This window comes from Oncorhynchus clarkii, chromosome 14 (genome assembly GCF_045791955.1).
Source record: "Oncorhynchus clarkii lewisi isolate Uvic-CL-2024 chromosome 14, UVic_Ocla_1.0, whole genome shotgun sequence".
NCBI lineage: Eukaryota > Metazoa > Chordata > Actinopteri > Salmoniformes > Salmonidae > Oncorhynchus > Oncorhynchus clarkii.
This window is the reverse complement of record NC_092160.1, coordinates 26,832,227-26,944,726: the sequence shown is the minus strand read 5'-3', so window position 1 is coordinate 26,944,726 and position 112,500 is coordinate 26,832,227. Positions and strand designations below refer to the sequence as shown.

Below are 112,500 nucleotides of genomic sequence, written 5' to 3'. Positions count from 1 at the left end.
CCAACTCCTCCCAGTCCTCTCCTCCAACTCCTCCCAGTCCTCTCCTCCAACTCCTCCCAGTCCTCTCCTCCAACTCCTCCCTGTCCTCTCCTCCCTCTCCTCCCTGTCCTCTCCTCCAACTCCTCCCAGTCCTCTCCTCCAACTCCTCCCAGTCCTCTCCTCCAACTCCTCCCAGTCCTCTCCTCCAACTCCTCCCAGTCCTCTCCTCCAACTCCTCCCAGTCCTCTCCTCCAACTCCTCCCAGTCCTCTCCTCCAACTCCTCCCTGTCCTCTCCTCCAACTCCTCCCAGTCCTCTCCTCCAACTACTCCCAGTCCTCTCCTCCAACTCCTCCCAGTCCTCTCCTCCAACTCCTCCCAGTCCTCTCCTCCAACTCCTCCCAGTCCTCTCCTCCAACTCCTCCCAGTCCTCTCCTCCAACTCCTCCCAGTCCTCTTCTCCAACTCCTCCCAGTCCTCTCCTCCCCTTTCTGATTACATTCCTGTCTCTTCGTCAAACTTTTACCTTTACTTTTTCTTGGAAGAAATTTGTCCTTGAAATATGTCCTTGGAGTATGTGTGTGTGTGTGTGTGTGTGTGTGTGTGTGTGTGTGTGTGTGTGTGTGTGTGTGTGTGTGTGTGTGTGTGTGTGTGTGTGTGTGTGTGTGTGTGTTTCTGAGCAGAAAACAGAGATAAATGAATGACGAAAACTAGAAAAACATAATGTACAGTGATTTGTGGGATGTCTACAATCTCTTAAGTGCCCAACAAGCATCTATGTCGCTCCAAACATTTATATCTCAATCCTCCTCTCTGTCCTCATCTCTGTCCTCCATATGATTCAGATGTATAGTTTTTTTTAATTGTGGCTATCCTAAATCAACAGGCAAACACAGGCACACCACACAGTCGGTTCTGGAACGGTGTAAAGCTTCTAAGCAATAATCTCTCTACTGTCAGTTCATCTGTGTTCTCCCTGTGTATAGCACTGCTGCCATCGTGTGACCATTCATAGGTATACCACCTTAAACCCCTGCTGCAGCCGTGTGGCCATTCAACGACATTCCACCTTCAAAACCCACAACCGCCCAAGTAGGCCTAACGTTTATAAAGCACCTAACTCAGTCATGCACCTTCTACATGCTACAAACCATGTCGTATCACCACTGCTATGAAACATCATGAATCAGACACTGGGTTCTTTGAGATAAATAACAGACTACTTTAATTAAAACAAGTTTAGATGTTTGTTAGGATCTTCAATGACTTGCTGCAGATTTTTATGACAGGTCATTTCTGTTGGTCAGACTGACCTTTATGTAGTGAAGCTTTCAGCAATGTTAACATTTACAACACAAAGGTTAATGGGAGAGACTGAACACAGAGTGAAGATCACAGCCAGTTTCCTCTTCCGTCCACACACACACACACACACACACACACACACACACACACACACACACACACACACACATACTGTATACAGACACACACACACACTCATAAAAGCTTTCACAGACTTCAAAACAATCTCTACACAAAAACTACATAGAGCTGTCCCAACAGCAGAGCTTTCTTTTCCTGGCTATCAGTGGAGCCTTGTCTGGCAGCAAAACAGTTCATTCAGCCTCATTTACTGTCTTTAAAAAAAACATAGCTGATATGGCTAAGGGGACGACGATATTGCATAAGGGGACGATGAGCAGATAAGAGGCAATCTGTAATTTAAATTAAGACATGAATGAGCGAGCTAGGATGGACGTAGTCAAAATAACTTTTTGTTCAACACTTTTGAAATGTACAGCGACAGAATTCAGAATATGGGCCATTCTTACAATATTCTCCCTTATACACCAAGTCAGAACTGTAGGACAAATAAAGGGGGCATATAAGCAGACAATGAAAGCTCTTACAATATTCAATGATTACATTTCTCTAAAACAGGCTATAGGCTACATGTGCACCACCAAGTCAGAACAGTAGGCTAAGTTATGAGGGGGAAAGGGACCAAATTATTAGGATGAGGCACATGGGCTACTAACAGCTTACTACACAACATACACTTAGCATTACTTTCTTAGCTACAGTTTACATATCTCCCTGGCATATTACATAATTTATGCAGCAGCATACAATACATTTTTGGACTCACCATGTTGTGCTGTGCTCACTTGAACAGTAATGTAGCGCAGCAGTCCTTATTATGGGCAAATGTTGTACAACTTTTGGCATTTTCTTGGTTTATGATGCTTTCAAGACAACAGGGATCTCTGAAAGGTTGAATCACGTTGTCAGTGATCTTCAGGTTGGAGCTCTAGAAAGAGGCCTGAGTTCCCGACTTTGAATTCCGATCGGAGATAGTTTTTTCCCAGTCGGAGCTAGTTTTTTTCTCAGAGTTCCCTGTTGTCTTGAACTCACTGAAGTCTGAGATTTTCCAGTTGTTTTGAATACGGCAGAAGTCATGCTGGATTGACAGCATGGCCAATGTATTCAACCTTTTCTGGCCCATAGTGTTAAATGTTTATCCTTTTAAGCTTGGAAAAAGAGACCCTTAAACCCAGACTTGGACCACACACCAACTCCACTGAATAGCAGGCTAGTGATTGTTTTGCAACGCTTGCAGTTAGCCACTGATTCCTTCCAAACCACTCATTGTTGAATTTGCGATTTCCCACTTGTTGTGTAATGTTTATGTCCAACGGCTGATGAGCACTGATACGTTTTATCTATAATTTATCTTTATTATTTATCTTAATTAATTCATGATGATGACTGCCTGTCTAGCTTGCTAGCTAAGAGTTTGAAAGTAGCTACGGTAGATATAATGTGATTTTACGTAATTTTATCTGTGGCCAATGACCTTGAGCCTTCTTGGATGGGCACTTCTTTTTTTTTTTCTTTACCCCTTTTTCTCCCCAATTTCATGGTATCCAATTGTTGTAGTAGCTACTATCTTGTCTCATTGCTACAACTCCCATACGGGCTCGGGAGAGAGGTTGAATGTCATGCGTCCTCCGATACACAACCCAACCTCCGATACACAACCCTTAACACAGAGCGCATCCAACCCGGAAGCCAGCCGCACCAATGTGTCGGAGGCTACACCGTGCACCTGGCAACCTTGGCTAGCGCGCACTGCGCCCGGCCCGCCACAGGAGTCGCTGGTGCGCGATGAGACAAGGAGATCCCTACCGACCAATCCCTCCCTAACCCGGACGACGCTAGGCCAATTGTGCGTCGCCCCACGGACCTCCCAGTCGCGGCCGGTTACGACAGAGCCTGGGCGCGAACCCAGGGACTCTGATGGCACAGCTGGCGCTGCAGTACAGCGCCCTTAACCACTGCGCCACCCGGGAGGCCAGGATGGGCACTTCTAATGTAACTCTATGCCAGCACCCAAGGGACTTGAATTTTGGAGATCTCCCCATGGATTTTGCAGTGACATAGTGTCCCCATGAGAGACAGAACACAGAGCAAATCACCTCGCAACAAGAGAACATTACCAACCCCTACGCTCCGTATTTTATGCTGGCTGCCCCACCACCACAGAAAACACTAAGCTGAACACCTGCATTTTGGAGCTGCCTTAAAAAAAAAGAAACCGTGTTGATATGCAGCTTTATTAACTGATTATTTTTAGGGACACAGCTACTCATTCAAAGGTTTTTCTTTATCTTTACTATATTGTAGAATAATAGTGAAGACATCAAAACTATGAAAATCCACATAGTAGGAACCATGTAGTAACCAAAAAATGCGTTAAACAAATCAAAATATATTTGAGATTTGAGATTCTTCAAAGTAGCCAACCTTTGCCTTGATGACAGCTTTGCATACTCTTGGCATTCTCTCAACCAGCTTCATGAGGTAGTCACTGGAATGCTTTTCCAACAGTCTAGAAGGGGTTCCCACATATGCTGAGCACTTGTTGGCTGCTTTTCCTTCACTCTGTGGTCCAACTCATCCCAAACCATCACAATTGGGTTGAGGTCGGGTGATTGTGGAGGCCAGGTCATCTGATGCAGCACTCCATCACTCTCCTTATTGGTCAAATAGCCCTTACACAGCCTGGAGGTGTGTTGGGTCATTGTCCTGTTGCAAACCAGATGGAATGGTGTATCGCTGCATAATATTGTGGTACCATGCTGTTAAAGTGTGCCTTGAATTCTAAACAAATCACAGACAGTGTCACCAGCAAAGCGCCCCCACACCTCCATGCTTCATGGTGGGAACCACAAATGCAGAGATCACCAGTTCACCTACTCTGCGTCTCACAAAGACACAGCAGTTGGAACCAAAAATCTCAGACCAAAGGACAGATTTCCACCGGTCTAATGTCCATTGCTCGTGTTTCTTGGACCAAGCAAGTCTCTTCTTAATTTTGGTGTCCTTTAGCAGTGGTCTCTTTGCAGCAATTCAACCATGAAGGCCTGATTTACGCAGTCTCCTCTGAACAGTTGATGTTGAGATGTGTCTGATACCTGAACTCTGTGAAGCATTTATTTGGGCTGCACTTTGAGGTCCAGTGAACTCTAATGAACTTATCCTCTGCAGAAGAGGTAACTCTGGGTCTTCCTTTCCTGTGGCAGTCCTCATGAGAGCCCCCTCAGGAGGGTGAAAAGATTTGGCATGGGGCCCTCGGAACCTCAAAAAGTAATACAGCTGCAGCATCGAGAGCATCTTGACTGGCTGCGTCACCACTTGGTATGGCAACTGCACTGCCCTTGACTGCAAAACGCTAGAGGGTGTTGTGGACAGCCCAGTACGTCAGCGGCACCGAGCTCCCTGCCAACCAGGAACTCTGTATCAGGCAGGCAGGCTCTGAGACAGCTTCTCCCCCCAAGCCATAAGACTGCTAAATAGTCAATTAATGGTACTCAAACTATCTGCACTGACTCTACCCTACGCACACTCACTATACAGTTTACACACACACACTCACACACACTACATTGACGCTCCCACGCACAACCCACACACATTCACATACACGACATACATACACACAAACACACACACATACCGACACAAAACAAACACACACACATCACAAACACACACACATACCGACACAAAACAAACACACACACATCACAAACACACACACATACCGACACAAAACAAACACACACACATCACAAACACACACACATACCGACACAAAACAAACACACACACATTACAAACACACACACATACCGACACAAAACAAACACACACACATCACAAACACACACACATACCGACACATCACAAACACACACACATCACAAACACACACACATACCGACACATCACAAACACACATCACAAACACACATACATACCGACACATCACAAACACACACACATCACAAACACACACACATACCGACACATCACAAACACACACACATACCGACACAAAACAAACACACACACATCACAAACACACACACATACCGACACAAAACAAACACACACACATTACAAACACACACACATACCGACACAAAACAAACACACACACATCACAAACACACACACATACCGACACATCACAAACACACACACATCACAAACACACACACATACCGACACATCACAAACACACACACATACCGACACAAAACAAACACACACACATCACAAACACACACACATACCGACACAAAACAAACACACACACATTACAAACACACACACATACCGACACAAAACAAACACACACACATCACAAACACACACACATACCGACACATCACAAACACACACACATCACTAACACACACACATACCGACACATCACAAACACACATCACAAACACACATACATACCGACACATCACAAACACACACACATCACAAACACACACACATACCGACACATCACAAACACACACACATACCGACACAAAACAAACACACACACATCACAAACACACACACATACCGACACAAAACAAACACACACACATCACAAACACACACACATACTGACACATCACAAACACACATCACAAACACACACACATACCGACACAAAACAAACACACACACATCACAAACACACACACACATACCGACACAAAACAAACACACACACATCACAAACACACACACAAACCGACACAAAACAAACACACACACATCACAAACACACACACATACCGACACAAAACAAACACACACACATCACAAACACACACACATACCGACACATCACAAACACACACACATACCGACACATCACAAACACACACACATACCGACACAAAACAAACACACACACACATACCGACACAAAACAAACACACACACATCACAAACACACACACATACCGACACAAAACAAACACACACACATACCGACACATCACAAACACACACACATACCGACACAAAACAAACACACACACATCACAAACACACACACATACCGACACATCACAAACACACACACATACCGACACATCACAAACACACACACATACCGACACATCACAAACACACACACATACCGACACATCACAAACACACACACATACCGACACATCACAAACACACACACATACCGACACATCACAAACACACACACATACCGACACATCACAAACACACACACATCACAAACACACACACATACCGACACATCACAAACACACACACATACCGACACAAAACAAACACACACACATCACAAACACACACACATACCGACACAAAACAAACACACACACATCACAAACACACACACATACTGACACATCACAAACACACATCACAAACACACACACATACCGACACAAAACAAACACACACACATCACAAACACACACACACATACCGACACAAAACAAACACACACACATCACAAACACACACACAAACCGACACAAAACAAACACACACACATCACAAACACACACACATACCGACACATCACAAACACACACACATACCGACACATCACAAACACACACACATACCGACACAAAACAAACACACACACACATACCGACACAAAACAAACACACACACATCACAAACACACACACATACCGACACAAAACAAACACACACACATACCGACACATCACAAACACACACACACATACCGACACAAAACAAACACACACACATACCGACACATCACAAACACACACACACATACCGACACAAAACAAACACACACACATACCGACACATTACAAACACACACACATTACAAACACACACACAAACCGACACAAAACAAACACACACACATCACAAACACACACACATTACAAACACACACACAAACCGACACAAAACAAACACACACACATTACAAACACACACACATACCGACACAAAACAAACACACACACATTACAAACACACACACAAACCGACACAAAACAAACACACACACATTACAAACACACACACAAACCGACACAAAACAAACACACACACATTACAAACACACACACATACCGACACAAAACAAACACACACACATTACAAACACACACACAAACCGACACAAAACAAACACACACACATTACAAACACACACACAAACCGACACAAAACAAACACACACACATTACAAACACACACACATACCGACACAAAACAAACACACACACAAAACAAACACACACACAAAACAAACACACACACAAAACAAACACACACACATACCGACACAAAACAAACACACACACATACCGACACAAAACAAACACACACACAAAACAAACACACACACAAAACAAACACACACACAAAACAAACACACACACAAAACAAACACACACACAAAACAAACACACACACAAAACAAACACACACACAAAACAAACACACACACATACCGACACAAAACAAACACACATTCACTTTAATACTCACATGCTGCTGCTGAACTGTTCTTTATTTTACTCTTATTATCTCTCCTGATGTCTAGTCACTTTACCCTGCCTTCATGTACATATCTACCTCAAATACCTTATTATTATCTCTCCTGATGTCTAGTCACTTTACCCTGCCTTCATGTACATATCTACCTCAAATACCTTATTATTATCTCTCCTGATGTCTAGTCACTTTACCCTGCCTTCATGTACATATCTACCTCAAATACCTCATTATTATCTCTCCTGATGTCTAGTCACTTTACCCTGCCTTCATGTACATATCTACCTCAAATATCATATTATTATCTCTCCTGATGTCTAGTCACTTTACCCTGCCTTCATGTACATATCTACCTCAAATATCATATTATTATCTCTCCTGATGTCTAGTCACTTTACCCTGCCTTCATGTACATATCTACCTCAAATACCTTATTATTATCTCTCCTGATGTCTAGTCCCTTTACCCTGCCTTCATGTACATATCTACCTCAAATATCATATTATTATCTCTCCTGATGTCTAGTCACTTTACCCTGTCTTATCTATCTATCCACGCCCTGACCTTAGTTCCTTTTTTATGTCTCTATTTTGGTTGGGTCGGGGTGTGAGTTGGGGAGGGCATTCTTTGTTGTTTTTCTATGTTTTCTTTTCTATGTGTTTGGCCTGGTATGGTTCCTAATCAGAGGAAGCTGTCTATCGTTGTCTCTGATTGAGAACCATACTTAGGTAGCCTTTTCCCATCTGTGTTTGTGGGTAGTTGTTTCCTGTTTTGTGTTTTCACCTTTCAGGACTGGTTCGATTTTCATTTCTTACATTCACTTGGTTATTTTGTATTTTCATGTTTTGTTATAATACATAATCATGGACACTTACCAAGCTGCGTTTTGGTCCGATCCTTCCTACTCCTCATCCAATGAAGACGAAGATTGTTACATCTAGTCACTTTATCCTGCCTTCATGTACATATCTACTTCAAATACCTTATTATTATCTATCCTGATGTCTAGTCACTTTACCCTGCCTTCATGTACATATCTACCTCAAATACCTTATTATTATCTCTCCTGATGTCTAGTCACTTTACCCTGCCTTCATGTACATATCTACCTCAAATATCATATTATTATCTATCCTGATGTCTAGTCACTTTACCCTGCTTTCATGTACATATCTACCTCAAATAGCTTATTATTATCTATCCTGATGTCTAGTCACTTTACCCTGCCTTCATGTACATATCTACCTCAAATACCGTATTATTATCTCTCCTGATGTCTAGTCACTTTACCCTGCTTTCATGTACATATCTATCTACATATCTACATATATCTACATGCTTCTGGCACTCCCTGCATATAGCTCCACATTGATCTGGTACTGGTACTCCCTGTATATAGCTCCACATTGATCTGGTACTGGTACTCCCTGTATATAGCTCCACATTGATCTGGTACTGGTACTTCCTGTATACTGTATATAGCTCCACATTGATCTGGTACTGGTACACCCTGTATATAGCTCCACATTGATCTGGTACTGGTACTCCCTGTATATAGCTCCACATTGATCTGGTACTGGTACTTCCTGTATATAGCTCCACATTGATCTGGTACTGGTACACCCTGTATATAGCTCCACATTGATCTGGTACTGGTACTTCCTGTATATAGCTCCACATTGATCTGGTACTGGTACACCCTTTATATAGCTCCACATTGATCTGGTACTGGTACTTCCTGTATATAGCTCCACATTGATCTGGTACTGGTACTTCCTGTATATAGCTCCACATTGATCTGGTACTGGTACTCCCTGTATATAGCGCAATTCCTATGTATTTTATAGTTACTGTGTTACTATTACTAAACTCTGTATTGTTGCTTAAGGGCTTGTAAGTAAACATTTCATGGTAAAGTCTACACCAAATGTATTCAGAGCATGTGACAAATAAAATTAGATTTGAAAGTGAGTTAGGAGCTGTACATTTCCACAATGACCACTAGAGGGCACTGCAGACTGCTAGAGTGCACCTCTGTGAATGGGAAATAATGTCTATGTCCCAAATGGCACCCTATTCCCTACATAGTGCACTACTTTTGAACAGGGTTCATTATTCCCCATATGACATAGGGTGCCATTTGGGACTCAGAGCCATGACTCATTGATGATTTCACAATGATGGTAAACCACCCATCACCTTGCCTACCCAGGACATCAAGCATAATCACCACACATATCACAACGTACTGTATGACTCTGGAGGATACCAAACAGACCTGTTCCCATCCTGGAGTGAGTGAGTGAGTGTGTGTGTGTGTGTGTGTGTGTGTGTGTGTGTGTGTGTGTGTGTGTGTGTGTGTGTGTGTGTGTGTGTGTGTGTGTGTGTGTGTGTGTGTGTGTGTGTGTGTGTGTGTGTGTCACCAAATGTCAAAAACCAAGGTCCTGCTATAAATGAGTCATGTCTTATTTTGATCCACTGTTTCAATGGTTGGAGAGATATGAGTGAGCAGCCTGTTCTAAAATAGACATGAGCAGGGGCCCTGTCCAGCCATGCCGTATGAAACTGTAATACAATCCTCTGGGAGATGTAAGGGTTTTAATCAAAGAAGGTATGATGTCAGCTAATGGATGTAGTGTATGTGCTGTGTACAGAGGGTTCATTCCTACTGGCTGACTCCTTCTAATGGGTCTGTTCAGACACGGTACACTATTCCCTATATAGTGCCCTAATTTTGACCAGAACACCATTCCCCTGGTATAAAGGGAATAGGGTGCCATTTAGAAGGAAAACATTCATCCATGAAGGAAAAATATTAGAAAATGGTATACTGTACAGACAAAAGACAGTATTTAGAAAAGGGCAATAGTTCCACCATATGTATTATCAAAACCAATTGAATTATTTTACTTGTGAAAAATAAATAAATAATTATATTTTGAGTCATTCCAGTGTTACGTCATCTGTCCCTGACCTCAGAATGCCAATACCCCAAAATCTCCTCAGTGCATTGATTAAATAGTGCATCATATGCTATCTTCATAAGCAGTTCAGCACAGCACGACAGCCTGCTGCTGGTTGGCCCGTCCACCAGTGTCTTCCCTGGAGAACATGAATATTAACTAGATGGAGAAAGAGAAGGGAGACGACAGACTTATCGTCCTCTCTCTCTCGCTCTCTCGCTCTCTCTCTCTCTCTCTCTCTCTCTCTCTCTCTCTCTGCCTTTCTTTTAGTGCTTCCTCTCTCCCCCTCCCTCTCAGTTTCTCCCTCCTCCCCTCCTACCCATCTCCCCTCCTCCCTCCTCCCCTTTTCTCTCTTAAACCCACACCCTGGTGCAGACCTAGACGTGCAGAAACCGGAAGACACTCACAGCCTTGTCTACCTCCATCTCTTTCCAACCTTGCCCTGGAGGATTAAAGCACACTGCTGTGTGGAACAAAGGTAAGCCTCAGTCTCTCTCCTCTCTCTCGCTCTCTCTCTCTCATCCCATTTTTATTAATTTAGCTTTGTCTCTGTGTACTGAAACAAAGGATCTGGGTTGTGGCTGAACAGTGAAGTGTACTGATCTGATGGAGGGATGGAAGGATATAGAGAATGAATTCATTAAAAGATAGATGGAGAGAGTAAGAAGTGCTGTGGTAGGATTTGAGTAGAGCAGGGTTATGAAGTGAGCAAGGCAGGATTGAGTTGAGTTGGTCTGGGGCTAAACTAGGGCTGGGATGGAGCTGAGGTAGGGCTGGGATGGGGCTGAGGTAGGGATGGGATGGGGCTGAGGTAGGGATGGGATGGGACTGAGGTAGGGATGGGATGGGGCTGAGGTAGGGCTGGGATGGGGGCTGAGGTAGGGCTGGGATGGGGCTGAGGTAGGGATGGGATGGGGCTGAGGTAGGGCTGGGATGGGGCTGAGGTAGGGATGGGATGGGGCTGAGGTAGGGATGGGATGGGGCTGAGGTAGGGATGGGATGGGGCTGAGGTAGGGCTGGGATGGGGCTGAGGTAGGGATGGGATGGGGCTGAGGTAGGGCTGGGATGGGGCTGAGGTAGGGATGGGATGGGGCTGAGGTAGGGCTGGGATGGGGCTGAGGTAGTGATGGGATGGGGCTGAGGTAGGGCTGGGATGGGGCTGAGGTAGGGATGGGATGGGGCTGAGGTAGGGATGGTATGGGGCTGAGGTAGGGCTGGGATGGGCTGAGGTAGGGATGGGATGGGGCTGAGGTAGGGCTGGGATGGGGCTGAGGTAGGGCTGGGATGGGGCTGAGGTAGGGATGGGATGGGGCTGAAGTAGGGATGGGATGGGCCTGAACTAGGGCTGGGATGGGGCTGAGGTAGGGATGGGATGGGGCTGAGGTAGGGTTGGGATGGGGCTGAGGTAGGGCTGGGATGGGGCTGAGGTAGGGATGGGATGGGGCTGAGGTAGGGATGGGATGGGGCTGAGGTAGGGATGGGATGGGGCTGAGGTAGGGCTGGGATGGGGCTGAGGTAGGGCTGGGATGGGGCTGAGGTAGGGCTGGGATGGGGCTGAGGTAGGGATGGGATGGGGCTGAGGTAGGGCTGGGATGGGGCTGAGGTAGGGATGGGATGGGGCTGAGGTAGGGCTGGGATGGGGCTGAGGTAGTGATGGGATGGGGCTGAGGTAGGGCTGGGATGGGGCTGAGGTAGGGATGGGATGGGGCTGAGGTAGGGATGGTATGGGGCTGAGGTAGGGCTGGGATGGGCTGAGGTAGGGATGGGATGGGGCTGAGGTAGGGCTGGGATGGAGCTGAGGTAGGGCTGGGATGGGGCTGAGGTAGGGATGGGATGGGGCTGAAGTAGGGATGGGATGGGCCTGAACTAGGGCTGGGATGGGGCTGAGGTAGGGATGGGATGGGGCTGAGGTAGGGTTGGGATGGGGCTGAGGTAGGGCTGGGATGGGGCTGAGGTAGGGCTGGGATGGGGCTGAGGTAGGGTTGGGATGGGGCTGAGGTAGGGATGGGATGGGGCTGAACTAGGGCTGGGATGGGGCTGAGGTAGGGATGGGATGGGGCTGAGGTAGGGCTGGGATGGGGCTGAGGTAGGGCTGGGATGGGGCTGAGGTAGGGCTGGGATGGGGCTGAGGTAGGGATGGGATGGGGCTGAGGTAGGGCTGGGATGGGGCTGAGGTAGGGATGGGATGGGGCTGAGGTAGGGCTGGGATGGGGCTGAGGTAGTGATGGGATGGGGCTGAGGTAGGGCTGGGATGGGGCTGAGGTAGGGATGGGATGGGGCTGAGGTAGGGATGGTATGGGGCTGAGGTAGGGCTGGGATGGGCTGAGGTAGGGATGGGATGGGGCTGAGGTAGGGCTGGGATGGGGCTGAGGTAGGGCTGGGATGGGGCTGAGGTAGGGATGGGATGGGGCTGAAGTAGGGATGGGATGGGCCTGAACTAGGGCTGGGATGGGGCTGAGGTAGGGATGGGATGGGGCTGAGGTAGGGCTGGGATGGGGCTGAGGTAGGGCTGGGATGGGGCTGAGGTAGGGTTGGGATGGGGCTGAGGTAGGGATGGGATGGGGCTGAACTAGGGCTGGGATGGGGCTGAGGTAGGGATGGGATGGGGCTGAGGTAGGGTTGGGATGGGGCTGAGGTAGTGCTGGGATGGGGCTGAGGTAGGGATGGGATGGGGCTGAACTAGGGCTGGGATGGGGCTGAGGTAGGGATGGGATGGGGGCTGAGGTAGGGCTGGGATGGGGGCTGAGGTAGTGATGGGATGGGGCTGAGGTAGGGATGGGATGGGCCTGAACTAGGGCTGGGATGGGGCTGAGGTAGGGATGGGATGGGGCTGAGGTAGGGATGGGATGGGGCTGAGGTAGGGCTGGGATGGGGCTGAGGTAGGGCTGGGATGGGGCTGAGGTAGGGTTGGGATGGGCCTGAACTAGGGCTGGGATGGGGCTGAGGTAGTGCTGGGATGGGGCTGAGGTAGGGATGGGATGGGGCTGAGGTAGGGATGGGATGGGGCTGAGGTAGTGCTGGGATGGGGCTGAGGTAGGGATGGGATGGGGCTGAGGTAGGGATGGGATGAGGCTGAGGTAGGGCTGGGATGGGGCTGAGGTAGGGCTGGGATGGGGCTGAACTAGGGCTGGGATGGGGCTGAGGTAGTGCTGGGATGGGGCTGAGGTGGGGATGGGATGAGGCTGAGGTAGGGCTGGGATGGGGCTGAGGTAGGGCTGGGATGGGGCTGAGGTAGGGATGGGATGGGGCTGAGGTAGTGCTGGGATGGGGCTGAGGTAGGGCTGGGATGGGGCTGAGGTAGGGATGGGATGGGGCTGAACTAGGGCTGGGATGGGGCTGAGGTAGGGATGGGATGGGGCTGAGGTAGTGCTGGGATGGGGCTGAGGTAGGGCTGGGATGGGGCTGAACTACGGCTGGGATGGGGCTGAGGTAGGGCTGGGATGGGGCTGAGGTAGTGCTGGGATGGGGCTGAGGTAGGGCTGGGATGGGGCTGAACTAGGGCTGGGACGGGGCTGAGGTAGTGATGGGATGAGGCTGAGGTAGGGATGGGATGGGGCTGAACTAGGGCTGGGACGGGGCTGAGGTAGTGCTGGGATGGGGCTGAACTAGGGCTGGGATGGGGCTGAGGTAGGGATGGGATGGGGCTGAGGTAGGGATGGGATGGGGCTGAGGTAGTGATGGGATGAGGCTGAGGTAGGGATGGGATGGGGCTGAACTAGGGCTGGGATGGGGCTGAGGTAGGGATGGGATGGGGCTGAGGTAGGGATGGGATGGGGCTGAGGTAGTGATGGGATGAGGCTGAGGTAGTGCTGGGATGGGGCTGAGGTAGTGCTGGGATGGGGCTGAGGTAGGGTTGGGATGGGGCTGAGGTAGGGCTGGGATGGGGCTGAGGTAGGGATGGGATGGGGCTGAGGTAGGGATGGGATGGGGCTGAGGTAGTGATGGGATGAGGCTGAGGTAGTGCTGGGATGGGGCTGAGGTAGGGATGGGATGGGGCTGAGGTAGGGTTGGGATGGGGCTGAGGTAGGGCTGGGATGGGGCTGAGGTAGTGCTGGGATGGGGCTGAGGTAGGGTTGGGATGGGGCTGAGGTAGGGATGGGATGGGGCTGAGGTAGGGATGGGATGAGGCTGAGGTAGGGTTGTGATGGCGCTGAGGTAGGGCTGGGATGGGGGCTGAGGTAGGGCTGGGATGGGCCTGAACTAGGGCTTTGATGGGGCTGAGGTAGGGCTGGGCTATGAAAGGGGCAATGCTAGCCAGGAGTGCATTTTAATATTGTGGAACAGTGCTGAGACTCAGGAAGAGACAAGAAGGCAAGGATGCAGAGATTAGAAGGTGAATAGGAAGAGAGAGAAAGAGAGAGAAAGAGAGAGAGAGGGAGAGCGAGAGAGAGAGAGCGAGAGAGAGAGAGAGAGAGAGAGAGAGAGAGAGAGAAAGAAAGAAAGAAAGAAAGAAAGAAAGAAAGAAAGAAAGAAAGAAAGAAAGAGCAGGGTAGGCAGAATGGCTGGTGTCATGTTGGAGGAAAAATGGATGGTGTCACGTTGGAGGCAGAATGGCTGGTGTCATGTTGGGGGCAGAATGGATGGTGTCATGTTGGAGGCAGAATGGCTGGTGTCATGTTGGAGGCAGAATGGCTGGTGTCATGTTGGAGGCAGAATGGATGGTGTCATTTTGGAGGCAGAATGGCTGGTGTCATGTTGGAGGCAGAATGGATGGTGCCATGTTGGAGGCAGAATGGCTGGTGTCATGTTGGAGGCAGAATGGCTGGTGTCATGGTGGAGGCAGAATGGCTGGTGTCATGGTGGAGGCAGAATGGATGGTGTCATGTTGGAAGCAGAATGGATGGTGTCATGTTGGACGCAGAATGGATGGTGTCATGGTGGAGGCAGAATGGCTGGTGTCATGGTGGAGGCAGAATGGATGGTGTCATGTTGGAGGCAGAATGGATGGTGTCATGTTGGACGCAGAATGGATGGTGTCATGGTGGAGGCAGAATGGATGGTGTCATCCTAGATGAGAGGAAAGGGGAGGTGTGTGGGTGCCAACGTTCCCAACGCAAGATTCTGCCTGTGTAGATTATTTGTCAGCTGGTCTTACAGGGACCAGCAAAGGTTAAATAACTGACACATGATGATTTCTCTCTGCCTCTCTCCCTCCCTGCTCCATCTCTCTCTCTCCCTGCTCCATCTCTCTCTCTCCCCCTGCTCCATGTCTCTCTCTCCCTCCCTGTCCCATCTCTCTCTATTCCTCCCTGCTCCATCTCTCCCTCCCTGCTCCATCTCCCTCTCTCCCTCCCTGCTCCATCTCTCTCTATCCCTCCTTGCTCCATCTCTCTGTCCCTCCCTGCTCCATCTCTCTCTCCCTCCCTGCTCCATCTCTCTATCCCTCCCTGCTCCATCTCTCTCTATCCCACCCTGCTCCATCTCTCTCTATCCCTCCCTGCTCCATCTCTCGCTCCCTCCCTGCTCCATCTCTCTCTCTCTCTCCCTGCTCCATCTCTCTCTCTCTCCCTGCTCCATCTCTCTCTATCCCTCCCTGCTCCATCTCTCTCTATCCCTCCCTGCTCCATCTCTCTCTATCCCACCCTGCTACATCTCTCTCTATCCCGCCCTGCTCCATCTCTCTCTCCCTCCCTGCTCCATCTCTCTCTCTCTCCCTGCTCCATCTCTCTCTCTCTCCCTGCTCCATCTCTCTCTATCCCTCCCTGCTCCATCTCTCTCTCTCCCTGCTCCATCTCTCTCTCTCTCCATGCTTCATCTCTCTCTCTCCCTCCCTGCTCCATCTCTCTCTATCCCTCCCTGCTCCATCTCTCCCTCCCTGCTCCATCTCCCTCTCTCCCTCAATGCTCCATCTCTCTATCCCTCCCTGCTCCATCTCTCTCTATCCCACCCTGCTCCATCTCTCTCTCCCTCCCTGCTCCATCTCTCTCTCCCTCCCTGCTATATCTCTCTCTCTCCCTGCCCCATCTCTCTCTCTCTCTCCCTGCTCCATCTCTCTCTATCCCTCCCTGCTCCATCTCTCTCTATCCCACCCTGCTCCATCTCTCTCTATCCCTCCCTGCTCCATCTCTCTCTCCCTCCCTGCTCCATCTCTCTCTCTCTCCCTGCTCCATCTCTCTCTATCCCTCCCTGCTCCATCTCTCTCTCCCTCCCTGCTCCATCTCTCTCTCTCTCCCTGCTCCATCTCTCTCTCTCTCCCTGCTCCATCTCTCTCTATCCCTCCCTGCTCCATCTCTCTCTCTCCCTGCTCCATCTCTCCCTCCCTGCTCCATCTCCCTCTCTCCCTCCCTGCTCCATCTCTCTCTCCCTGCTCCATCTCTCTCTATCCCACCCTGCTCCATCTCTCCCTCCCTGCTCCATCTCTCTCTATCCCTCCCTGCTCCATCTCTCTCTCCCTGCTCCATCTCTCTATCCCACCCTGCTCCATCTCCCTCTCTCCCTCCCTGCTCCATCTCTCTATCCCACCCTGCTCCATCTCTCCCTCCCTGCTCCATCTCTCTCTCCCTGCTCCATCTCTCTCTCCTTCACAGCCACTATGTCTGACAAACCTGACCTGACAGAGATCACCTGCTTTGACAAGACCAAACTGAAGAAGACTGAGACGATAGAAAAGAACCCCCTGCCAACCAAAGAGAGTGAGTGATCATGTGTTTTAAAGGGTGTCGTAGGGGAAGATTTGTCTCTGCAGTTCTCTCTCTCTCTCTCAATTCAATTGAAGGGGCTTTATTGGCATGGGAAACATAGGTTAACATTGCCAAAGTAGGTGAATTCGATAATGTACAAAAGTGAAATAAACAATAAAAATTAACAGTAAACTGTACACTCATAGAAGTTCCAAAAGAATAAAGACATTTCAAATGTCATATTATGTATATATACAGTCTTGTAACGATGTGCAAATAGTTAAAAGTACAAAAGGGAAAATAAATAAACATAAATATGGGTTGTATTTACAATGGTGTTTGTTCTTCACTGGTTGCCCTTTTCTTGCAACAGGTTACACATATTGCTGCTGTGATGGCACACTGTGGTATTTCACCCAGTAAATATGGCAGTTTATCAAAATCGGGTTTGTTTTCTAATTCTTTGTGGATCTCTCCCTCTCTCATAGGTGGTCAGTTCGACCGCTGTCAACCTTCCTTTAGGCCTGCAATATACAAACACTTGTCTACTACAAATCACTGAATCAGCAACATCACTCTCTCCCTTTAGGCCCAGGTCAAAGTAGTGCACTATATAGGGAACAGGGTACCATTTGGGACAGACACTGTATCGTCTCTGCAATGCAACCACACACCACCGGAGCCCAACTCACATTCAAATCTCCATACAGGTGTGTGCACTGACATGCATGTCTTCCTGTCTTCTGTTTCAGCCATTGAACAGGAAAGGAAAGGGGACGCAACGCCTTGATGTGACTTGGTGAAGAGGCCGTGAGGAGGAAAACAGGAGAGGAGGCAGAGATGCCACCAACAAAAGCACTTTGTTTGTCTCAGTATTCTACTTGAAGTTACTTTGTATTGTATAACAGGGTGCTGTAGGGCCCTGGGAGATGCAGTAGTGGAGGAGGGTACATGGGATGCATCCCTAATGTAACCCTATTCCTTATATAGTGCAATAATATTGACCTGGTCCACTATATAGAGAATATGGTGTAATTTGGGACACAGATTGATATCTTCACAGGGGTCTATCTATCATCAGGGGAATATAGTTGTAGCCTGGCTGCCAGTATTGGGCCAGAAACAACACCTAGCCCTTACTCCCTAGCCTCTACCCCTTTACTCCCTAGCCTCTACCCCTTTACTCCCTAGCCTCTACCCTTTTACTCCCTAGCCTCTACCCCTTTACTCCCTAGTCTCTACCCCTTACTCCCTAGCCTCTACCCCTTTACCCCTAGCCTCTACCCCTTACTCCCTAGCCTCTACCCCTTTACCCCCTAGCCTCTACCCCTTACTCCCTAGCCTCTACCCCTTTACTCCTTAGCCTTTACCCCTTTACTCCCTAGTCTCTACCTAGCCTCTACCCCTTTACTCCCTAGTCTCTACCTAGCCTCTACCCCTTTACTCCCTAGCCTTTACCCCTTTACTCCCTAGTCTCTACCCCTTTACTCCCTAGTCTCTACCCCTTTACTCCCTAGCCTCTACCTAGTCTCTACCCCTTTACTCCCTAGTCTCTACCTAGCCTCTACCCCTTTACTCCCTAGCCTCTACCTAGTCTCTACCCCTTTACTCCCTAGGCTCTACCTAGCCTCTACCCCCTTTACTCCCTAGTCTCTACCTAGCCTCTACCCCTTTACTCCCTAGCCTCTACCTAGCCTCTACCCCTTTACTCCCTAGCGTCTAACTAGCCTCTAACCCTTTACTCCCTAGCCTCTACCCCTTTACCCCCTAGCCTCTACCCCTTTACTCCCTAGCCTCTAACTAGCCTCTACCCCTTTACTCCCTAGCCTCTACCCCTTTACCCCCTAGCCTCTACCCCTTTACTCCCTAGCCTCTACCCCTTTACCCCCTAGCCTCTACCCCTTTACTCCCTAGCCTCTACCCCCTAGCCCTTACCCCCTAGCCTTTACCCACTTACTCCCTAGCCTCTACCCCCTAGCCCTTACCCCCTAGCCCTTACTCCCTAGCCCATACTCCCTAGCCCTTACCCCCTAGCCCTTACTCCCTAGCCCTTACCCCCTAGCCCTTACTCCCTAGCCCTTACTCCCTAGCCCATACTCCCTAGCCCTTACCCCCTAGCCCTTACTCCCTAGCCCTTACCCCCTAGCCCTTACTCCCTAGCCCTTACTCCCTAGCCCATACTCCCTAGCCCTTACCCCCTAGCCCTTACTCCCTAGCCCTTACCCCCTAGCTTTACTCTCTAGCCTCTACCCCCAAGCCCTTACCCCCTAGCATGTACCCCCTTACTCCCTAACCCTTACCCACTAGCCTCTACCCCCTAGCCCATACTCCCTAGCCCTTACCCCCTAGCCTCTACCCCCTAGCCCTTACCCCCTAGCCTCTACCCCCTAGCCCTTACCCCCTAGCCTCTACCAAATCAAGTCAGACATCCAGGCTGAGAGAGGTCGGGGAGAGGAGGAGGATTATGGAGGTGTTTTCATAATGCACTTGTTACTTTTCTTTATGAAATAAAGACAAAAGAGTGTAATACAAAACAACAGATTTGAGTCTGACTTTCTCTGATGATTTCTGATGTTTGAGAATAATATAGCAGTCTCAAAGGGGGTATGGACAGTCCCTACTGAGAATATATAGTGCATTAGACAAACACAGAACACATATACAAAATTAGGCTACCAATACAATAAATTAAATAATACATGATTCTTGAATGGATGGAATTATCATGGCTATAGTGGGTTTTTGCAGACAGCTTTGCCTGGGAGAGAAGTTAAATCAGCACATTCACAACTACAGTTTAGACATTTCTTGAATCATAATTAATACATTTACAAGCCTGATATCACTGTAGTATTGAAAACCAGGTCAAAATCTCAGTCCAACAATCAGAGCTACATTTATTGCCCGTATACTTCTTGGTATACACACACCTGTAAGGGAGACTGGTATCACTGATAACGAGTTCCTATGACTCTCATTCAGATCTTATTGTATTGTTTTAATGCAGGGCTGGTTCCAGGCATATATGATATAAGTGGTCGCTTAGGGCCCCCAGCAGCTAGGCGTCCCCTGATCAAGTGTTGTTTTAAAAAATGTAGGAACTCAGGGTCTCAATTTAGTATTGAGCGTTAGAATAGTAGAATACACCAGGTGCTTTTCAAAATGTGGTTGTGCATAGGGCTGTGCGTTATACCGTATTTTACGATATACCGGTATTGATGCACAGACCGGTTTGGGTTTTTACTTTACCTTCTATAACGGTATTTGAATGTTTGGGTTGTTAAAGTGATACGTGTAACGTCCATTTTTATAGTTTACTTCACTACTTCATTGATCTCTCTCGGCTCTCTCTCCTTGACACATTCCACACAGACCAAAGCCCCACCCCATCACTCAAGGAGCGTATTTGTTGTTGCTTGACCTTAAGACACTTGTATTCAGTCTGCATGGTCAATGCAGCACATGCAACGACATTGATGACAACGATGCCATTTTCACTTTGCTTCTTAATATAAATCCCACTAGTGTTCTACAACTACAATATTAGTTTGTGTTTCTTACATCTGCAAACAGCTAGTTTGTCTTTTCTTAGCAAGTTGGGCCTAAATCTTGATAGTCGTTAATGCTAATCGCTAGTTAGCTTACCAGCTAGCTAATAAGCATACTGAGTCAGAGAAAACATAATTAACTTTACAACCTGATAATGCCAGTGATGGTGTACACCTAAATCAGCATGTTGTTTGTGCAACAGTATTTTCTAAATCAAAGAGGAATACGCAAAGCATGAATATGTTAGCTACATGAAGTAGCTAAGAGAAAACATTCAATGTAGTCAAAGATTATAGGGTCCCCTAGGAAACACCTTGGTTCCTACCCTGTCACAATAATTTAAAAATACAAATGATCTGAAATGAGTGCAGGAAATGTAGAAATTGATGGAAATGCAGGAAATGATTTTAGGTTGAAGTTTAATTAAACAGTATAAACCAATCAGAAAGGAGAAAGACCCATTGAAATAATTTAGAATATATGTGTTGCTACCCTAGGGTCACACTACTCATAAAGCAAATGTAGAACTTTTATTAATCAAAAACATAAATATAGTGTATTATACTGTTATACCGTCCATTTTTTTAAATGCCGTGATATATTTTGGCCATGTCGCCCAGCCGTAGATGTGCATCATTAGTTGTTCTCTTGTTATGTCTGTCACTGATAGTCATTCAATTAGCCATGTCAATTAACAATTGTTAGTTGGCTAGACTAACTACCAATCTATCTAAACTTGTAGTAATCACAACCGAATACTGACCGTGCCCAGGGGCCCTGACCTCAAGGGGGCCCCCCATTGATTTTGTTAGTCATTCTCACTCAGATCATGTAAACATGGCATAAATCCTTAGGAAATGTGTAGACTGGCAGGAAATTAGGAAATTAGCTTAAACGGTCTTTCCCATGGAAAAATGTGTAGAATAGCAAGAAATGGACTTTAAAAGTGAAATGTTCATATCCACTGTCAAGAGGGAGGCCACTAAAATGTTTTAAGTGCACTACTTTTAACCAATGCCCTATGGGTGGCAGGTAGCCTAGCGGAATGTTGTGCCAGTAACCAAAAGGTTGCTGGTTTGAGTCCCTGAGCTGACTAGGTGAGTAATATGTTGATGTAACCTTGAGCAGTGCACTTAACCCTAATTGCTCCTATATGTCTGTTAATAAGATGTAGGTGTGGGGCCCCCCCAACCAAGCCGTGCTTAGGGCACCCAAAAGGCTTGGGCCACCCCAGGCTCATGTGTAATAGTTTGTGAGGTATGCTTTCTTTTGAACTATCTGCAGTGCTATCGCTGTTTTGGTGGAGGCACATGGGTCGCTGGCGTCGCCAGTCCTGGCACGTCTAGCCTCTCACCTCCAGCTCCCTTTATCAGTTTTATGACTCCGTTAATCACACCCTGCACCGTAAATATAGCCTAGCCTAGTCAATTTGAGGTGAATAACCGCTGCGTAAATCGCCAATCAGCACACCATGGACGCGCCTAATGAGTCTGAAACGTCAGTTAGAACAATTTAATTAAAACGCGTTTTACATGTTTATCTTAATCGTGATGCGGGTCGATGTCCAGTGCTTTGGACCAGTCCGTTGGATAATACACATCACTTAATCAACGTGTACTGGCTGTAGTGTATTGTATATTAATTAGCCCCAGAAATCCCCCATGTCCACTACTATTATTTTCTATTCCTGTTTGTATGCAATCAATGTAAAGCATGTATGTCTGTCTCTGAGAGTCATCCACACTGACCATCAGCAACACCTGAGTCCTGAGAGGAAGAGAACATGGAATACCTGTGCCGAAAGGTGAGCACGTTACTAGGCTATATTAGCGTACTTATTTGATATAATTTTAAATGATCAATATGTGATGTTTCTTTTGAGTTGTAGGGATGATTTATCAACTTGTAATGAATTTAAATAATAGCCTATTGATTCATTCACGATCAATATTGATTGGTTTATTTCGCAATGAGCTTCTGTTTTTGATGAAGTTTCGATGTTTATATAGCATCTATGTAAAATAACGCCCAGATTGATGGACTATTGTTTTACAGGTTGTTATGAACCCATAAAGCCAGTAGCGGCAAAGCCTATTTGTAAGACAGAAATGGGTTGAGATCAGCCATCAAAGATCATCGTTTAATCTCCTTTTATTTTCCTCGGCTAGGTGTGGGAAATGTAGCTTTCAGCTGCAGTGGAACAGTCAAGTGGCCGATATCTAATTAGTGCGGATTATCGTCACCTGCTCGCGCCTCTATTGTCCTACAAGGACTTGGTTATTGTCTGACCGTGGAGTGAGAAGTTGTTTTAGGGGATTTTGAGTGGCTTATAGAGGATTTAACATGCCCCAGCGATCTGATTGAAATGGAAACTATAAACTAGGCCAATGGTAATCAATAGGGATCACAAGCTAATCTTTCTCATATCAAATCAGATATGAATGTGAATTAGGCCTAACAGAAACTGACAGATGATAACGGGTGATTTGAAATAAGAATAATGTCAGTGAATATCAAGTTTACCCATCATTCAGAAGACACTTGTGCCAATTTGTTAACATATGTTTAAGCTATAGGATTTAAATTAATATGTTTTTGTTTCAACATTAGGCCTAGGCTATTTAAAATACAGGGTATTGTCAACAATATTGCATTTCTTACAGATCGCCTACATTGTTTCTCGTTTATTTATTTTCACATACCCATCCTCTCCTTAGATTCCAGACTATTTTCACACCGACTTCATTCCCATGGAATCGGCTATTATCTTATTATCGCGACGGTGCCAATGTCGCGGATGTGTGAGGCTTTATTTACATGACTCTTAGCGAACGGGGCTGAATGAATTTATGACTTTGTAGTCACCCAGCCCCCCAGATCGCAGTGTTAGTTCCCCAAGAACAGAGCTCCTACCAGGTCAGACAGACGGACAGGGCGGGAGACTCACTAGGGCATGAAGTCAGTATAGGGGACACACACACATTCAGTCTGATTATAAATACTATCTATTTTTTCTAAAGTAATATATTATGACATTTCATAAATTGGTATAGAGAATAAGCCTACCCTGAAGAGCCAAGTGTATACCTATAGGAACAATATACTCTATATAGGCCTGTTCTAGTGTACTTTGAATGGAATATAGGCTATGTTCTTACACACTACATCCGTGTATATCCAGGTAAAAGACAGCGACGTAAATGCATACATTTAAATGTTGAGCCAACAACCATATAGTGTTGTTTGGAATGTGTATCCATGCGAGTGCCCATTTCACATCCAGAAATGGCTGCACGTTTAGGCTACACGTCCTAATTGAATGTGTATTGTAGGCCTATAGATCCGAACCCAATTGAATACTAATCATGCTACCACCACTAATAATAAGCTCTGCAATTTAGCACTTGATACACTTATTCGTGGGAAAAGTATATAAAGAGTGACCTCTGGGAAATGGAAGGGATGGATGGTGGGGCTGATAAAACTGTGTCTGTGCGGAAGCTTTGAAGTGCTGTTATGCACCGACGTGTTTCCTATGTGTCTATAGAACACGGCATTCAATGACATGGTTGCCGCATTTTCACAGTGAAATGTTACCAACAGAACAAATCTGTCAATCAAACACAACGACACTATAAATGTCTTTACGATCCAGTCACAGAGCTCAGTTGCATCTAGCATACTCGTTCTCTCTCTTTCTCTGACCGCCCGCCTCAGTATTTAGGCTTGGGATACTCCACGGAAGCCGTTGTTTTGGACGCAGAAGACTCATTAGCTGCCATGGGACCGTGCAAGCTGCTGACATCACTGATCCTGTCCATGTGTTGTCATGTTCTGTACGCTACAGCATGGTAGGTTTTTAAAAAACCTGTTGTCTTTGGCATTTCAACAGTTCTGCCATGATCAGTTATATTGGCAGTGTGTGTGTGTGTGTGTGGGGGGGGGGGGGGGGGGTCAGTTTACACGATGGCACAATTACCATGTCTTGACTGGGTTTGCTTTCTGTTTACCATAGGTCGGTGAATAACTTCCTGATGACTGGACCAAAGGTAGCGGATCTTTATTTACTTTTTGGGCTCGTGCACTTAGACTGTTTGGTTAAAATAGCCCTTATGGTTTACGTTGCAAATGTTTTCGCTGTAATTTAACGGGAAATGTGTTTTCTAATAACAACAAATGAATAGCTCAAACACAGAGGCCAAGTTGGAAAACACATAACACATTAAATGTCTGGTTCAATCCTGATAAAGTACGAGAATCTGTGATTTACTCTGTCTCTGTATCCGTGTGCCCCTCAGGCCTATCTGACGTATGCCAGTAGCGTGCAGGTGGGCGCACAGAGCGGGATTCAGGAATGCAAACACCAGTTCTCTTGGGACAGGTGGAACTGCCCCGAGAGCGCGCTCCAACTATCAACTCATGGACTGCGCAGTGGTGAGAATATATTTACGATGCAGCATACTATAGGCTACCTAATCCCTCGAAATAAATGTTTTCCAATGGCAAATAGACTAGGCTTGTAGTGAGTATGTCAGAGGAAATTACGCATAGCAATTTACAAGCGTCTAATATTTACCGATGTCATCACATCATTACGGTATGTGTTAACCATAACATTGACAACCACGATCTCTTTAAATTCCAGCCACAAGAGAGACGTCTTTCGTCCACGCCATCAGTGCTGCGGGGGTGATGTACACTCTCACCAAGAACTGTAGTATGGGGGATTTTGATAACTGTGGATGTGATGACTCCAATATTGGGCAGATAGGTGAGTTTATATACCATTACCATCTGCCTTTATAACATTGAGTGTAGCAACCTATTTGAATTATGTGACCATTTATTATATGCTCAAATAACAGAATTGCGCACATTTACACCATTACGCACAGAACCGAAAATGGGCGCACAGAAGACAACACTGAAATTTGACAGAAATAAGAGCAGTAATATTTGGACATGGACATAATTGCATAGACTAACCCTGCATTGTCTCTCTCCAGGTGGTAGGGGTTGGATTTGGGGGGGCTGCAGTGATAACGTGAAATTTGGGGAGAAGATGTCCAAACAGTTTGTGGATGCGCTGGAGAACGGACACGACTCGCGCGCAGCTGTAAACCTGCACAACAATGAAGCCGGTAGACTTGTGAGTGACAGATCTCATACAGGCTATACCGCCGGTCTCATACTGGCTATAGGTCTCATACAGGCTATACTGCCGGTCTCATACAGTCTATACCTCCAGTCTCATACTGGCTATACTGCCGGTCTCATACAGGCTATACTGCCGTCTCATACAGGCTATACTGCCATTGGTAGGCCTATATGTGTATACTGTTCGTGTAAGTTGTTATGTACAGTTGCAGGCCAATGTCATCTGTTTGGACTGGATAACTATTTTGGTTATCATTTAGATTCGTTGTGGAGTTTTTCGTTATTTTTAGCCTATCAGATCGAACATAAACTTACAAATGAACTGTTGAGATATTATTGAATCCATAACTGACTGAAGCTCTCTCTAGGCGATCAAGGCGACCATGAAGCGAGCCTGTAAGTGCCACGGCGTCTCCGGGAGCTGTTCCGTTCAGACCTGCTGGATGCAGCTGTCTGACTTCAGAGACATCGGTAACTACCTCAAAGTCAAACACGACCAGGCGCAGAAACTGGAGATGGACAAGAGGCGGATGAGGTCGGGGAACAGCGCCGACAACAGGGGCGCCATCGCGGACGTGTTCAGCAGCATCGCCCGGACGGAGCTCATTTACCTGGAGGAATCTCCAGACTACTGTACCAAGAACAAGAGCCTGGGGCTCCAGGGAACCGAGGGGAGGGAGTGTCTGCAAGGGGAAAATAACCTCTCCCAGTGGGAGAAGAAGAGCTGCCGCCGGCTGTGCCATGAGTGCGGCCTGAGGGTCGAGGAGAGGCGGATTGAGATAGTCAGCAGCTGTAACTGCAAGTTTCACTGGTGCTGCACGGTCAAGTGCGAGCGGTGCACGCAGGTCGTGACCAAATACTACTGTGCGCGCAGGGAGAGAGTGCGCAGGCCTCAGAACAGCACAAGGAAAAGTGGGAGAAGGCCCCGCGTGCAGCGCAGTTGATTTGCGCCTGCACAGTCTGTGGTTATCTATACTTGAGGATAACTATGAAGGGGACAGTTTATTTTAATATTCGCTATTTAAAACATGTTTTATTACAGTTCATTTGATCCATGTTCATCTGTCTGGGATTGTATGTCTTGTATGTTGTTACCCAAACATTTTACACGTGATTTCTCCTGTAACTTGTTTATGATCAACATATTCTCATCCATCCCACATCGGGTGACAAACTATTTCCACTTTTGTCCCTTATTAAAAATGCACTTTATAGGCTAACATTTTGACAATCGAATAAGATATGTGATATGTTCTAAAATATATATATATATTCCTTTGATAAATGTCTATCATCACAATGTTATTTTGTTAATGCACCTTTAAGTTTACTTGTCACTTTGGGGGTGTACAGGGAGGAATATGGTTGTCTAAATGGGTTAGAGGCCTATGCGTACATTCGGTGTGTCCTCTTTTTATATCAATTATGACATTGTTTTAAGTGTCATTATCACGTTTTTATTTTTATACGGGGAATTGCATATTAAATATTTGAATCTTATTTCGAGTCCTGTTCTGAATGTACTTCCTTTGCCGACGAAGTTTGTCGCTTTCAATATTCTGAGTCGCAGTCTGTTTTTGTTTATTGATGGTGTTGAGGGCGAGTTCTCCACGGGAGGCTGGGATCATCTCATTAATCTGGCCGCTGGTGTCATCGCCTGAGGGAAGAAAATAAACTGTCTTGTCCTGACACTCTTTGAAGTTCTCAATAGGCGTTTCCTCCAGTCTTATTTATGTGGCCATTGTCCAATCAGCGTCCTCGGAACCCCGAGACAAAGGACAAGGTTTCCATTTGTTTCTGATTCCTTCTCTTAAATTAAAAGGTGAAAGCTGCGTGTCCTCATCACATTCCCAGATCTCTCCCTTAGTTTCGGAGGTAAAAACACTAACAATGGTCTTCTGTTCGTTCCTCTGGCTCCTGGTGCTTTTCCTTCTCCACAAAACTTTTCTTGGACATGCCTGGTAAGACCCCACTTCTAACACATTTTATTTATAACGTTTTTAGCTTTCATTTAGCTAGTGTCTCGGTTTTAAAAGGTTGTTTCAGGCTATATTTTATTTGTTCTTTCAGGGCCGTGAACAATTTTCTTATGACTGGACCCAAGGTAAGATGTGTATTCGAATTGTTTGCTTTATAAGTAACCTTAGGGAAAACAAGTGCTCCAAACTATTATGCAAAGATTCTCAAAAGGTACTCCTGACATCATGAGTGCACGAAACATTGATGTTCTTTCAATAGGATCGTTTCAGTAGTGCGTAATGATAGACGAATGCATAGCCTACTTTAATAGCATTTTCATCACAATTTAATGAGAATTCAAAAGTATCAGGAAATTATTAACCTCATCCAAATGTCACTTGGATTATTATTATTTATTTTTTAGCATATTCAATAGTGGATTTAACATGCTCTCTCCCTCTCCGTATCCGTGTGCCCCTCAGGCCTATCTGACGTATGCTAGTAGCGTGCAAGTGGGCGCGCAGAGCGGGATCCAGGAATGTAAACACCAGTTTGCTTGGGACAGGTGGAACTGCCCAGAGAGTGCGCTCCAACTGTCAACTCATAAAGGCCTTCGAAGCGGTACAGAGCTTTGATACCCAATAAGTCAAATCTAATGCATAAAATGTCATGTATGCGAGTTGAGAAGCAGCATTGCGTTGCAGAGACAGTTGCAGTGCGTTGTGTGTCGTGCATATGTTGGATAAATCGAATGTATGAGTAGATGGCTTGACAGAAATGGTAGCAGAAGGTGAATGTTGAGCTTTTGTTGCACACATATCCAGATTATGCAGAGTACCATTTTATACATAACGTTGTAGGTGTGTTCGAGGCTTTGGCTACATAATACATAAAAATGAATTGATAATTACCTGACATTGTGAAATATTTGAATACATATTTATACGTTTGATGTCTGTTTCTGTAGCTACGAGCGAGACCTCTTTCGTGCACGCGATCAGTGCAGCAGGTGTCATGTACACACTGACCCGCAACTGTAGTCTCGGAGACCTGGACAACTGCGGCTGTGACGGCTCGAGAAATGGTCAAATTGGTAACACACACAGCACTGAGAGAGTAGACCTGAATGTGATAATATTATTGCATCCTGCTATGTGTGCCCATACATGTTTTTGCTTGTCTCCTGTCCACAGGGGGGCGTGGGTGGTTGTGGGGCGGTTGCAGTGATAACTTGGACTTTGGGGAAAGGATGTCAAAACAGTACGTGGACGCGCTTGAGACTGGCCAGGACTCACGGGCGGCTGTCAACCTTCATAACAACGAGGCCGGTAGACTGGTGAGTTATTTCGCTCCATGGAGAGCTATGGCGTTACGCATTGGTTGACCATGGTATTACGCATTGGTTAATCTTGTTATTACACATTAATTGGCCATGTTGTGACGCGTTGGTTGTGTGCTTTAATTCAATCACATTTGAGTTAATACCCACTATGCCCATTTTCTGTGTCTGTTGATCAGGCGGTGAAAGCCACCATGAAGCGCATCTGCAGGTGCCACGGTATGTCTGAGAGTTGCTCCGTTCAGACCTGCTGGATGCAGCTGTCTGACTTCAGAGACATCGGCAACTACCTCAAAATCAAACACGACCAGGCGCAGAAACTGGAAATGGACAAGAGGCGGATGAGGTCGGGGAACAGCGCCGACAACAGGGGCGCCATTGCGGACGCGTTCAGCAGCATCGCCCGAACGGAGCTCATTTACCTGGAGGAATCTCCGGACTACTGTAGTCAGAACGCCAGCCTGGGCCTTCACGGTACTGAGGGCAGGGAGTGCCTGCAGCAAGGCGAGGGCTTGAACCAGTGGGAGAAGAGGAGCTGCCGCCGACTGTGCCATGAGTGTGGCCTGAGGGTGGAGGAGAGGCGGACAGAGATAGTCAGCAGCTGTAACTGTAAGTTCCAATGGTGCTGCACGGTCAAGTGTGAGAACTGCTCTCAAGTGATGGTCAAACACGTGTGTGCCAGAAGAGAGGGAGGCCACGGACACAACTACAGAAGGAGATACCGAGGACCTAAATGAATGAAAAGAGGGAGGCCTGTGGTTTTATTCTATGCAAACTATTATGATGGCAAATGTTAAATCATGAGTTTTGTCTTATTTCAAATCTATCTTTATTCACAAAGACTGTCCTCCACTCCACGTGATTATGTGAAATGTTCTGCACTTCCCCCGTCACCCACCCACGTTTGTCTTATTGTAGGCTATATGGATGTAAATTATATATTTATGTATGTGACTCATTGGAAATATTTAATAAACAAATATAAAATATACTTCGTTGTTTTTGCTTCTCAATTATTATTTATGGGACTACATACAAATCTTCTGATGAATAAACAGTTAAGAAAATGTATTTATTTTTGCTCAATGACTGCATTTTATCCTTCTGCAAAACTAATTAGAACAACACTAAATTCACTCAGTAAAATAATAGGTGAATAGGCAGGCAGTGGTGAATACACTAGAAGGGGATTGTTACCATGTAGCCGTTCACACCTCCACCAGGGCTCAGGTTCAACGTTGATTTAACAGCGCTTTGATGTAGACGTTGTATCGACGGCATGTTTAAGGATCGGAATGAGGATCAAGCCTTTTGAAGGAGGCCTCCTTACCGGTGTGTTTATAGGTGTTTGCCATGGTAATCCGGGTCACTGTTGTGACCGTGTACGTTGTCACACTTAAAGTTAATGCAACTGCATCACAATAAATCAAAGTGGAACGCTACATTGTGAAGACAAGACTATGGTCAGGAATGCATCTCAATGTAATTAATTGTAGCCTATTATGAAAGATGGCGTGGCAACATTTTGATGTGTGATGAAGTAATCGTCACTTAAAAGCTGCACTCCATCTTTTGGATAGATGCTACAAACTGGATGGTAGTTATCGGCAACATGCGTTTCAGGAACATTTCAATTTTACCTAAATTATTAGAAGGACATTGTTTTGATTGGCTATGAACATGCACCGACGACTATGATGCGCTCTATTTGTTACAATGATTTTATGTGACACTAAAATAAATTTAACGGTTTTCAGAGAGATCGAAAGAGAGCATGACCAGGAGAAACATAGCAGAATACTATTCCATTGTCTCTCTCCTCTCCCCTGTAGATCACTCATTCATTCTCTCAACCCTCCCCTATTTCTCCCTCTCTGCTGGACATGCCATAAACCTGCCACTGGGTCCCTGATCAGTGACTGATGGCAAGGATATTACCCCACCCAGGGGTCTGCCTCGGGGAGGAGAGGAGGACAGAGAGGGGGAGGTCTGGCTGGTGGGAGGCAGAGAGGGAGAGAGTGAATAAGACATCAAATACAGGAAACAGGCTGAATAAGACATCAAATACAGGAAACAGGCTGAATAAGACATCAAATACAGGAAACAGGCTGAATAAGACATCAAATACAGGAAACAGGCTAGGCTGAATAAGACATCAAATACAGGAAACAGGCTGAATAAGACATCAAATACAGGAAACAGGCTGAATAAGACATCAAATACAGGAAACAGGCTGAATAAGACATCAAATACAGGAAACAGGTTGAATAAGACATCAAATACAGGAAACAGGCTGAATAAGACATCAAATACAGGACATCATTACAACACTGTATATAGACATAATATGACATTTGAAACGTCTTTATTCTTTTGAAACTTTTGTGAGTGTAATGTTTACTGTACATTTTTTATTGTTTATTTCACTTTTGTTTATTACCTATTTCACTTGCTTTGGAAATGTAAACATATGTTTCCCATGCCAATAAAGCCCTTTGAATTGAATTCAATTTGAATTGAGTGGGAAAGAGAAGGGGAGTGTGGTTGTGGAGAGGGAGGTATGGCTGTGGGAGGAGAAGAGAAGGAGGGGAGATATAGATCATGATATGGGAGGAGGCATGCTTTCAATAGTATATTTTACTGACTACCCCACTCAAGTAATGTGTTCCATTAAGACTCAATCAACCTATTAGGGACATATAACATGTCAATTAAGTAATTGTTGTAGGCCATGCCCTGGGTTTTGCACATCATGTGCAAGATTGTATCCTGTATTTTAAGCATTATTCAGAAATAGGAATTACACCAAAAATGTATTCAATTGCCTGAAGTGGTGCTGGACCATCTGACATCTCTGTGTGACATTTGTGACACAGTGGAGACCTGCTGAGGCCCTGGGGGTCAATCAACCAACACACTAACACTGTTCTCTAGAGGCTCAACCAACCAACACACTGTAATACTGTTCTCTAGAGGCCCTGGGAGTCAACCAGCCAACACACCGTAACACTGTTCTCTAGAGGCCCTGGGGGTCAACCATCCAACACACTGTAACCTAGAGTCCCTGGGGGGTCAACCAACCAACACACTGTAATACTGATCTCTAGAGTCCCCGGGGGTCAACCATCCAACACACTGTAACCTAGAGTCCCTAGGGGGTCAACCAACCAACACACTGTAACACTGATCTCTAGAGTCCCTGGGGGTCAACCAACCAACACACTGTAACACTGTTCTCTAGAGGCCCTGTGGGTCAACCATCCAACACACTGTAACCTAGAGCCCCTGGGGGGGGGGGGGTCAACCAACCAACACACCGTAACACTGTTCTCTAGAGGCACCGGGGGCCAACCTTCCAACACACTGTAACCTAGAGCCCCTGGGGGGGTCAACCAACCAACACACTGTAACACTGTTCTCTAGAGGCCCTGTGGGTTAACCAACCCACTGTTCTATAGAGTCCCTGAGAGTCAACCAACCAAAACACTGTAACACTGTTCTCTAGAGGCACCGGGGGCCAGCCTTCCAAAACACTGTAACCTAGAGCCCCTGGGGGGGTCAACCAACCAACACACTGTAACACTGTTCTCTAGAGGGCCTGTGGGTCAACCAACCCACTGTTCTATAGAGTCCCTGAGAGTCAACCAACAAACACACTGTAACACTGTTCTCTAGAGGGCCTGTGGGTCAACCAACCCACTGTTCTATAGAGTCCCTGAGAGTCAACCAACCAACACACTGTAACACTGTTCTCTATAGGCTAACTTAGGTTTCACATACCTTATTACCTATTCAGTTCACTTTTAGCCAGAGCTGGGCCCTGATTAAATGCAGTTCACAGTATAGGTAATACGGTGCCATTCAGCTGCAACCGTATGAAGGAATGTCTCAATATGGTGGAGCCTGGAGGCTGGGGGGCAGCCTTTGTTAGGACCCCCCAGGGGTATGTATTCATACCTAGACAGCCCTGCATGCCTGGGGGTTCACTGATCAGCCATCCCTCCTCTATCCCCTCCTCTCTCACCTTAGTGTGAGATACCAGACACAGCAGTTGGCTGCACGGTGGGCTGGCTATCTGTGCCATCACAACAGTCTGCAGGCCTGGTCCATGTAGCTAGAAATGCAGTACAATAGATATTCTAATTTAAATGCTATGATCCAAGTGGGATGCTCGGCCACCATATTGGAGTGTGAAGAATATAATATGGAGTTTAGAGCTACATTCATGTTGTTTGGTTTTCAAATTCAGGCAAATCAAATCAAACAGGCTGAATAAGACATCAAATACAGGAAACAGGCTGAATAAGACATCAAATACAGGAAATACAGGAAACAGGATGAATAAGACATCAAATACAGGAAACAGGCTGAATAAGACATCAAATACAGGAAACAGGCTGAATAAGACATCAAATACAGGAAACAGGCTGAATAAGACATCAAATACAGGAAATACAGGAAACAGGATGAATACGACATCAAATACAGGAAACAGGCTGAATAAGACATCAAATACAGGAAACAGGCTGAATAAGACATCAAATACAGGAAACAGGCTGAATAAGACATCAAATACAGGAAACAGGCTGAATAAGACATCAAATACAGGAAACAGGCCGAATAAGACATCAAATACAGGAAACAGGCTGAATAAGACATCAAATACAGGAAACAGGCTGAATAAGACATCAAATACAGGAAACAGGCTGAATAAGACATCAAATACAGGAAATAGGCTGAATAAGACATCAAATACAGGAAACAGGCTGAATAAGACATCAAATACAGGAAACAGGCTGAATAAGACATCAAATACAGGAAACAGGCTGAATAAAACATCATTTGAGCCATAGGCTGCATTTAGACATTCAGCCCAATTCTGAACTTTTTCCCACTGATTGGTCCCACTAACCAATCACATCAGATCTTTTGACATCTTGTCTTTTTCAGAGCTCGTCCGATTGGTTAAAATATCAGAATTGGACTGTCTATTTAAACGCGTAGAGACTCAGGACACAATCACATGTCATCTAATAATCACTGTTGCTGGGCAGATATTAAACTCAACCTACTATATAGTAATGGAGGCGCAAACTGTCTTTCTGTCCCTAAACAATCTTACAAGAGGAGGGTCGAAAGAGAGACTAGCAACTGTGTTTGACGACACCTATTAGTCTGAAATGTAATGTTATATCTAAGCAGGCTGAGTTACTACACATAGCAGCCAGACAGATGCAGAGGGAGAAGAACAATTATAATGGCCTTAGATCTGGTTTGCGACATATTGATATTACAGATGATCTTCTATAACACTTAAAGTCACATGGGTAGTGATACATTTTTCCACTCATCATCCCCTTCTAAGTATAGAGAAGTCTATAGGCGTACACAGTGAAGCAGACTAGCTCTAGGTTTGCATCCAAATCGCCCCCTATTCGCTATATAGTGCACTACTTTAGACCAGGGCCGATAGTGGGCCACTCCCTCTTCTCTTCTTTACATCCTCTGTGGCCTATAAGACTTACTCTTTTGACCGCCTGTGACAGGAAAGTTAGGGGTGACAAACTGAAGTCCACACTGCCTCCTCCGCTGAACTCACAGTTAAAGAGACACCAGGGAGCCCTGTAGAAACAGTACCATCGTCAGTAAACTAATGCTAAGTATTTATCTGTCCACCAACAGTGGGGAGAACAAGTATTTGATACCCTGCCGATTTTGCAGGTTTTCCTACTTACAAAGCATGTAGAGGTCTGTAATTTTTATCATAGGTACACTTAAACTGTGAGGGACGGAATCTAAAACAAAAATGATTTTTAAGTAATTAATTTGCATTTTATTGCTTGACATAAGTATTTGATACATCAGAAAAGCAGAACTTAATATTTGGTACAGAAACCTTTGTTTGCAATTACAGAGATCATATGTTTCCTGTAGTTCTTGACCAGGTTTGCACACACTGCAGCAGGGATTTTGGCCCACTCCTCCATACAGACCAGGCACCGCTACACCACTGCATAGGGCCGATGGAAAAACAGCAGTCACACACAGCATGATGTTAAAGGATAAGCAGTACATAAACTAAGACATAATAAGCTAGTAGGTCCCAATCATAAGAATATAAAAACACAACCATTAAGCATTTCCCAATTGAAATTTACAACTATTACTTCCCATTGCAAAAAAAGCATTTCACGTTTAGCACACAAATTAACCAAGTTTAAAGTGGAACTACAGCGTTTTAACTACTTTGCAGATATGAAATAAACAGACAATCATAATATCATCGAAAAATATAAAATTCCCAGTTTATGCTACAAAAACCAACTTGATAAGAGTTTTTAAAAATAGGTTGTATTTGACTCAATGTTGCATCACGTACACTAAGGCATTGTTGGCAGAATAGATGGATGCAGTTCAATGCATGATCAATATAATTCACCAATACATTTCTTGGTAATCTAACAAATATTGCTATCAGGTTGTAAATCACAGCTGGTCTGGTACATTGTTTGCTGCCTCCATTCTGGATGCACTGTTTCAGTTTCAATGACAAAAAATGGACAAAAGTAACTAAGGCTGGGAATATCAATACAATCAAACTAGCAAGGGCAATGATTACAAGTCAGTTATAACGTGGCTAATATGCTAGCATATCTATTTATGTAGCAAGCTAAAAACACGGAGCCTAACGTTAGCTAGATAGCTAGCTGCTAGGAGGATGTCATGTCATTGGAGGAGTGGGTGAGTGAATTACTTTTTTCCCTCATATCGTTTCTCGGTGGCTATACCGAGCTAGAGACGCAGGTGTCATTTGGTTAGCTAGAAAGAACTTGAATGACTGTTATCCAGTTAGCATATCTCTTGCTTTCGCAAATTCACTCTGGCTATCTACTCAGATTTCTACTATCTACTCCGAGTGTGCTAGAGCGAAGAACAACTGATGAATTTACGAATGAGCATCACCCACTAAATATGACCGTTGTCAGTAATTTTTGTCAAAAAAAGTAATAATTAGTCAAGATCGCTCTAGATAACATGTAAACAGCCTAACCAGCTCTGCTACGATGAGTAAAATGGTCAGAGTGAAGTGTTCTCTCATTTGTGTCTGGAAGTACACTACCGGTCAAAAGTTTTAGAACACCTACTCATTCAAGGGTTTTTCTTCATTTTAACTATTTTATACATTGTAGAATAATAGTGAAGACATCAAAACTTTGAAATAACACATATGGAATCATGTAGTAACCAAAAAAAGTGTTAAACAAATCAAAATATATTTTAGATTTGAGATTCCTCAAATAGCCACCCTTTGCCCTGATGACAGCATTGCACACTCTTGAAATTTTCTCAACCAGCTTCACCTGGAATGCCTTTCCAACAGTCTTGAAGGAGTTCCCACATATGCTAAGCACTTGTTGGCTGCTTTTACTTTACTCTGCGGTCCGACTTATCCCAAACCATCTCAATTTGGTTGAGGCCGGGGGATTGTGGAGGCCAGGTCATCTGATGCAGCACTCCATCACTCTCCTTCTTGGTAAAATAGCCCTTACATAGCCTGGAGGTGTGTTGGTTCATTGTCCTGTTGAAAAAACAAATGATAGTCCCACTAAGCCCAAACCAGATAGGAGGGCGTATCGCTGCAGAATGCTGTGGTAGCTATCCTGGTTAAGTGTGCCTTGAATTCTAAATAAATCACAGACAGTGTCACTAGCAACAACAAAAAAACACACCATAACACCTCCTCCTCTATTCTTTACGGTGGGAAATACACATGCGGAGATTATCCGTTCAACCACACAGCGTCTCACAAAGACACAGCAGTTGGAAACAAAAATCTCCAATTTGAACTCCAGACCAAAGGACACATTTCCACCGGTCTAATGTCCATTGCTCGTGTTTCTTGGGCCAATCAAGTCTTTTCTTCTTATTGTTGTCCTTTAGTAGTGGTTTGCAGCAATTCAACAATGAAGGCCTGATTCACAGTCTCCTCTGAACAGTTGATGTTCAGATGTGTCTGATACTTTAACTCTGAAGCATTTATTTGGGCTGCAATTTCTGAGGCATTCCAGGTGACTACCTCATGAAGCTGGTTGAGAAATTCTCCCAATCTTCTTCTGGATCATCCAAATGCTCTCTAGCAAACTTCAGACGGGCCTGGACATGTACTGGCTTAAGCAGGGGGACACGTCTGGCACTGCAGGATTTGAGTCCCTGGCGGCGTAGTGTGTTACTGATGGTAGGCTTTGTTACTTTGGTCCCAGCTCTCTGCAGGTCATTCACTAGGTCCCCCCGTGTGGTTCTGGGATTTTTGCTCACTGTTCTTGTGATCATTTTGACCCCACGGGGTGAGATCTTGCGTGGAGCCCCAGATCGAGGGAGATTATCAGTGGTCTTGTATGCCTTCCATTTCCTAATAATTGCTCCCACAGTTGATTTCTTAAAACCAAGCTGCTTAACTATTGCAGATTCAGTCTTCCGAGCCTGGTGCAGGTCTACAACTTTGTTTCTGGTGTCCTTTGACAGCTCTTTGGTCTTGGCCGTAGTGGAGTTTGGAGTGTGACTGTTTGAGGTTGTGGACAGGTGTCTTTTATACTGATAACAAGTTCAAACAGGTGCCATTAATACAGGTAACGAGTGGAGGACAGAGGAGCCTCTTAAAGAAGAAGTTACAGGTCTGTGAGAGCCAGAAATCTTGCTTGTTTGTAGGTGACCAAATACTTATTTTCCCCCATAATTTGCAAATAAATTCATTAAAAATCCTACAATGTTATTTTCTGGATTTTTTTTCTTCTCATTTTGTCTGTCATAGTTGAAGTGTACCTATGATGAAAATTACAGGCCTCTCTCTTCTTTTTAAGTGCGGCAACTTGCACAATTGGTGGCTGACTAAATACTTTTTTGCCCCACTGTATTTGCAGAAATTAATTTGGTGTATTTTGTTGCTTTTGGTGAATGCTTTCTAATGATCTAAAGTCGTGCTGTTGTAACTGCCTGTAAACGCACAGTACAGTTCAAAGTGAATGATGGCAGACTCGTGTGGCAAATGGCTTGTTTGTATAAAGGCCTACTGTAGCTCTGATTGGCTATAGCGCACCGGTCTGTGTAGACTCCGGTCCTTGACAAGACAGATGTTCTTATTCGGTTGTAGTTACGGCAGTGTCTTAATTGTCCAAACACACGGTTGCTTTCCCACCCTATAATACTATAGAAGTTTCACAAATGGCCTTAGTTTACATCATTCCCAAACATTCTATGAATTTATGAAAACGTCAAAATGACCATATCTACAGTGGTCGCTTGTCAGAAACTGTTTTAAAAAGTGTAATTCTTCCTGGGGGTGTATATGAACAGATTTGAACAATATTTCATGTTGCTAAAGTGCTTTCAGTTCCTTTAAAATGCAAAAATGTGTCACACACAAGTTAGTTATTTTTATAAAAGATGGCTAACAACAGCAAACGCGCTCCAATAAATAACACAGTTCCACTCACCAGATGATGATAGTTTGAAAGTTAAGTTATTCTTGAAAAGGGAGAAGCTAACAAATTAGCAACAACATCTTCTTTGATAACACCTGCTGCAGCTGCTGCAAACTAGCCGACAACAAAAGCTAGCTAGCTGGACCGTGGGAAAATTACTGCTCGCTATTGCGCAGTGACCTGTTGGCCTTCAATAAGGCAGAAGTTTCTATACGTTTTTGTAAAAACAACGGTCCCACCCATGAAGTCAAAATGTGATTGGTTGATTCCTCTGTCACTCCAAATTTTGCACTAATACAGTTGAATAGCAGATGCCTTTATCTAGCTTCTGATGGCCTAGCTAACTAGATTTATCTCCACAGAGATCAGCAGTGTTAACCCTTAACTTTCCAACAAAAAATGAAGAGATTAAATCAGAACATATGTTACGCCCTGATCTGTTTCACCTGTCTTTTTGATTGTCTCCACCCACCTTCAGGTGTCACCTGTTTTCCTCAGTAGTTCCTGGGTATCTATACCTGTGTTCCCTGTTTGTCCGTTGCCAGTTCGTCTTGTCTGTCAAGTCAACCAGCGTGTTATTCCGTGCTGCTGCTTTTTCCTTTTCTCTGATTTTGCTAGTCCTCTCGGTTTTGACCCTTGCCTGCCTTGACTCTGAACCTGCCTGCCTGACCTGACCTCGAGCCTGCCTGCCACTCTGTACCTCCTGGACTCTGACCTTGTTATGATCTTTTGCCTGTCCACGACCATTCTCTTGCCTACCCCTTTGATTATAATAAATATCAGAGACTCGAACCATCTGCCTCCCATGTCTGCATCTGGGTCTCACCCTGTGTCCTTATAACATAATTGAAAATAATATTATAATTATTATTACAAAATTTTATTATAATCATTACTGTATAAATCCTTAGCGTATTTTACAAATCTGAAGGTGTAGAAGGCCCATTGTTCCTCTCTGTGTTAGTAATGATTTGTAGAGTGGCTCTATTTTTCCTCAACATGCATTTTGTCACTATTCTGAATGTCTAAAGAATCCATATGTTGTTATGAAATATGAACACAGAAATACTGGACGTTTTCAACTCTTACTATGTGTTGATTTGACAAAATTCCAATCATAGACTTGAATTGGACTCGCATTTTTATGGTCTTGACTCGATCTCAGACCCCTTGTCCCCCCTCCCAGTCTCGATCTTGACTCTGTTCCCCCCTTCTTGATCTTGACTCGGTCCACCTCGGTCTTGGTCTTGACTCAGACTCGATGTTCTCCAGTCTCGGTCTTGACTCGGTCCCCCCCGTCTTGGTCTTGACTAGGTCCCCCCCAGTCTTGATCTTGACTCGGTCCACCTCGGTCTTGGTCTTGACTCAGACTCGATGTTCTCCAGTCTCGGTCTTGACTCGGTCCCCCCCCGTCTTGGTCTTGACTAGGTCCCCCCCAGTCTTGGTCTTGACTCGGTCCCCCCCGGTCTTGGTCTTGACTCAGACTCGATGTTCTCCAGTCTTGGTCTTGAATCGGTCTCAAACATAACACTGGTGTGTGAGTGTGCATTGGTGTGAGGGGTTGTGCTGGTGTTGAGAATGTGTGTGTGTGTATTTGTGGGTGCGCGAGGGTTCGTTGGTTTTCAAATCAAATTTGTATTTGTCACATACACATGGTTAGCAGATGTTAATGCGAGTGTAGCGAAATGCTTGTATGTAGGTGTGTGTATGTGCAGTTGCTCTTGCTCTTGCTCTTGCTTTCATGAATATTTTTTTTCTGTGATAAAACTAAGATGGTCAATTACATTTATTTAATGATCTATGCTGTAAACTCTAACATTACAGAAGAGAGCGATATTCAGAATTTTCCCACGATTCAAGTCCAAAGTCAAAACTATTTAAATTCATATTCAGATAAAGTAACAATTGTGAAGCAACTCTGGTCCCTTAAATAAGTCTACCGCACAAAAATCTCCTTGAAAGTATGAGACCATTTAATCGGTCCGTTACAGAGGGTGGAAATTATAGTCACCCACATATAAATACCGTTGGTTTGGACATGGTCACGTGTGCGTGTAAAGGACGTCGCGCTGCTTGCTTAGCGAGTACCACTTCAACCCATACCTGGTGCGAACACAGGACCTCTGCCTCGCAAACACACGTGACCGTCCTCCCTCAAGAGTCTTAGCCGATCACGACACCTCAAACGCTAGCTAATGAGGTGACGCAAGCGGGACACTTCAGGCTGAGGACTGTTTCAGTCAGTGGTTTATAATAACCGTGATGTGGTGTGTCTGATGCTGGAGTAAGTGTAGCCATGAAAAAGCTGTTGAATCTTCTTATGAAAAGGCAGAGAAAGAGCATGATTTAAATGTTCTTTAACTAGGCAAGTTGGTTTAGAACAAATTCTTATTTACAATGATGGTCTAGGAACAGTGGGTTAACTGCCTTGTTCAGGAGCAGTATCACAAACTTTTACCTTGTCAGCTCAGGGATTTGATCCAGCAACCTTTCAGTTACTGGCCCAAAGCTCTAACCTGCCACCCCGAAATTATGGATCTCTATAAATAGCACATTTCTCGATAGCTAGATATATATCTAGCTATTGAGAGAGAGATGTGCTATATATAGAGACAAGGTAAAAGTTTGCCATACTGCTCCATATATATATATATATATATATATATATATATGAAGAGTCCTGGTATTCAGAAGAGTTTGTGAGTGTTTGTGTACTGTAGTGTTTCTCTAAATTTGACATGACATTGGTCCCATGCCACACATTCACTATGAGGGTGTAGGACTGCTCAGAAGAGCCTTGGAACTGTTCCTCGCCAGAAACACTCCATCCTGAAACACACACAGCTACATTGATACACACTGTGTGTGTGTTAGTGAGGCCCACCAGGGGTGGGGGATTCCTGACCTTGTTAACCCACCTGAGAGATGCTTCAGCCTGGCCTCTGGTCACTAGTCCTCCATACCACCAAGGGTCCATGAGTGGGGAACAGCAACCGACCAAAATTGTTAGAATGCAAAAAATAAAGAATTGTATCTAGAATCTAGATCCACCAACACTCTAGACCGCACACACCGGCCTTTACACCTGTTTTTTAATGCTGTTCAATTCATAGGCACTGTATCTATGTTTTTTTTTTATGCCTGGTCATGCTTGATCGGTTTTGTTGTGTTTTGTGTGTGGACCCTAAAAGAATGCAGCCATGGCCCAAATGTTTGCATACTGCAACAGTGCCATCTAGTGACGCTAATTACATGCAGTTTATCATTCTCATCATCAAAACTTTGTGTGTTTTTTTCGTAAAGGCTCTGCTGATGTAACTACTGATATAAAAATAGTGTTTGATTGATTTATCCGCTCACCTTCCAAGTGCCTGGTTTTGTGTTGGGGGCATTTGAAGGAGGGTGAGAAGGAGGAGTAGGAGGTTTACTGGAGCTGTATCTGTTGGTAGAGAAAATATTCGCGTACAATATGTTAGGAGTATTGGCTTGATCTTCATCTCAATTCTTCTCCTCTAATTCTCACTCTGAATTTACTGAGTGAACTTAAACCGGTAAAAAGACAATTCCTTTCATTGTTGTCATCAAGACTGTCTTTCAATAGTAAAACTGAGAAGGGGAAGGAGCACCTTTAGACTGTTGAGGTACAGCCAAGGGGTTAATGGGAATGGAGAGGTCAAGGTTAGGTTACCCGTTAGAATAGTCTGGTGGCTTTGGGGCCTTTAGTTGAGGTGGCTTCACTATCGCGGGCTGGGGAGAGCTGAATGGACTGTCCTCTCCTGGACACCGTGGGTAGTCACCAAACAGACACAAGAAAGATAGAAGTTAGGCAACGCATTGCATTCTCAACCTTTAGTTGAGGTGGCTTCACTATGGCGGGCTGGGGAGAGCTGAATGGACTGTCCTCTCCTGGACACTGTGGGTAGTCACCAAACAGACACAAGAAAGATAGAAGTTAGGCAACACATTGCATTCTCAACCTAGTCAATAGTAGCCATAATGGTGGCTTTGCCAGGCAACTACAGTATATAGCATAATGGGTCTCCACACACTGACAATGAATTTGTAATTGCCCCTTGGGTATTAATATTGAATTGAAAAGACGACCTGAATAAACAGACTAGGAGACTAAATCAACAGGGCAACAGACAGTTGACAGATAGTAACTTGTAGGTGATGGTGAGGAGGTTGTTTCTTGGAGGGAGCAGACTGTCCAGGCGTCTTGCTTCGGTCAATCAGGGGGACAGAAGGGGCTGGGGGATAAGCATTTAAAGATGTTGCAGAGGTATGATCTGATAGGTTGTTTTAACTAAGGTACCATTGAATTAGATTAGGCCCATGTCCGTCCGTTCTAGTCATTTTAATTACATGGTTTTACCTACCTTAGTTGAATGCTACCTCATAGAATGCACTGATTGTCCCAGTATGTAGGAGTGTCGGCTAAATGACTCAAATGTAATCTGTCCTGATTTTCCGTCCTAATTTTACATCGGTGAGCTTGGTCTACCTCTAAACCAGGGTTTCCCAAACTCGGGCCTGGGGCCCCCCCTGGGTGCACGTTTTGGTTTTTGCCCTAACACTACACAGCTGATTCACATAACCAACTCATCATCAAGCTTTGATATTTAATCAGCTGTGTAGTGCTAGGGTAAAAACCAAAACGTGCACCCAGGGGGCCCCAGGACAGAGTTTGAGAAACCCTGCTCTAAACCACTATCCTCCTATTCCTTATTTTCATGGTGCTGATCACATCGGAATAGTCCTGCTTTTACAATAGAAACACAAGCAGCTAAAAGACAGACAGTGTGATCTCAGAGTACATGGTAAGAATGACAAAAAAGCCTGCAGCTTTGAATGGCCTCTGAGGGGAGGGGTCTAGCCTGGTTGTGGGAGGTTTGGCCAGCAAGAGAGAGTGACAGAGAGAGGGAGAGAGTTGGAAGCTAAATTAACAACGATTGATTTCAGAAAGAAAGGAGGGTAAGAGATGGACAGATTGTAACATGAAAGAAACGGTAGGGGTCTGATGCCACTAGATGGCACTGTTGCAGTATGCAAACATTTGGGCCATGGTTGCATTCTTCTTTTAGGGTCCACACACAAAACACTACAAAACCGACAAAGCACAGCCAGGCACAACTGGTCTAGAGTGTTTGTGGATCTAGATTCTAGATACAATGTTTTTTTTCTTTCTATTTTGCATTCTAACAATTTTGGTCGGTTGCTGTTCCCCACCCATGGACATTGGGTGGTATGGAAGACTAGTGACCAGAGGCCAGGCTGAAGCATCTCTCAGATGGGTTAACAAGGTCAGGAATCCCCCTCCCCTGGTGGGCCTCACTAACACACACACACACACACACACACACACACACACACACACACACACACACACACACACACACACACACACACACACACACACACACACACACACATTGTGTGTATCAATGTAGCTGTGTGTGTTTCAGGGTGGAGTGCTTCTGGTGTGGGTCAGTTCCAAGGCTCTTCTGAGCAATCCTACACCCTCATAGTGCTGAACCAAGGCAAGGTCTACAACATTCAGATACGTCACCAAGGCAACACATAACACCTGGGCACTGGCCTCATGGGTAGCGAGGTAAACAAACAGCCTCCTCTCTGCTCCGTCAAGGGATCCCCTCACAAAAAATAATTCTACTTCTTTTTTTCAATTATTATTGAACAGATAGTGAGAGAGAATGACAGTGGGAAAAGATAGAGGTCATGTCAAAGTTGACTAGGCCGGATGAAATGTTTTGCCAACACTGTGTCTCGGCGTCATTATCACTAGACCAGCCAGGGAAATTCAAGGGTTTTCAGCTTAGCATGCAAAGGCAATTAAACATTGGTCATCTAGTTAGCAGGCGCTTTTGTCTAAAGCAGCTTACAGTTTACAAACAGATCAGGGACTCGGGCTGTAGGGTTTATTGGCTGTGCACAGATAAACACCCATTTGTTGACTTGATGCCTTAATGTAGTCAAAAACAAGATGTTCCTGTGTTTTATATACATTTCCACAGTATGATATTGGAATAATATGTTGAAATTGTGAAAATGATGCCCTTTTAGTGTACGAGCTGTTTGAAAAGGCCACCTGAAATTTCAGCCTGTTTTTGTGGGATGGCGTTTTGGCTTCACCAGGCGGTAAATGAGTTAATAGACCATTGCAAATTTAAGGTAGAGTTCCAAACCTCTCTGCCAATAACAGCTATTTTTCAGTTTTCCCCTCGCCACTCAGACCACTCCCAGACAGTCCTAGCTAAATTCTTGCTTGAGGAATTGCTCTTCCAGCTGCAAAGTCACAATAATCTATATTTAAAAAATTCCTAAAAACAAAAATTTGCATTTTGGTCTTAATTTAAGGTTAGGGTTAGGCATTAGGGTTAGCAGTGTGGTTAGGGTTGAGGCTAGGGTTAGGTTTAACATCGAATTTTATGACTTTGTGGTTGTGCCAGCTAGTGAACACTCTGCAGAGTTCTTAACAATAAATGCCAACCTGCTAACACAAACAAACCAATGGCTCTTTCAAATCTATGCTGCTGCCTTGTTGCTGATGCAGAGTTTCCCAGGAGTGAAGGAGATGATAGACCACTACACACACCACTCTGACCAGAACCAGCAGTGCAGGAGACACAGTGTGTGTGTGTGTGTGTGTGTGTGTGTGTGTGTGTGTGTGTGTGTGTGTGTGTGTGTGTGTGTGTGTGTGTGTGTGTGTGTGTGTGTGTGTGTGTGTGTGTGTGTGTGTGTGTGTGTGTGTGTGTGTGTGTGCATGTTCTCAATGACTTACCTTGTTAAATAACAGACAAACAAATAAAAAAGGTGTACAAGGGAAGAGATATCTGAAATAATGAAGCTGGTAGGGAGAAGAGAAGGAACCAGATTTTTATTAGGTAGCCAAATAATCAAATCAAATGTTATTGGTCACATACACATGGTTAGAAGATGTTATTGGTCACATACACATGGTTAGCATATGTTATTGTGAGTGTAGCGAAATGCTTGTGCTTCTAGTTCTGACAGTGCAGCAATATCTAACAATTCTACAACAACTACCTAATACACACAAATCTAAGTAAAGAAATGGAATAAGAATATACATATACATATGGATGAGCAATGACTGAGTGGCATAGGCAAGATGCAATAGATGGTATAAAATACAGTATATACATATGAGATGAGTAATGCAAGATATGTAAACATTATTAAAGTGGGCGGAGCAGTTGCCTTACCAAGGGTGATACAGCCCGACAAGATGCTCTCAATTGTGCATCTGTAAAAGTTTGTGAGAGTTTTAGGTGACAAGGCAAATTTCTTCAGCCTCCTGAGGTTGAAGAGGCACTGTTGCATCTTCTTCACCACACTGTCTTTGTGGGTGGACCATTTCAGTTTTGTCTGAAAACTTGATGATTGAGTTGGAGGCGTGCATGGCCACGCAGTCACGGGTGAACAGGGAGTACAGGAGGGGGCTGAGCACGCACCCTTGTGGGGCCCCAGTGTTGCGGATCAGCGAAGTGGAGATGTTGTTTCCTACATTCACCACCTGGGGGCGGCCCGTCAGGAAGTCCAGGACCCAATTTCACAGGGCAGCGTTGAGACCCAGGGCCTCAAGCTTAATGATGAGCTTGGAGGGTACTATGGTGTTGAATGCTGAGCTGTAGTCAATGAACAGCATTCTTACATAGGTATTCCTCTTGTCCAGACGGGATAGGGCAGTGTGCAGTGTGATGGCGATTGCATCGTCTGTGGACTTATTGGGGCGGTATGCAAATTGAAGTGGGTCTAAGGTGTCAGGTAAGGTGGAGGTGATATGATCCTTGACTAGTCTCTCAAAGCACTTCATGGCGACAGAAGCGAGTGGTACGGGGCGATAGTCATTTAATTCAGTTACCTTTGCCTTCTTGGGTACAGGAACAATTGTGGCCATCTTGAAGGATGTGGGGACAGCAGACTGAGATAGGGAGAGATTGAATATGCTCTGAGGACGCGGCTATGGATGCTGTCTGGGCCGGCAGCCTTGCGAGGGTTAACACGTTTAAATGTCTTACTCACGTCGGCCACAGAGAAGGAGAGCCCACAGTCCTTGGTAGAGGGCCGCGTCAGTGGCCCTGTATTATCCTCAAAGCAGGCAAAGAAGGTGTTTAGTTTGTCTGGCAGAAAGACGGTGTCTGTGACGTGGCTGGTTTTATTTTTGTAGTCCGTGATTGTCTGTAGACCCTGCCTCATACGTCTGAGCCGTTGAATTGCAACTCCACTTTGTCTCTATACTGACATTTCACTTGTTTGATTGCCTTGCAGAGGGAATAACTACACTGTTTGTATTCGGCCATATTCCCAGTCACCTTTCCAGGGTTAAATGCGGTTGTTCGCGCTTTCAGTTTTGCGCGAAAGCCGCCATCTATCCACGGTTTCTGGTTAGGGTAGGTTTTAATGGTCACAGTGGTTGCAACATCCAGTGGTTACAACATCTCCTATGCACTTCCTTATAAACTCACTCACCGAATTAGCGTATAAATCGATATTATTCTCTGAGGCTAACCAGAACATGTCCCAGTCTGCGTGATCAAAACAACCTTGAAGCGTGGATTCTGATTGTTCAGACCATCGTTGAATAGTTCTTATCTCGGGCACATCCTGTTTGAGTTTCTGCCTATAGGAAGGGAGGAGCAAAATGGAGTCATGGTCAGATTTGCCAAAAGGAGGGCGGGGAGGGCCTTGTATGCATCGTGGAAGTTAGTGTAGCAGTGATCCAGTGTTTTGCGAGCGCAAGTATTACAATCAATATGCTGATAGAATATAGGTAGCCTTGTTCTCAAATTTGCTTTGTTAAAATCCCCAGCTACAATAAATGCAGCATCGGGATATATGGTTTCCAATTTGCATAAAGTCCAGTGAAGTTCCTTGAGGGCCGTCGTGGTATCGGCTTGAGGGGGATATACACGGCTGTGACAATAACCGACGAGAATTCTCTTGGGAGATAATACAGTCGCATTTGATTGTGAGGAATTCTAGGTCAGGTGAACAAAAGGACTTGAGTTCCTATATGTTGTTGCAATTACACCATGAGTTGTTAATCATGAAACACACACCCCTGCCCTTCTTCTTCCTGGAGAGATGTTTATTTCTGTCGGCGCGACACGAATCTCGGTGGCTGTACCGACTCCGACAGCATATCCTGAGAGAGCCATGTTTCCGTGAAACAAAGTATGTTACAATCCCTGATGTCTCTCTGGAAAGCAGCCCTTGCCCTAATTTCGTCTACCTTGTTGTCTAGAGACTGGACATTGGCAAGTAATATACTCGGGAAGCAGTGGGTGGTGTGCGCGCCTCCGATGTCTGACCAGAAGGCCGCTCCATCTTCCTCTTCTGAGGTGACGTTGTTTTTTGGGTGAGCCTCTGGAATCAGTTCAAATGCCCTGAGTGGTTCGGACAAAGGATCCACTTCGGGAAAGTCATATTCCTGGTCGTAGTGCTGGTAAATTGATGTCGCTCTGATATCCAAAAGTTCTTCCCGGCTGTATGTAATAACACTTAAGGTTTTCTGGGCTAACAATGTAAGAAATAATACATTAAAAAAACAAAATACTGCAAAGTTTCCTGAGGACTAGAAGCGAGGCGGCCCCTCTGTTGGCGCCATCTTAAGCCAATTCACAATGGAGGGTTTATTTTCATGTTATAAGGTTAATGTTATGAAGCTGCATATTGTAAGTTAAATGTAGTGTTGTACATATTATACTGGTCGTTTAAAATATTATACCTGTAATTTTTAAATTATGATCATTAAACTGAGAGAAAAATGTATTTGATTACAAGTGTGAATATGTCAATGTCTCTTTGCTAAGAAGCAATATTTGTTTATTTTGACCATTTTAATTGAAAACAATCACAGCAAGGTACTTAATTGTTACCCAGAAATAATTTGATTTTGCAGTTTGACATTTATTGTCATGAATCTTTCCCTGGAGGCAGAACTGAGCGATATCCGCTAGAGCTAGATGGTCGAGCTGCAAAGTCCCCAAAAAAAATGTTTTTACTTTTTGGTCTTAATGTAAGGTTAGGCATTTGGGTTAGTAGTGTGGTTAATGTTAGGTTTAAAATCAGATTTTATGGCTGTGCCAATGTAGCAGTGTGATGTTGTTCCCCTAGATTATACACCAAGTTGCACACAATGACCAATTCAAATAGGCCAGGTAAAGAGGGGATGTTAATAATTTGATAATAATAATAATAATTCAGTGTATTTTTTTATTTAATTACAGCTGCATAGCTAATGTTTTCTTTGGTGTACAAACACTTTTTCATATCAATATTGTACATACATGTGATTGTAAAAGTTTTGTATATTTTGGTTTGGTCCATCGCGGGTTATCTGTATTTCCATTTCCATTCTCTTTTGCCTGACCTTCAGCTAGCGAGGTATGTTGTCCTTGGCTCCGAAATTGTTTAATATAAAACCTTCATAATGTTACACAATGTACTGTTATGCTACCATAAGTTTGTTACAATGCGGATAATATAAAGATTTATGTTAACAAGTTTCACAAAGCTCGCTAACTAGGGTATCTATTGTAACTTGTGAGTACTTGGGACAGTGTTTGAGTGAGTGTCCATGTGCTTGCGCAGGTGCCTGAAAGCTAGGACCGCTAGCAGACCTCCAGTTGTGGCAGCGTCCTAATTAAAAGTACACAACGCAGAACGAACCACGCTACACCAGCTAGTGACCACTCTGCAGAGCTGCGTCCAGGGAAAGATTCATGACAATGATGCCAACACGTCATAAACAAACTAGTGGCTCTCTCCATTCTATGATTTATTTAACTAGGCAAGTCAGTTAAGAACAAATTCTTATTTTCAATGACGGCCTAGTGGGTTAACTGCCTGTTCAGGGGCAGAACGACAGATTTGTACCTAAGGGATTCAAACTTGCAACCTTTCGGTTACTAGTCCAAAGCTTTAACCACTAGGCTATCCTGCTGCTCCTTCCCAGGAGTTAAGGAGATGATAGACCACCACACACACACCCTCTGCTGCTCATAGACATGGAGAGAGGACCTGGAGCACAGAGCCAGTGCTGCCTGCCTCATTGAGAACACACACACCCTATGTCTACTGCACTACTCTGACCATAACCAGCAGCACAGGAGACACAGTGTGTGTGTGTGTGTGTGTGTGTGTGTGTGTGTGTGTGTATGTGTGTGTGTGTGTGTGTGTGTGTGTGTGTGTGTGTGTGTGTGTGTGTGTGTGTGTGTGTGTGTGTGTGTGTGTGTGTGTGTGTTCTCAATGACTCACCTGGTTAAATAAAAGAGAAGAAAAAAACAGGTGTACAAAGTAGCTGGTATGGAGAAGAGAAAAGAGGGAACCAGATTTGTATTAGGTACAGTAGCCAATTCACAATGGAGGGTTTATTTTCATGTTATAATGTTAAATGTTATGAAGTTGCGTGTTGTAAGCTAAATGTAGTGAAGTTGTATATATGGGTCTTCACCTGTAATTTTTAGGTTGTAATCATTATTAACCTGAGATAAAAATTGGTTTATTACAAGTGTGAATATGTGGACAATTGATGGTCCCTGTCCAGTTCTTTTGGCTCCATGCTTTCAACACACACACACACACACACACACACACACACACACACACACACACACACACACACACACACACACACACACACACACACACACACACACACACACACACACACACACACACACACACACACACACACACACACACACACACACTTCCTCTCCTTCACCTTAATTTCCATTCCATTCTCCTCCATCTTCCTCATCTTCTCCCTCACTCCTCAGCATGAGGTCATGTTTGACCAGGTCACCCACCCCCTGTTCCACTCTATTCAGAGAGGCCATCTTGACTGGGTGGCTGAAGTCACACGATCAGGTCACACCGTCTCAGCTGTGCCCGCACTGAACAGAAGAAAAAATATATATATTTTAAACACACTGTAAAATAAACGTGTCTATTTGACAAAGCTGGCCTAGCTCTGTGCACTTTTTTAAAATAGGTTTAAATCAAAAGGACTGAGTCTACCAAAATGTAGGGCTTTTATTTAAGAACAGTTGATTTGTTGATTAGATGAACTGCATGTGGCATTGCAGGGCTAGAACAGCATGGATTGTCTGACAATTCCCTAGGTAGGGGAGGGTGTGAATTGTCTGACAGATCCCTAGGTAGGAGAGGGTGTGGATTGTCTGACAGTTCCCTAGGTAGGAGAAGTGTGGATTGTCTGACAGTTCCCTAGGTAGGAGAGGGTTGAGAACATGTAGTAGATAAAGGAGAGGGGTGAGAAACACTGTAGTAGATAAAGGAGAGGGGTGAGAAACACTGTAGTAGATAAAGGAGAGGGTTGAGAAACACTGTAGTAGATAAAGGAGAGGGATGAGAAACACTGTAGTAGATAAAGGAGAGGGTTGAGAAACACTGTAGTAGATAAAGGAGAGGGTTGAGAAACACTGTAGTAGATAAAGGAGAAGGTTGAGAAACACTGTAGTAGATAAAGGAGAGGGTTGAGAAACACTGTAGTAGATAAAGGAGAGGAGTGAGAAACACTGTAGTAGACAAATGAGAGGGTTGGGGAAGACTGTAGTAGATAAAGGAGAGAGTTGAGAAACACTGTAGTAGATAAAGGAGAGGGTTGAGAAACACTGTAGTAGATAAGGGAGAGGGATGAGAAACACTGTAGTAGATAAAGGAGAGGGATGAGAAACACTGTAGTAAAGGAGAGGGTTGAGAAACACTGTAGTAGATAAAGGAGAGGGTTGAGAAACACTGTAGTAGATAAAGGAGAGGGTTGAGAAACACTGTAGTAGATAAAGGAGAGGGTTGAGAAACACTGTAGTAGATAAAGGAGAGGGTTGAGAAACACTGTAGTAGATAAAGGAGAGGGTTGAGAAACACAAGTAGATAAAGGAGAGGGTTGAGAAACACTGTAGTAGATAAAGGAGAGGGTTGAGAAACACTGAAGTAAAGGAGAGGGTTGAGAAACACTGTAGTAGATAAAGGAGAGGGTTGAGAAACACTGTAGTAGATAAAGGAGAGAGTTGAGAAACACTGTAGTAGATAAAGGAGAGGGGTGAGAAACACTGTAGTAGATAAAGGAGAGGATTGAGAAACACTGTAGTAGATAAAGGAGAGGGTTGAGAAACACTAGTAGATAAAATAGAGGAGTGAGAAACACTGTAGTAGATAAAGGAGAGGGTTGAGAAACACTAGTAGATAAAGGAGAGGGTTGAGAAACACTGTAGTAGATAAAGGAGAGGGTTGAGAAACACTGTAGTAGATAAAGGAGAGGGGTGAGAAACAATGTAGTAGATAAAGGAGAGGGATGAGAAACACTAGTAGATAAAGGAGAGGGTTGAGAAACACTGTAGTAGATAAAGGAGAGGGTTGAGAAACACTAGTAGATAAAGGAGAGGGTTGAGAAACACTGTAGTAGATAAAGGAGAGGGGTGAGAAACACTAGTAGATAAAGGAGAGGGTTGAGAAACACTGTAGTAGATAAAGGAGAGGGTTGAGAAACACTGTAGTAGATAAAGGAGAGGGGTGAGAAACACTGTAGTAGGTAAAGGAGTGGGCAAATGCTCAACTGTGATGGCCACTGGCATGCTGCAGAAGTGTGATCTTCAAGGATGAATCCCTGTTTCAACTGTACTGGGCAGATGACCGACAGAGTGTATGGCGTTGTGTGGGCGAGCGGTTTGCTCATGTCAATGTAGTGAACAGAGTGCCTAATAGTGGCAGTGGGGTTATGGTATGTGCAGGCATAAAACACAATTGCATTTTATCAATGGCAATTTGACTGCAGATACCGGGACGAGATCCATTGTCGTGCCATTCATCCACCGCCATCACCTCATGTTTCAGCATGATAATGCACGGCCTCATGTAGCAAGGATCTGTACACAATGCCTGGAAGCTGAAAATGTCCCAGTTCTTCCATGTCCTGTATACTCATCAGACATGTCACCCAAAGAGCATGTTTGGGGTGCTTTGGAGCAATGTGTACAACAGCGTTTTCCAGTTCCCACCAATATCCAACAACTTCGCACAGCCTTTGAATACAGTTACATGCACACAATAATGTGATTGTGGATAATCAGATAAGTTTGATTAAAACGTTTACATGCTTTGCAAGAAGAACAATTCCCCTAATAATCCTGTTTGCATGGACACATCTGAAATCAGGCTACCTACCTGATCGGCAATCAAAAAAAACGTTCTACCACAGCAAACATGTTATTTTTGGTAAGCATATTCTGAGTTCGGACATATAACGTTTGTATGTGAAAACTACTTCAACTGCGCTACATTCAGTTATTCTGAAATCACTTCACTCGCAATAAAGAGGGAGGCTCTCGGCTGGTGCTAGCACATGCGCAGATCAAATACACCACTGGAACGCTGATAAAGGTGTGTACATGTCCTAATAATTCAAAAGATTGTTCAGAAAACCATTGGCATATGCTTACCTCAATTTTGACCTTACACCGATTAAGATAAGCAGAGTAAGGTGTTTACATGACTATTGCATAATCCGCCTACGTTATATGGGCATTGAATTTGTGAAGGCCAGGTAGGTGAGGAGATGGGGATAAATTACTTCTCTAAAGAGAGACATATTGGATAAACCGCTTGTGCACTCTTGCCCTTAATGAGGAATGTTATTTTTCTTGTTGTTTGTAGTGTTGTCAATAAGCCAAACACTTTGGTAATGACGTCATAATGTAATTGTATTGATTGTCTATGTATCTTTATTAGATTGTCATGTTTCCCCCACAGCCCTCTCTGTGTGAGGACGTGTTGCTGAGACATTGATTGCCATTGCCTTGCACGCTGAAAAAGGGCTCATACTGTATGTCAATGTCAGTTTAATTAGAGGGCTGCTGTCCCATTTCTGGTCTTTGGATTATGGACCAACCCGTTTCAATTTATTTAAGGTGGAGTCCAGCCGTTGTTAATCTTTTCATAATCTGCCTACTGCCATAATCCGTTTTAATATCAAATTATTAGTGTACATGTAAACATACTCATTGAAGAGGAGTGGGACAACATGCCACAGGCAACAATCAACAGTCTGATCAACTCTATGTGAAGGAGATGTGTTGTGCTGCATGTGGCAAATGGTGGTCACACCAGATACAAACTGGTTTTCTAATCCACGCTCTACTTTATTTTATTTTATTCCCAGTCATGTGAAATCCATAGATTAGGGCCTAATGAATTTATTTAAATTGACTGATCTCTTTATATGAACTGTAACTTGGGGCAGCAGGATAGCCTAGTGGTTAGAGCGTTGGACTAGTAACCGGAAGGTTGCAAGTTCAAATCCCCGAGCTGACAAGGTACAAATCTGTCATGGTACAAATCTGTCGTTCTTCCCCTGAACAAGAATTTGTTCTTAACTGACTTGCCTAGTTAAATAAAGGTAATTAAATTGTTGTTTATATAATTTTGTTCAGCGTACATGAAGAATGAGATAAAGGCTTTAGAAATGTACCATGACTGCTGGCGGTACGACTAGGATGTGACTATCAATATGTAGAATGTCAACACGTGTATGCACATTTTACCAACTCCTTTTGGCATCCCAATAAACAAGCTGACAGTCAATATTCGCTATTCAAATGTATCTTATTACTTGACCAAACCACAAATTCAGAACACAACACTAAAGCTAATTGAACACCCTGTCCAAAGGTACATAACACACAACAATAACCTACATACAACAGCACCATACAACAGCCTGCTGCTCAGCTTAGACAGCATGCAGTGTGGGGCAGTGGTTGCTGCTAGAGATGAGACTAGTCTACATTTAACTGCAACAACATTGTAGACAAGCATACAGGACAGGACGCAGGCTACTATCTTTGGATTCAGGTCCATTTCAGAACATCAGATATTCCTGGTGAATCACGGCCAATCACATCTGTCAGTGGGATGGCGGTGGTATGTACAGGTCTAGGACACTTCATCCACATAACTTGGTTCAGCCCCTGTCCCAGTTCCTATCCCATCCTCTGGTCCTTTCCCTGCCCCTGGTTCAGCCCCTGTCCCAGTTCCTATCCCATCCCCTGTCCCAGTTCCTATCCCATCCCCTGGTCCTTTCCCTGACCCTGTCCCAGTTCCTATCCCATCCCCTGGTCCTTTCCCTGACCCTGTCCCATCCCCTGGTCCTTTCCCTGCTCCTGGTTCAGCCCATCCCAATTCCTATCCCATCTCCTGGTCCTTTCCCTGCCCCTGGTTCATCCCCTGTCCCAGTTCCTATCCCATCCCCTGGTCCTTTCCCTGCCCCTGTCCCAGTTCCTATCCCATCCTCTGGTCCTTTCCCTGCCCCTGTCCCAGTTCCTATCCCATCCCCTGGTCATTTCCCTGCCCCTGGTTCAGCCCCTGTCCCAGTTCCTATCCCATCCCCTGGTAATTTCCCTGCCCCTGGTTCAGCCCATGTCCTAGTTCCTATCCCATCCCCTGGTCATTTCCCTGCCCCTGGTTCGGCTCTTGTTCCCCAGGGGAGCCACAGATGACAGCCCTGCAGCGGAGAAACTCTTCCTCCAGCCGACGAATGGAGTCCCCCAGATCAGGACTGGTTCGCTGCACCACCATGTCATAGGCCATCCACGTCAGCTGTACTGGGAAACCACAGGGGAGATGAGGGATAGGGCAGTTGGTGTCAGTATTGGGTCGTACAGAGTATGATTTAAAACACAAGGCGGAATTTAGATAATGGATGTGTGTAATTCCCTTTCCTAAATGTAATAAAAAAGGGTAGTAAATTGAATGGTGGTGGAGAGTTATCTCAGAATAACAATAGGTACATCATACAGATGCTTAATAAAGCTAGTTACCATACCTGATATATTTTCCACGTCTTCAATCATTCTCTCTAAATCCTTGTTCAACTCCATCATCTCTTCGCCCCAGTCCTCTTGATGGTCGCAGGATGAAGGAGAAGCGGCCATCTACAAACCCCGTATATTCTCATTAAAATTAGAAACACTAACTAATAACGTTACTGTAATTGTTGCAACCAAAAGTAACCACACTGTAAATGATTCATGAACGTACCAAAATGATTGGTATAAATACGTTTTATTCTTTTAATAATTTTTATTTTCATTTCACATTCAAATACAATTACAAATTCAGTGCATTACGTTGTACATAACATGGATTCATAAAAACACGTCTATTGTAAATAAGTATAAGGTATGGCCGTGGATAAACTAGTTAATACGTTTTCAAATCCGTTTTATTTTGGCGACATTTGATTGACAGGTCCGTGTCGTTAGCTAGCTAAATTCACTAGCTAACGTTAGCTAGCTGACTGCAAACCGTTGCTAAAATGTTTCCAAACAAATGAAGCAGTCTGTGAGATTGTATCAAGTTTGGTTTAAATAACACAATTTCGAGTACCTTAATAAAATAAGGATCTTCTTAGTTATGAATATTTAAAAATCAAGAAAAAAATACTTACAATGCTCTAGCTAGGAGACTCTTCCTTTTGTCTTGGTTGTTTGTTAGCAAATATTGCGCGCGCACTGAGGAACACATTTGCGGATCGTCATGCCAATAAATAAATTATTACTTCGAACAATTTACTTAGTAAAAACATATTTTACTGGGAAAACTGCAGATATGAAAACTTTGGTAACAGATCTGCTATAAAATCTCCCTCGAATTATATTCTGTGGAAATTGTTAAAAGTAGTCCTTGTGCATAGTTATGTGGTTTGTTAAACTTTCAAATCAATGGTTTTTGTTTGGTATACAATTCAAAGTGATAAATGAGTCTCAGCATAATTCTGTTACCATGGAATTTCCCAGGGTCAAATCGAACCCAGCCTGTCATGTGCTGGAGCCAATGGCCCATTAATTGATAAGCATTTTGATAGTGGATCGCCCAACAAAAATTCCTTATATTCAATAATACACGGGTTGTTCCACCTCAAAAAAACACAAAAAATAGGATTTCGACCCCCGCAATCTCAGATTGTTCGGAAATCATTTCTGTAGTTAGGATTAGCATTCCTGAAGCTTGATTTTTTAAATATAATTTGATCTCTGAGAAATTATGCTAATTGATTGCACTCAAATTGACAATTTTAATTTATAGGATTCAGATAATATTCAATGAATATAGTACCCAATGTCTGATTTGGACCAAACATCTTCCTACCAATCAGTAAGACACGAAGGAATCCCCCCAAAATATAAAAAAAAACAGCCATGGACCCTCACACCAATCCCACCCCAACAACCAGTATTCAGTATCGGTGGGCTCTCAATGTTTGACAAGTAGTATAAAGCTGTGGCTTGTAGTATTGCTTCTCCATACTATGTAATGTATGCCCATGTGAATCTGGAGATGTATTTTTTTCCCCTGTTCAGAGAAATTAGTAATTGAAGTTGAATGCTGCTCCAGTTTCAACTGTTCTGCCTGTGATTATTATTATTTGACCATGCTGGTCATTTATGAACATTTGAACATCTTGGCCATGTTCTGTTATAATCTTCACCTGGCACAGCCAGAAGAGGACTGGCCACCCCACATAGCCTGGTTCCTCTCTAGGTTTCTTCCTAGGTTTTGGCCTTTCTAGGGATTTTTTCCTAGCCACCGTGCTTCTACACCTGCATTGCTTGCTGTTTGGGGTTTTAGGCTGGGTTTCTGTACAGCACGTTGAGATATCAGCTGATGTACGAAGGGCTATATAAATACATTTGATTTGATTTGATTTGATATTTACCATAAAGTAGGGTGAAAATACAAGGTTTTGACTACTAGATGACACTGATCCTTTGCAACTTTGGGTAGAAAACCGATAGATTTGTCTCATTATGAAAATACACTACATGACCAAAAGTATGTGGACGCCTACTCATCAAACACTTCATTCCAAAATCATGGGCATGAATATAGAGTTGGTACCCCCTTTGCTGCTATAACACCTTCCACTCTTCTGGGAAGGCATTCCACTAGATCAGGGTTCCCCAACTGGTGGCCCACGGGTTAAATTGCTTAATTTAATTTTAAAACTCCCGGAAATGAGCTCCAAATGATTTTAATTTAAGAAATCTGTTCCCAGGTATTCCCACACATAAAAGAGAGACAAGCGATTGTATACAAACGTAAGTCAAGTTTGAAATGATTATGTTTTAGTCAAACATATCTGTTTGGGCTTCTTGCAGTCAATATGCAGTCTACAAACTATTTGTAATTTTAAACTGGGTGGTTCGAGCCCTGAATGCTGATTGGCTGACAGCCGTGGTATGTCAGTCCGTATACCACGGGTATGCCAAAACATTTATTTTTACTGCTCTAATTAGGTTGGCAACCAGTATATAATAGCAACAAGGTACCTTGGAAGTTTGTGGTATATGGCCAGTATACCACAGAAAAGGGCTTTGACGGTGCCACGTTGAAAGTCACTGAACTCTTAAGTAAGGTCGGCCATTCTTCTGCCAATGTTTACCAATGGAGATTGCATGGCTGTGTAAAATATTTTATACACCTGTCAGCAACGGGGGAGGCTAAAATAGCTGAATCCACTAATTTGAAGGGATGTCCACATACTTTTTTATATACAGTGCATTCGGAATGTATTCAGACCCCTTCCCTTTTACCACATTTGATTACTTTACAGCTTTATTCTAATAATAACAAAGCGAAAACAGGTTTCTAGAAATTAGCGCAAAATGTATTACAAAAAATACAGAAATACCTTATTTACGTAAGTATTCAGACCCTTTGCTGTGAGACTTGAAATTGTGCTCAGGTGCATCCTGTTTCCATTGATCATCCTTAAAATGTTTCAACAACTTGATTGGAGTCGTCCTGTGGTAAATTAAATTGATTGGACATGATTTGGAAAGGCACACACCTGTCTATATAAGGTCCCACAGCAATCGGGGGAGAAGGGCCTTGGTCAGGGAGGTGACGAAGAACCTGATGGTCACAATGACAGAGCTCCAGAGTTCCTCTGTGGAGATGGGAGAACCTTCCAGAAGGAAAACCATCTCTGCAGCAGACGGAAGCCACTCCTCAGGAAAAGGCACATGACAGCCCGCTTGGAGTTTGCCAAAAGGCACCTAAAAGACTCTCAGACCATGAGAAACCAGATTCTCTGGTCTAATAAAACCAAGATTGAACTATTTGGCCTGAATGCCAAGCGTCACGTCTGGAGGAAACCTGGCACCATCCCTACGGTGAAGCATGGTGGTGGAAGCATCATGCTGTGGGAATGTTTATCAGCGGCACAGACTGGGAGACTAGCCAGGATTGAGGGAAAGATGAACGGAGCAAGGTACAGAGAGATCCTTGATGAAAGCGCTCAGGACCTCAGACTGGGGTGAAGGGTCACCTTCCAACAGACAACGACCCTAAGCACACAGCCATGAAAACGCAGGAGTGGCTATGAATGTCCTTGAGTAGTCCAGCCAGAGCCCGGACTTGAACCCAATCAAACATCTCTGAAGAGATGTGAAAATAGCTGTGCAGCGACGCTCCCCATCCAACCTGACAGAGCTTGAGAGGATCTGCAGAGAAGAATAGGAGAAACTCCCCAAATACAGATGTGCCAAGCTTGTAATGTTATACCCAAGAAGACTCTAGGCTGTAATCGCTGCCAAAGGTGCTTCAGCACAGTGCTGAGTAAAGGATCTGAATACTTTTTTTTTTACCCCTTTTAAACCCAATTTCGTAATATGCAATTGGTTGTTACATCGCTGCAACTGCCGTATGGACTCGGAAGAGGCGAAGGTCGAGAGCCATGCGTCCTCCGACACACGATCCTGCAAAGCCGCACTGTTTCTTGACAAACGCCTCGCTAAACCCGGAAACCAGCCACACCAATGCGTCGACCGAAGTCAGCACGCATGCCCACCACAAGTAGTCGCTAAAGTACGATGGGACAAGGACATGCCAGCCAAATCCTCCCCTAACCCGGACGATGCTGGGACAATTGTGCACTGCCTCATGGGTCTCCCGGTCGCGGCCGGGCAAGACACAGCCTGGGATGGAACCCGGGTCTGCTGGAGTGCCTTATACCGCTGCACCACTCGGGAGGCCCCTGTTTTACTTTGAATAAATTACTAACATTTCTAAAAAACTGTTTTTGCTTTATCATTATGGGGTATCGTGTGTAAATTGATGAAGAAAAAAACAGATTTAATCCATTTTAGAATAAGGCTGTAATGTAACAACATTTGGAAAAAGTCAAGGGGACTGAATACTTTCAGAATGCACTGTAAATGTTAGTTACATGCAATATGCTTTGTGGACTTCACCGGACAGAGGTTGCTCTCCAGTTTTGTGATGAAACAAAGGTGTGGTTGTATTTATTCTGCTACGGTGTCTTCTTATTGTCTTGACCTATATATCACAGTCGCAAGGCATATGAACTAACCGGTTATAGAGCAAACAATGTAATTATCACAACAAATAGGTTGTAAAATGGCTTTTTCTGTCTTCCCTAGTGATTGTACCCGCTACTGATTGTGTGGTCATCCTCACGGTTCATGCCAGTCCCCCATGAAAGCAATTCAGTTTGTCCATCTCTTAGCAACCTAATTCTTCAAACCAACTCGACTTGAATAGTCCAACAAGTGGCCGCTCTCTAATGCAATCCCTATGGTGCAAACTGAATTGCTTTCATGGAGGACAAGCTTGAATTTTGAGGACGATTTGATGTTCTACCCAAAGTTGCAAAGGAAATGTTGTGATGTATTTAATAAACACCTGAGACTAGGGCCGGTTTCCCAAAAGCATCATTTTAAGGCTAAATGCATTGTTGAACAATAGGATCCCATTGTTCTAAGATTAATTTAGCCTTAACCTTAAGATGCTTTAAGGAAACCAGTCCCAGCAAAATGGATAAAAGTGTGGTGATATTGAATTTTTTTATTTTATTTTTATTTCACCTTTATTTAACCAGGTAGGCCAGTTGAGAACAAGTTCTCATTTACAACTGCGGCCTGGCCAAGATAAAGCAAAGCAGTGTGACACAAACAACACAGAGTTAAACATGGGATAAACAAACGTACAGTCAATAACACAATATATAGCAGGAACAGCGGCATCTACTGGTCAACACCTGGTCCTATCACACTACTTTATGGTAAATAAAGCAAGTGACATCAATTAGTTATTGAAAAACACATTACTAGATTCACAGGGAATACATTACATAGTATGGAGAAGAAATACTCCAAGCCGCAGCTTCATACTATTTGTCAAACATAGAGAAATGATACTGTATACTGTTTGTTGGGGTTGGTTTGGCATGGGGTGTCAGGGTCCGTGGGTGTCTTTAGGCTGTTTTTGGGGGATTCGTCATACTCATTCGTAGGAAGAAGTTTGTTCCAAATTGGACGTTGGTACTATATTTATTTAATATTATCTGAATCCCATACATTTTAAATAGCCAATTTCGATGCAATCAAATTTCTTGGAGACTTAATAACATTTCAAGAAAATAATGTTTCAGGAATGCCAATCTTGCCTTTCTAACTACAGAAACAATTTCAGAACAATCTGATGGTGGGTGTCATGGCTTGCTGAAATGACATGGAACACCTCATACAGAGCATTCAGAAAGTATTCACGCCGTTTGACTTATTCCACATATTGTTACGTTACAGCCTTATTCTAAAATGGAGTAAAATCTATTTTTTCCACATCAATCCACACACAATACCCCATAATGACAAAGCAAAAACAGGTTTTTAGACATTTTTTAAGAAAGAAAAAAAAAAATATATATATATATATATATTAAATTTACATAAGTGTTTACTCAGTACTTTGTTGAAGCACCTTTGGCAGTGATTACAGCCTTGAGTATTCTTGGGTATAAAGTTACAAGCTTGGCACACCTGTATTTTGGAGGATTATCCCATTCTTCTCTGCAGATCCTCTCAAGCTCTGTCAGGTTGGACGGGGATTGTTGCTGCACAGCTATTTTCAGGTCTCTCCAGAGATGTTCGATCTGGTTCAAGTCCGGGCTCTGGCTGGGCCACTCAAGAACATTCAGAGACTTGTCCCGAAGCAACTCCTGCGTTGTCTTGGCTGTGTGCTTAGAGCCATTGTCCTGTTGGAAGGTGAACCTTCACCTCAGTCTGAGGTCCTGAGCACTCTGGAGCAGGTTTTCATCAAGGATCTCTCTGTACTTTGCTTGGTTCATCTTTCCCTCAATCACGACTAGTCTCTCAGTCCCTGCCGCTGAAAAACATCCCCAAAGCATGATGCTGCCACCACCATGCTTCACTGTAGGGATGGTGCCAGGTTTCCTTCACCCCAGTCTGAGGTCCTGAGCGCTTTCATCAAGGATCTCTCTGTACCTTGCTCCGTTCATCTTTCCCTCGATCCTGACTAGTCTCCTAGTCCGTGCCGCTGATAAACATTCCCACAGCATGATGCTTCCACCACCATGCTTCACCGTAGGGATGGTGCCAGGTTTCCTCTTGGCACTTAGGCCAAAGAGTTCAATCTTGGTTTCATCAGACCAGAGAATCTTGTTTCTAATGTTCTGAGAGTCTTTCGTTGCCATTCTACCATAAAGGCCTGATTGGTGGATTGCTGCAGAGATGGTTGTCCTTCTGAAAGGTTCTCCCATCTCCAAGGACGAACTCTGGAGTTCTGTCAGAGTGACCATTGGGTTCTTGGTCACCTCTCTGACCTCGACCCTTCTCCCCTGATTGCTCAGTTTGGCCGGGCGGCCAGCTCTTGGAAGAGTCTTGGTGGTTCCAAACTTCTTCCATTTAAGAATGATGGAGGCCACTGTGTTTTTGGGTACCCTCAATGCCGCACACATTTTTTTGGTACCCTTCCCCAGATCTGTGCCTCGACCCGATCAAATCTCGGCGCTCTACAGACAATTCCTTCAACCTCATGGCTTGTTTTTTTGCTGTGACATACACTGTCAACGGTGGGACCTTATATAGACAGGTGTGTGCCTTTCCAAATCATGTCCAATCAATTGAATTTACCACAGGTGGAAGTTGTAGAAACATCTCAAGGATGATCAATGGAAACAGGATGCACCTGAGCTCAATTTGGAGTCTCATAGCAAAGGGTCTGAATACTTATGTAAATAAGGTATTTCTGTTTTTATTTTTTATACATTTGAAAAAAAATCTTGCTTTGTCATTATGGGATATTGTGTGTAGATTGATGAGGAAAATGTTTTATTTTAGAATAAGGCTGTAATGTAACAAAATGTGGAAAAAGGGAAGTGGTCTGAATACTTTCTGAATGCACTGTATATGAAATTGGACAATGTTTTAATGTCTGTAAAACAGTTATTCCATTAAAATGTGAGATATTTTGGCATTCCGGCTATTATTTTCAATGTGATCATTTTATCCAGAGACCCTGCTTTAAGGGACCTCCTGAATGTTATCTGAGGCCCCTGGGGGTCCTATACGCCCACTTGTTGTGTGAATCGCTGGACTAGAGGAAGTTGTTTGTATGGCTGAATGGTGCAACATTCTGTGGTCTGTTTCAATACCCAGGAGATAAAACTGTAAGGTCAAGGTTCAATGCCCACTAGACTAGAACACACAGCCCTGGTTTTGTTTGTCCAAACCAAACTCACCTTTATTTTAAAAAGGCAGATTTAAAAAACTACTTCTGTGCGCACTAAGGGCGTATTGTGGGGTTTCCGTTACTACACTTTTAGTTTTAGACCACACCAACACTTACTACTTTGGCACTCTCATTGTCGATAGAAGTTGTTATTCTATTCTGCGAAGGCTTTTCTGAACTTTGAAACCATACGTCTAAAACACCGGGGGGGGGGGGGAAGCAGGTGCACCACCTTGCAACTCCCCGGGGGATTAGCAGTGTGGTTACTGTTAGGGTTATTTAAAACATTTTTTAAACAAATTGTCGAAATGGGCGTGGTTTATGACTATGTGGTAGAAGCTAGTGACGACCTCCCCCGGTGGGCTGAACAGATGCCGCGTGTATGTACTAGTCGGAACTATGAAACTCTAACATTTCCGACGTGCTATCTGGTTGAACAGGACCCTGGTATGACTAGGATAGCAAGTCGTACATTTCAGAGTTTCCTAGTTCCGGTCAGAATGTGAACGCGGCAAGACAGACCTGCGCGTGTGGCCTGTCGCTACTCACTACGTAGGCACAGAGTTTAAACTCTACTGTCTTTGACGTATGTGTCGTTTGCCTGCAACTGGCTTTCACTGTAAAAACATGGCGAGGCTTAGCGAGCATGGGATTCGTCTCAGTTCCGTATGTATTTTTTTTTATCAGTTATTTATTGTACAAAAACGGGTTATGGGCTATTGCATTTGTATTCGTTATTATAGTCTATATTGGTTGTTGACGTTTTGTTTTTATTATAAAGAAAATTACTAAATATCGAAGTTGTTGTTTTTTTGCAGATGAGTCCGTCCTTCCTGAATAGTAATTCAACAAGTCATACGTGGCCTTTCAGCGCAGTTGCAGAACTAATAGGTAACAGACAACTTTAATTTTGATACTTTCTGTGTTTTCATTTCCCCTTCTGCTGGAGGTAGGAACGTTGCAAATGTGTGTGCGTAAAAACTTACTGGTGACATGGCTTCCGCGTAAAAAAATACTATAGACGCCATGTCTGTGGTGCGCGCTCTTCATCGACAGTCTATCATCCACCTGTTCTTTTCCCATTGCAATATGTGTCGCATATACTTAACTTTAGTTATACAATGTAAGTATAATAAATGAAGTGCCATAACTTGGAGGAAAAAGTTCTGCCTACAGTAACTTTTATGGCATGACGTCGCTTGCCAGGCATGCAGAACATATTTTTCTCGACGCAGTATCAACACCGTAACACCACTTGTAATGCGCGTAGAATGTTTTATATTCCTGTTAGTTTTTTATCTGTAGATGTGTTTCAACCAGTCAGCGCTGAGAAACCTCCACTCTGTGCATGATCATTGGTTGGAATTGGCACGTTGGTTGGTGCCGTGTGCATTGTCTGTTGGTTTGTAAAAGCCTACGATTTCCATGCTTGGAATAACCCCAAGTGAGGTGTATACTGGAGACTTGCATTTGGTTAAAATACGCTGTGCTTGACTTGGGCAGGAGCTCACGTAGCTGAGTACCAGCACCTCACATTTGCTACTGCTTGAGCTCCTGTTCCTCTTAGAATATTAGCTCCAAAGTATTGTGGAGCTCCTGCACCTGAATATTAACAGTTCCGGCACCTACTTTAGTCAAGCACTGAAGATACATACTGGGCTTGTTTTGGAGCAGATCACTTTTGTCAAGTCGTTGGTCACCACCTTCCAAAGTGTGTTGCGTTATGGGGATAAAAATGGTCTGCCTACATGATGATTGCTTATACTTTACAAAAACCACATCATCAATGGTCATGAAGGTTTGTCTGCAGTCGCCTGCAAATTTCCACAGTTGCTCTTCAACTTCATCCTGCAGCCATCACCTGAATTGTGGAAGGCAATTGTCAACTAATCATTAGGATGTTTTTGTTTGACCCACACAAACGTGACCAAAGAAGTAACTAAACAGGAACTAACTTTGCTGCGATTCATGTATAGTTGAACATGATATTTGAGTCTCTCTTTCACCAATTGTTAGTACAATGTACACCTATATTTAAAGTTTTTGAGTGTGTGATATGGGGATTGGTGACGTAATTATTTTGACATTACATATAACCTTTTAGAAACCATGGCAACACTGACATGGTGCACCGAGCCTTCCTGTTGCAAAACCACATCCGTGTCCGACTTTCGGCTCCCCAACTTCACTTCTCAACTCAAACAAGCCCATTGTGTTGTGACTTTGATTAAAGGCCCAATGCAGCTGTTTTTATATCAATATGAAATCATTTCTGGGTAACAATTAAGTGCCTTACTGTAATAGATTTCCATTAAAATAGGCAAAAATAGTTTTAACTATTTCTCAAAAAATATTTTTGTTAGGACTGTCGGAGTGGTCTGAGTGGAGAGGGAACACTGAAAACGAGTTATTGGCAGAGAGGTTTGGAATGCTCTTGGTTATTTGTCTATTAACCAATTTACCGCCTGGAGATGTTTCAAGTTTTGTCACATACACAAATACAGTGAAATGCATTTCTTACAAACTCAAAACCCAGCAATTCAATAACAATGTAATAATAGGAAAATAAATATAATAAATATGAAGATCACAAGTAAGTATATACAGGGCCAGTTCCAATACCATATTTACAATGTGCATGGATACTGCAGTGATGGAGCTAGATATGTCTAGGGGTAAGGTGACTATGCGACAAGTATTCTAGTGGTTAAGAGCATTGGGCCAGTAACAGAAAGGTTGCTGGTTTGAATCCCCGAGCCAACTATATGAAAAATCTGTCTGTGCCCTTGGGCAATACACTTAACCCTAATCGCTCCTGTAAGTCGCTCTGGACAAGAGCGTCTGCTAAATGACAAATGTAAACGTGACTAGGCAACAGGATATAAGATACAGTTGAAGTCAGAAGTTTACATACACCTTAGCCAAATACATTTAAACAAATACATTTAAACTCAGTTTTTCACAATTCTTGACATTGAATCCTAGTAAAAATGCCCTGTTTTAGCTCAGTTAGAATCACCATTTATTTTGAGAATGTGAAATGTCAGAATAATAGAATAATGATTTATTTCAGCTTTTATTTCTTTCATCACATTCCCAGTGGGTCAGAAGTTTACATACACTCAATTAGTATTTGGTAGCATTGTTTAAATTGTTTAGCTTGGGTCAAACGTTTCGGGTAGCCTTCCACAAGCTTCCCACAATAAGTTGGGTGCATTTTGGCCCATTCCTCCTGACAGAGCTGGTGTAACTGAGTCAGGTTTGTGGGCCTCCTTGCTCGCTCACATTTTTTCAGTTCTGCCCACAAGGTCAGGGCTTTGTTATTGCCACTCCAATACCTTGACTTTGTTGTCCTTAAGCCATTTTGCCACATCTTTGGAGTATGCTTTGGGTCATTGTCCAGTTGGAAGACCCATTTGCAACCAAAGCTTTAACTTTCTGACTGATGTCTTGATGTTGCTTCAATATATCCACAATTTTCCATCCTCATGATGCCATCTATTTTGTGAAGTGCACCAGTCCCTCCTGCAGCAAAGCACCCCCACAACATGATGCTGCCACCCCTGTGCTTCACAGTTGGGATGGTGTTATTTGGCTTGCAAGCCTCCCCCTTTTTCCTCCAAACATAACAATGGTCATTATGGCCAAACAGTTCTATTTTTGTTTAATCAGACCAGAGGACATTTCTCCAAAAAGTATGATCTTTGTCCTCATGTGCAGTTGCAAACCGTAGTCTGGCTTTTTATGGCGGTTTTGGAGCAGTGTCTTCTTCCTTGCTGAGCGGCCTTACAGGTTATGTCGATATAGAACTTGTTTTACTGTGGTAATAGATACTTTTGTACCTGTTTCCTCCAGCATCTTCACAAGGTCCTTTGCTGTTGTTCTGGGATTGATTTGCACTTTTCGCACCACAGTATGTTCATCGCTAGGAGACAGAACACATCTCCTTCCTGAGCGGTATGACAGCTGCGTGGTCCCATGGTGTTTATACTTGTGTACTATTGTTTGCACAGATGAACGTGGTACCTTCAGGCGTTTGGAATTGCTCCCAAGGATGAATCAGACTTGTTTTTCTGAGGTCTTGGTTGATTTCTTTTGATTTTCCCATGATGTCAAGCAAAGGGGCTCTGAGTTTGAAGGTAGGCCTTGAAATCCATCCACAGGTACACCTCCAATTGACTCAAATGATGTCAATTAGCCTATCAGAAGCTTCTAAAGCCATGACATCATTTTCTGGAATTTTCCAAGCTTTAAAGGCACAGTCAAATTAGTGTATGTAAACTTCTGACCCACTGGAATTGTGATACAATGAATTATAAGTGAAATAACATGTCTGTAAACAGTTGTTATAAAAATGACTTGTCATGCACAAAGTAGATGTCCTAACCGACTTGCCAAAACTATAGTTTGTTAACAAAACATTTGTGAGTGGTTGAAAAACTAGTTTTAATGACTCCAACCTAAGTGTATGTAAACCTCTGTCTTCAACTGTAAACAGAGTAGCAGCAGCTTGTATGTGTCTGCGTTTTGTGTAGAGGCAGTATTAGAGGTCGACCGATTATGATTTTTCAACGCCAATACCGATTATTGGAGGACCAATAAAGCCGATCCCGATTAATTGGCCGATTTTTTTTAAAAATTTATTTATTTTTTATATATATATATATTTTTTTAAGTATTTGTAATAATGACAATTACAACAATACTGAATTAACACTTATTTTAACTTAATATAATACATCAATAAAATCAATTTAGCCTCAAGTAGATAATGAAACATGTTCAATTTGGTTTAAATAATGCCAAAACAAAGTGTTGGAGAAGAACGTAAAAGTGCAATATGTGCTATGTAAGAAAGCTAACGTTTCAGTTCCTTGCTCAGAACATGAGAACGTATGAAAGCTGCTGGTTCCTTTTAACATGAGTCTTCAATATTCCCAGGTAAGAAGTTTTAGGTTGTATTTATTATAGGAATTATAGGACTATTTCCCTCTTTACCATTTGTATTTCATTGACCTTTGACTATTGGATGTTCTTATAGGCACTTTAGTATTGCCAGTGTAACAGTATAGCTTCCGTCCCTCTCCTCGCTACTCCCTGGGCTCGAACCAGCAACACAACGACAACAGCCACCACATCGAAGCGTTACCCATGCAGAGCAAGGGAAACAACCACCCCAAGGCTCAGAGCGAGTGAAGTTTGAAACGCTATTAGCGCGCGCTAACTAGCCAGCCATTTCACTTCGGTCACACCAGCCTCATCTCGAGAGTTGATAGGTTTGAAGTCATAAACAGCGCAATGCTTGACGCACAACGAAGAGCTGCTGACAAAACGCAGGAAAGTGCTGTTTGAATGAATGTTTACACGCCTGCTTCTGCCTACCACCGCTCAGTCAGATACTTGTATGCTCAGTCATATATGCAACACAGGACACACTAGAAATGCAACACAGGACACGCTAGATAATATCTAGTAATATCATCAACCATGTGTAGCTAACTAGTGATTATGATTGAATGTTTTTTAAAAGATAAGTTTAATGCTAGCTAGCAACTTACCTTGGTTTACTGCATTTGCGTAACAGGCAGTCTCCTTGTGGAGTGCAACGAGAGAGAGGCAGGTCGTTATTGCGTTGGACTAGTTAACTGTAAGGTTGCAAGATTGGATCCCCCGAGCTGACAAGGTGAAATCTGTCTTTCTGGCCCTGAACGAGGCATTTAACCCACCGTTCCTAGGCCGTCATTGAAAATAAGAATGTGTTCATAACAGACTTGCCTAGTTAAATAAAGGTGTAAAAAATATATATATTAAATCGGCACCCAAAAATACAGATTGAAATCGGCCCTAATTAATCGGTCAACCTCTAGTCAGTATAAATGTATGTCAAAATTGAGTGTGTGTGTGGTTGTGTAGGGCTCTGTGACTGCGTCAAAAACAAAAGATCAATAAAGATTCAAGGTTAACTCGGTCTGTGTAGCTATTTATCAATCTTATTGCTTGGGGATAGAAGCTGTTGAAGAGTCTGTTGGTGCCAGACTTGATGCACCGGTACCTCTTGCCATGCAGAAGCAGAGAGAATAGTGTGTGGCTCGGATGGTTGGTGTCTTTAATGATTTTCCAACCACACCGCTTGATATAGATGTCTTGGATGGCAGGGAGCTCGGCCCCAGTGATGTACTGGGCTGTCCACACCACCCTCTGTAGCGCCATGCGATCAAAGACAGTGCAATTGCCATACCAGGCAGTGATGCAGCCAGTCAAGATGCCCCCAATGGTACAGCTGTAGAAGTTTTTGAGGATTTGAGGGCCCATGCCAAACTTTTTCAACCTCCTGAGGGGGAAGAGGCGCTGTCGCACCTTCTTCACGACTGCACGTGTGTTTGCATAATTTTAAGTCTTTAATGATTTGGACACCGAGGACTTTGAAGCTTTTGACATGCCCGTTTCCTGTAGTCCACAATCAGCTCCTTGGTCTTACTGATGTTGAGGGAGAGGTTATTGTTCTGGCACCACACTGCCAGGTCACTGTCCTCCCTGTAGGCTGACTCATGCCGTCAGCAAACTTGATGAGGTGTTGGAGTTGTGCGTGGCCACGCAGTCTTGGGTAACCGCAAATACAGGAAGGAACTAAGCACAATGATGGTGGTCATCTTAAAACATGTGGAGATTACAGACTGGGACAAGGAGAGGTTGAAAATGACCGTGAATATGCCTGCCAGCTGTTCTGTGCATGCTCTGACAACGCGCCCTGGAATATTGTCGGGCCTTGTGGGTGTTGACCTGATTTAAAAACCTTTCTCACGTCGGCCTCAGAGAACGAGATCACCCAATAAAATGCATTGAGTTCGTCTGGTATAGAGGCAGCGTCAGGCAGATCACAGTTGAGTCTTCCTTTGTAATCTGTAATGGACTGTAGCCCTTGCCGCGGGTGTCGGAGCCTGTGTAATATGATTCCAGCTTATTCCTATATGTCACCATGGAAAGCCAAAACTCCTGCCCTTGCTGACAAGAAGTTCCTGTGTAGATTGTATTTTCAACCAGTAACTATCAGGAAATAACACTGATCACATTTGTTAACACTTTTACAGTGTTTGTTTCATCAGCTGTTGCACAATATGATATAAAACACAGGAAAATATAATTTGGACTGCACAAGGCCTTTTAAGAATATAATAGATAGCAGTTCACCTACTTCACACCTTCTGGTTAAGCTATAGCAGGGTTTCCCAAACTGGGAAATAATTACAGTACACCCCTGCTTCAGGATAACTTGGTCAGCTGATTTTAATAATTACAGTACACCCCTGCTTCAGGATAACTTGGTCAGCTGATTTTAATAATTACAGTACACCCCTGCTTCAGGATAACTTGGTCAGCTGATTTTAATAATTACAGTACACCCCTGCTTTATGATAACTTGGTCAGCTGATTTTAATAATTACAGTACACCCCTGTGAAGCACTGTGTGATGTTTACAACTTGTTCTACAACAGTTTTTCATGTAGAAATGGCTTTATAGATGCATTTAATGATTGATTGACTGATTTTGTGCTGTGTAGATAATGCATCAGACCCGGGAGTGACAGCCAGGCAGATCTGGATAGATGTGGTGGAGGAGCAACAGCAGCTCTGTCTGTCCTTCACTGACAACGGCAGCGGCATGACCCCCAACAAACTGCACAAGATGCTCAGGTGAGAAACACACATGCGTACAGTTATCTATACACACACACACACACACTGCTGTTTGATAGTCCATGTTGCAGCCTCTATACACACACACACACACACACACACACACACACACACACTGCTATGTGAACTGTTATACTGTAATTAACCATACATAAACAACATGAGTTACTAACACATAACAGTCCCTTTTCTTTCATTCACACCATTCTTTTCTCACGCTCACTCTCCCTCTCTCTCACATAAACACGTGAAAACACACACAATCGTTCTCTTTCTCCCCCTCATTCTATATCACACACACGTCCTACACACACACACTTTCTCTCTTCCCACCAATACAGACACACCTCTCCAACTAACGATGCAATCTCACCCCACCCCTTCTCTTTGTCTGTTCAGTTTTGGTTTCACAGAGAAAGGTTCTGGTAAGGGAAGCCACCAGGCCATCGGTGTCTATGGAAACGGCTTTAAGTCTGGCTCCATGCGTCTGGGTCGTGACGCTCTGATCTTCACTAAGAACGGAGGCTGTCTGACCGTCGGCATGCTGTCCCAGAGCTACTTACAGGCTATAAAGGCACAGGCTGTCATCGTCCCCATAGTGCCCTTCAACCAACAGACCAATATCCTTACACAAAGAGAGGACCCAATGCAGTACCATTGATGCTTTGGAAATGTTTCCAAAATGTTTGTCATGCCAATAAAGCAATTGAAGTTGAGAGACAGAGAGGAAGAGAGAGTATATGCATGTGTGTGTATTATAAAGAGTGAAATAAAAAGTGTTTGTGTCTGCATCTGTGTGCTTGCCTGTGTGTGTGTGTATCCTGGTTGCTCTCCTTAACTATGTTTTACAGATGCTGGTAGTGACTGAGGACTCTGAGGCCAGTCTGAATGCCATCCTGACCCACTCTCTGATCCACACCCAGCAGGAGCTGCTGCAGCACTTTGACTCCATCCTGTCCAAGAAGGGCACCAAGATCCTCATCTGGAACATACGCAGGTCAAGATGCACACCCATATGTAACCAGTGTGAAATGGCTAGCAGTTAACGGTGCGCCCTAGTAGCTTTTCCATCTGTGACGTCACTTGCTGAGAGACCTTGAAGTAGTTGTTTCCTTTGCCTCTTTTATGGTGCGATGGGTAATGATTCTTCGAGGGTGACTGCTGTCGATGTATTCAGAGAGTCCCTGCTTCAAGCCCAGGTTGGGTCGAGGAGAGGGATGGAAGCGAAACTTACACACACTTGTTAGTAATGAAACCGTATTGGGTATCATCTCAGAAAGCAGAAGGGATTACAGATTAATTACAGATAAGTATTTGATAACTGGGGCGGCAGGGTAGCCTAGTGGTTAGAGCGTTGGACTAGTAACCGGAAGGTTGCAAGTTCAAATCACCGAGCTGACAAGGTACAAATTGTTCTGCCCCTGAACAGGCAGTTAACCCACTGTTCCTAGGCCGTAATTGAAAATAAGAATTTGTTCTTAACTGACTTGCCTAGTTAAATAAAGGTAAAATAATAATAATTCTATGAAGAAGGAAGCTGACACGAGTAATGAGTTCTACAATATCACGTACAGGAACAAAGATGGTAAGCCAGAGCTGGATTTTGAGATCGATGAGTTTGACATCCGGATTCCAGAGATCCACTCAGAGGAGACCAAGACTAGAGGCAGGAAGAAGAGCTTTCCTGGACCGCAGAGGACTGACCACACCATCCCAGAGATGGACTACTCCCTGAGGGTGAGTGTTAGAAAGAAAAGAAAAGATGAAGTGATGAGTGATGAGAGATCAGTTAGGATGGTCACTGTCAACTTTTCAGTCACTTTGCAACTCTATTCACCAGAGGATTGTGACCTTGAATGCAGCATAGCCATACAGAGTGATAAAGGTTTGATGATTTGAATCATCAATCATCATCATCATGAACAGGAAGTCCCCTCCTCAAAAATGTCTATACTTTTTTTTTTTTTTGCCTTTTATTTAACTTGGCAAGTCAGTTAAGAACAAATTCTTATTTACAATGACGGCCTAATCCGGCCAAACCCTAACCCGTACGACTCTGGGCCAATTGTGCGTTGCCCTATGGGACACCCAATCATGGCCGGTTGTGATACAGCCTGGAATCAAACCAGGGTCTGTAGTGACGCCTCTAGCACTGAGATGCAGTGCCTCTATCACTCTCACAGGCCTACCTCAGCATCTTGTACCTGAAGCCTCGGACTCAGATCATCCTGCGACAGAAGAAGGTTCAGACCAAGCTGGTTGCCAAGAGCCTGTCACAGATCGAGAATGACGTTTATAAACCCCAATTCAATGTATCCTTCTGTAGAACTAGAATCTGTTTGTCCATTCATTTCTATCCAAAAACAATTATTGTGTTTATCAGTCTCCTGTAAGTAATATAACTTAATTTAACCTAACTTAATTAGCTTAAATATTAACGATGCAAAGTACTGTGGTCACTTGTACAGGCTTCAGTCTTGGCGTACGCCCATTAAACTTAACCTTAACCGTTTCTATCAGAAAGACCGGGTTAAGGTCACCTTTGGGTTCAACCGCAAAAACAAAGACCACTATGGCATCATGATGTACCACAAGAACCGCCTCATCAAGTCCTATGAGAAGGTTGGCTACCAGATCAAGGTACAGATGAATTAAAGACTGTAATGTTGAGTTTATCTGTCAATAACAAACAAGATATATGAGAGATTGCATGAGGGTTTGATTTAATAGTTATAGACAATAGTGTGCTCCTATCTTCCCTCTCTCCCTCTTTCTACATCTCACTCCGTCTATATTTACCGCACTTTCTCCCCACCTCTCCCTCTACTTTTCCTTGACCTATATTTCGCTCGTCTTTTTTCCCTCCCTCTCTGCTTCAGTCATCAGGTCAGAGGGCAGGGGTCGGGGTTATTGGTGTCATTGAGTGCAACTTCCTGAAGCCGGCTCACAACAAGCAAGACTTTGAATACACCAAAGAGTACAGGTAAAATGCACATACTCATACACATAAATTAGTCAGTATTATCATGAATCAGAAGAGCTGATTGTCAGATTTACATGCTATTTTAAGTTCTGGATGGGAACCTCCTCACTGTATTTGTGTGGTTTGAAACAGGCTGACCCTGTCGTCCCTGGGGCTGAAGCTCAACGACTACTGGAATGAGATGATGGAGAAAAAGGCGAGAGAACGAGAGTTCCTGGCAGCAGAAAAGAGGAATGAAGAGGAAGATTCAGATGAGGAGGAGGAGGAAGGGGAGGAGTGAGTTTTTAGGTCGACATGTGTTGGACATCACAGTGCAAGTACAGGGCTAACATGGGTGGCTTGGGGTTAAGAAAGAGGAAATTAAAAGTGTGTGTTTTAACTTGTGTGCCTATAACAAAATGTGCCGTGTTTGTACATGTGTGTAGGAGTCCAGTGTGGCTGCAGTGTGAGGACTGTCTGAAGTGGAGGCGTGTCCCAGAAGGCCACTACAACTCTACCCCTGAACACTGGAACTGCAGCCAGAACCCCAACACCATGCTCAGGTACGACAGACGGACGGACGGACAGACAGAACCCACTGCATTCTCCAATTACATTAAATGAACTACAGGACAAAATACAAACCCTCCAACCCAAAAAGGCTGATGGTTGATGGTATCCTAAATGAAATGATAAAATAAACAGACCACAAATTCAAATTGGCTATACTTAAACTCTTTAACATCATCCTCATCTCTAGCACCATCCCCAGTATTTGGAACCAAGGACTGATCACCCCAATCCACAAAAGTGGAGACAAATTTGACCCCAATGACTACCGTGGGATATGCTTCAACAGCAACCTTGGGAAAATACTCTGCATTATCATTAACAGCAGACTTGAACATTTCCTCAGTGAAAACAATGTACTGAGCAAATGTCAAATAGTTTTTGAAACAAATTACCATAGGACAGACCATGTTTACACCCTCTATACCCTAATTGACAAAAAAACAAAGGCAAAGTCTTCTGTTGATTTCAAAAAAGCTTTTGACAAAATTTGCCATGGGGGTCTGCTATACAAATTGATGGAAAACGGTGTTGGGGGGGGGGGGCGGGGGGGGACATATGACAATATTATATATGTGTACTCAAACAACAAGTAAGTGGTTAAAATTTGCACAAAAAAACACATTTCTTTCCACAGAGCCAGGGGGTGAGACAGGGATGGAGCTTGAGCCCCACCCTCTTGAACATAGTGTCTTCGGAAAGTATTCAGACCCCTTGACTTTTTCCACATTTTGTTACACTACAGCCTTATTCTAAAATGGATTTAAAAAATGTAATCCCTCAGCAATCTACAGACAATACCTCATAATGACTTGTTGTATTCTGCGCATTTGACAAATACATATTATTATTATTATTATTATTTTCTTTTTTTAAACAGGTTTTTAGAAATGTTTGAACTTTTTTTTAATTTAATTCCTTATTTCCATAAGTATTCAGACCCTTTGCCAGACGGACGCCACTCCTCAGTAAAAGGCACAAAGGCACACAGCCTGCTTGTTTTTTTTCCAAAAAGACTCTGACCATGAGAAACAAGATTCTCTGGTCTGATGAAACCAAGATTGAACTCTTCGGCCTGAATGCCAAGCGTCACGTCTGAAGGAAACCTGGCACCATCCCTACAGTGAAGTATGGTGGTGGCAGTATCATGCTGTGGGGATGTTTTTCAGCAGCAGGGACTGGGAGACTAGTCAGGATCGAGGCAAAGATGAACAGAGCAATCCTTGATGAAAATCTGCTACAGAGTGCTCACGACCACAGACTGGGGTGAAGGTTCACCTTCCAACAGGACAATGACCCTAAGCACACAGCCAAGACAACACAGGAATCAAGTATCTGAATGTCCTTGAGTGGCCCAGCCAGAGCCCGGACTTGAACCCGATTGAACATCTCTGGAGTGACCTGAAAATAGCTGTGCAACAACGCTCCCAATCCAACCTGACAGAGCTTGAGAGGATCTGCAGAGCAGAGTGGGAGAAACTCCCCAAATACAGGTGTGCAAGCTTGTAGTATCATACCCAAGGAGACTCAATACTGTAATCGCTGCCAAAGGTGCTTCAACACAGTACTGAGTAAAGGGTCTGAATACTAATTAAGTGTGATATATAATTTTTTATTATTATTGTTAATAAATTAGCAAACATTTTTGAAAACCTTTTTCTCTTTGTCATTTTGGGTATTGTGTGTAGATTGATGAGGATTTTTATTTATTTTACCCATTAGAATAAGGCTGTAATGTAACAATGTGGAAAAAATCAAGGGGTCTGAATACTTTCCAAATACACTGTATTAGAGGTCGACCGATTATGATTTTTCAACGCCGATACCGATTATTGGAGGACCAAAAAGCCGATATCGATTAATCGGCCTATTTAAAAAAATATATATAATAATTATTTATTTTGTAATAATGACAATTACAACAATACTGAATGAACACTTATTAATATAATACATCAATAAAATCAATTTAGCCTCAAATAAATAATGAAACATGTTCAATTTGGTTTAAATAATGCAAAAACAAGGTGTTGGAGAAGAAAGTAAAAGTGCAATATGTGCCATGTAAGAAAGCTAACTTTTCAGTTCCTTGCTCAGAACATGAGAACATATGAAAGCTGGTGGTTCCTTTTAACATGAGTCTTCAATATTCCCAGGTAAGAAGTTTTAGGTTGTATTTATTATAGGAATTATAGGACTATTTCCCTCTAGACCATTTGTATTTCATTAACCTTTGACTATTGGATGTTCTTATATGCACTTTAGTATTGCCAGTGTAACAGTATAGCTTCCGTCCCTCTAGTTAGCGTGCGCTAACTAGCTAGCCATTTCACTTCGGTTACACCAGCCTCCTCTCGGGAGTTGATAGGCTTGAAGTCATAAACAGCGCAATGCTTGATGCACAACGAAGAGCTGCTGGCAAAACGCACGAAAGTGCTGTTTGAATGAATGTTTACGCGCCTGCTTCTGCCTACCCCTGCTCAGTCAGATTATATGCAACGCAGGACACGATAGATAATATCTAGTAATATCATCAACCATGTGTAGTTAACTAGTGATTATGATTGATTTGTTTTTTTATAAGATACATTTAATGCTACTTAGCAACTTACCTTGGCTTACTGCATTCGCATAACAGGCAGTCAGTCTCCTTGTGGAGTACAACGAGAGAGAGGCAGGTCGTTATTGCGTTGGTCTAGTTAACTGTAAGGTTGCAAGATTGGGTCCCCCGAGCTGACAAGGTGAAAATCTGTCGTTCTGCCCCAGAACAAGGCAGTTAACCCATCGTTCCTAGGCCGTCATTGAAAATAAGAATGTGTTCTTAACTGACTTGCCTAGTTAAATAAAGGTATATAAAAAAAAAAAATCAACCATTAAAAAAAAAAGATCAGCAAATCGGCGCCCAAAAATACAGATTTCCGATTGTTGTGAAAACTTGAAATCGGCCCTAATTAATCGGCCATTCCGATTAATCGGTTGACCTCTACACTGTATGTTTCCCATGCCAAAAAAAATCATTTAATTGAATTGACACAGACTGAGACAGGGGTGAGAGGGAGGGAGATGGGGTGAGAGACAGAGAAATGGAGTCAATGAGTGTGCATGCGTTCAAGTTTTCATGAGTGTGTTTGCATGTGAGGTGGTCTTTGTTCTCATCAACTGTACTTCGTTACCTGACCTGTGGTGTGTATTTCAGAACTTCCTCACCTGACCTGTGGTGTGTATTTCAGGAGCTGCTCTTTGCCAGAGGAAGCCGAGCAGAGTGAAGCAGAGTTAACGCCAAGCTACCTGAAGAAGACCTACAAGAAGTAAATATTCCACCACCCGCCCCTACTCTCTCCTTCACCCTACTCTTTCCTTCACCCTACTCTCATGTCCACCCGCCCCTACTCTCTCCTTCACCCTACTCTCATGTCTAACCTACTCTCTCCTTCACCCTACTCTCTCCTTCACCCTACTCTCATGTCCGCCCGCCCCTACTCTCTCCTTCACCCTACTCTCATGTCCACCCGCCCCTACTCTTTCCTTCACCCTACTCTCATGTCCACCCGCCCCTACTCTCTCCTTCACCCTACTCTCATGTCCACCCGCCCCTACTCTTTCCTTCACCCTACTCTCATGTCCACCCGCCCCTACTCTCTCCTTCACCCTACTCTCATGTCCACCCGCCCCTACTCTTTCCTTCACCCTACTCTCATGTCCACCCGCCCCTACTCTCTCCTTCACCCTACTCTCTCCTTCACCCTACTCTCATGTCCACCCGCCCCTACTCTCTCCTCTACCCTACCTTACTCTCACCTCTACTCTTTCCTCTACTCTCATTTTAATGTTTGGTTTGTTAAATGTGATACGTGGTGTGTAACGTCCATTTTTATAGTTTACTCCGCTACTTGGGTCATCCCTCTCCCTCCCTCTCTCCATGCCGCTTTCCACACAGACCTAGTCCCTCCCCCTGTCACTCAAGGAGCGCATTTGTTGTTGCTTGACCACGAGACATTTTCGTTCAGTCTGCATGGTCAATACAGCACATGCAACAATGTTGATGACAATGATGTTGTTTCCACTTTGATCTTAATAGAAATCCACAAGCGTTCTATAATACAATATTAGTTTGTGTTTCTTACATCTGCAAACAGGTAGTTTGTATTTTCTTAACAAGTTAAGCTGAATTGTGTTCGCCACTAATGCTAATCTTCTAGTTAGCTGGCTAGCTAACTAGCGAATAAAAGTTCTGAGTCAGAGCAAACGTAGCTAGCTAATACAGCCTGATACCAGTACTGGTGGAGGCTTAAATCAGCATGTTGTTTGTGCAAAAGTTTCTTCTAAATCAAAGAGGAATAGGAGAAGCATGAATATGTTGGCTATATGAATAAAGATTTAATGTAGCCAAAGATTATAGGGTCCCCTAGGAAACACTGAACATCACCTTGGTTCCTACCCTGTCACAATAACTCGTCCATGCCATTTTCATTCGTAGTCATGTCAAACTACACTGGCTTCAAAGTGCCCACTATTATTTATATTCAAACTATAGAATTATAAAAATCATTCTATTTCCATGATTCCAAAAGTTCACCCAAGTGTTTTGATCTAAATTGCAATTGCAACATTTGGTTAAAAATAAGGCCTAGTATTTTTGCCCATATCGTGGCAGTGTGGAAATTATCCCAAATGAGTGCAGGAAATGCTGAAATTGATGGAAATGCAGGAAATAATAACAATTAGGTTGAAGTTGAATTGAACAGTATAAACCAATCAGAAAGGAGAAAGACCCATTGAAATAATTTAGAATATATGTGTTGCTACCCTAGGGTCATGCACTACTCATAAAGCAAATGTAGAACTTTTATTAATCAAAACATAAAATACCGTCATACTTTGGCCTTATTTTGGCCATTATCGCCCAGCCCCACCCTACTCTCTTTTCCACCTTACTCTCTCCTCCACCCTCCTCTCTCTTTCCACCCTCCTCTCTCTTTCCACCCTCCTCTCTCTTTCCACCCTCCTCTCTCTTTCCACCCTCCTCTCTCTTTTCCACCCTCCTCTCTCTTTTCCACCCTCCTCTCTCTTTCCACCCTCCTCTCTCTTTCCACCCTCCTCTCTCTTTTCCACCCTCCTCTCTCTTTTCCACCCTCCTCTCTCTTTTCCACCCTCCTCTCTCTTTTCCACCCTCCTCTCTCTTTTCCACCCTCCTCTCTCTTTTCCACCCTCCTCTCTCTTTCCACCCTCCTTTCTCTTTCCACCCTCCTCTTCACTCCATCCCTCAACTCCAGATGCACAGCCAGTTAATGTCTGCACTGACACTTTGTTTGATGTATGGGTGTGCTTGTGTGTGTGGCTAGTGGCTACGCATGTGTGCATTCAATGTCATGTATTTGCACTCTGTGTGCATGTCAGTTTGTGGTTTGCCGTCTGAGTTTTACATTGTTATTCTCAGCATAAGTGTGAGAGATCCGGTGTGGTCAAAACCACAGTGTCAGAGCAGACCTGACTTCCTCCTTCAGTTGAATTTTTTTCCTTATATTTATAACAGACTTTAGGCCTACTCTACTATGCTTATCTATACTGTACTCAGCCATGTAGATTGGTTGTTCCATTCACTTCTGTGTCCACTCTGTGTCTAAAAAGGGACCAAGGCCTGGTCAGAAAACGAGGCCGTCCGCGGAAGCACCATGTCCTCCCCCAAGGCCTGTCTGAACCGGTCCTCCTCCGCCCCCTACCCCCCGATACACCCCTCCCTCTATCTGAGCCGGTCCTCCTCCGCCCCCTACCCCCTGATGCCCCCCTTTCTCTGCTCACAGAGGAGACTGAGGACAGTGAGCTGAATAAGACAGTGGATACACTGGTGGCCACTTTGGAGGATGAGGAGGACAACATGGCACAGTCCATGTCTGGGTCAGACACATGCGCACCCACACGCGCATGCAAACGCACATACAGGTAACTGCCAAAATAATGGAAATACCAAAATAAAGTGTCTTAATAGGGTGTTGGACCACCACAAGCCAGAACACCTTCAATGCACTGTGGCATAGATTCTACTAGTATCTGGAACTCTATTGGAGGGATGTGATGTCATTCTTCCACAAGAAGTTCCATTATTTGGTGTTTGGTTGATGGTGGTGAAAAACGTCTCAGTCGCTACTCCAGAATCTTCCATATGTGTTCATTTGGGTTGAGATCTGGTGACTGAGAAACACACAGACACGCCCTTTAAACGGCCTATGCTCCGTTGAGACTCCTCTTTCAAAGTCACTGAGATCTCTTCTAGCCGTGGTAGTCAACATAATGGGAAACTGGGCATTTTTATACATGACCCTAAGCATGATGGGATGTTAATTGCTTAATTAACACAGGAAACATACATTTGTGGAAGCACCTGCTTTCAATATAATTTGTATCACTAATTTATTCAAGTGTCTCCTTTATTTTGGCAGTTACCTGTACAAATACACACACACACACACACACACACACACACACACACACAAAACAAATATAGATAGATACAAACGCACACTCAGTCTCTCTTTTTCTCAGCAGAAACAAGCGTAAGTCAATATGGCCGCCCAGGGACATGGACAAGAGACCGCAACCATGGGCGGAGCCACACCCGTTCGCTGACGAGGTCCAAGAGGTGCAAAAACCTGGGAAAGACGTCAATGAACCACAGACACTGACTGGGCAGACAGAGAAGACCAAGGGGGAGAAGGCACTACTGGGGGCCACCAGAGTAGGCCCTTCCCAGCCCAGCTCCAGCCTTGCCTGGCCTCCCTCCCTCCCCTCAGCCCAGACGGTGGTGGTGTCCCCCCTTAGTCGTCCGGAGGGCCCCTGGCCTCGGGCTCTGACCTTTGAGGGGGCTGGGTCAGACAGGGGAGCCCTGGTCCAGAGACTGGCTGGACTGGAGAAGGAGGCTCAGAGGCTGAGGAGGATACTGGGGTCCACTGCACTCCCAGCGACGCCAGACAACGTGGTGATGACAGAGGCTCCCTCTAGGGATAAGGCAGCTGCTGGGGTGGGGGTGGAGACACCGGTGGCCATGGTAACCAAACTGGACCAAATGGAGGTAAGTAGGTTTAACTGTGAATTTCCTAAAGGTCTGATTGTTTTACAAGATTAGGGAAATCAAAAGACGTACTCTCCCCATTAGGATACATGAAGAACATTATAAAAATGGTTATTTCCAAGCCTTCTTATTGGTTTAAACTTGTATTCTAGCTGTACATTTTTCTGAATTTAAACTTTTATAGAGAACTCTATCCCATTCCCTCTCGTTTCTCTACAGTGTGAGAGCTCCGCGTCCCCCAGTGGCCCTGGGGTTCCAGGGCTGGTTGTGGATGGCATCCAGCCCCAGAGAGAACAGCCTGAGCTGGGCAGACTGAGGAGGGAGAAGGCTGACCCCCAGAGCAGGCTGAGACAGACTGACAGCCCAGTGACCAGGGACCAGAGCTCCCGGTGTGTTTACCCACACAGAGACAGAAACACACACAGAAAGACAGAAATACACACACAATCCAACCAGCTCTCTAGCTTTGCATTCTCTTTAACTTTCTACTCTCTGTATTCCCCAGCATTGTGCTGGAGAATCTCCACAAAATCCGAGGGAACGTGGTGGCTCTGCTGTCAGCCATCCTGCCCCACCTGGACCTGCAGGGCATCAGCCTGGACACGCCAGACGTAGACAGCATCCTGCAGCAGATCATAGATGCCAACTCACTGTCTCCACTCTAGAACCCACTCTCAGTGCTCTAGAACCCACTCTCGGTGCTCTAGAACCCACTCTCAGTGCTCTAGAACTCACTCTCTGACCTCTAGAAACTCACTCTCTGACCTCTAGAAACTCACTCTCTGACCTCTAGAAACTCACTCTCTGACCTCTAGAAACTCACTCTCTGACCGCTAGAAACTCACTCTCTGACCGCTAGAAACTCACTCTGTGCTCTAGAACCCACTCTCAGACCGCTAGAAACACACTCTGCATTAGTACTTATTCTCACCAGTCTACAGTCGTGGCCAAAAGTTGAGAATGACACACATATTTATTTTCACAAAGTCTGCTGCCTCAGTTTGTATGATGGCAATTTGCATATACTCCAGAATGTTATGAAGAGTGATCAGATGAATTGCAATTAATTACAAAGTCCTTCTTTGACATGCAAATGAACTGAATCCCCCCCAAAACATTTCCACTGCATTTCAGCCCTGCCAGAAAAGGACCAGCTGACATCATGTCAGTGACTCTCTTGTTAACACAGGTGTGAGTTGTTCTTCCTCTGTCAACCATGGTAACCTGCAAGGAAACACGTGCCGTCATAATTTCTTTGCACAAAAAGGGCTTCACAGGCAAGGATATTGCTGCCAGTAAGATTGCACCTAAATCAACCATTTATCTGATCATCAAGAACTTCAAGGAGAGCGGTTCAATTGTTGTGAAGGGCGCCCAAGAAAGTCCAGCAAGCACCAGGTCCGTCTCCTAAAGTTGATTCAGCTGCGGGATCGGGGCACCACCAGGACAGAGCTTGCTCAGGAATGGCAGCAGGCAGGTGGAGTGCATCTGTACGCACAGTGAGGCAAAGACTTTTGGAGGACGGCCTGGTATCAAGAAGGGCAGCAAAGAAGCCACTTCTCTTCAGGAAAAACATCAGGGACAGACTGATATTCTGCAAAAGGTACAGGGATTTGACTGCTGAAGACTGGGGTAAAGTCATTTTCTCTGATGAATCCCCTTTCCGATTGTTTGGGGCATCCAGAAAAAAAGCTTGTCTGGAGAAGACAAGGTGAGCGCTACCATCAGTCCTGTGTCATGCCAACAATAAAGCATCCTGAGACATTCATGTGTGGGGTTGCATCTCAGCCAAGTGTTACCACAATTTTGCCTAAGAACACAGCCATGAATAAAGAATGGTACCAACACACCCCCCGAGAGCAACTTCTCCCAACCATCCAACAGTTTGGTGATAAACAATGCCTTTTCCAGCATGATGGAGCACCTTGCCATAAGGCAAAAGTGATAACTAAGTGGCTCGGGGAGCAAAACATAGATATTTTTGGTCCGTGGCCAGGAAACTCCCTAGAACTTAATCCCATTGAGAACTTGTGGTCAATCCTCAAGAGGCGGGTGATTATGCATTGATTATGCAAGAATGGGCTGCCATCAGTCAGGATGTGGCCCAGAAGTTAATTGACAGCATGCCAGGGCAGATTGCAGAGGTCTTGAAAAAGAAGGGTCAACACTGCAAATATTGACTCTTTGCATCAAATTCATGTAATTGTCAATAAAAGTCTTTGACACTTATGAGACTTATGTTTGTAATTATACTTCAGTATTCCATAGTAACATCTGACAAAAATATCTAAAGACACTGAGGCAGCAGACTTTGAATTAATATTTGTAATTCTCAAAACTTTTGGCCACGGACTGTACTGTAGGTAACATGTTGTTTCTTTGCTCATACCAACCTGGAACCCCTGTCTATGGTGCAATGTCCACAGCACATTATCCACACACTGACTTACATTGTAACGGATGACCCTCCAATAGCCCTACTGACTGTCACATTGTAAATACTTTATCTCCAATTGACCCTGCCACAGTTCAGATGTGTTATACTGTACTCACTGAGTGTGAGATGTTGTTGTAATACTGTCCTCCGATCAGCTTGCTATGCTGTAAGTTTTACCTTCACCATATGGGAAGGATCCATATTGGTAACCAGCGGTCTCTGCTTCAATTATCCTTGTGTCATTCAGAGACCATGGCTTGTGTGAGAGAAGCATGTTACTGTTTGTGTTTCATCATTGATGTTGTTTTTAATATGTTTAATTATTTTGTCATTTTAATATCTGAATGTGCCATGAAAAGCCTGAACTTAACCAGCCCTGTCGTTACAATGTTTTACTGTTTCTTTGCTTGGATATCTTTTTTAAAGAAAATCAATCAGATATCAGAATTGTGTGATCTTTTGTCTGACTTGAGTGGAACATGCAACATTTTTGTTCTAAACACCTTAACCCTCTTGTCTGAAGCAAGTTGTCAAGTGTGTTTGAATTCAATCAATGAAAAGTAGCTCACGAAAGTTCATCAAATTCTGCAGTAGACAATATTGACCACAGGGAGGCAGAGTGGCCATCATTTTTACTCTCTTTTACTGTGAGGAGCTCTGAAACAGACATGTTTAACTTCACCATTCCCGCGATTTTAGAATGTAAATCTTGTTGAGGCAAAATAAACCAAGTGGAATGCATGCCAGGAATGCCACTAAACAATACATTAATTGCACTATAACGGTGACAGATGAGGCCCTCAAACTGTTAGGACAGTTTTACGTAGGCCCTAACAGCAGAATCCCAACAGTAGTCCCAACACCTGACCACTGTCTTGTCTGGCAAATGAAGCAGTTCATTCAGCCTCATTTACTGCCTTTTAAAAAAACAGCTGATATGACTGACTTGCTTAAACAAATATGGTTTCTACTGGCAATTGAGATGTACAAGCTATGACATAAGGGGACGACAAGCGGATAAGAGGCAATCCATAATTTCGATTAAAACATTAATGAGCGAGCTAGGACTGACGTAGTCATAACTAATTGTTCAGCACTTTTGATATGAACAGCGACAGAATTCAGAACATGGGCCGTTCTTAGTGTTCTCCCTGTACACCAAGTCAGAACAGTAGGATTAATAAAGGGGGCATATAAGCAGACAATGAAACTATTACAATATTCGATTATTACATTTCTCAAAAACAGGTTAAATGCTACATGTGCACCACCAAGTCAGAACAGTAGGTGAAATTAAGAGGTGAAACTAGTCCAAATTATTAGGGTGAGGCACATGGGCTACTAACAGTTTACTGCACAACATACACTTAGTATTACTTTCTTAGCTACAGTATACACATCTCCCTGGCATCCGTTATGCAGCAGCATACAATACCTTTTTGGACTCGCCTTGTTGTGCTGTGCTCACTTGAATTTTAAACTTGGAAAAGAGACCCTTAATCTTAGACTTGGGACCACACAGCCACTCCACTGAATAGCATGCTAATGATTGCTTTGCAATGCTTGCAGTTAGCCACTGATTCCGTCCAAACCACTGAATTTGCAATTTCCAACTTGTGTAATGTTTATGTCCATTGGCCGATGAGCATTGATACGTTTTATCTATAATTTCTCTTCATACGATAAGGATTAAAAACAATTTGCCAATCGATTGTCGACTTGATTCATGATGTCTACTAGCTAATATTTTGAAAGTATGATGTCCAAGATATAACATGATTTTACATAATTTTATCTGTGGCCAGTGACCTTGGATGGGCACTATAATGTAAATAACCATAAATAACTATATGGCAGCACCCAACAGGCTTGAATTTTCTAGATCTACCCTTAGACTTGGGGGTGACGTAGTGTCCCCATGAGTGACAGAACACTGAGCCAATCACGGCGCAATACTCCATATTTTCTGCTGGCTTGCCCCACCACCACAGAAAGCACTGAGCTAGGCTGAAACACCTGCATTTTGGAGCTGCCTTACTCAAGAAAACAAAAAAAAGACTATGTTTGTATGCGGCTTTATTAACTCAATGATATATATATAAAACATTGTTTGCAAATTTATATTTGACACGTATTAATGCCAAAATAACATGCAAAAACAGGCAACCCCCACAAAAAAATCATTTTCAGTTTCCTTTTTTTTTTTTTTTTTTTTTTTGCAAAGAATGTGGGGCTCTGCCCCACCTGCCCGGAATGACTGGTCGCCGCTGTACAGATCCCACACATACACACACTCTCTCTCCCCTTATCTCTCTCACTCCCCCCTCACATTTATACACACTCTGTCTTTCTCTACCTGTGACTATCTCTCTGGTTTGGAACTTTCCCTTTAAATATCCCCCCTAACGGAAAATAACGGTAGTAAGTTGCCTGCTACGGTCCGGGTATCTGACTTCTCGACCACCAGTGAATTGGCGTTCAGTCAGACAGGTGCGCGTGCCTTGCGATGAGAACGCTGTTGATATCCCTCCTCTGCGTCCTCAGCGGGGTGGAGGAGACCTTGGCCGTACCTTCCACGAGAGAGTTCTATATCGCCGCGGTTGAGATTGGTTGGGACTATCTCTACTGGGGCAGCGCTGACCCCGTATCAGAACAAAGGTGAAGTTCTCTCCAGTCATTACCTAATATCCATCCCCTTTTTTTGCGTCAATTTTGCTGTAGGCTTTTCTATTCAACTAACAGTTTCAAATGTATATCACCATGTAGCCTATTTTATTTGTTTTCATGTTTTAATCATGGATTTTTAAGCCTTTTTTTAAATATCCATGTTGATTGTGAATTTGTAGGAGGAGGACCAAGGAACCCCCTCAGAAATACATAAAAGCTGTTTATAGAGAATACACTGATTCCACATATTCAGTCCCCAAGCCTACACCAACATGGGCAGGTATGTGTACTAACTTCATTCATTCATTATTAATTACTTTAAGTATATCTTTAGAATGATATGCTACCACACTCACACAGAGAGAGAGCTGAACAGAGTGCTTTGTGTTGCAGGTATCCAGGGTCCGGTGATCCATGCCCAGGCCAGTGACAGGGTGGTGGTGCACTTTAAGAACCTGGCGTCCCAGCCCTACAGCATCAGCCCTGTGGGGGTCAGCTACTGGAAACAGTCTGAGGGTAATGTCTTTATGTCTACCTACTAACTTACTACTGGAAACAGTCTGAGGGTAATGTCTTTATGCCTACCTACTAACTTACTACTGGAGACAGTCTGAGGGTAATGTCTTTATGTCTACCTACTAACTTACTACTGGAAACAGTCTGAGGGTAATGTCTTTATGTCTACCTACTAACTTACTACTGGAAACAGTCTGAGGGTAATGTCTTTATGCCTACCTACTACCTTGCTACTGGAAACAGTCTGAGGGTAATGTCTTTATGTCTACCTACTACCTTACTACTGGAAACAGTCTGAGGGTAATGTCTTTATGTCTATCTACTAACTTACTACTGGAAACAGTCTGAGGGTAATGTCTTTATGTCTACCTACTAACTTACTACTGGAAACAGTCTGAGGGTAATGTCTTTATGTCTACCTACTAACTTACTACTGGAAACAGTCTGAGGGTAATGTCTTTATGCCTACCTACTAGCTGACTACTGGAAACAGTCTGAGGGTAATGTCTTTATGTCTACCTACTAACTTACTACTGGAAACAGTCTGAGGGTAATGTCTTTATGCCTACCTAACTAGCTTACTACTGGAAACAGTCTGAGGGTAATGTCTTTATGTCTACCTACTAACTTACTACTGGAAACAGTCTGAGGGTAATGTCTTTATGTCTACCTACTAAATTACTACTGGAAACAGTCTGAGGTTAATGTCTTTATGCCTACCTACTAAATTACTACTGGAAACAGTCTAAGGGTAATGTCTTTATGTCTACCTATTAACTTACCAACTTACCGTAAACACTAAATCTGCATATCTACCTATTAACTTACCAACTTACCGTAAACACTAAATCTGCATGTCTACCTACTAACTTACCAACTTACCGTAAACACTAAATCTGCATGTCTACCTATTAACTTACCAACTTACCGTAAACACTAAATCTGCATGTCTACCTACTAACTTACCAACTTACCGTAAACACTAAATCTGCATGTCTACCTACTAACTTACCAACGTACCGTAAACACTAAATCTGCATATCTACCTACTAACTTACCAATTTACCGTAAACACTAAATCTGCATGTCTACCTACTAACTTACCAACTTACCGTAAACACTAAATCTGCATGTCTACCTACTAACTTACAAATTTACCGTAAACACTAAATCTGCATGTCTACCTACTAACTTACCAACTTACCGTAAACACTAAATCTGCATGTCTACCTACCCACTTACCAACTTACCGTAAACACTAAATCTGCACGTCTACCTACTAACTTGCCAACTTACCGTAAACACTAAATCTGCATGTCTACCTACTAACTTACCGTAAACTGTAAGCCACTGTCACATCCTAGCACTGGTGTTATAAAGTAGACTGAATCCAATAAAGGGCTTACCCACTATTTACTGTCTTGAATTACGTGAACAAGTGTGTGTGTGTGTGTGTGTGCATCTGCTATGTCAGCCTCGGTGTGTACATGCGTATATTCCTAGCAATATATCTCTTTCCCTTTAGGGGCCGGATACGATGACGCCACGTCTAGCCAGGAGAAGGAGGATGATGCTGTTGCTCCAGGAGGATACTACAAGTACATCTGGGACATCAATCCTAATGACGGTCCGACCTTGGGAGACCCAGAATGCCTCACCTACTCTTACTCCTCCCAGGTGGACACTGTACAGGACTTCAACTCTGGGCTCATCGGGGCTCTGCTCATCTGCAAATCAAGTTAGAGACACAACTTTATTCCTGCTATGTTACTCCCACACACCTTACAGTCAGATACTCCACAACTTTATTCCTGCTATGTTACTCCCACACACCTTACAGTCAGATACTCCACAACTTTATTCCTGCTATGTTACTCCCACACACCTTACAGTCAGATACTCCACAACTTTATTCCTGCTATGTTACTCCCACACACCTTACAGTCAGATACTCCACAACTTTATTCCTGCTATGTTACTCCCACACACCTTACAGTCAGATACTCCACAACTTTATTCCTGCTATGTTACTCCCACACACCTTACAGTCAGATACTCCACAACTTTATTCCTGCTATGTTACTCCCACACACCTTACAGTCAGATACTCCACAACTTTATTCCTGCTATGTTACTCCCACACACCCTCCACAACTTTCTCTCTACGTATCACACTTCCCTTACAGTACAGTCAGACCCACTGTGACATATATTTGCCTGGTAAAGGAGGAAAATAATGTGGCTGCTGGACTTATAATGTGCTCTGCTCTCAGTCATACAGTGATCATGTCCTACCTAATGGAAGGTTTTGTGAATAGAAGGAGGTCTGAATCACATAATCACCTTACTAAGTAGGGATTGTCAATAGTTTACTGCACATGATGAAGCTTAACACCCAGACTGCCACATCACCTGATTATTAAACAAATGAGCAATTGGACCAAACAAGTAATTTCACCACATCAGTAATTTCACCAAATGCCTCAATTCACTAAATGCGTAAGTTCACCAAATGTACCCTGTGATATTCAGAGTTATCAACTAATGTGTTATCTGTATTCTCTGCTTCCCTTGGGTTCTCACAGCTGCATTTACAGATAATGGAGTTCGGAAAAGCAGAGAGTTTATTCTGCTCTTTGCTGTTTTCGATGAGAGTAAGAGCTGGTACGGAGAGGTGGGAAGTTTCCGGGAAAGATTTAAGAAGGCCAGTGCAAGAAAACAGTACCACACTATCAATGGATACGTCAACTCAACTTTACCAGGTCAGGAGCTAGTTTAGCATGTTACTGTATAGAGTCAACAGAACAGAGTCCTGTTGTCAACTATGTAGAAGACTCAAAAATATGTTTTTGTGTGGGTTGGTTGTTTGGTATATGTGTAGGTCTGACGATGTGCCAGGGACGAGATCATGTGTTCTGGCATCTCATTGGAATGGAAACGTCTCCAGAGATCCACTCCATACAGTTTCAGGATCACACTCTGCAGGTACATCAGATAATTCAAGTTTAAATCAGGGTTCACTTAAAGTTGTCAACCAATCATAATTAATGTCCAATGTGACAATCAACCAAGATTTTCCTTTGATCATTTTGCCAGTTCAGTTGTTATAAGTCGGCAGGTAGGGGTGGCAGGTAGCCTAGGGGTTAGAGTGTTGGGCCAGTAACTGAAAGGTTGCTAGTTCGAATCCCCGAACTGACAAGGTAAAAATCGTTCTGCACCTGAACAAGGCATTTAACCCACTGACAATCAACCAAGATTAGGCTGTCATTGTCATTGTAAAATAAGAATTTGTTCTTAACTGAGTTGCCTGGCTAAATAAAAAATAAGTTGTTTGTGAGAATGTGTAACCAGTTCAGCAGCATTTCAGTCTGAGCCTAACTCTACCCTTGTCATTCCAGGTGATGGCCCACCGTAAGGTTACTGTGGAGATGACCCCTATGACCTTTACCACGGCGGAGATGAAGCCCAGCACTCAGGGGAAGTTCCTCATCAGCTGTCAGATCCAAGAACACCGCCACGGTAAGAGTATGTTCTCTCAAAGTTGTGAAATAAAGTTTTGATCAATTTCAAAGTTCCCAATTTGATTTGTGTGAGGTGTGAGGTGTGAGGTAACAGAGTACATTTGTACATTTGAGCCAGAGTAGCATGAATTATTATGTGGTTGAGAATGTGCTATAAGGTGTTCATATTGCATCTATAAGGTGTCTTGTGAGTTGCTATAAGGTCTCTGTATGTTTTTGTTCCAGCGGGAATGAGTGCATTCTTTAAGGTAGAGGACTGCCCAGAGCCTGTGACGGTGCCCGGTCCTGACGTGCGTCAGGTCCAGCAGTCTGAGGATAAGGAGGACTATGAATATGGAGATGACATGTTTGAGACCTTTGTGTTTAAGCCTGGGAAAGATCAGGCTGTGGGGCGCTCCCGAGGGGGGAAGATCAAAATCTGGGTCCATTACATCGCTGCTGAGGAGATCATCTGGGATTATGCACCCCACCTCAGCCAGGGAGACAGGTAGGAAACCCCACCTCAGTGAGGGAGACAGGTACGAAACCCCACCTCAGCCAGGGAGACAGGTAGGAAACCCCACCTCAGCCAGGGAGACAGGTAGGAAACCCCACCTCAGCCAGGGAGACAGGTAGGAAACCCCACCTCAGTGAGGGAGACAGGTACGAAACCCCACCTCAGCCAGGGAGACAGGTAGGAAACCCCACCTCAGCCAGGGAGACAGGTAGGAAACCCCACCTCAGCCAGGGAGACAGGTAGGAAACCCCACCTCAGCCAGGGAGACAGGTACGAAACCCCACCTCAGCCAGGGAGACAGGTACGAAACCCCACCTCAGCCAGGGAGACAGGTACGAAACCCCACCTCAGCCAGGGAGACAGGTACGAAAGGGAGGGAGGGAGGGAGGGAGGGAGGGAGCGAGGGAGAGCGATACAGGGAGGAAAGAAGGAATAGGTGAAGGAATGGGTGGCAAAGGTGGGAGAATGGGATTGAAAAGGAAATGGAAAGGAAGAGAGAGGGAGGAAGGGAGGGAGGGAGGGAGGGAGGACCGAGAAAGTGAGAGTGTCAGAGAGACTGTGTATAGTAAGAGTTCAGATGGGAGGGAGGACCGAGAAAGTGAGAAGGTCAGAGAGACTGTGTATAGTAAGAGTTCAGATGGGACGGAGGACTGAGAAAGGGAGAGGATCAGAGAGACTGTGTATAGTAAGAGTTCAGATGGGACGGAGGACCGAGAAAGGGAGAGGATCAGAGAGACTGTGTATAGTAAGAGTTCAGATGGGACGGAGGACCGAGAAAAGGAGAGGATCAGAGAGACTGTGTATAGTAAGAGTTCAGATGGGAGGGAGGACCGAGAAAGGGAGAGGGTCAGAGAGACTGTGTATAGTAAGAGTTCAGATGGGACGGAGGACCGAGAAAGGGAGAGGATCAGAGCGACTGTGTATAGTAAGAGTTCAGATGGGACGGAGGACCGAGAAAAGGAGATAGCCAGAAAAAGACTAGGACAGGAAAGGGAGAGATAGCATTGCTCAGAGTTCATGATACTAACGATGCTGATACTACCCTCCCTCCATTGTCTCTGTGTTCCAGTCAACTGTTATCGGAATACTTTCCCAGGGGGCCTCATCAGCTGGGTCATGAATATAAGAAGGTGGTGTATGTAGAATACACTGACCAGACCTTCACCAAGAGGAAATCACCTGTTAAAAGACTGCTGGGACCACTGCTTAGAGGACAGGTGGACGAACACTTCCAGGTGTGTGTACCACAATCAACAAAACAAACAAACAATCAACAAAGCATGTAAACAAAAAATATGTATCTGAATAGATAGTAAAGAAAGTAAAGATCATTCTCATTGTTTCTTCAGATAGTGTTCAAGAACCTAGCAAGTCGTCCTTTCAACATGTATCCAAACGGCCTCACCACGATTTTTCCACTGAGGAAAACAGGGAATGGTAAGATAAACAAAAATGTGGCATTATGATAAGATAATATTACTGGCTATGTATTTAGGTTTAAAATCATAACTAAGTCCTTCGTGGAATATGGTCATCATATGTGGTGTGTTTATATGTTGGGGTCTGGAGAATCTCATAAAAAGTGATTTTATAGTAATTTTATTAGTCTAATAGTCATTCTATTACACTAATATAATCTCTTTGTCTCTTAGTCATTATATTACACTAATATAATCTCTTAGTCTCTTAGTCATTCTATTACACTAATATAATCTCTTAGTCTCTTAGTCATTCTATTACACTAATATAATCTCTTAGTCTCTTAGTCATTCTATTACACTAATATCATCTCTTAGTCTCTTAGTCATTCTATTACACTAATATCATCTCTTAGTCTCTTAGTCATTCTATTACACTAATATAATATCTTAGTCTCTTAGTCATTCTATTACACTAATATAATCTCTTAGTCTCTTAGTCATTCTATTACACTAATATCATCTCTTAGTCTCTTAGTCATTCTATTACACTAATATCATCTCTTAGTCTCTTAGTCATTCTATTACACTAATATAATCTCTTAGTCTCTTAGTCATTCCTGTTCCCCCCATGGTGTCGATGTGTGATTGTGTAGAGGGTGAAAAGGACCTTCGCTCACTGGCTGTACCCCCCAATGGGACATATGGGTACATGTGGAAACTAACAGCAGAGGACGGGCCCCTGGAGAGAGACCCACAGTGTCTGACCCGTCTGTACCAGAGTACCATCAACCCTGAGAGAGACGTGGCCACTGGCCTCGTAGGACCCCTCCTCATCTGCAAGAAGGACTCCATGGACACCAGGGGGCGGCTGGTGAGAATCGCCACTTCATATGTCCATAAAGACACACGGGTTGTTTTTTCGGACACAGATTAAGAATAACGTCCAATGGAGAATAGAGATGTGTCCGGGAATCTGGCCCAATATGACATATCAATGCATTATCTCTCCTGCAGTTTGCCCAAGTCATACACTGATAACTTGGATCTTGCTGTTTGTAGCAGTGTGAGAGTATGTGAGATGTTGCGGTTATCCTAATCTGAGATGTCCAACTTGCAGGTGGGCCCAGATAAAGTGAAGCAGTTGATGTTCGCTGTGTTTGATGAAAACAAGAGTTGGAACATCAATGACAACATTCAGAAGTACAGCAGAGACCCCTCCATGGTCAACCCTACAGACCCTGACTTCTACAACTCCAATGTCATCTACAGTAAGTGGGGTTTTCCTGCCTGGTTATCTTGTAGGCTAGCTTCCCTTATTTCTTGATGAAGGTGGTGATACCTCCTTCATGTCTGCTCTGTCACCCCTCCTATGTTTTAGATTTTGATCTGGATCTCCTTTTTGTTTACAGATGTGAACGGGATAATGTTCAACGGGCAGATGATCCAGCTGTGTAAGGATGACGTGACCTTCTGGCACCTGGCCAACGTGGGGACACAGAGCGACTTCCTGTCCGTCTACTTCACAGGAAACCCCTTCATGAGGGACAACGTGTATGAGTCCGTTCTCACACTCTTCCCAATGTCTGGGGAGACTGTTACCATGGAGACCGAGCTAATTGGTAAGGTCAAATGACAATGTTTGTTTGTCAGCCATTGCTGTTTTTGCTGCTGCTACATTTGTGTTCAGTAGGCATAAATTGGAAGAACATTTTTGAAACAGAGAGGTGCTACAGATCCATTAAGAACACAGGTTTCACTATGGTGCGCCCTACTAAAACCTGACCCTGACCTGAGAGATTTTTTTCTGAAGTGTTGTGAGCTGATGTTTATTTCATCCTCAGGTGAGTGGGAGATCAGTGCTTTCGATAGTAGCCTGAAGAGCCGTGGCATGAGCGCCCGCTACTCTGTCCTGTCTTGTAACATTGACCTGCTTGTGGACAACGAGGACCTAGAGTACGGCCTGGAGGACGTCCTGCCTGATTACGTAGACCAGTTTTTCAAACCGAGATCCCTCCGCCCCCGGCTACAGAACAGGACCGTAGCCATCAGAGTCTGCAAGAAGCAACCCAGTTTAAACCAGAACACAACAAGACCGAAAACAAGAAATTACACAGATAACGAAGTCGCCATCGGAGAATCTGGGGACCACGGGTCTGATAACAATGTTACATTTAAGGCAGGGGACCAGAGGTCAATCTGTGAGGTCAGGTATGTGACCGTGTTGTCTGCTGACGAGGAGGGCAACCTGCTCTCCCAGGGAGGGATCCCCACAGACGTTCTGAAGCAACTGGAGAAGGACGGAGAGTGGAAGGCTTCAGAGACCCAGGAGGGAGGGGGTCTGGGTGGGGAGCAGGGGGGGAAGAGACAAAGACGCCAGGCCAGGGTAGAAGGAGGAGAGGATGGGGAGGAGGTAGAGGAGGGAGGTCTGGGCAGGGAGCAGGGGGGAAATGGAAGACAGAGACGCCAGGCCAGTTTGGAGGGTGGAGAGAGCAACAAGCTAGCGGAGAACTGTGAGGAAAAGGTGCTGAAGGAGTGGAAGGGTCGGGTATATGGGGAGGCGCTGGAGCAGGAGCAGAGAGAAGAGCAGAAGGTGGAGGTGTTGGATCAGCAGGAGGAGCAGGGACAAAAGGGGGAGTTGGATCGAGATTCACATCCTCTAAGCACATATCACACAGATAAGGACCCTCTACTCTTGGAGTTAGATGGATGGAGGGATCTAGACCCCCTGAAAAACACTTTGAAAGTGCTCCCGGATCAGCTGAAGGTGCAGCAACAGAGGGAGGAGCAAAAAGCTGGGGAGGTGCATCCCCTAAACAACAACCCTCACACAGATCCAGACACCCCTCTACTGGATTTGTTGGATCTAGACTTCTCCAATGTCTCCAATGACAATGAGACGGCTCCCAGGAACGCAGTGTCTCTGGAGTATGATGACTATAGTGAGAAGGACACTGGGACAACCTACATGGGGACAGAGGACAACCTGGACCTGAGGACCACAGATGGACATTACCGCAGCTACTACATCGCTGCACAGGAGATCACATGGGACTATGGGATCAGGAAACCACATCAGCTCATAAAAACAAGGTAGTGTTTGGTTTTTGTAAGTATCTGGTTTCTTGGACACTTATTAGTCTTTGAGCAGCACTTTCAATTGAGAATCTCAATTGAATATGCTTTTTAGTCTAGAACTAGACTTAATCTGTGTCTGGCCCCATCTGTTTGACTATACATTTTTGTAGGTTTCTATGGAGAATCTAAATTGAATATGCCTCTTAGTCTAGAACTAGGCATAGTCTGTGTCTGGCCCTATCTGTTAATGAAAGAAATCCTGTTTCTGATTGATCAGCTCAATCTAAAAGACAAGGAAAAGCTGCTCCAATGCAATTCATTATTTACCAACGTTCCAATGACAAGCTGTCTAGGCAAGTCAGTTAAGAACAAATTCTTATTTTCAATGACGGCCTAACTGCCTGTTCAGGGCCAGAACGACAGATTTGTACCTTGACAGCTCGGGGGTTTGAACTTGCAACCTTCTGGTTACTAGTCCAACGCTCTAACCACTAGGCTACCCTGCCACCCCTTTTATCAGGCTATTGATCAACGGCAAGCTGTCTTTTATCAGGCTATTGATCAGCTCATCAACTCCCAACTGTTCCCTCCCCAGAGAGAGGCGTAGGGGAATGAGGAAGTTCCTGACGGAATATAAGAAGGTGGTGTTCAGGGCCTACAGTGAGAGAGACTTCCAGATCCCCGTCACCAGAGGAGAGCTGCAGGAACATCTTGGACTCATGGGTCCTATCATTAAAGCCGAGATCAACGACCTCCTTACCGTGAGTGGAGATCAATGATCATCTTATTAATTCACTGATGTTCAAATCAATTCATATTTTGGTGGCCTTAGCTCAACTACTAGTAACCTCGTCAAGGTGTTTCGGAGTTCTTGGTGTTATGGCTAAGGTGTTGGACAGTTTCGGGAACCATGGTTTGAATCCAGGTTGCAGGTTGAATTCACTGCAATATTATTTTCATGGCATATTCTCAGATATCAGATTCTGTATGTAATGCTGTTAAACATTCACTTGATCTTAACCTTGACCCGTTTTTATTGTCTCGATGCTGATCTTGATCTTGACCTCGACAGGTGACCTTCAAGAACATGGCGTCCAGGCCGTACTCCCTGCACCTCCATGGAGTGTATGATAAGACCCAGGGTGATGGATGGACCCAGACCCAGTGGGGGTCCTCCAGGGCTGGGGTGGCGGGGGTCCCTGGGGAGGCGGTCCAGCCTGGGGAGGTCAGGGTCTACACCTGGAGGATCACCAGGAAGCAGGGGCCCACCGCTGCAGAGTTTGACTGTAAGGCAGGGGCCTACTATTCTACACAGAATAAGGCAGGTGGCACTGTCAACACTTACTGTATATTACAAAGCTAGCTCATAGTTAGGCCTCATAAGTGTCTTTTCTTTTCAATAGACAGCTTATCAATGTTTTGACATGATTTTCCCTGCATGCACTTTGTTGTTCTGGCGTGTGTATTTGACTGTGTGGCTTTGTGTTCTGTTCTCACCCCTCAACAGGTGAAGGACCTCCACTCCGGTCTGATTGGCCCCTTAGTAATCTGTAAACCAGGCACCCTCCACCCCCAACTGAACCTACAGCCCAACCTACAGGAGTACGCCCTCCTCTTCCACACCTTCGACGAGACCAAGAGCTGGTACCTGGACGAGAACATCCGTCAGTACTGCATCCCGCCCTGCCAGGCCCGGAGAGATGACCCCTGGTTTCAGCTCAGCAACAAGTTTGCAGGTAGAGTTACTCAGACTCCCTCCTAATATCAATACTAGTTTCATAATAAATACATTTAAATAGATTTCTAGTGAATTTCTCTGTTTGTTTAGGTTCATACTCATCTGATCGATTGTTTGGGTTTGAGATTCATTTCTCTGGAAAATCTTTCCTTGTTACCGTAGCGATAAACGGCTACGTGGCAGAGACACTTCCTGGTCTGATGGTTGCCCAGCACCAGCAAGTCAGGTGGCACCTGCTGAACGTCGGGGGCGACGGGGAGTATCACACCGCCCACTTCCACGGTCTGCCCTTCAGCATTCACAAGGAGCAGGAGCATCGCATGGGGGTGTACAACCTCTATCCTGGTAAATACACACACTAAAAAACACACACACAACCACACAACCACAGTTACCACACACACACACACAACCACGCAAATGCACACACACACACACATACTGTACACACACACACATATATACATGCCCACACAATAAAATAATAGTCAATCATAACGAATCAATCAAGAATGTCATCTATCCCACCTTGGTCTCTGTCCCCCTCTTCAGGTGTGTTTGGCACAGTGGAGATGAGGCCGGCCACAGTGGGGACCTGGATGGTGGAGTGTACAGTAGGAGAGCACCAGCTAGCCGGCATGAGGGCTAAACTACTAGTCTACAACCCACGTAAGTAGCCTACCACACCTCCCAACCCATGTAGGTACCACACCTCACAACCCATGTAGGTACCACACCTCCCAACCCATGTAGGTACCACACCTCCCAACCCTTGTAGGTACCACACCTCACAACCCATGTAGGTACCACACCTCCCAACCCATGTAGGTACCACACCTCACAACCCATGTAGGTACCACACCTCCCAACCCATGTAGGTACCACACCTCACAACCCATGTAGGTACCACACCTCACAACCCATGTAGGTACCACACATGTAGGTACCACACCTCCCAACCCATGTAGGTACCACACCTCCCAACCCATGTAGTTACCACACCTCCCAACCCATGTAGGTACCACACCTCCCAACACATGTAGGTACCACACCTCACAACCCATGTAGGTACCACACCTCCCAACCCATGTAGGTACCACACCTCACAACCATGTAGGTACCACACCTCCCAACCTATGTAGGTACCACACCTCCCAACCTATGTAGGTACCACACCTCACAACCCTTGTAGGTACCACACCTCACAACCCATGTAGGTACCACACCTCACAACGCATGTAGGTTACCACACATGTAGGTACCACACCTCACAACCCATGTAGGGTTAGTTACCTCACAACAGCTTTACTCAGTAGACTGAGACAGAAGTGTGAAATATGTTATTTGGATTGTCTTAGAATGACATTGTTGGTTATTTTTTGTGAAATGTGGACAATACAAATAATAGAATGTAATTTTCTGTGATTACCTGGCAGGATGCATCCAGCCTCTGGGGTTGAGGTCAGGAAGAATAGACGATTCCCAGATCACGGCATCAGACCACATAGGTAAGCAAGTTTCAGCAATGCAAGAATGTTACTACGCACCTCTCCATCATGATGTTGTGTGGTGAGCGTTTTGACAGAAGAAAGGCTGCTTCACATTGGTGGTGGAAGAGGTGAGTTACCCCTTGCAATGTAAAAGCACTTTGAACACTTGAAAAGTGTAATAAAAATCCAATAAATTATTATTATTAATTTATTTGATGTCAGGAAGTAGGCTCATACACAGTATATGCATAAGTAAGCCTCTAGAATGGAGAAATGTTACCATGATGAATCAGTGACATACTGTTTATGAAAACACAGTATACTCTACTCTGTGTTAGGCCTGCATACAGTTAGCCAGTGGGATTGAATGCATATATGTGTTGCCAGGTAACTGGGAGGCCAGGCTGGCAAGGCTGGAGCTATCTGGTTCTGTCAACGCCTGGATGGGCACGAATCAGAAATCATGGATCCAGGTTCAACACTAAACTTCCTGTTCTTCTATGAAAGATCCTTGTAGATTGAAAGGCCATCTGGTTTAGCTGCCCCTGTCTTTTGCATGGTTGGGGTCCATTCCATTTCAATTCAGTAGATCTATGTTTTCCTCAGTTCACTTCCTGAATTGACTGAATTGAAATGGACCTGGGCCCAACTCTGGTCTCCTGTTGTGTCTCCTATGTAGGTGGACCTCCAGAGACCCACTCTGCTCCATGGGATTCAGACCCAGGGTGCCAGAGCCTCTCTGGGCCTGAAGGCCTACTTCATCGTGCACTTCACCCTCTCCTACAGCCTAGACCAGGAGACCTGGACTAACTACAGGGGGAACAGCACCACGCCATCTTACGTCAGTACCTTACATGTACCTTAACCATCTGTACCAGTACCTACTGGCTAATACTGTACCCACAAAGCATGAGCTTAATTGTGTACCATACAAACCAGAAGTCAGTGAGAGCAGGTAGTGAGAGCAGGTAGTGAGAGCAGGTAGTGAGAGCAGATAGTGAGAGCAGGTAGTGAGAGCAGGTAGTGAGAGCAGGTAGTGAGAGCAGATAGTGAGAGCAGGTAGTGAGAGCAGGTAGTGAGAGCAGGTAGTGAGAGCAGGTAGTGAGAGCAGGTAGTGAGAGCAGGTAGTGAGAGCAGGTAGTGAGAGCAGGTGCATGTATCCTTTTGTTACTGTAAATGTCATCAATGCTTAAAATATTTCTGAGTAACTCTATGCATTACTGTAGTGTAGCTGTTCTTAGCCCCCTAAAGTTGATGTCTGCCCCCGCAAAAATATTCAATTAGCATAAGACAAAAATCCCCATAAAAATAGCTGTTTTTTTTGCATTGGATGCATCTCAATCACATCCGCCTATGTCTTGAAATACACCTCTGCTGTCTTTAACCAGGATCTCAGCGATGACTGCCTCATTGCCCGTAATGGGTCCGCGGTCAAACAACCACCCCTCATCACTGTCAAACGCTCCTTAAAACACATCTGCGAGCAGGCCTTTCTAATCGACCTGGCCCGGGTATCCTGGAAGGATATTGACCTCATCCCGTCAGTAGAGGATGCCTGGTTATTCTTTAAAAGTGCGTTCCTCACCATCTTAAATAAGCATGCCCCATTCAAAAAATGTAGAACCAGGAACAGATATAGCCCTTGGTTCACTCCAGACCTGACTGCCCTTGACCATCACAAAAATATCCTGTGGCATTCTGCATTAGCATCGAATAGCCCCCGCGATATGCAACATTTCAGGGAAGTTAGGAACCAATATACACAGGCAGTTAGGAAAGCAAAGGCTAGCTTTTTCAAACAGAAATTTGCATACTGTAGCACAAACTCCAAAAAGTTAACGTCCATGGAGAATAAGAGCACCTCCTCTCAGCTGACCACTGCACTGACGCTAGGAAACACTTTCACCACCGATGAATCTACGATAATCAAGAATTTCAATAAGCATTTCTCTATGGCTACCCCTACCCCGGTCAACAGCTCTGCAACCCCACAGCAACTTGCCCAAGCCTCCCCATTTCTCCTGCACCCAAATCCAGATAGATGATGCTCTGAAAGAGCTGCAAAATCAGGACCCCTACAAATCAGCTGGGCAAGACAATCTGGACCATCTCTTTCTAAAATTATCCACAACAATTGTTGCAACCCCTATTACTAGCCTGTTGAACCTCTCTTTCGTATCGTCTGATATCCCCAAAGATTGGAAAGCTGCCGCAGTCATCCCACTCTTCAAAGGGGGAGACACCCTAGACCCAAACTGTTACAGACCTATATCTATCCTACCCTGCCTTTATAAGGCAGCCAAGTTAACAAACAGATCATCGACCATTTCCAATCCCACCGTACCTTCTCCGCTATGCAATCTGGTTTCCGAACTGGTCACGGGTGCACCTCAGCCACGCTAAACGACATTATAACCGCAATCGATAAAAGACAATACTGTGCAGCCGTATTCATCGACCTGGTCAAGGCTTTCAACTCTGTCAATCATCGCATTCTTATTGGCAGACTCAACAGCCTTGGTTTCTCAAATGACTGCCTCGCCTGGTTCACCAAATACTTCTCAGACAGAGTTCAGTGTGTCAAATCGGAGGGCCTGTTCTCCGGACCTCTGGCAGTCTCGATGGGGGTGCCATAGGGTTAAATTCTCAGGCCGACTCTTTTCTCTGTATACATCAATGATGTCGCTCTTGCTGCTGGTGATTCTCTGATCCACCTCTACGCAGACAACACCATTTTTCATACTTCTGGCCCTTCTTTGGACACTGTGTTAACTAACCTCCAGACGAGCTTCAATGCCATACAACACTTCTTCCGTGGCACCCAACTGCTCTTAAATGCAAGTAAAACTAAATGCATGCTCTTCAACCGATCACTGCCCGCACCTGCCCGCCCGTCGAGCATCACTACTCTGGACGGTTCTGACTTAGGATATGTGGACAACTACAAATACCTAGGTGTCTGGTTAGACTCACATTAAGCATCTGCAATCCAAAATTGAATCTAGAATCAGCTTCCTATTTCGCAACAAAGCATCCTTCACTCATGCTGCCAAACATACCCTCGTAAAACTGGCTATCCTATCGATCCTTGACTTCGGCGATGTCATCTACAAAATAGCCTCCAACACTCTACTCAGTAAATTGGATGCAGTCTATCACAGTGCCATCCGTTTTGTCACCAAAGCCCCATATACAACCCACCACTGCAACCCGTATGCTCTCGTTGGCTGGCCCTCGCTTCATACTCGTCGCCAAACCCACTGGCTCCAGGTCCTCTCGAAGTCTTTGCTGGGTAAAGCCCCGCCTTATCTCAGCTTACTGGTCACCATAGCAGCACCCACCCGTAGCACGCGCTCCAGCAGGTATATTTCACTGGTAATCCCCAATTCTTCCTTTGGGCGCCTTTCCTTCCAGTTCTCTGCTACCAATGACTGGAACGAACTGCAAAAATCACTGAAGTTGGAGACTCATATCTCCCTCACTAACTTTAAGCATCATCTGTCAGAGCAGCTTACAGATCATTGCACCTGCACATAGCCCATCTGTAACTAGCCCACCCAACTACCTCATCCCCATTTGGTTATTATTATTTTTTTTGCTCCTTTGCACCCCAGTATCTCTACTTGGACATTAATCTTCTGCACATCCATCACTCCAGTGTTTAATTGCTAAATTGTAATTATTTTGCCACGATGGCCTATTTATTGCCTTGCCTCCCTAATCTTACTTCATTTACACACACTGTATATAGACTTTTCTATTGTGTTATTGACTGTATGTTCGTTTATTCCATGTGTAACTCTGTGTTGTTGTTTGTGTCGTACTGCTTTGCTTTATCTTGGCCAGGTCGCAGTTGTAAATGAGGACTTGTTCTCAGCTGGCCATTTAAAAAAAATATATAAATAAAATGCCGTCACTTCCGTATCTGCGGTGAAAGGTGACAGAGCTATAGCGGTGTTCGTCAGACCATGAGACATTCCGGAAATCAGTCTTCTCACACAATCACCTGTAGCATCCGAACGGTTTGGCCTGCAAACTATTATGACCCCTCTATGGAAAGATGAGAATCTCACGAACACGGTGTTATTGCTCTACGAACTCCACTCGTCTGAAGTTGGTACAGTCGATCTACCAACTTCTGTCTGTAGCGTCCAAACCGTTTGGGCTACACACTAATATGTGTGCAAAGGTGATGCCTCTCTGTGGAAAGATGAGACTCTCACGAACATGTAAATGTTGGTTGTTCTGCTCTAGGATGCCTCATAAGACTCGTCTGAATGTCCCCAAGTACCAGTTTTTTTTAAAGATTGTTTAATGCCAAAAATATATTAAATACCCCCCAAAAAAGTTTCCTGATATTTCCTATATCTCACAGATGTAGGACAGACACTTCAGAACAAGCTTAATTTAGATTTTTTGGGGGGGAACTATCTGTTGTTCAATGTAGCGAATCTGTTATTCTATGCATTTGTATGGGCTACTTCAAGGGGTCTTAAAATGCAAAATCAAATAGCTAAATGATCCTTGGTATGACCTTCTTAAAACAATTCCATATAGATTATTATAAAATGGGTGGTTCGAGCCCTGAATGCTGATTGGCTGACAGCCGTGGTATATCAGTCCATATACCACGTGTATGGCAAAACATGTATTTTTACTGCTCTAATTACATTGGTAACCAGTTTATAATTACAATAAGGCACCTCGGGGGTTTGTGGTATATGGCCAATATACCACAGCTAAGGGCTGTGTCCAGGCATCCGCGATGCTTCATGCGTAAGAACAGACCTTAGCCGTGGTATATTGGCCATATACTACACCCCTTCGTGCCTTATTGCTTAAGTAGAACCCCTCCTCCGGCTCAGATGAGGCTTAGACTCTGATGGCTTAGTAATAATAGGGGAATCCAGTGTGAGGAATATGTGAACCCTTTATTTACATTTTGTCCTGTACTCTTAAATTGTATGTTCTGTTTCTCCCTCCTGTTAGCGCTCTTAAAGGGGCACACACTAATTTAACATGAACATCACAAATACTACAATGCTACCTCTTGTACTTACTATTGACTTCTGTTTATTTCAGATATTTAACGGTAACCTGGATGGCTCAAAGGTGAAGGAGAACCATCTGTTTCCCCCAATCCTCGGGCGCTACATCAGACTGCAGCCTGTCACCATCCAGAGGAACCCTGCTCTTCGCATGGAGCTACTGGGCTGTGACCTCAACAGTGAGTCCCTGTGTCAGTTAGGAACACCTTTGTAACAGCTTAGATTACGTTTAGTGGTGGTGTAGGTGGTGTATGTTGAGAGGTACATCAGCAGGTAGTCCGTGGTTAGGGTCCAGGGGTCAGGGACCGGGGGAAGGGAGGAGGTGCAGGGACGGTCAGATCTCAGGTGCTGGTGAATAGAATTCCTGAGAGAAGGAAGAAGGAAAACATAAGAAGATGCCTGCAATTTCAATCGTGTGTGTGTGTGTGTGTGTGTGTGTGTGTGTGTGTGTGTGTGTGTGTGTGTGTGTGTGTGTGTGTGTGTGTGCGCGCGCGCACGCGTCAGGCTGCTCCTTCCCCCTGGGTCTCCAGAGGAGGTTGGTCCCAGACAGCAGCTTCCGAGCCTCCTCCTTCCTGCAGACCTGGAGGCTCTCTTGGAGCCCCGCCCTCGCACGCCTCCGCCAGGACGGCAGCGCCAACGCATGGCGCCCCAAGGTACACACATTCACAACACGCACACACATACACACACAGTCAAACCACATACACTTTCCTGCCATCCCCTCCCTCTGTTACTGTATTACTGTATTATATTATCAGTTAAATACCAGATATAAGTTATATTAGCTATATTACTTTCTTCAAAAGACTAGTAGAAAGTCCATATCATATCAATGTTTTAGCAATGTGCAAATAGTTGTAATACAAATAGTATGGGAAGATAAATAGACATATTGGTTGTATTTACAAGCTGCATCCCTGTCTCACCCCACAGCCCTTTGTAAATAAATCGGTGTGTTTATTGCCAATTTTAAATGCACACTTTTGTTTGTGTACATGGATTTTATAATGTCAAATGTTTTTGCCCGAACACCGCTTTCCATCAATTTGTATAGCAGAATATTTTGCCAGTACTGCTGTGGAACATCCAGGTGCACTTTCACAGACTTCAGACGTGCAGCAATGTTTTTTTTGGACAGCAGTGGCTTCTTCTGTGGTGTCCTCTCATGAACACCATTCTTGTTTAGTGTTTTACGTAATAGAGATGTTAGAGAGATGTCCAGAGATTTCTGTAAATCTTTAGCTGACACTCTAGGATTCTTCTTAACCTCATTGAGCATTCTGCGCTGTGCTCTTGCAGTCATCTTTGCAGGACAGCCACACCTAGGGAGAGTCGCAAGAGCTTGCGACAGCTTTTAGAGATACTTTTGTAACCCTTTCCAGCTTTATGCAAGTCAACATTTCTTAATCTTAGGTCTTCTGAGATCTCTTTTGTTCGAGGCATGGTTCACATCAGGCAATGCTTCTTGTGAATAGCAAACTCTAATTTTGTGAGTGTTTTTTATAGAGCAGGGCAGCTCTAACCAACACCTCCAATCTTGTCTCATTGATTGGACTCCAGGTTAGCTGACTCCTGACTCCAATTAGCTTTTGGAGAAGTCATTAGCCTAGGGGTTCACATACTGTACTTTTCTAACCTACACTGTGAATGTTTTAAATTATGTATTCAATATAGACAAGAAAAATACAATCATTTGTGTGTTATTAGTTTAAGCACACTGTTTGTCTATTGTTGTGACTTTGATGATGATGAGATCAAATTGTATGACTAATATATGCAGAAATACAGGTAATTCCAAAGGGTTCACATACTTTTTCTTGCCACTGTATATGTGTTTCCTGTTTGCTCTTTGTTATTGAGAAGAAAAGATGTGCTTTATCCATACATCTCCATTTCGGATAGATAGCTCTTTGTGTGTTCCAATTTTCCTAGAAGGGGTTTGATTCTATGGATTCTTGAATTACATTGAGCTGATTTCTTAGGGTATTTCTGTATTGTTTTAGTGTTTCACCATAGTTAAGGTGTAGGCTCAGGTTTTCTGGGTCTCTGTGTTTTTGGTTGGATAGGTTCCTTAATTCCTTTCTCAGGGTTTTGCATTCTTAATCAAACTATTTGCGATTGTTGTTCATTTTCTTAGCTTCTCTGCTTGACAGAGGCTGAAAGGTCAAATATACTGTTTAGGTTTTCTACGGACAAGTTTACACCTTCACTATACTGTGGAACATTTTGTCCAGGAAGTTGTCTAAAAGGGATTGAATTTGTTGTTGCCTAATTGTTTTTTTGGTAGGTTTCTACACTACTTTCCTTCCATCTATAGTGTTTCTTTATAGTATGCAGTTTCCTCAGCTTTGATGTCTCATGATTGAGTATTTCTCTGTTCAAGTAAAGTGTGATTTTGCTGTGATCGGATAGGGATGTCAGTGAGCTGACTGAACGCTTTGAGAGACTCTGGGTTGAGGTCTGTGATAAACTAAGGGATGACCTGTAGGTGTACCTACCATAAGAGTCTCCTTGAAGCCTACCATTGACTATGTACAGACCCAGCGGGCGACGAAGCTGCAGGAGTTGTGACCCATTTTTGTAGGTTGTTTTGTCATAGTTGTGTCTAGGGAGGCGTATTGGGGAGGGAATGTTGTCACCTCCAGGTAGGTGTTCTCTCTCCCTCTTTCTCGTGGCCCCTCTCCATTGTTGGGGCGGCAGGTAGCCTAGTGGTTAGAGCGTTGGACTAGTAACCGAAAGGTTGCAAGGTCGGATCCCTGAGCTGACAAGGTAAAAATCTGTCATTCTGCCCCTGAACCCACTGCTCCTAGGCCGTCATTGAAAATAATAATTTGTTCTTAACTGACTTGCCTAGTTAAATAAAGCTTAAATAAAAAAATGTATTGTCTCTCTCCTTCTTTAGCTCTCTCTGTCTTTAGCTAATCACATTTACTGCCTTCCTCTGAAAACACTGGACAATGGTGATTTTCCAACTTATCAGACTGGTGTTACTTTTAAGGGCTGGTATGTGAGCAACACTTGTAATTGGTAGATAGAGGTCAACTGTGCCAAGTGTTCTCCGAAACTGAATAGTCAAGGATAGGTGGAGAAATAATGTAGAATCAGTGATCAATATCTATTGCAAGAGGGATCTTTTATGAGCTTGATGTTCTTTCCCTAGAAGACACTCTAGGAATCAATCAAGAGATACAATTGTTTGTAATGGTCACATGCTGTGGTAGAAGTGTTGTAAATTCGTTTTTTTTTCTGTGTCAGTCTCTATTTTCTTCCGTCCTTTGTTTTAAATCTTGTTTTTAATACTTGTTCCTGCCAAAACCAGCATCTGGACCTAGACTCACTGCTGTGCACAGTGTATCTCTTAACGTTTTGCACCTGTTATAACCCACCCCCCTAACCTCCCTCTCTCCTCCAGGTCAATAACCCCCATGAGTGGCTGCAGGTGGACTTCCTGGTTATGAAACGCATCACAGGGGTTGTGACTCAGGGGGCGTGGTCTATTCTGACTCAAATGATGGTGACAGAGTTCTCCGTAACCATTAGCGATGAAGGTCACTCCTGGTCCAACGTGGTTGACGAGGAATCGCAAAGAGAGAAGGTATCACACATCTCATTATCTTCAGATTTATCCCAGGCTACGTTTCAGTACACACCTTCCTTAGCAGGCAGGGTCAAATGTGATCTGAAACCTCAAGAGAAGTTAAGATTATTAAAGGCAAAATGCTACCAGACAGATTTACAAAACCTGATGTTGTAAAGAGTGACAAAGCTGTAACATGTTTAACTTTGAGTTTCCGAACTGTGATTTATGCAAGCCAGCTCTGTTTGACTCTGGCTCCTCCTTCCTCCCAGATGTTCTTGGGGAACAGTGAGCCAGATGAGGAGATGCTGAACCTCTTTGATCCTCCTCTGTTTGCCCGCTTCATACGGATCCACCCCAGAGGCTGGGTCAACGACATAGCCCTGCGCTTGGAGTTCGTAGGCTGTGACACCCAGCAGCGTCTCTGAGAAACAGAGACAGGGCAGGGGGACCCCACTGCGCAGCTCCACACTCAGGCCCACCTCATCGTCATCTCTTCCCTAAAGAATATTTAATGAGCATATCAGTGATGTAATGATCATGAAATAGTCATGTCATTGATGGATGAACAGAGTAAGGGAATCTAGGTAAAAGGTTTGTTTAGCTAGGTTCACGGTCATATATGATATTATTTATATGATATACTGTTGTAACTGTCTATTGATGAGCTTCAGCTGAGAACAGTTTGTTCGTCTCATTTACAATGTATACTGCTACTAACACTATGACTTCTGTCATTCCAGCTGTGATCAACCACATGTAAATAGTACAATATAATTATTATTTTCTGTCTGGATGGATGTATGCACAGTATACTATATAGTACTGTACATGCAATATATCATATGCACTGAGGGGAGAGGGATTGAGTTTATATTGTTAAATAAACAGAGGTCACTGTTGCCTGGTTTCAGAGGTCAGTGTTGCGACACGCACGCACGCACGCACACACACACCCATCCATTCTCCCATTATTTTTCTTCCTGTCCTGTTCACCATCTCCATGACAGCAAACAGTTCTCTTTGTTTTTGTTTAGTTCCTTTGCTCCAGCCCAGGGGGATACTGGCAGTGGCTCGGTGTTTCTCTATGATTAGGGAGGGTGTTTTCACCTTCCTTTACTTCATTCCCGTCTCTCCAGACTGTTATTCAGTCTTATCCACTTGTCACAGTCTCTCAGGCCATTTGGCAAGTGTGATTGATATGGCCATTGTTCCACTCGTAAAGAAAATGAAGAGTAGCGATATAAAGATGACAATAAGGTTCTTCAGAAATCTCTAATCTATACTGAACAAAAAGACACTGCTCCAAAAAATAAAGGGAACACTTAAACAACACAATGTAACTCCAAGTCAATCACACTTCTGTGAAATCAAACTGTCCACTTAGGAAGCAACACTGATTGACAATAAATTTCACATGCTGTTGTGCAAATGGAATAGACAACAGGTGGAAATTATAGGCAATTAGCAAGACACCCCCAATAAAGGAGTGGTTCTGCAGGTGATAACCACAGACCACTTCTCAGTTCCTATGCTTCCTGGCTGATGTTTTGGTCACTTTTGAATGCTGGCGGTGCTTTCACTCTAGTGGTAGCATGAGACAGAGTCTACAACCCACACAAGTGGCTCAGGTAGTGCAGCTCACCCAGGATGGATGGCACATCAATGCGAGCTGTGGCAAGAAGGTTTGCTCTGTCTGTCAGCGTAGTGTCCAGAGCATGGAGGTGCTACCAGGAGACAGGCCAGTACATCAGGAGACGTGGAGGAGGCCGTAGGAGGGCAACAACCCAGCAGCAGGACCGCTACCTCCGCCTTTGTGCAAGGAGGAGCAGGAGGAGCACTGCCAGAGCCCTGCAAAATGACCTCCAGCAGGCCACAAATGTGCATGTGTCTGCTCAAACGGTCAGAAACAGACTCCATGAGGGTGGTATGAGGGCCCAACGTCCACAGGTGGGGGTTGTGCTTACAGCCCAACACCGTGCAGGACGTTTGGCATTTGCCAGAGAACACCAAGATTGGCAAATTCGCCACTGGCGCCCTGTGCTCTTCACAGATGAAAGCAGGTTCACACTGAGCACAGATGTGACAGTCTGGAGACGCTGTGGAGAACGTTCTGCTGCCTGCAACATCCTCCAGCATGACCGGTTTGGCGGTGGGTCTGTCATGGTGTGGGGTGGCATTTCTTTGGGGGGCCGCACAGCCCTCCATGTGCTCGCCAGAGGTAGCCTGACTGCCATTAGGTACCGAGATGAGATCCTCAGACCCCTTGTGAGTCCATATGCTGGTGCGGTTGGCCCTGGGTTCCTCCTAATGCAAGACAATGCTAGACCTCATGTGGCTGGAGTGTGTCAGCAGTTCCTGCAAGAGGAAGGCATTGATGCTATGGACTGGCCTGCCCGTTCCCCAGACCTGAATCCAATTGAGCACATCTGGGACATCATGTCTCACTCCATCCACCACGCCACATTGCACCACAGACTGTCCAGGAGTTGGCGGATGCTTTAGTCCAGGTCTGGGAGGAGATCCCTCAGGAGACCATCCGCCACCTCATCAGGAGCATGCCCAGGCGTTGTAGGGAGGTCATACAGGCACGTGGAGGCGACACACACTACTGAGCCTAATTTTGACTTGTTTTAAGGACATTACATCAAAGTTGGATCAGCCTGCAGTGTGGTTTTCCATTTTAATTTTGAGTGTGACTCCAAATCCAGACCTCCATGGGTTGATAAATTTGATTTCCATTGATAATTTTTGTGTGATTTTGTTGTCAGCACATTCAACTATGTAAAGAAAAAAGTATTTCATAATAATATTTCATTCATTCAGATCTAGGATGTGTTATTTTAGTGTTCCCCTTATTTTTTTGAGCAGTGTATAAACGCAACATGGAAAGTGTTGGTCCCATCATCCATGAGCTGAAATAAGATCCTAGAAATGTTCCATACGCATAAAAAGTTGATTTTTTTCAAATGTTGTACTCAAATTAGTTTACATCCCTGTTAGTGAGCATTTCTCCTCTTCCAAGATAATCCATCCATCTGACAGGTGTGGCATCTCAAGAAGCTAATTAAACAGCATGATCATTACAAAGGTACACCTTGTTCTGGGGACAATAAAAGGCCACTCTAAAATGTGCAGTTTTGTCACACAACACAATGCCACAGATATCTTAAGTTTTTAGGGAGTGCAGGAATGTCCACCAGAGCTGTAATTTATCTACCATAAACCGCCTCCAATGTAACTTTAGAGAATTTGACAGTATGTCCAACCGGCTTCACAACCGCAGACCACGTGTAACCACACCAGCCCAGGACCTCCACATTCGGCTTCTTCACCTGCGGGATCGTCTGAGACCAGCCACCCGGACAGCTGATGAAACTGTGGGTTTGCACAACCAAAGGTTTTCTGCACAAACTATCAGAAACCGTCTCAGGGAAGCTCATCTGTGTGCTCGTCGTCATCACCAGGGTCTTGACGTGACTGCAGTTCGGCATCATAACGGACTTCAGTGGACAAATGCTCACCTTCCATGGCCACTGGAGAAGTTTGCTCTTCATGGATTAATCCGGTTTCAACTGTACCGGGCAGATGGCAGACAGCGTGTATGGTGTCGTGTGGGCGAGCGGTTTGTGGATGTCAACGTTGTGAACAGAGTGCCCCATGGTGGTGGTCGGTAAGGGTAGGCACAGGCATAACCTACCGACAACAAACACAATTGCATTTTATCGATGGCAATTTGAATGCACAGAGATACCGTGAAGAGATCCATTGTTGTGCCATTCATCTGCTGCCATCACCACGTTTCAACATGTCCAAAAGGATCTGTACACAAACTGTCCCAGTTCTTCCATGGCCTGTATACTCACCAGACATGTCATCCATTGAGCATGTTTGGGATGATCTGAATTGATGTTATTACAGCATGTTCCAGTTCCCGCCAATATCCAGCAACTTCGCACAGCAATTGAAGAGGAGTGGGACAACAATCCATAGGACAACAATCAACAGCCTGATCAACTCTATGAGAAGATGTGTCATGCTGCATGAGACAAATGGTCACCCCAGATACTGACTGGTTTTCTGATCCACTCCCCTACCTTCTTTTTAAGGTGTCTGTGACCATCAGCATATCTGTATTCCCAGTCAAGTGAAATCCATAGACTAGGGCCTAATTAATTCATTTCAATTAACTGATTTTCTTATATGAACTGTAGCTCAGTAAAATCTTTGAAATTGTTGCATTTACAGTGCCTTGCGAAAGTATTCGGCCCCCTTGAACTTTGCGACCTTTTACCACATTTCAGGCTTCAAACATAAAGATATAAAACTGTATTTTTTTTGTGAAGAATTAACAACAAGTGGGACACAATCATGAAGTGGAACGACATTTATTGGATATTTCAAACTTTTTTAACAAATCAAAAACTGAAAAATTGGGCGTGCAAAATTATTCAGCCCCTTTAAGTTAATACTTTGTAGCGCCACCTTTTGCTGCAATTACAGCTGTAAGTCGCTTGGGGTATGTCTCTATCAGTTTTGCACATCGAGAGACTGAATTTTTTTCCCATTCCTCCTTGCAAAACAGCTCGAGCTCAGTGAGGTTGGATGGAGAGCATTTGTGAACAGCAGTTTTCAGTTCTTTCCACAGATTCTCGATTGGATTCAGGTCTGGAC

The 112,500-nt window shown here is 44.2% G+C and overlaps 5 protein-coding genes across 7 annotated transcripts; 4 read left to right on the top strand and 1 right to left on the bottom strand.

Moving 5' to 3' along the window:
* Positions 1–22,524: 22,524 nt before the first annotated feature.
* On the top strand, positions 22,525–27,096 carry LOC139366056 (protein Wnt-8a-like). Its single transcript, XM_071103142.1, has 7 exons — positions 22,525–22,799; positions 24,713–24,846; positions 25,011–25,044; positions 25,294–25,429; positions 25,641–25,766; positions 26,002–26,144; positions 26,521–27,096. Exons 1-7 carry the CDS (start codon positions 22,779–22,781, stop codon positions 27,094–27,096), a joined length of 1,170 nt encoding a protein of 389 aa, XP_070959243.1. The 5' UTR covers positions 22,525–22,778.
* A 1,130-nt stretch (positions 27,097–28,226) lies between these two features.
* LOC139366055 (protein Wnt-8-like) lies at positions 28,227–38,108 on the top strand. 2 transcript variants are annotated; one of them, XM_071103140.1, is made up of 6 exons: positions 28,242–28,256; positions 28,594–28,732; positions 29,079–29,204; positions 29,305–29,447; positions 29,630–30,140; positions 38,080–38,108. In XM_071103140.1, the coding sequence occupies exons 1-6, from the start codon at positions 28,242–28,244 to the stop codon at positions 38,106–38,108; spliced, it is 963 nt and encodes a 320-aa protein (XP_070959241.1). The 2 variants fall into 2 exon arrangements, with proteins under 2 accessions (XP_070959242.1, XP_070959241.1); XM_071103141.1 differs by lacking the exon at positions 38,080–38,108 and having other exon boundaries at positions 28,227–28,256; positions 29,630–30,187.
* Positions 38,109–55,401: 17,293 nt separating this feature from the next.
* On the bottom strand, positions 55,402–64,769 carry LOC139366479 (synaptonemal complex central element protein 3). The gene is made up of 3 exons (XM_071103990.1): positions 64,534–64,769; positions 55,818–55,926; positions 55,402–55,596 (listed from the first exon to the last, which is right to left on the bottom strand). Exons 1-3 carry the CDS (start codon positions 64,573–64,575, stop codon positions 55,424–55,426), a joined length of 324 nt encoding a protein of 107 aa, XP_070960091.1. The 5' UTR covers positions 64,576–64,769; the 3' UTR covers positions 55,402–55,423.
* On the top strand, positions 63,860–82,708 carry LOC139366478 (MORC family CW-type zinc finger protein 3-like). 2 transcript variants are annotated; one of them, XM_071103989.1, is made up of 16 exons: positions 63,860–64,213; positions 64,366–64,438; positions 71,107–71,239; positions 71,642–71,863; positions 72,093–72,239; positions 72,817–72,979; positions 73,426–73,554; positions 73,763–73,882; positions 74,122–74,225; positions 74,358–74,501; positions 74,651–74,767; positions 78,005–78,082; positions 80,403–80,714; positions 81,318–81,840; positions 82,060–82,229; positions 82,346–82,708. In XM_071103989.1, exons 1-16 carry the CDS (start codon positions 64,136–64,138, stop codon positions 82,503–82,505), a joined length of 2,673 nt encoding a protein of 890 aa, XP_070960090.1. In that variant the 5' UTR covers positions 63,860–64,135; the 3' UTR covers positions 82,506–82,708. The 2 variants fall into 2 exon arrangements, with proteins under 2 accessions (XP_070960090.1, XP_070960088.1); XM_071103987.1 differs by having other exon boundaries at positions 81,315–81,840.
* Positions 82,709–86,557: 3,849 nt separating this feature from the next.
* On the top strand, positions 86,558–108,728 carry LOC139366477 (coagulation factor V-like). Its single transcript, XM_071103986.1, has 26 exons — positions 86,558–86,935; positions 87,124–87,224; positions 87,338–87,460; positions 88,986–89,198; positions 90,046–90,222; positions 90,342–90,445; positions 90,859–90,979; positions 91,207–91,468; positions 92,547–92,712; positions 92,827–92,914; positions 93,552–93,769; positions 94,016–94,166; positions 94,308–94,517; positions 94,740–95,988; positions 96,569–96,734; positions 97,046–97,294; positions 97,481–97,709; positions 97,874–98,056; positions 98,264–98,380; positions 99,148–99,219; positions 99,589–99,674; positions 99,881–100,042; positions 104,284–104,428; positions 104,754–104,902; positions 107,662–107,844; positions 108,099–108,728. The coding sequence occupies exons 1-26, from the start codon at positions 86,784–86,786 to the stop codon at positions 108,252–108,254; spliced, it is 5,232 nt and encodes a 1,743-aa protein (XP_070960087.1). The 5' UTR covers positions 86,558–86,783; the 3' UTR covers positions 108,255–108,728.
* Positions 108,729–112,500: the final 3,772 nt, after the last annotated feature.

Excerpts from the sequence above, each read along its gene's own strand:
- LOC139366056 (XM_071103142.1), top strand. The coding sequence starts at position 22,779 with ATGGAATACCTGTGCCGAAAG. Across the intron at positions 25,045-25,293 it reads TCCTGATGACTGGACCAAAG|GCCTATCTGACGTATGCCAG; the intron begins GTAGCGGATCTT and ends TGTGCCCCTCAG. Across the intron at positions 25,430-25,640 it reads AACTCATGGACTGCGCAGTG|CCACAAGAGAGACGTCTTTC; the intron begins GTGAGAATATAT and ends TTTAAATTCCAG.
- LOC139366477 (XM_071103986.1), top strand. The coding sequence starts at position 86,784 with ATGAGAACGCTGTTGATATCCCTCCTCTGCGTCCTCAGCGGGGTGGAG. Across the intron at positions 93,770-94,015 it reads TGGACACCAGGGGGCGGCTG|GTGGGCCCAGATAAAGTGAA; the intron begins GTGAGAATCGCC and ends TCCAACTTGCAG. Across the intron at positions 95,989-96,568 it reads CATCAGCTCATAAAAACAAG|AGAGAGGCGTAGGGGAATGA; the intron begins GTAGTGTTTGGT and ends TTCCCTCCCCAG.
- LOC139366055 (XM_071103141.1), top strand. Across the intron at positions 29,205-29,304 it reads CTCGAGAAATGGTCAAATTG|GGGGGCGTGGGTGGTTGTGG; the intron begins GTAACACACACA and ends TCCTGTCCACAG. Across the intron at positions 29,448-29,629 it reads ACAACGAGGCCGGTAGACTG|GCGGTGAAAGCCACCATGAA; the intron begins GTGAGTTATTTC and ends TCTGTTGATCAG.
- LOC139366479 (XM_071103990.1), bottom strand. The coding sequence starts at position 64,575 with ATGGCGTCTATAGTATTTTTTTACGCGGAAGCCATGTCACCA. Across the intron at positions 55,927-64,533 it reads ACGCGGAAGCCATGTCACCA|ATGGCCGCTTCTCCTTCATC; the intron begins GTAAGTTTTTAC and ends CGGGGTTTGTAG. Across the intron at positions 55,597-55,817 it reads AGACGTGGAAAATATATCAG|TACAGCTGACGTGGATGGCC; the intron begins GTATGGTAACTA and ends GTGGTTTCCCAG.
- LOC139366478 (XM_071103987.1), top strand. The coding sequence starts at position 64,136 with ATGTGTCGTTTGCCTGCAACTGGCTTTCACTGTAAAAACATGGCGAGG. Across the intron at positions 78,083-80,402 it reads CTGAAGAAGACCTACAAGAA|GGACCAAGGCCTGGTCAGAA; the intron begins GTAAATATTCCA and ends GTGTCTAAAAAG. Across the intron at positions 80,715-81,314 it reads GCATGCAAACGCACATACAG|CAGAAACAAGCGTAAGTCAA; the intron begins GTAACTGCCAAA and ends TCTTTTTCTCAG.